Source organism: Hyperolius riggenbachi, chromosome 1 (assembly GCF_040937935.1).
Source record: "Hyperolius riggenbachi isolate aHypRig1 chromosome 1, aHypRig1.pri, whole genome shotgun sequence".
Classification (NCBI taxonomy): domain Eukaryota; kingdom Metazoa; phylum Chordata; class Amphibia; order Anura; family Hyperoliidae; genus Hyperolius; species Hyperolius riggenbachi.
The window spans coordinates 60005387-60127282 of NC_090646.1; the positions used below are offsets into that span (position 1 = coordinate 60005387).

The window sequence follows — 121896 nt, forward strand, 5'->3', positions numbered from 1 at the left end:
AGACTGCGAAAACCTTTGGACTATCTAGAGGCTTCCCCCTAATGAGGTAAGTACCCAACGTCTCTTCTTAAGGATACAGGTACCCTATAAAGCGGTCTGAGCAGTATTTTTTTTTTTAATTGTGAAACAAACCTCCCCTAAAGGTGGCCACACACCATACAATTTTTAAAAAAATATTTTTTCAATTCAAGAATTGCAATACGTTTTTCTGACTGACTGTAACATTTGAAGATTTTGACTTTTGTACCTCACACGTGTTTTCAATTTTTCCCCAATTTTCATATAAATTAATCAGAAAAATCCAACACTCCCGATCTGCTTTTATCAAATAAAGACAAATAACATTTATATCGCGCTTTTCTCCTGGCGGACTCAAAGTACCAGAGCAGCAGCCACTAGGGCACGCTCTATAGGCAGTAGCAATGTTAGGGAGACTTGCCTAAGGTCTCCTACTGAATAGGTGCTGGCTTACTGAACAGGCAGAGCCAAGATTCGAACCCTGCTCTCCTGTGTCAGAGGCAGAGCCCTTAACAATTACACCATCACAACCATCCAATGGGAAACTAATTTTCGATCAGACTTCTCAAACAAAAAAAAGTCTTTCAATTTTTCTGTACAACTGAACGTTTTTATCTAATTGCCGTAAAATTGGAACATTTTATTGTATGATGTGTTGCCACCTTAATGGAGGTTCGAAAACTGTGTGAGCTATGGGGGCTATGGGGGATAAAGTAGGCATTTACTGTATTTTTTGGACTATAAGACTCACTTTTTCTCCCCCAAAAAATGATAGAAAAAGTCACTGCATCATATAGTCCAAGTGCAGGAAGTTCCTGACTTGTGAATGCCTGCCAATACAAACCTCCAACCCACCGCAATGTCGGGGTCTCCCTGTATTGTGCCCATGCAGAGGAGGACACAAGGGGGACAAACGAAGGACACAGGGACACACAAAGGGGCGTAGAGGAGGACACAAGGAAGACAGAGGCGGACACATGTGGGACACGAGGGACATGAGGGACAGAGGAGGACACAAAGAGACACAAAGGAGCATGAGGTACAAAGGGGGCACAATCCACAAGATGCCCCTTCACCATGGATGCTCCAGGTTTAGTATATATTTTCCCCCCTGGTTTTTGTCCTCTAAACCTAGGTGCATTTTATAGTCCAAAAAATACGGACTTGTCTACTATGTGCTTACAAATAACTAGCGGGAAGCTGCAACTCTGCGGCATGGGGGAGGGAAGATGGAGGCGTCCATAGATAAGAAGTACTATGAAGTACAAAGCCGGCTTTATTTCACGCAGCGCACAAGTCAATTAGAGAGCCATAAAAATCGCATACCAAATGCATAGCAATGAAACTTTTTTGCAGTTTCCCAGGTTCAATTATTTATTGGAATCATCTGAAAAACGCAATTGCAGTGCAAACACAAGCTATTGCATGAAAGTTACACCAAATATGTATAAATTGCAGAAAGGTGCTATCACATTGCAGCGCGTTCGCAATCAATAATCAAAGTCTTCTGAAGTTCTGCAGAAACCTCTGCCTGCATTGCCGTGTCCCGCCCCCAGCTCGGCAGCCACCAATTAGGCCACAGATTCTGAGCTGAGAGCAGGCTGGGGCATTGTAGATGGGGTTAGAGTAGACAGAGCCTTGGCAGAACTTTGTATAAAAATCTGCCATGGCCCCATTTCCAAGGGGGGCGGAGCACACCTGAAAGAATGAATTATGGCAATCCGGTAAGTACTTAAAGGGACCCTGAGCACAGGACTAAAATAAAAATATGAACCTACTTGGGGTTTCCACCAGCCCCCATAGCCTGCGAGGTCCCTCAGTGCCCTCTGTGGTCCCGCTGGTGGCTCTGGTGCGTGATTTAGGTGAGTGCAGAGGTGGGACAAGGTCCTCCAGCACCCAAGGCTTAGACACCAAAGTGTGCCTCTCCATCCCTCCCACCCCAGTTGTCACACACTGATTGCTATTAGACTAAGAGGCGCCCCAGGACCCCCATCCCCCCAACACCTTAATCTTTGTCATGTATCCCCTTTTCTTATTTCGCTCTGCTTCAAACACAATAGGGGAATGATAGCTGAGTGAGTTGTGCGCCCCCTCCTACACTGCGCCCTGAGGCTGGAGCCTCTCTTGCCTCTGCTTCAGCCCGGACCTGGGTGAGTGACTTCGGCCGATGTTGTGCGCAACTGCACACGCGTGGCCCGTTCACGCACCCGGCTCAATAAAGTGCCCACTGCAGTAAGCGTCCTGTGCATGCATGGTTCAGTCTTTCGAGAGTCGAGCACCTAACGGAGCGACCGGCAGGAACATGGAGGAGACCCAGAGGACTCAGAGGGACCTCGCGGGCTACGGGGGCTCAAGGAAGCCCCAGGTAAGTTAAAATTTTTATTTTAATCCTCTGCTCAGGGTCCTGAGACCACCCATCCCCTTAATCCTTTATCATAAGTGCAAGTGATAAGTATAAAGATAAGAATATAGCACACATGGATAACTATGACAATAAAAACACGGAATCTCATATCGACAAACAGAACTGAAAATCTAGTGAAATGGATGTTATCAGTTTGCCCCCATGTGAAGCACAGTCTAGATAAGACTACTAAGAAAGAGATTAACTTGTTTTCCTACAGCTGTGATAGATAAATTTAGAAACACATAGGGCGTTCATTTATTTCTCAGTAATTTCTTACTGGCAGAAATGAATACAAGTGAACCCAGTAAAATGGATTTACGAGAAATGATTCCAGACCAGATTTTGTTTTGTGTGTAAACAAGATAACCGGTATAGCCAAATATTGACTCAGCTATGGGGGGCGGGGGGTCATGGGGAGACTGAGAGGGCGAATAAAGACTCACACAGCCAGAGCTAAAAACAAAGATAAATCAGAATTTCTGAGGAAATCTAAACAGCTCTTCCCAACCATTCACCTCTGCGCTGTGTGCCAACGACCTATAGCCACCCAGTGCAGGGGTGCTGCTACGGTTTTTGTGGCCTCAAGCACCACATCCGTTGTGGCTCTCCTCTACTCTGTCAGAGGCCCCTTCTCCTGAAATAAGAGGTAGCCAAAGTTGTCTCCTCCCCTCCTAAAAAAACAGTAGCCCTACAGTATAGGTAGCCAAGGTCCCCCCCAGTTTGGCTAGCCACACCCAGTATAGGAAGCCAAGGATGTAGTTCCACCCTCATTTGGCATCAGTATCAATGGGGTTATGTACCATATAAGGCGCAGCTTTTCTCCCCAAAAATGGGATAAAAGGTAGGGAATGCCCCGACTTCCGAACGCCCACCAAATACAAACCGCCGACCCTCCACCACGTCGTAAATTCCCTGCATTTGTGTGTGCCCGCTAACCCCAGCGTGCCTCCGCTTCCTCCTCCATGTCCCCCCGGCTCCTGTGTAAGTGTGTGTGTAAGTGTGTTGGGCAGCTTACCTCATCTGCCATGCCCTCGGGGATTGCAGACCTCCTTCTCCCACATGCGGCTGGCTATAGTGAAGGGGCTTGTACTGATGACATCATCAGTACAAGCCCCTCACTAGAGCCAGCTGCATGGAGGAGAAGAAGGTCTGCAATCCCAGAGGGCATGGTGGATGAAGTAAGCTGCCTAATATGCTGCACTTACACAGAAGCCGGGGGGGGGGGGGAGCGGAGGCATGGGGGGGGGGGCAGGGGAGCAAAGACAGAAGCGGGACACTAACTTAACACAGAAGGAGACACAGGAGGACACATTAGGGACAGAGGAGGACACATGGGGGCACAGGAGGACACATGGGGACACAGCAGGACACATAGGGACATAGCAGGACACAGTAGGGCACATAGGGACACAGGAGGAAACATGGGGATACAGCAGGACACATGGGGGACAAAGGAGGACACATGGGAACACAGCAGGACACATGGGTTATCTGACGAAGGCGTGGAACGCCGAAACGCGAAATAACTCCATCAGCACACGTTTATCCCTTGGGGGAGCATCCAGGGTCGCTCTCCACCCGATCCACTCGACTCCGATGGCCACGGCAGTTTGAGGTGCACCCACCAAGGAAGAATTTTAAGGCTGCAAAGTCTGACTACATGCTTGTATTCAACTTACATCTAGTAAGTGAATTTTTATTTTGTGCAATTTGTTTTAATAAAGCGTTGTTACACTATGGAGCGCTCCTCCTTCTCTACTTTTGTTACATGGGGACATAGCAGGACACAGTAGGGAACATAAAGACACAGGAGGACACAGCAGGACACAGTAGGGAACATAAAGACACAGGAGGACACAGCAGGACACAGTAGGGAACATAAAGACACAGGAGGACACAGCAGGACACATGGGGACACATGGAGGACACATGGGGACACAGGAGGACACATGGGGACACAGGAGGACACATGGGGACACAGGAGGACACATGGGGACACAGCAGGACACATGTGGACACAGCAGGACACATGGGGACATAGCAGGATACAGGAAGAAACATCGGGACACAAGAGGACACATGGGGACACAGCAGGACACATGGAGGACACAAGAAGACGCATGGGGACACAGCAGGACACATGGGGACACAGCAGGATACAGGAAGAAACATGGGGACACAGCAGGACACATGGGGACACAGCAGGACACATGGGGACACAGCAGGACACATGGAGGACAAAAGAAGACACATGGGGACACAGGAGGACACCAATAGGGGGAGAACATGTACAAGATGCTCCTGGAACATGGATGCACCAGGTTTAGTATATTTGGTTTTTTTTCCCCCTGGTTTCTGCCCTCTAAGCCTAGGTGTGTCTTATATTCCGGAGTGTCTTATACGGTGGCTTCCTGCTACCTCCCCATCATCAACCCTCACAGACCAGCAGATCAGCGGGGACCCAAAGAGGAAGGCAGCACACAGTAACTGTGGGCCACACTCCACATACAGGAAGTTCTGCAATGACGTCACTGGCGCATCAGCAGTGTATTCCATGGTCACTGCGCCGCTCTCCCCTCTGTGCACATTACCACTGGTCTGAGGTCTGTGTGACGGGAAGGTACAGGCAGCCATACAATTCACAGACCGGGCAGCCGTGGCAGCATGAGAGCCCCCTGCTGTGGGTGAGTCCCCAAGTGGCCGCTTGGTTTGCCTGTGCCGAGCAGCACCCCTGACCCAGTACACGGTAAAGCTAACAAATGGTCGCCACCACACAAACAATAAATAATAATGGGAAGGGACAGTCCCTCTTTCCCCCTTATTTGTCCCTCTTTCAAGACTTTGTCTCTCTTTCTGTGTAAATAAATACATTTCTCTACTGAAAAATGTGTTGAATTGCCTCTGAACTTTATTCCCATCTTTTAAATCGATATATTTCTTATTTTCAAATGTTGATATGAAGGAAAATGTACCAGGATAGAAAGGACCAGTGGGGTTTGAATTAAAAAAAACCAACATATTTTTCTTAAGAAATCTTTAGGGTATGCGTGACTAGGGGTCCCCCGCAGACATCCTGTGTCCGTGCAGCCACTCGCCGATGCTCCGGCCCCGCCTCCGGTTCACTTCTGGAATTTCAGACTTTAAAGTCTGAAAACCACTGCGCCTGCGTTGCCGTGTCCTCGATCCCGCTGATGTCACCAGGAGCATACTGCGTAGGCCCAGTATGGTCTGTGTCTGCGCAGTACACTCCTGGTGACATCAGCAGGATTGAGGACATGGCAACGCAACCGCAGTGGTTTTCAGATTTTAAAGTCTGAAATTCCAGAAGCGAACCGGAGGCTGGGCCAGAGCATCGGTGAGTGGCTACGCGGGCGCAGGACGTCTGTGGGGGATCATTAGAAGCCCATGAGAAGTTCACTCATTTTCCCCCGACCCCCCTACAGTATCCCTTTAATATTAAACAATACCAGTTTCCTGGCAGTCCACCCACCTACACTTAACACTAAACATGAGCACTGCAGCTGATATGCTTCTCTGCTATACCGTTAATCAGCCATACATGAGCTGAAGCCATTGCGGAATTTGGCAAACTCCTGCGGCAATTGTCAGCCCCACGCGCCAGAGTTTGGTTGGTGAGCCAAATGCGGGGTGCCCCTAGCGCCCAAACTGAAGGATACCATAGCTCCATAAAGAAAGGGGAGCAGGCATGTGTAGTGGGCTCTCTTCATGTCCACCCCTCCCCCTGTTCTCCTCAGTCGCTCTCCGTTTTCATGAAATGTCCCTCCATACCTACGTCCAGGTTGGGATGGTCGGGGATCACTGTGCAGGCGCTGCCCAGCGATGTACATGTTTGATCCAACGCCCGCAGCTGGGAGAGCTCTGCGCATGCGCACTATGTAGCTGTGACATAGCGCACATGGGCAGAGTGCTCCCGGCCACGTGATCAAGGACACGCGTCGCCGGGCAGTGCTTGTGCCGTGTGCCCCGACCCTTCTGACCCAGAAGTAGGTTTGGGGGAGCATTGCACAAAAATGGATGGTGACTGAGGAGAACGGGAGGAGCGGTGGGTATGAGGAGAGCCCATTACACATGGCTGTTCCTCCCGTTTTTTTAATTTCTTTATGGGCTAAAGTATCCTTTAACCACTTCAGCCTTCAATCGTTTTCACTTTATGCATCCGAGCAATTTTCACCTCCCATTCCTTAGCCTATAACCACATCACTACTTATCACAATGAACTGATCTATATCTTGTTTTTTCCGCCACCAATTAGGCGTTCCTTGGGTGGTACATTTTGCTAAGAGCCACTTTACCGTAAATGCATTTTAACGGGAAGAATAAGAAAAAAACGGAAAAAAAATCATTATTTCTCAGTTTTTGTCCATTATAGTTTTAAAATAATACATGCCTCCATAATTAAAACTCACGTATTGTATTTGCCCATTTGTCCCGGTTATTACACCATTTAAATTATGTCCTTATCACAATGTATGTGTAAAGAATAGCGGAGATGCCGCCGCATGGGCAAGCGGCATGGCGGCCATCTCCGCGTTCCAGCCGGCAGCTTCTGCCGCGCAGCTACATGCTGCTGGTTGGCCTGGTCCTTCTAGTGCACACAGATTAAGAGCTACGCACACGTGCGCCAGGCGACAGGAGCTTTATGCAAGTAAAAGGGGAGTCAGCTGATCAAGCCGGTCAGCTGACTCCAGCTATGCTCCGGATTGGCTGAGTGACTGGGGCGGCGCTGTGGAGCGCTCTGGGTATTTATAGGACTTGCCTGTCAGTTGCGAGTTGTCTGCTGTTGCGAATGCTTACGTGTGAGCACTCAGACCCTAGTCAAATCTTACAGTGTGTTAGAACCAGCCGGAGCTGGGAATTCACACTTAGTCAGATTCCGTTGATCGCCTTAAGTACTATTGTATTGTAAGACTTGTGTACCATTCTTTAGTCTAGTTCCCAGGTGTTGAAACCAAGGACTTCACACCTAGACTAGGATATTGCTATATTTTGCTACTGTTCATCTGTTAGTCTAGTTCCCAGGTATTGAAACCAAGGACTTCACACCTAGACTAGGCTATTGCTATATTACTACTGTTTATCTGTTATGATCTCTCGCTTTCCTGACTACTCTCTTGCTTACTGATTCGGTACTTCTGCCTATCTGATAACTGTTGCCAACACTGCCTGTACCTTGATACCGAATCAGTCTTCCACCTCTGTACTGTATCTGTCCATTCGTCGCTGACCTTGCTTATCTGACCTTTCTGTCCTCACTAGTGGGTCTTGCCACTAGTGAGGGAAATCTTAAGGGCTGTCACCTAACCCTTAGGTGATCAGCCTTGCTGTACTGTCTGTGACACTAGTTCCTCAGGTGTCTGTTAGCTGCAAGCAGTGTCTGTTGATCACCTGCTCCTCAGGAGATCATCTTGCAGCACAGTCAGTGGTCCCTGCTCCTCAGGGGTCCACTGGCTGCAGTACAGTCCGATTTCCTGCTCCTCAGGGAATCCTTGGCTGTAGTACAGTCATAATCACTCATTCCACCAGTGACCACCCTTGCAGCACAGTCAGTGGTCCCTGCTACTCAGGTGTCCACTGGCTGCAGTACTATCTGAATTCCCTGCTCCTCAGGGAATTATTGGCTGCAGTACAGTCTGTATTCCCTGCTCCTCAGGGGATCCTAGTCTATAGCTTAGTCTTGATCAACTGCCCTTCAGGTGATCACACTCTCTAATGCCGTCAGTGGTTCCTGCTTCTCAGGCATCCACTGGCTGCAGCGCAGTCTGAATCCCCTGCCCCTCAGGGGATCCTTGGCTGCAATATTGTCTGTATCTCCCGCTCCTTGGGAGATAACTTCTCTAATTACTGTTGCACCAAACACAATACCACATTAGGTGTCCTGTGTCTAGCTATACTTGTATTATTGGTGATACTGCAGATCACCAATAATCAGAAAAATCTGTGTTGCTGACACCAATTGTTACAGAACAGCAGACCAAAACATTATGGACGCACTGCGCAGCCAAGTTGAAGGACTAGCCACTTCGGTGGATAACCTCATAAGGGTGCTTGATGCCCAACAGACTCAGATCACACAACTGTCTGAGTCAGTACAGGTCCTCCAAATGGCTGTGAATACAGTGCGATCCCCTCCAGTTACAGACCTTCACATGTCTGAACCTGAAAAGTTTTCTGGACATAGATCTGACTTTCAGAACTTCAGAAATCGAGTGCTATCATATTTTGAGTTGAGGCCTACCCTGTCAGGAACTGAGCCTCAGAGAGTTACATTCATAAAGACCCTTTTATCAGGAGATTCACAAACATGGGCATATAGTCTTCATGCAGGACATGAGGCGTTATCATCAGTTCAGGAATTTTTTGGCCATTATATATGATGATCCGGATATTGCTTCCACCGCTGAACGGAAGCTAAAGACCCTGCGGCAGGGTCGGGATTCGGTAGAGGTTTACTCGGCAGAGTAAAGGAAGTGGGCTGTATCAGCTAGATGGGGAACATATGCACTGTTAGACTGTTTTCTGTCGGTTTTATCTGATGCAGTTTCTGATTTGATGTTAGGACATCCTGAGCCCAAGTCCATAGACAAGGCAATTTCTTTAGCAGTACGGGTAGATTGCCGCTTACGCTATCAAAGAAAGACCTGGGGTAGAAATGCTTTAAGGTATGTCTCCTACGCCTCCTCCCTCGTCACCTCCACCTGAGCCGATGCAAATCGGACACTCTAGATTGACGCAGGTGGAAAAGAATTGCAGGAAATCAGAAAGACTCTATTTATGCTGTGCTGAGGAGGGTCACATGGTTCAGAATTGTCCTAAGAAGTCGGGAAATGCTGACGCCTAGGTGTAGTCAGAGGTAATACCCTAGGCGAGCAGTCTTTACCTCTAAACAATAACCGTCTGCTCCTTCGCTGCTCCATTACATTGGAAGGTCAGACTATTTCCACAGAAGCCTTTGTAGACTCTGGCTCTGCAGCCAATTTCATAGATTATGATTTTGTAAAAAGATTGGGGATTCCCTTACTCCCGTTAGACCGGCAGATTCTGGTCACTGCAGTAGATGACTCTCCGTTACAGAGTAGACAACCTCTTTCTCAAACCCCCTTGTTGGTGTGTAATGTAGGGGTGTTACATAAAGAGAGTTTACAATTCCTGGTCCTGCAAATGGCAACCTCCACCATTATCCTTGGTATGCCTTGGGTGCAACTTCACTCCCCTCAGATTGACTGGGCTTCAGGTCAGCTAAAGAGCTGGTCGGCCCATTGTCATCATCATTGTTTGGAGAAAGTTACTGTTTGTACTACCAAGATTCAGGTTAAAGGAGTGCCAGTACAGTATGCGGAATTCGCTGATATGTTCTGTCCCAAATCCGCAGATAAACTCCCGCCTCACCGTAGCTTCGTGTGTCCCATTGATTTAATATCTGGTTGTATGCCTCCTAGGGGTCACCTTTATAATCTGTCAGGACCTGAGAAAGTGGCAATGCAGGAGTACATTAACCTCCCTAGCGGTATGGACAGAAATGTCCGTTCAAAAAAATATGCTGTGAACAGTATAAAAATGCATACACATCAATACTCTCCTGCACTGTATACTAGACCCTTGCTTGACACATTTTGGCAAGTTACAGGAAAAAAAAAGTTTTAAAAATAAATGTTATCACTGTTTGCACAGAAATCCTGGGGAAATTGAACGCTGGGAAGGTTAAGGAGAACTTGGCCAAAGGCTTCTTCTGCCCTTCCCGGTCACCAGCTGGGGCAGGTTTTTTTTTTTAAAACAGAAAAAAGACGGTGGCCTCCGACCCTGCATTGACTGCCGAGGGTTAAATAAAATTACAGTAAAAAATCGTTACCCATTGCCTTTGATTGACGATTTGTTCGCTCAGGTGACCAATGCCAGTATTTTCTCCAAGTTGGACTTAGGAGGTGCATACAACCTGGTACGGATTAGAGATGGTGACGAATGGAAGACGGAGTTCAACACGCCCGACGGGCACTACGAGTATTTGATTAGGCCCTTCGGGTTGTGTAATGCCCCTGCTGTCTTCCAGGAGTTGATCAATGAGGTTTTCAAGGAGGTACTGGGGAAATTCGTGCTGGTGTATCTAGACGACATACTGATTTTCTCTCCTAATCTAGCGAAACATCGTAAACACGTCAAGTTTGTTTTAAAGTAATTAAGACAGAACTCACTGTACGCCAAATTAGAAAAGTGCCTCTTCGAGGTCACTTCAGTTCCTTTTTTGGGATATATTATCTCTATGTCTGGTCTCTCCATGGATCCAGAAAAAGTCTCTGCTGTTTTGGAGTGGCCACAACCTGTGGGATTGAAGGCACTCCAAAGATTTTTGGGTTTTGCCAGTTACTACAGAAGTTTCATTAAGGGGTTCTCCTCGGTAGTATCACCCCTCATCAGTCTTACCAAGAAAGGGGCTGATACTTACCACCGGTCAGCAGAGGCACATTCTGCCTTTTCCACACTGAAAAAAATGTTCAGTTCTGCTCCCATTTTGAGACATGTGGATGTCACCTTCCCCTTCATAGTTGAGGTCGATGCGTCAGAAGTTGGGGTTGGGGCTGTACTGTCTCAATGCTCCGGTTTGCAAGGCAAACTTCACCCATGTGCCTTCTTTTCCCATAGGTTCTCTCCTGCTGAGAAGAACTAAGATATTGGCAACCGAGAGCTTTTGGCCATTAAATTAGCCTTTGAAGAATGGCGACATTGGCTAGAAGGGGCAGAGCATACTATTACAGTCTATATGGATCATAAGAACTTGGAGTACATAGAAGGGGCCAAAAGACTCAGTCCTCGACAGGCCCATTGGTCCTTATTCTTTTCAAGATTCAGATTTGTCATAACGTATACACCGGGTAGTAAGAACGTCAAAGCGGACGCTCTATGTAGGTGTTTTGAGCCTGAGACAGTGCAACCTTCAACCCCTGAGATCATCCTACGCCAGAAAGTAGTCTTGGCAGCTACTGAGACCTGGGAGGACTGGATGGCTACTCTGGGCTCTTACCAACAGGATATTCCAGAAGGGAAGCCTGAGGGGGTTATGTTCGTACCAATTCCTTTCGGCCTGCAACTCTTACAATTGTTCCATTCCCATAAGAATGCGGGGCATCCTGGGGCTGCCCGAACCCAGGATTTGTTGGCCAGATGCGCTTGGTGGCCTACGCTGGCACTAGATTGTAAGGAGTTTGTAAGAGAGTGCTCAGTTTGTGCTAGAAGTAAGCCCTCTCGCCAGGCACCAGTGGGTACATTACAACCCCTACCAGTGCCAAATTCACCCTGGACTCATTTGTCAATGGACTTTGTAGGAGAACTCCCCAGGTCTGAGGGTAAGACGGCCATTTGGGTGGTAGTGATAGGTTCAGTAAGATGGCTCATTTTGTCCCTCTGAAAGGACTCCCCTCGGCTCAGGAGTTAGCTGATCTCTTCATTCAGCATGTTTTTCGGCTGCACGGCATTCCGGAGAATGTGGTGTCAGATCGGGGAGTCCAATTTGTGTCAAAATTTTGGAAAGTCTTTTGCCATCAGTTAGGAATGGACCTTTCATTTTCATCAGGCTACCACCCACAGACCAATGGTCAGACCGAAAGAGTTAACCAGTCTCTTGAACAGTTTCTCAGATGTTATGTGGCAGATGCACAGTCCGATTGGGTAAAGTTTTTACCGTTCGCGGAATTTGCACATAACAATCTGAAGAGTTCCTCTTCAGGATTTTCCCCTTTTAGGTAGTTTCGGGAAAATCGCCCAAGTTTGCTCCATTACTTGTGGCATCTACCCCATTTCTGGCCCTGGAGGATTGGCAAAGGGCATTGAAGGAGATTTGGGGAATGGTTAAGAGGAATTTGGGGAAAGTCTTCCAGACTCAGAAGAAACAGGCGGATAAGAGATGGTCTGTAGAGTGGAAGTTTTCCCCAGGGGACATGGTGTGGGTATCTACTCGACATTTAGCTTTAAAACAACCGTCATCTAAGTTAGGACCCAGATTTGTAGGCCCATACCCGGTGTCCAGAAAGATTAATGATGTCACTTATGCGATTGATCTCCCAGCCAGCATGAGAGGTGTGAGATCATTCCATGTTTCTCTGTTGAAGCCTGCGGTGCACGTAAATTCCTCTCCCCCCCTGTGATGGTTGACGACCAACCTGAGTATGAGATCGAGAAGATATTGGATTCTCGGTTAGTGCAAAATTCTGTACAGTATCTGGTCCACCGGAAGGGGTATGGTCTAGAGGAAAGAACTTGGGTGCCAGATTGTCGCATGCATGCTGAGGAATTAAACATAGAGTTTCATGACTTACACCCTGAGAAGCCGGGTAGGAAGTGTCCGGGGTCCACCCCTCAGGAGGGGGGTACTGTAAAGAATAGCGGAGATGACGCCGCATGGGCAAGCGGCATGGCGGTCATCTCCGCGTTCCAGCTGGCGGCTTCTGCCACAAAGCTACATGCTGCTGGTTCGCCTGGTCCTTCTAGTGCACACAGATTAAGAGCTACGCGCGCGCACGCCAGGCGACAGGAGCTTTATGCAAGTAAAAGGGGAGTCAGCTGATCAAGCCGGTCAGCTGACTCCAGCTACCCTCCGGATTGGCTGAGTGACTGGGGCGGCGCTGTGGAGCGCTCTGGGTATTTATAGGACTAGCCTGCCAGTTGCGAGTTGTCTGCTGTTGCGAATACTTACGTGTGAGCACTCAGATCCTAGTCAGATCTTACAGTGGGTTAGAACCAGCCGGAGTTGGGAATTCACACTTAGTCAGATTCCGTTGATAGCTTTAAGTACTATTGTAATGTATTGTAAGACTTGTGTACCATTCTTTAGTCTAGTTCCCAGGTGTTGAAACCAAGGACTTCACACCTAGACTAGGATATTGCTATATTGCTACTGTACATCTGTTAGTCTAGTTCCCAGGTATTGAAACCAAGGACTTCACACCTAGACTAGGATATTGCTATATTACTACTGTTTATCTGTTATGATCTCTCGCTTTCCTGACTACTCTCTTGCTTACTGATTCGGTACTTCTGCCTATTTGATAACTGTTGCCGACACTGTCTGTACCTTGATACCGAATCAGTCTTCCGCCTCTGTACTGTATCTGTCCGTTCGTCGCTGACCTTGCTTGTCTGACCTTTCTGTCCTCACTAGTGGGTCTTGCCACTAGTGAGGGAAATCTTAAGGGCTGTCACCTAACCCTTAGGTGATCAGCCTTGCTGTACTGTCTGTGACACTAGTTCCTCAGGTGTCTGTTAGCTGCAAGCAGTGTCTGTTGATCACCTGCTCCTCAGGAGATCATCTTGCAGCACAGTCAGTGGTCCCTGCTCCTCAGGGGTCCACTGGCTGCAGTACAGTCCGATTCCCTGCTCCTCAGGGAATCCTTGGCTGTAGTACAGTCATAATCACTCATTCCACCTGTGACCACCCTTGCAGCACAGTCAGTGGTCCCTGCTCCTCAGGTGTCCACTGGCTGCAGTACTATCTGAATTCCCTGCTCCTCAGGGAATTCTTGGCTGCAGTACAGTCTGTATTCCCAGCTCCTCAGGGGATCCTAGGCTATAGCTTGGTCTTGATCACCTGCCCTTCAGGTGATCATACTCTCTAACGCCGTCAGTGGTCCCTGCTTCTCAGGCGTCCGCTGGCTGCAGTGCAGTCTGAATCCCCTGCCCCTCAGGGGATCCTTGGTTGCAATATTGTCTGTATCTCCCGCTCCTCGGGAGATAACTTCTCTAATTACTGTTGCACCAAACACAATACCACATTAGGTGTCCTGTGTCTAGCTATACTAGTATTATTGCAGATCACCACATAATCAGGTATAGCATCTGTATTATTGGTGATACTGCAGATCACCAATAATCAGAAAAATCTGTGTTGCTGACACCAATCGTTACAGTATGGCGACAATATTTTATTTGGAAATAAAAGTGCATTTTTTCCGTTTTGCATCCATCACTATTTACTAGCTTATAATTAAAAAAAATAGAAATATTTCATTTTTACATTGATATTTAAAAAGTTTAGACCCTTAGGTAAATATTTACATATTGTTGTTTTTTTATTGTAATGTTTTTTTGTTTTTTTTTATTAAACATATTATTTGGGTATTTTTGGGAGGATGGGATGTAAACAGTAATTTTATTTGTAAATATGTGTTGATTTTTTTTTTCTACATTTAGTTGTAGTTTTACTGACTTTGTTTACATGACGTCACTCTAAGCGTAACATGTACGCTTAGAGCGACGTAGGGGGACGTAAGAGTCAGAAAAAGCAAAGCTTCCGAGAGAAGCTGTCGCTTTTTCTGTGGGGGAGAGGAATCAGTGATCGGGCACCATAGCCCGATTCATTGATTCCTGGGCTAACGATCCGCGGCCAGGAGCACTCGCACGATCAAGTGCGGGAGCGCACATGGCCTCCTGGTTGTAGCTAGTACGTCCAGGAGGCAAAAGTGGTTAAGCACCCTGCACACTATAGCCGTTAATGTCCATTGCAGTCTATGGCAGTGCCTAATTTTCCTAGCACAGCTGGTGCCCAAATTACCAATGTCAAACTTTCTCTGCTGCTCCATACATAATTTTTAAAATCCCACTGAATTGGGTCTGCGCTACTGCACAGACATGAGACTTTTGCACCTGTGCAGTACTACGGACCCACCGGAGCCCACATGGGATGGTGCTAGTGCGTGCGCAGGCAGGACACTTTTTGGGGTTCCAGCGCTGGAATGGCTGACATACGAGGACAGGGGAAGCCTCTTTATGATTCAGAGGCTTCTCTCAATGTAAGTATCCAACTTCTTTATTTTAAAAAGTCCCAGATTTACTTTGAAGTGGTATAAAACACAAAATTACATTTTTGCCCTAAAACGTTAAACACAGCAAAAAAAAAAAAAATAGAAATCATGGAAAGACTGTTATTATATCACTTAAAGGCATATTTATACTTTACTGAAGCTAATTGGTAAGATTGCCACTTCCAATTATCAGATTCTCCTGTAATTAAATCATTGCTGTGCAATCAAAGTGGAGAAAGATCTCAGCTTTCCCCTTGTTAAAAAACAAGATTTTCTATGTGGTTTAGCTTGGTATAGCTGAACACAATCTGATAATAATGGTAAATCACTTGCAATCTTCAATTTGCTTCTAAGTGAAGTAGAGGTTTGAGTATTATCCCAGTGACGAGGAAATCAATAAAATGGTGAGCCAAAAATACACACTGGGACCAAGTCACAGGGCAAACTCAATGTCTAGTGGTATGTAATGGCTCCCCTCCCTCCTCTATACAGTTCACTGGTGTCACTGTCTAGTGGCCCTCTCTCTCTCTCTCTCCTTTACAGTTCCCTGGTGTCTAATGGTCCTCCTCCCTCCCCTATATAGTTCCCTGGTGTCTATTGTGCCTCTTACCTCCCTTGTACAGTTTTCTGGTGGTTAGTTGGCCTCCCTCCCACCCCTATACAGTTCTATACAGTTCTATACAGACTCTCCACCCCCTCCCCCCCCCTCACTCCCCTATACTGGTCCATGGTGTCTATTGGTTCTCCTTCCTTCCTCCCCTGTACAGTTCCCTGGTGTTTAGTGGTCCCTCCTCCACTATTCAGTTACCTGGCGCCTAGTGACCCCCTCCATCCTCTGTACAGTTACATGGTGTCTAATGCTTTCCCCCTTGCCTGCCCATATGGCCCTAGGGCTTCACCTCCAATAGTCTAGAAAGGACCATACATAATGCAAAGTGGGGGCACCACTTGGGGGCCAAATTTATGGCTCTGCGGGCCAAATATTGACCACCGGGCAGAGTTTGACATGTATGCTATAGAAACCATAGATGAAATTTGAGCTTCATCCATTTATCACACTTTCAACAGTATCCAGGGTCGGATTTCTGGAAAGGCCACAAAAGCATGGGCCTTGGGCGGCTACAGCCCAAGAGAACACCTGGTAATACAATGAGGTGGATGCATATGAAAGAAAAGGCTGCACATTGGGAGCAACACATGGAAAAGGGAAGCTGATGCTCAAGGGAGCTGTACAAAAAAGAAAGGGGCTGCAAACATGGATGTAGCACATGGAAGATGGGGCTGCACATGGAATTTGCTGTACATGGAAGGGGAAGGGGAACCCTAACATACTTGGCCTAGGGGCAGTAAGAGTATAGATCCAGCCTTGACAGTATCCAGGGCCATTTTCTCATGAAGCAAGGTGGAAATTTTGCATCAGGCGCAGAGATTACAGTGTCAGCATTTTTGTAACAGCCTGGAGTCAGAGTAGGAGGAGAAGCAAGAGGAGAGCGAGGTGAAGAGGTCATCATTGGGGAAAAGCAGCTTGTTGTGCTGTGTGAGGAGTCTGACAGTGAATGAGGAGGGGAGGCAGGAGATCAGCAGTGCTTCATTTGACTTGCACAGCAGAAGGGAGGAGTTGTCACTGTTGTCCTGACTGAGGAGGGGGCGCATCCTCACAAGTTTGCCTCAGGCAGCAAAAAGTCTAGAACCAGCCCTGACAGTATCATACCATTATCTAGGTACAGTGGCTTGCAAAAGTATTCGGCCCCCTTGAAGTTTTCCACATTTTGTCATATTACTGCCACAAACATGAATCAATTTTATTGGAATTCCAGGTGAAAGACCAACACAAAGTGGTGTACATGTGAGAAGTGGAATGAAAATCATACATGATTCCAAACATTTTTTACAAATTAATAAAAGTGAGGTGTGCGTAATTATTCAGCCCCCTTTGGTCTGAGTGCAGTCAGTTGCCCATAGACATTGCCTGATGAGTGCTAATGACTAAATAGAGTGCACCTGTGTGTAATCTAATGTCAGTACAAATACAGCTGCTCTGTGACAGCCTCAGAGGTTGTCTAAGAGAATATTGGGAGCAACAACACCATGAAGTCCAAAGAACACACCAGACAGGTCAGGGATAAAGTTATTGAGAAATTTAAAGCACGCTTAGGCTACAAAAAGATTTCCAAAGCCTTGGACATCCCACGGAGCACTGTTCAAGCGATCATTCAGAAATGGAAGGAGTATGGCACAACTGTACACCTACCAAGACAAAGCCGTCCACCTAAACTCACAGGCCGAACAAGGAGAGCGCTGATAAGAAATGCAGTTAAGAGGCCCATGGTGACTCTGGACGAGCTGCAGAGATATACAGCTCAGGTGGAAGAATCTGTCCATAGGACAACTATTAGTCGTGCACTGCACAAAGTTGGCCTTTATGGAAGAGTGGCAAGAAGAAAGGCATTGTTAACAGAAAGCATAAGAAGTCCCGTTTGCAGTTTGCCACCAGCCATGTGGGGGACACAGCAATCATGTGGAAGAAGGTGCTCTGGTCAGATGAGACCAAAATGGAACTTTTTGGCCAAAATGCAAAATGCTATGTGTGGCGGAAAACTAACACTGCACATCACTCTGAACACACCATCCCCACTGTCAAATATGGTGGTGGCAGCATCATGCTCTGGGGGTGCTTCTCTTCAGCAGGGACAGGGAAGCTGGTCAGAGTTGATAGGAAGATGGATGGAGCCAAATACAGGGCAAACTTGGAAGAAAACCTCTTGGAGTCTGCAAAAGACTTGAGACTGGGGCGGAGGTTCACCTTCCAGCAGGACAATGACCCTAAACATAAAGCCAGGGCAACAATGGAATGGTTTAAAACAAAACATATCTATGTGTTAGAATGGTCCAGTCAAAGTCCAGATCTAAATCCAAACGAGAATCTGTGGCAAGATCTGAAAACTGCTGTTCACAAATGCTGTCCATCTAATCTGACTGAGCTGGAGCTGTTTTGCAAAGAAGAATGGGCAAGGATTTCAGTCTCTAGATGTGCAAAGCTGGTAGAGACATACCCTAAAAGACTGGCAGCTGCAATTGCAGCAAAAGGTGGTTCTACAAAGTATTGACTCAGGGGGGCGAATAATTACACACCCCCCACTTTGCAGTTATTTATTTGTAGAAAATGTTTGGAATCATGTATAACTTTCGTTTCACTTCTCATGTGTACACCACTTTGTGTTGGTCTTTCATGTGGAATTCCAATAAAACTGATTCATGTTTGTGGCAGTAATGTGACAAAATGTGGAAAACTTCAAGGGGGCTGAATACTTTTGCAACCCATTGTATATATGTCTAAGCACCAGCACAGAAGATGGTGTATGGAGTCTGTAACTGCACCTTATATGAACCTCTGATGCAAAGTGCAATCAGTAACTGACACATGCACTGCCATTCTGTTGCATTATACAGCAAAAGAATTGCAGCAGTTAATGAATTCCTGCAAATCAGCAGTTAAAGTACAACTATTGTGAAAATCTTACATTTTTAAAATACATACATATAAATGTACATTTCTCTTAGAGTAAAAACCACTATAGAATTCTTTTTTTTTTCTTTATCACTGTCACTTGTAGTAGGTAGAGAAAATGTAAAAGATCTGTCAGGTCTTGGACTAGTCCATCTCCTCATAGGGAATTCTCAATTATTTCTTTATTCACAAAAGTGCTTACTGAACTGCATTGCTCAGTCCAACTGCATAAATAATGTGCAACTGAATAGGGAACGTTAACTGATGAAGGCGTGGATACGCCGAAACGCGTCTTGACGTTACCTGCACACAGCCACCTCGAGGGGATACCTGATGTCCGTCTACCATCTGGACCCTTGCTGCCTCTGGCCACTGCAGCCTCAGGTTTTCCTTCTATGAGGGGATGTTTCTTTTCTGGGTTATATGCCAAACTCAATGCCTGCTGTTCACATACATCCAGTAAGTGCATTTTTTATTGAGCAGTTTTCATTCAATTAAACGGTATCACACTACGGAGCGCTCCTCCTGTTTTTGTTGCTTTCTCTTCTAGTAGTCCGCTCACAGCCGAGCGTTTAAGGAGCTGCCATTGGGTGATCAGTTTGTGGTCCACTTCGACCATTTGTCTGCAGTAGCGCAAAATTTCACATCTTTTCTTCTCCAAACTGAATAGGGAAGCTGGCTGACATCATTGTATAGATCCTTCCTAGTGATTTTAAAAAGAATAAATGTAATACTAAATAGTTCCCATGAGGAGATGGACTAGTCTAAAATCTGTCATCTCTGTCAGCATCTTACTACCTACGGTAAGTGACAGCAATATAGGAAAATTATTTGTAGTGTTTCTTACATCTGGGAGAAATGTACATTTTATATGTATGCATTTTAAATTTAGTGATAGTGATCCTATAACATTTTAACGACTGTTTCACAGCAATTGGCGTGGACGCGGGGTCAGCCCCAGAACCACCTAACGCCGATCGGAGTGCAGTCCTGGGGGCGTGTTTAGCAGGAGATTGCGTGCCGATGCGTGCGCATCTCCTCTTGAATTAGGGAGCGCCGCTCCTTCATCAGTCTCCCAGCGGCGGTCGCCACTAGGAGACTGTTATGGCCCATACTCACGGGCAACTTTTTGGCCTGTCGCCTGCACACGTGAGCGTGTGCGCGACAGGCCGGCGACAGCTCGTCGCCAGGTCTCTCTGCATACACACGGCGGAGGGACCTGGCAACTGATGCGGCGGAAGCTGTCGCTGTTGCTCCTCCCCCCGCCGGAAGCCCAATGTATTACTTATCTTGTTGCTGTCGCTAGTCCGCATACTCACGTGGACTAGCGACAGTTGCGGCGGCGACTGTCGTCAGGCGATTGAGCGGTTCAATCGCCCGGCGACATCAGCGACGAGCGACAGTTCGGGGTGTGCGCCCGTGCAACGCCGCATACTCATGGGCGACCTGTCGCTGCAACACGCGCGCGCCGCGTGTTGCGGCGACATTTGTAACCCGTGAGTATGGGCCATCAGACGGCAAAACCGCTGTCTATTTACAGTGTACAGCGCTGCGATCTACGGCAGCGCTGTGCTGGGGACAGTCGTGTCACCCTGGGGCCCACAGGAGTGATCAGCTGCCATAGGCTGATGCCCTAATACAGCTGATCACTGTGAACGGCTGGCGGGGGGGGGGGGGGAGGGAAGGCTGGCAGGCTGGGAAATGAAATATAAAAAAAAGATAACATTTGTTTAAAAAATAATGATAAATAAACATGCCACCGGGGATCAAACCCCACCAACAGAAAGCTCTGTTGGTGGGCAGAAAAGGGGGGGATCCCTTGTGTGCTGAGTTGTACAGCCCTACAGCGAGGCCTTAAAGCTGCAGTGGCATAATTTGTGAAAAATAGCCTGGTCACTGGGGGGGGGGGGGGGGGTGTAAAGCCTGTGGACCTTAAGTGGTTAAAGGGACACTGTAGGGGGTCGGGGGGAAATGAGTTGAACTTACCCGGGGCTTAATGGTCCCCCGCAGACATCCTGTCCCTGCGCAGCCACTCACCGATGCTCCGGCCCCGCCTCCGGTTCACTTCTAGAATTTCAGACTTTAAAGTCTGAAAACCACTGCGCCTGCGTTGCCGTGTCCTCGCTGCCACTGATGTCACCAGGAGTGTATTGCGCAGGCCCAGTATGGTCTGTGCCTGCGCAGTACGCTCCTGGTGACATCAGCGGGAGCGAGGACACGGCCACGCAGGCACAGTGGTTTTCAGAGGTGAACCGGAGGCGGGGCCGGAGCATCGGTGAGTGGCTGCACGGGCACATGATGTCTGCGGGGGAACATTACAAGCCCCGGGTAAGTTCAACTCATTTTTCCCCCGACCCCCCTACAGTTTCCCTTTAACTGCGCATTTACCATTTCACAATCACCATCATAACCTTTCGTGGGAGCAAAATATTATTTATGGATTTTTTTTAACACCACTATTAATTAAATGCCTCTATTCACCCTTTTCTGTGAAGACTCACTTGTTCTTAAAAAACAAAGTTTAATAAAGCAGCAGTGACTCCTGCGGCTTATCTCAGCCTGCAAGAGCTGCAATCTCTTCTTCTTGTGACTCATTCTTTAATGTAAGTGGAGAGAGGCGATATTTGTGTGCTAATAGGTAAGACATCACCTCGGAGACCGCCGCCGATACACCGTGTTCCCTGGACGCAGATTAGAGATGTTTGTTTCAGAATCAGCTCAGGCTGCCCCAGAGCATCCGTCTGACTCAACTGAGATCAGGAAAAAGCTGGAGAGAAGCCCACGTTTACCCGCATCGCCCAGCTGGAAGGGGCAGAGCAATACTCCTGCAGAGAGCCCAGAACACAGAGGGCCAGAGGTGGGATTTAGTCTTCTGTGAAGTTCGGAACACAAGGCTGTTCTCGCTGCCTACAGCAAGCCATTACATTCTTTTATTTCAGTGTTAACCCTTTGACGACTGCTCCACGCCAATTAGCGTGATTGCGGCGGCAGCCCCAGGACTGCTTAACGTCAATTGGCGTGAAGTCCTGGGGCGGGGTTTTTCAGGAGATTGCACGCGCTGATGTTGATCGCTGCTCGGGAGACTGTTAGATGGTGAAACCGCCGTCTATTAACACTTTACAGCGCTGAGATCTACGGCAGCGCTGTACTGGGGACAGCCGTGTGACGCGGCTGCACCCCTAGGGGAGACAGCAGCGATCCGCCTATAATTGTCAATCGTGCTGATTGGCTGGCGGGGGGAGGCTTCAAAAAAATAGCAACATTTGTTAATACAATAAATAAATATTTAACAAAAATAAATAAACATTGAGGGAGCACTCACAGCCCACACAGAGAAGGCTCTGTTGGTGGGCAGAAAAGGGGGGGATCACTTGTGTGCAGAGTTGTACGGCCCGCAGCGATCCTTTAAAGCTGCAGTGACCTAATTTGATCCAGGGATTTTTATCTGATTGCCATCTGGAGTCGGGAAGGAATTTTTCCCTTTAGGGACTTATTGGACCATGCCTTGTAAGGGTTTTTTCGCCTTCCTCTGGATCAACAGGGATATGTGAGGGAGCAGGCTGGTGTTGTACTGGTTGAACTCGATGGACGTATGTCTTTTTTCAACCATAATAACTATGTAACGATGTAATTTGTAAAAGAAAATGGCCTGGTCGCTAGGGGGGTTTAAGCCCCTTGTCCCCCAGCACTGGGAACACGGCAGCTGGAAGAAGATGTTAGGGTTATTATTATTATTGTCTCTATTCCAGAATAGCGCTCCACCATAGACAATAAAAATGTCACCGCCACCAGGAACACCCTGAAGGATCCTCACTCACCAAATAAGATGGGCCAGTAATTACATTGGCCTTATCTCGCCTCTGGGGTATTTGACAGGCTCCCCACACCCTGTGGCAGTCAGATGCTACTAAGATATCACCTCTTGCCTCTTCTTGAATGTGACCTCAATGCAAACAAATGCTCTCATTGCGCAGGCATCTTTATCATAAAAGGTATTTATTAAAAGGTTCCACTCACATATCACAGGTAGTTGGTAAGCCTGTGGAGTTTTAGGAACGGGCTCCACCCCGTGCGGCCTCCCGGGCTGGCCGCCGTATGCTGGAATTTCAGGGCTCGCTCGCTCCACCACGCCACCGCATCCCCCTGCACTGTCTGTGTTACTTCCGCATGTGGCCCCATGAAGTAACACGGACAGTGTAGTGGGATGACACGTCAGTGTCTAAAGGTGCGTACACACACATGCGACTATAGTCGTTTGAAACAATCTTTCCCAATCATTTCAAACAATGATCGTTTAAAAAAACCTCCAACGATCAATACGCCAAACGATGGACGAGCTAGATCATTCAAAACGAAAGATCTGCCTTGGCGGATTTTTTTAAACGACGATCGTTTGCAAAACGAGTACATCGTTAGAAAACGGTCGTTCGTACTAGGCTTGACATGCGCATTTCGTTATATCTCTGTAGAAGTTTTCATTTTAATGCGCAAGCACAACACGTGGTTTTCGTTATTTAACGTTCGTTCTATGATTGTGTCCTGTGACACGTTAATTGCTCCATGATTGTAATTTTAATGAACACTAAAACAGGACAGAGTGGTTTTTTTATGTGTTTTCAACGTTTTCAACGCTGTATTATCTAAATGCTCTACCTACATACCTACATTATGAGTTCTCGTACTGTAATGTAATATGCATAGCACTAGTTCTATAGTGTAACATACGTTTTCAACCGTTCATTACGTGCGAGGCGGAACTTCCTATGAGGTCACTTCCAGGAACAGTATAATAGTATTTAAGTGTTCCCGGTGTAGATGGGATAGTGATGTACAATTCTGAAGATGCCAGACGAAGAACGAGATGTACTATTGAATACTGTTAAATTCAATAATTTATCTAGTGAATTTTCTGTACTCTGTGTTCCTTTTTTATAATTGATAAAGTTGTATCCGTTTTTTTAATGCTTTTGTTATTAAAGTACATCTGAAGTAAGAGGAATATAGAGTCGGACATATTAATTTCCTTTTAAATAATGCAAATTGCCTGGCCATCCTGCTGATCACCTGCTTTTTATTCTTTTAGCTATAGACCCTCAACAAGCATGCAGATCAGATGCTCTGAATGAAGTCTGCCTGGATTAATCACATGCTTGTTCGCGGCTGAGTGATTGAGACACTACTGATGCCATAGAGATCAGCAGGACAGCTGCACAAAAACGCACAATCAATGCTAGCATGAGAGATCTAGTTATGATTAAAAAAAATACTTTTAATAATGTCTGGCTAAAAAGAGTCTGTCTATATCCTAAACTCTCAAGTGATTAGATATTTCCACTATGGGGGAGCGGCAGGGTGGTATAATGAGGTCCCTTGATTGACTTGAAGTCTAAGTTTTGCAAGGGTGTATTCCCTTTACTCCTATGAATAAAATGCTAATAAACACACAGCACCACCCCAAAATAACCCAACATGTTTCACCCCATAAAACTCGGGGCTTCGTCAGGAGAACACAATGTAGTTCTAAAAGTGCTATACAACAAGGATAAAGTGCATTCAAACATCACACTGACATCAGTATCAGAATCAAATTTATTTTGCTAAATACAGCAATAGCTGTATTCGGAATTATTTGTGGTACACATGGCATAGACATAGCATAGGAAGACAAGATACACAACTACAGTAACGGTAATACATGACATTTTAGTACATTTGAGGCAGGCCGGGCACTGTCACTTTAAATGCTTTTAATTGTATCTTGCAGCCATATATACATTCATTGTAGCATGAACATCACATCGTTTTCGTCTATCAACGTAACTGTCACAAACCTTGAGTGATGGCGGTGCTGGGGTGTTGGGGACGTGGGTGACCAGGGAAGAACGGACGGCACAACAGCCGTTTCACGCCTGCAGTCGGCGCTTGCTCACGTGCGTGTCCTGTAAGAATGACGGCGCCGCGCGGCTTCCTGAAATCAGGGAGATAGCCGCGCCCTCTGCGCACGTAATACATGACAGACCCGGTTCGTCCTTTAGTGTTTCTCCCTGCCGTGCAGGAGCAGTCCAATAATAATATTGATAATAATAATAGTAATAATGATGATGATAATAATGATGATGCTAATGATGATGATGGTGGCCCCCGTACAGTCCCTGGGCAGTGAGAACGAGGGCAGGCAGCAGCGAGACCTGACTGAGAGACCCCGCTAGGGCCTGTCAGTAGGCGAGCCTGACAGGAGGAGGCTGGAGTTTACCAGCCGAACCGCATGGGGGAAGGTGTTCTTCCGTCTGCTTGTTTTGCATGGAATAGTCCTGTACCTGCGGCCTAATGGGAGAAGCTTGAAGTAGCGGCTACCTGGGTGGGAGGGGTCACGGGAGATCACCGTGGCCCTCTTCATTGTCCTAGTGGAGTGGAAGAGATCAAGAGGTGGAAGACCCGATGATTCTCTCTGCATCAGTAATGACTCTCTGCAGTTTGTGTTTGTCGCTGGCCGTTGTGCCCGGTCGCGTACTAGACAATGACTGAGGAGCAGAGGATTGATTCTATAGTGGCAGTATAGAAGCTGGTCAGCAGTTCCCTGGGCATGCCAAATTTCTTCAGTTGGCGCATTAAGAACAACCTCTTCTGAGATTTCTTCTGAATTTTGGAGTTGTTCTGCCCCCACTTCAGGTTGTTAGTGAGAGTCGTGCCGAGGAACCGCACGGATGCCACCCTAGAGACTTTGGTACCCCCAATAAGGACAGGTGGGAGGGGGGGAGGGTTCCTCCTGAAGTCTACGACTAGTTCAACAGTCTTTGCGGCGTTGAGAACTAGGTTGTTGTCTGTGCACCAGTTACAGATTCTCTCTACTTCGCTGCGGTACTCATGCTCTCCGTTGGTTCCAATTAGGCCGATGATAGTGGTGTCATCTGCAAACTTGATGACTTTCACAGAGCCTGCGGATGATATGCAATTGTTGGTATAGAGGGAGAACAGTAGTGGCCTTGTGGAGCCCCTGTATTAAAGGTTCGAACGCTGGAGTAACAGTTGCCGAGCTTCACCTGTTGCGTTCTGTTTGTCAGGAACTCGAACTCCTTGATCCACGCTCGAAGGGTGGGATCTACTCCGAGCTGCGGCAGATTGGTGAGCAGGATTTCTGGGCAGATCGTGTTGAACGCTGAAATAAATCCAGAAACAGGATCCTAGCATAGGAAGAAGTGTTGTCTAGGTGCTCCGTGATGTATGCCAGGCTGGCATTGATGGCGTCCTCCACGGATCTGTTAGCCCTATAAGCAAATTGGAGCTGGTCGAGGTGAGCGTCAGTGAACCTCTTCAGGTGGGCAAGGACCAGATGCTCAAGGAGCTTCATAATGTTGGAAGTAAGGGCCACTGGTCGGAAGTTGTTGTGCTCAGTGCTGCCGGGCTTTTTGGGGACTGGTACAATTGCGGACCGCTTGAAACAGGAGGGGACTGTACCGTCTGATAATGACCGCCCGAATAAGGAGGTGAGCACGGGGGCTAGCTGATAAGCACAGGTCCTCAGGCAGATTGACGACACTCCATCTGGGCCAGAAGACTTGCTGGGATTCAGCTTACGGAGGTGCCGGAGTACCTCTAATTCATGGACAGCAACAGGAGCCAGGGCGCCAAATTCACCCGAGGAGGGGGTCGCCTTAGCCGTGGCTGTTAGGTCCACAAGCAGGTTTGATTGTCGCTCGAATCTGCAGTAGAACATATTTAACGGACCACTATTGCAAAAAAAAAAATAATAATAATAATATAAAATGTATGTGTATAAAATGTACATTTGTCCCAGAGTAAAATGCACTACGAATGTATTTTTTCTATGTTGCTGTCACTTACAATAGGATATAAAAATCTGACAGTCCAGATCTGATTTTGGACTAGTCCATCTCCTGATGGGGGATTCTCAGGGCATTCTTTTTTAAGAAATAAAAAAAGCATTTACTGAATGGCAGTTTCTGCTCAGTCTAACTGCCAAAATAAGGTTCAAGCCAATAGGGATGCTGGCTGGCATCTTTCCTTGGATCTTTTTGAAGGAAGTGTTTTTGCAAAAAATAAAGAAAACCTTGAGAATCCCCCATGAGAAGATGGAGTAGTCCAAAACCTGTCAGACAATGACTGCCTACTGTAAGCAACAGCAACAAAGGCAAAAAGTAATTCATAGTGGATGTTCCTCTGGGAGAAATGTACTGCTCATGAACACATGTATTTTACATTTTACAATTTTTCGAGATAGTGGTCCATTGAAGTGGACCTAAACGCAAAACTTCCTCTCTGCTCTAAAAGATACACAGCAGCAAAATAACCTTTAGGCCTCTTTCCCAGGGGGACGTTGCGTTTAATGCAACGTTAATGTCGCACAACGTACCCCTAACGCAACCCTTTTGGTTTTGAAGTTGGACGTTATTTTAAACTGCGTTATGTGTCTCTTGGTACGTCGTTTTCGTTGCATACTGATGGAACAAAAATGGCGCATGTGTCACATTTAAAAAATAAAAAACATTACTGAGCATGTGCAAACAGTCCAACGCAGCTAATAACGCTTATAACGCACAGCATGCAGTACTTTCTAAATATTGCTACACGTTACACACAACGCAACATGTGCACTGTGAATGTCGCACAGACTTTGTATTGCTGTGCGTTACTCTGCGTTATTACTTTTTATAACGTGCGACTTTAACATCCCACTGTGAAAGCAGCCTTAAGCTCAGCTCGTCCATTACCGCCGGAGGGCGCTGCTCAAGCCCTGGTGGGCAGATTTTCATATTTTTTTTTTAAAACACACAGCTAGCACTTTGCTAGTTGCGTGTCTAACCTGATCGCCGCCGCCGATGCGCCGCTACCCGCCGCGTTAGAGCCCCCCCCCCCCCCCGAGACCCTGTGCGCAGCCTAGCCAATCAGTGCCAGGCAGCGCTGAGGGGTGGATCGGGACTCCCGATGACGTCATCACGATCGTCGCCATGGCGATGGGGGAAGCCCTAAAGGAAATCCCGTTCATCCACCCTGGTGCATTTAACCAGCTGAGCGGTCTGGACGAGCTCAGCTCGTCCAGTACCGCCGGAGCCTGCCGCTCAGGCCCTGCGGGGCCGATTTGGCTCAAATAAAAAGCAGCACACGCAGCCGGCACTTTGCCAGCCGCGTGTGCTGCCTGATCGCCGCTGCAGAGCGGCGATCCGCCGCATGCAGCGGCAAAAGAGGGTCCCCCCAGCCGCCTGAGCCCAGAGTAGCCGGAACAAAAAGTTCCGGCCAGCGCTAAGGGCTGGATCGGAGGCGGCTGACGTCAGGACATCGGCTGACGTCCATGACGTCACTCCGCTCGTCGCCATGGCGACGAGGTAAGCGAAACACGGAAGGCCGCTCATTGCGGCCTTCCGTGTTATTTCTGGCCGCCGGAGGCGATCAGAAGATCGCCTCCGGAGCGCCCTCTAGTGGGCTTTCATGCAGCCAACTTTCAGTTGGCTGCATGAAATAGTTTTTTTTTATTAAAAAAAAACCCTCCCGCAGCCTCCCTGGCGATCTTAATAGAACAATCACAAGAAAATGTATGCGTGCTCTACACCAAGCTTAACCCTTTCAAGTCTAGCTGTGCAAATCTGGCTAAAATGGCTTACCATGAGGCATGCTCACGCAGAAATGCATCTGCTTTCGCATGCCAAACTTTGCAGTATCAAAAACCAATACCCCGAAGCGGTTGCCCTGCGGGAATTAGTTCATGCTATACAGCACTATCCAGGAGCGCCTCGGGGAGGCTTCCCATTGCCCCCGTTGAGGTAAGTGCCTGTTTTTAATCTTGGGAGGTGTGTGCGGGCGGCTCTCCCCGGCGCTGGCCACGCTGGGGAGATCGCCTGCACCCCCCAGCCTCCACCTCCGGGATGCCGCTGTGTGAGTTCCAGGCGGTGAGAGTGCCTGGGACCCCCGCGGCCCCCCAGTTGTATGGGGGCAATGGGAAGCCTCCTCGTGGCGCCCCTGGATAGTGCTGTATAGCATAAACTAATTCCCGCAGGGCGATTGTTTTGCGGTTTTTGGTTTTGACCCTGCATATTTAGGCATGCGAAAGCAAATGCTTATTTGCATGAGCAATGTCTCGTGATTAGCCAATAGGCCAAATTTGCAAAGCCAGATTTGTCAGGTTCACTTGGTTGATGCACACATGTTCTTTCTCTGATTGTAGTTAGATCTTAATAGAACTAATAATAATAAAGGGGGGCTAGGGAAGGGAGTTAATTTGACCATAAACCACCCATTACAAAATCTTCACTAGGTAATTTAAACCCAACCGCCACAATTGTGTCAAACAATTCAGAAGCGTGACAAGATTGACGTGAAAAATGTAAGGATTCTTTTATTCTTTGCTTGTGACTTTACCAAAACGTAAAAGGCTGTATCAGAGCACAACACATTTAAAAAACAGCGCTGTTGTACAATAGCTGCATCACACCGCCAGACAGACACACCACCAAAGCATACCACACGCACACGGGCCCACAGAGACTGTAGTCATTCCTGAAACTGTCAGTTCACAAATCCGTTGGTGAAGAGGATAGTTTTCCCTGTTTGCGTAGCAAAGCAAGCAAAGCACAGCAAGGCAGTCCGCAACATAGAGGGACAGTCATTTAGGACTTGCACATACTCACACCTCTGGCGGCTTACTGAAACCAAGGTTCAGAATTCTGGTACCTCTCTGCAGGGGCCCCTTACAAATGCGTGTGTATTCCTCCTCCTACCGACAAACTCTCTGTCCACACCGACATGCCCGGCAGGGTTATGGCTGTAGTATTCCACTGATGCACGTCATACCAACGCTCAGCTGTGCGCCGCGGTAAACTTCCGCCTCTGCACTGCTGTGGACTCAGCAGCCTCCATCCAAGCTCAGTGTAGCTTGATACGATCCAGTAATCCAGCCAGTTTGATTCCCACCAGGGTTGTCGCATCCGCACTTGAGCCTGCCGGAGGCACGGGGTGCTCCGTGATGCGCCGGGCCGGCGGTGCGACCACAGCACAAGCCGCCTACTAGTTTCGACCGGCGCTTCCGGTCTTCCTCAGGGCGTGGCTTATCGTCCGAGGGCCAATCCTTTAACAAGGTTCCTTTGGCTCCTCCTCCACTGCACTGATCACACCAGTGTGACTGCTAGCCTAATCCCACCAGAAACATTCACTCCTCCGCTGGTTCCGCTTCAACACTTTACATGCTCGCCTGCCATTCAGAAAACAAACACATAGGTTTTGCTATACAGTGAGTTCCTCTCAGGAGCAAGTTAATAAGGAATAAGAGGTAAAGAAGGGGAGGGAGGGGGGAGGGGGGGAGGGGAAGGAGGGGAAAAGGGGGTAGAGGTAAAGGAGGGGAGAGGGGAAAGGGGAAGGGGAGGGAGGGGGGAGGGGGGAAAGGAGGGTAAAGGTGAGAGGAGAGAGGGGAGGGGGGGGGGAGGGGAAGCAAAAGGAAGAACCATGCCACTCAGAGTACCCTCTATGATCTTCAAAAAGAGGGAGAACATACAATGTCCTCTAGACAACCTCCATGCATAAAAAGAGCACCTATCCCATGCATAGAGGTTCCACGTGCCCAACACTATCACACAAATTGGCAGGGGCAATTTTGCTCCATATCTCAGAGGAAGCTTCTAAGGGAAAAATCCACATTAAGGCCCTGTGGATGCCTCGACCTCAACCGATACATCCACATCGCCTCCCGCTGCAAAAGCATCGCCTCTGTTCTATCTGTGCGCATGGAGGCCTCTAGGGCATCAATGCACAAAGCACGGATACCCACGATAGAGCCTCCATGCACATCCTGAAAATGTTCTGCAATAGGGGATTTCCTTTCCCCACTAGCAATATTTCCAATATGCTCCAATAATCTTGTTTTAAAAGCACGTTTTGTCATACCGACATAGTATTTGTTACACTGACTTATGATCAGGTAAACAATCCACGTCGAATTGCAATTGAAGAACGCCTTTAGCTTATATTCCGTTGAGTGATCCTGGGAGAGGAAACTGTTAGTTCTCAAAACAAAGGGGCATGCCTTGCATGACCCACATCGAAACATGCCAACCGGAGGGGGTATGCGGTCAAGCCACGTCCCCCCCTCTTTTTTGGACAGTTCCGAGTGAACCAGGACATCACGTAGATTCCTGGCACGACGGGCCGTCACCAAAGGTCTAGGCCCCACAATTTCACTAATCCTGGGATCCAGCTGCAATACTCTCCAACAGGTCCCTAAGGCTTTGTTCAATTCATCCCAGTGTGCATTGAACTGGGTTACTATCCTGGTGCATCCTTTAGTTCCACCATCAGCTGCAGGACGAGCACGGGGGCGGAGCAGTAATTCCCGATCAGTGTGAAGTGCTCGATTGAAACTTCGACGCAATGTCCTATGTGGGTAACCTCTTTCACGAAAACGCTTGTACATTTTCCTAGCTTCGCATTTGAACTGCTCAATATCCGAGCAGTTCCGACGAATTCTTAGGAATTGCCCCGTCGGAATCCCACCAATCACAGACCTCATATGGTGACTCGCCGCGTGGAGGAGCGAGTTTCCCGCAGTGGGCTTTCGGAATGTCTGAGTTGTCAGCCTATTACCTACCCTCACTATCTCAAGGTCCAGAAAGGTAATCCTCTCTGGATCCACCGAGAAAGTGAGGCGTATGTTACGTCTATTACAATTTAGGGCCGACACAAATTCCTGGAAACCCACCGCGGACCCCCTCCACACGACGAGCACATCGTCGATGTACCGTAACCAGAGGGCCACGCCCTCACGGAACAAATCATTTTGATACACATCCTGTTCCTCCCACACCCCCAGATGGAGGCATGCGTACGCTGGGGCGCACGCCGCCCCCATGCTTGTCCCCCGCAACTGATGGTAGTACTTTCCTTCAAACACAAAGAAATTATTATGTAAGACAAAGGACATAAGATCAACTATATACGAGTTATGTATATCATGTAGGGGGAAGGTCTCAAACAGCGCATACTCAAGCGCCTCCAGACCAATGGTGTGGGGAATCGATGTATATAGCCCCTCAACATCAATTGATGCCAAGATGCAGTTATCATCCATTGTGAACCCATTCAGCCTATTCAGAACTTCCATTGAATCCCTTACGTAAGAGGGCAACCTCCTTACCAAGGGCTGCAATTTCTGATCTAGATATCTTCCCACTGCCTCACAGGGTCCTGCTCTTAATAGAACGCCAGGGTGGTTAATAGAACGCCAGAGTGGTTAACCTTCCTGGCGGTAAGCCCGAGCTGAGCTCGGGCTATGCCGCCGGAAGGCACCGCTCAGGGCCCGCTGGGCCGATTTGCATAATTTTTTTTTTGCTGCACGCAGCTAGCACTTTGCTAGCTGCGTGCAGTGCCCGATCGCCGCCGCTACCCGCCGATCCGCCGCTATCCGTCGCGCCGCAGCCGCCCCCCCCCCAGACCCCGTGCGCTGCCTGGCCAATCAGTGCCAGGCAGCTCTATGGGGTGGATCGGAATCCCCTTTGACGTCACGACGTCGATGACGTCGGTGACGTCATCCCGCCCCGTCGCCATGGCAACGGGGGAAGCCCTCCGGGAGATCCCGTTCTTTGAACGGGATCTCCGATCGCCGGCGGCGATCGGAGGGGCTGGGGGGAAGCCGCTGAGCAGCGGCTATCATGTAGCGAGACTTTGTCTCGCTACATGAAAAAAAAAAATTTAAAAAAAAAGATTTGCTGCCCCCTGGCGATTTTTTAGCAAACCGCCAGGAGGGTTAAACAAAAAAACATTTATTTGTTACAGCTGATACAAATCCTAGAATATATCTAATCTACAATATATCTGCACTGTTTCTACTTCCTGGTTCATGGAAGCGGACATATTTTTAACATAGAGTAGTAGGGGTGTCTCAGCACTCTAGAGGAAAAAAGACACAGAAGACAAAAAAACGGGAGGCCAATAGCGCAATATGTTTTCATATACGAGATATCCACAGGTAAGGTAATTGTACTACTCACAAAGGCAGGCTGCAGAGGGGCAAAAGACCACAAGAAGCAGGTGGAGACAACAAACCCGACTCCTCTCGGGGTGGTCCAGCCCGACCTGGGTGTGGTCGCTCTCCATGGTAAAAGTGACAGATTATCGCTATGGTTTAAATCATGTGTGGTCTATCTAGACCCCTCCAGCAGGGTGTGTTGGGGGGTATGTAAAACACAATTTGGGTAAAGAGGCACCCCAGTGTGAATAAAATTGGATTAAAAAGGATAAAATTGAAAAAATCGAGGTGGCATACCTCAATGACAAGATCTTTGTATAAACAAAGAAATATTTATTTAGCACAGGCAATGCGTTTCACAGGTCTAAGCCCGCTTCCTCAGGCCAATAACGGTGCCAATTGCAAATAGCCGATCAGCAAAGGAAGCCTCTCTCTTTTAAAGAGAAACCGTGACCAAGAATTGAACCTCATCCCAATCAGTAGCGGATACCCCCTTTTACATGAGAAATCTGTGAGCCTTGTTGCATTGCGGGAAATAGCTGTTCACAGCTGTTTCCAACTGCCAAAACAGCAAGCAGCAGCTACATCACCTGCTGCCAGCAGTAAAAATGTCCCCATGTGATAAATGCCAGAATGTAAATCAGGGATAGGAAAGATTTTACAATGGGCAAACATTGACTAAAGCATTAATACATAATTATTGTAAAAATGAAGCACTTTTTTATAACATTATTTTCACTGGAATTGCTCTTCAACATCCTGTGCTTTCACATGTGCTTATCTGCCGTGGTAGTCAGGTGATACGGGAAAGACCAAATTACAACTTGTGATTTTTACAGATGAGGGGAAATTAGACAGGTTAAACTCTCTAAATACATTCAGGGTGCATTTCTCTTTGTTTTCCTTCTGTCTTGTGCAAGAGTTCAGGTCCACTTTAAGGAGGAACTCTATAATTCTTATGATCCCTGGAGGTGCATGCATGGCAACATGAAAGTTTTTTCCTATTACTTGCAAATGTATGATTCATATTCAAGAACAGACCATTTTTGGATGGAACATTATGTGATACCGGTAAGTGGCTTTAGATAATATTGGTCTCATAACACGGTCAGAACAAACACCAATTAGTTTAGCGTTACTCAAATAGGATTCAATGACACATGAACAATCGTTACCTCTGCATTGAAGAACTGAGGCTGTTTCTTTCAGATCAATGACACATGACACTGAGGATATAAATAGGATTTCTCTGTAGCACTTATAAGAGGCATTTTTAAAATGAATAACTCTATCAATAAAGTACTGCAGATAAATAACGTACTAGCCTAGGTAGAATAGCAACTGCAAAGCTTAAAATAATCTGTAGGAACTAAACATGCAAAGAAATTAATAGAACTCTCCCGGTCTTGAGATTGCAATCGAGGAGGTGCCCCGGCTCGGACAGCCCATACACAGTCAGCAGCCCAGGACACCTTTCAGTGCTCATCCCTTTCATTTGCCAATAGCTTAATCACTACTAATCACAATGAAATGATCTATATCTTGTTTTTTTTACCACCAACTGGGCTTTTTGAGGTTGATATTTGTTTTCATTAATTACTTTATTTTCTATGCATTTCAAAGGGAAAAACAAGGAAAAAATGAAAAAATATACTACCGTATATTCCGGCGTATAAGACGACTTTTTAAACCCTGAAAATCTTCTGCAAAGTGGGGGGTCGTCTTATACGCCGGGTGTCAAGTGCGGGGTGTTAGTATTGTGGCAGGCAGAGCTTACCGGGTGCAGCAGCCTTGGCGGAAAGGTCCGCTCGTGTCCTCGGGCCTTCTATGTCCTCCACTATCCCCCTGCATCATTTATGTCCACGTCCCCTGTGTTTGAAAGTTCAAAGCTGCAATACCATAGCATCTTGCGAGCAGCCGCTCGCGTGGGTAATACGACAGCTTCCTGATTCCGGGTCACATGACTGGTGACGTGCACTCCACAATTCAGTGTCTTCCTCTTCCTATGCACGTCACCAGTCAGGTGACCCGGAATCAGGAAGCTGTCGTATTACCCACGCGAGCGGCTGCTCGCAAGATGCTATGGTATTGCAGCTTTGAACTTTCAAACACAGGGGACGTGGACATAAATGATGCGGGTATCCAGCGGGGAATCGATCCGCGCGGTAATAGGACCTGTTGGAAATTATCAATGGAGCCATCAGCGGCTCGATTGATAAAGAAAAACAAACTGTCTATGCCCAGCATAATGCTGGGATTGCACCATACAATTTTCTGTTAGATTCTTCTGTTAGATTTTTCTGTTAGATTTTCTGTTAGAATGCATAATTAGATTATTTTCTGTAGAGACTGGTCATTATCTCTGGCGCATTGTCTTCTGGTTATCTCCTGCTGAGTAGTACAATGCCTAATTGCTCGGCAGATAGATGGTAAGATAGATAGATTCTCTAAATTCAACATGTTGGAAATGTAACAGAAAAATCTAACAGAAAATTGTACGCTGTAATCCCAGCATAAGTGTTTTGCAATACATTGGAGTTTTATTTGCTCTCTATGAGCCAGCAATAGAAATTCACTGCTTAAAGAGGAACTGTAACGACAAAACGGCCCCTGGGGGGTACTCACCTCGGGTGGGGGAAGCCTCCGGATCCTGATGAGGCTTCCCACGCCGTCCTCCATCCGTCAGGGGTCTCGCTGCAGCCCTCCGTGCAGCGGTGACGTAATATTTACCTTCCTGGCTCCTGCGCAGGCGCTCTGACGGCTGTCGGCGCCGAAGTAGGCTGAAATACCCGATCGCCGTCGGGTCTGCTCTACTGCGCAGGCGCAAGTTTCCGGCGCCTGCGCAGTAGAGCGGACCCGACGGAGATCGGGTATTTCCGTCTATTTCCGTGCCGAAAGTCGCCACAGCGCCCCCCGCTGGAGCCAGCAAAGGTAAATATTGAACTGACAGTCGGCACAGTCGCCGGCTGTTCGGAGGGCTGCGGCGAGACCCCCGTGGGACAGAGGATGGCGTGGGAAGCCTCATTAGGATCCGGAGGCTTCCCCCACCCGAGGTGAGTACCCCCCAGGGGATCTTTTTAATGTTACAGAGTCTCTTTAAATGAATAAAGTAAAAACACATACATACGGGCCCTTATTACAGGGACCTGACATGAAGTTCTCGCCTTTAAATAAAAATGGGTTCTGTCCCCTCGTCCATCGTCCACTCTGCCATTCTGGTTTCGCAATAGAGTCATCAGGGGCAGCCTCTGATGATGCCATTACAAAACCAGTAGGATGAGGTGACAGTGCCATTTCTAAGAATTACTTTTTGAGATGTCCCAGTTTTATTTTATGTTTAAATCTTTTCAAGTTTTTAATGTTTCATTGTCTCTGCTCAATGACACAGTCTTTTAAGTATGCCAGAGCTAAAACCTATGAACTATTGACCCTTTTTATCTCTTCCCTGCTCCTTGAAGCTGTTCTTTGCAAGGGAAGAGTTTTATGGAGGTAATTCCACATGAGTCAGGATTACACTATGGTCTGACTAGGTCCCGACTGGAGAGAAACAGTCCCTTGCATGGCTTAATTTTAACTCTTTCAGGCAGGCAAAGAAAAAAGGAATACAGCTTAGTTATTTATATGATAGGCACTGTACATACATTTGTTTATCTTGAGGTTTATTTTCACCTTGATGTTCCTTTAAAAATAATAAACTCGCTTCTACAAAAAAATAAGACTTCCAAAGCTTAGTCAATACCAATAAGAACAATGAAATGTTCCACTTTCTTCGGAAGAAATCAATAATGTAGCCGAAGTTTTTATATGGGCTACACCAGGCGCCTTTTTTTGTAGCCTAAGTTTTTATATGGGCTACAAGCGCTGGAAGCCGAATTAATTCATTCCCCCACTATCCATGGCGGCCTGGAGGGGGAATAGTAATTAACGCATCCCAGAGTTTTTTTTCTAGCCAAAGTTTTTATATGGGCTACAAGTGCTGGAAGCCGAATTATTTCATTCCTCCACTATCCATGGCCATCTTTACTGCAAACAGATTGTGAATCGATTTCAGCCTGAAACTGATTACAAGTGCACAGTTTTTCGTGAAACCAATTACAATCTGTGGAGCTGCCGCTGCTGCCGCCCCCCCCCCCCCCCCCTGCATACATTACCTATTCCGGCCAGTGCGAGTCCCCGCTGTCACCGCTTTCTTCTTCTCCGCTCCGCACCGTTCCTGCAGCTACTGAACTTCCTGTCCAGGGGAATTTTAAACAGTAGAGGGCGCTCTACTGTTTAAACTTCCTGCCGGGACAGGAAGTTCTGTGTAGCTGCAGGAACAGTCTGGAGCGGAGCAGAGAAGAAGACAGCGGTGACAGCGGGGACTCGCGCCGGCTGGAGCAGGGTATCGGTTGAAAAGGGTGCCTGAGCTGCCTGTATGAAAAGGGCGCCGCCATAGACATCAATGTTATTTCTGGAAATATGGGCTACAAGGTGTAGAAAAGGGCGCCCGAGTTTTGATATAGGCTACAAGCGGGCTCCCCTTTGTAGCCCATATTTTTTTTCGGCTACAAGGTTTTCGGCTACAGTAGGGTGCACCTTTGTAGCCCATCTTATTGCCTTTTTTTGTAGCCGAAGTTTTTATATGGGCTACACCAGGCGCCTTTATTTGTAGCCTAAGTTTTTATATGGGCTACACCAGGCGCCTTTATTTGTAGCCTAAGTTTTTATATGGGCTACACCAGGCGCCTTTATTTGTAGCCTAAGTTTTTATATGGGCTACACCAGGCGCCTTTTTTGTAGCCTAAGTTTTTATATGGGCTACAAGCGCTGGAAGCCGAATTATTTCATTCTCCCACTATCCATGGCGGCCTGGAGGGGGAATAGTAATTAACACATCCCAGAGTTTTTTTGTAGCCAAAGTTTTTATATGGGCTACACCAGGTGCCTTTTTTGTAGCCGAAGTTTTTATATGGGCTACACCAGGCGCCTTTTTTTTTGTAGCCGAAGTTTTTATATGGGCTACACCAGGCGCCTTTTTTGTAGCCGAAGTTGGTATATATGGGCTCCACCAGGTGCCCTTTTTTACAGGCGCCCTTTTCATATAAACCCCCGGAACAGGTAATGTATACCCGCTGCATTGCGTCGGTCGTCGGGCATTCAAACGCCGCTATCGACGCACTCCCGACCCGCCGGCGACCGAGAAAAATCTACGGGAATCGACGGGAATGATCGATTTCGGACGGAAATCGATCGTTCTGTTAGCGGTGTGCGCGGCGATTTCACAGCCGTTTCGATCACTGTGTTCGAAACGGCTGTATATCGGCGGGAAAATCGTAAGGTGTATGGGCCCCTTTAGTCTAATAGCAATCAGTGTGTGACGGCTGGGGTAGGAGGGATGGGGGGGCGAACTTTGCTGTCTCACCCTTGGGTGCTGGAGTACCTTGTCCCAGTAAATAGTAAACCCTACAAACCTTCCCCATCCCTGCAGTCCAGTCCAGACCTGTTTTTATTGTTTATGATTTTCCTGTCCTTTTTGCTAGAGTTCTGCAGCTTTACATTGGTGATATAATATTCAGTTTCTATTTACTGTTTGATGTAATGAGGTCATTTCTATGTATTCAGTGTGTACTGCATAGTGAGATATCATGGTACGCTACTGCCGATTACAGTCAAACTGGAGTGTAATCACTCGAAAACGGCTTGACCGATTTGAACGAAACTTGGTACACAGTTCCTTTACTACCTGGGATGATAGGTTCTGGGGGTCTCGCGTCCCCCCTGCACACCTGGGCGGAGCTACAAACAGCAAATCAGATTTCACCCATTCAAGTCAATGGAAAAAATGTAAAAGGCTGCCATTCTCACAGTAATCAAGCCACAGTCCCCACACTTGGCACAGGTGGTCACTTGGTGACCGAGGTTACAAATCCAGGAAAAGTGGGCGGAGCATAAAACAGCCAATCAAATTTCAGCCGTTCATTTTAAATGGGAAAATGTAAACTGCAGCCATTCTTAGACTGTTAATTGCAGGGTTCTCAAACTTGACACAGTTGGTCACTGGGTGAATGCGATTAAGATTCAAGAAAATGGGTGGAGCCTACAACAGCCAATCAAAATTCACCTTGATTGATTTTCAAGGGGAATATTTAAACTGCTGCCATTCTTACACTGTTAATGGCAGAGGCTTTAAACTTGCTACAGTCGTCATTGGGTGACTGGGGTCCAAATTCACTAAAGGGGCGGGGCCACATACAGCCAATCAGATTTCCTTGGTGGATAAACTGCTTCCATTCACACATTTTTGATGCCAGGAAGATGAAAGCTCACAAACGTGGTCATTGAGTGACTGTGTGTCAAGGTCACAAAAAGTGGGCGGAGCCAAAAACAGCTTTTACTGGGAAAATATAAACTGCAGCCATTCTTACATCGCTAATGGCAGGGTTCTCAAACTTTGCACAGTTGGTCATTGGGTAACTGAGGTCAGGGCCGGCCTTAGGTTTCACAGCGCCCTGAGCGTAACCAGATTTTGGTGCCCCCCCCCCATGCATCCTCTTCTCACACACACACACACACACACACACACGCACGCACGCACGCACACACACACACCTGCCCATGTGCAAGATCCCCTTTAGTGTATATAGGCAGAGCCCCCCTTTTGGTGTATATGGGCAGATTTCCCCCTTTAGTGTATAAAAGCAGTTCCCCCTTTAGTGTATGTGTGACACAGACACACCAATTACACACTCAGATCACACAGACGCAGACCACACACACACAGACGCAGACCACACACACACAGACGCAGACCACACACACACAGACGCAGATCACACACACACAGACGCAGATCACACACACACACAGACGCAGATCACACACACAAACACACATGCAGGTCACACACAAGCAGATCACACATGGCCTCCCCTCTCGCAGAACGTCTCCCTGGAGTCAAATAAGAGGCACCTGCTGCACCGTTTCCCTCCCTCCAATTAAAATATCTCCCCCTGGCACACAGCTTCCTTCCCTCCGATAAAACTGTCCCCCAGCGACTCAGCTTCCCTCCCTCCAATAAAAGTGTCTTCCCCGCCGCAGAGCTTCCCTCCCTCCGATGAATGTCCCCCGCTCTGAGCTCCTCTCAGTTCCCTTCCCTCCCTCCATCCGATCAGGGCCGGTTCTAGCTACAATGGGGCCCTGGGGCAAAAGAAACCGGGGGGCCCCCTTCCCGGCAGCAAATTCACCCCCCGGGGTCCCCAGACTGGCTGTCGAAGTGCCCCCTCTCCAGGCCTTCTGATCCCAGGGCCCACTGCAAAGTTTTTGGCAACACAGCAACTCACTTGTCTCTGTAGGTGTGCTGCTCTATTAGCCCGAGCTCTCGTCTTCATCCTCGCAGGGATGCCTCTTCTCAATGGCCTGGCGCATGTTATTACATAATGACATGTCACATGTGCCAGGTCACTGAGAAGATGCATCTAATGAGGATGAAGACATGTAGCAGGGACTAATGAAGCAGTGCCAGTCGGGACAGACAAGTTGTTGCTATGTTGTCAAAAACTTTGCAGGGGCCCCAGGGTGCACAAGTCGGGGGAAGGGCAGCTGCATGCAATTGTGTGGGCATTATGTCTTTCATGTAACACATGCTTTCATAATGTCCCTATTACATGAAGGGCAGCCACAATGCTCACCACTACATGTAGTGCAGCTGTGTTGTCCCATCCAATGCAAAGAAAGGGGGATGTAAAACAGGAAGAGACTGCAGAGAATCCATAAATAGAGTCATGACAGATTTTACACACCTCCAGGGGAGTGCAGGAGATCTGCAGCCAGTCCCTTCTCTGAATGAGTGTCCTGCTCATGTTTGCAGCCTCCTGTACATCGTTTCAGCCTTGTATATGGTGGTCCCTCTGCCCCTACCCCCCTCCCAGCATGAAGGCAGCTCTCTCTCTCTCTTCTTTCCTCAGTCCGTCCAACCCTCACCCCCCTTTCCTGCTGCTTTTGCCATTTGTGTGTGTGTGTGTAAGAGGAGGGGGCCATGGTCACTGATCCTAAATTACAGGCAGCTCTCTCTTCCTTCTCCAATCTCCATACACCCCTCGCCTACCCAAGCGTGCAGTGTGGAAGTACAGCAGCATCTCTTACCATGGATGCAGCTGCCAAGGACTCCACACTCCATTTGCTTCCTACTACAGCACGGCACCTTCTTTCTTAAATTACATCATGTGCCTGCTGTGCTCTCAAGGAGGGAACCGTGGCCGGATCAGGTCGGGTCGGGAGGCAGGACAGAGTGGCAATGCTGCAAAATAAGCTGATACACACAGAGAATGTTCCCCCTGCTTCCCTTGCCTGCTGCTGCTGCTGCCTGTCTCCTACCGACACATATGCGCTCCGGTTATATTACTCTGCCTAGATTCAATTTTAAAAGGGGCAATGGGGAAGCCTGGGAGCCTCTTCAGACCCTGCTGGGGCATATACCCCATTTACCTTTATTGTAGTAGCCCTCCTTCCGATGTAGAGACCAGTGCTGGCAGTGGCTCACCATCCATCTCGAAAACACCTGCTTTGCTCAGCTCCCGGGGCATTCTTCTGAACTGTGGCTTTAAGGGTCCTCGCTTGATGAGGTCATCAAGCAAAGCCCTTCTAATTCAGAAGAATGCCCCGAAACTGAACAATGCAGGTGTTTTCGAGATGGACGGTGAGCCACTGCCAGCACTGGTCTCTACATCGGAGGGAGAGGAACTGAGAGGAGATCAGAGCGGGGCGGGCAGGGGACATTATTCAGAGGAAGGGAAGCTGTGCGGCGGTAAAGCACTTATCGGAGGAAGGGAAGCGATGCCTTAAGGGGATGTGCGCCCCCTGGAAGCCGGCGCCCTGAGCGACCGCTCCGGTCGCTCAGGTCAAAGGCCGGCCATGACTGAGGTTAAGATTTTGGAAGGTGGGTGGAGCCTACAACAGCCAATAAAAATTCACCTTTTGATTTTCAAAGGGAATGTTTAAGCTGCTACCATTCTCTTATACTGTTAAAAGCAGATGCCTCAAACCTGGTACAGTTGGTCACTGGGTGACTAGGGCCCAAACTCAGAAAGGGGGCGGAGCCACAAACAGCCAATCAGATTTTTTTCATTTCAATGCAAATTATTGATACCAAAGACCGCAAAGCTCACAAACTTGGTTATTGAGTAATTGTGTGTTAGGGTTAGAAAAAGTATGCAGAGCCAACAACAGCCAAATACATACCCGGGCAACGCCGGGCAATCAGCTAGTACTGTATAAAGACACTGCTTGAAAAAGATTTATGCAAAGATGCTGGCCAGCCTCCCTGCTCGCTGCACACTTTTTTGGCAGTTGGATGGAGCAACTGCCATTCCCTAAGTGCTTTTGAAAAGAAAGAAAACCCTGAAAATCCCCTCAGGAGATGGGTTAGTCCAAAACCTGTCGGTTCTGTCAGATTTCTACTACTTACTGTAAGTGACAGCAACATAGGAGAAAAATAATTTATGGCTCATTTTACTCTGGAAGAAACATACTTATCTGTATATGTTTACATATATTTTAATGTGTGTTTAAACACAATTTTAATGTGGTAGTTTAAACACTTTTGCCTTTTGGATGTTGCTGATCCGTCTAAAAGGCTGCTAGGAGGCTGCTGTGCTCCCGTGTAGCCGCCTGTTAGCCCCGAGATCAATGAATGGAAACACAGTTCCCATTCATTGACCTAAGTCCCCATTAGAAAGACCGACAGCTTCTTCCAGAAGCTGCAATCTTTCTAAAGAAAACAAAAGTTTCCCATCCTCCCTTCACTTCCTGTAAGCGAGAGAGCTCGCTTACAGGACTAAAAAACAAAAAATGTGACTTTGGCCATCTTGTGGCCAAATAGTAAAACTACATCTACATACATTTGTTTTAAATAAATACAATGTATTACATTAAAAATTTACCCCCACACTCCAAAAAATACAGCAATAAATGTTTTAATGAAAAAAAAAAATATAATAAAAAACAAAAACATAAATAGTTACCTAAGGGTCTAAACTTTTTTAATATGCATGTGAAGAGGGAATATTACTATTATTTTTTTTAGTTATAAGCTTGTGAATAGTGATGGACGCAACACTGTAAAAATGCACCTTTATTGCCAAATAAAATATTGGCGCCATACATTGTGATAGGGACATAATTTAAATTATGTAATAACCGGGACAAATGGGCAAATAAAATGGCCAAAAACTGAGAAATAATGATTTTTTCCATTTTTTTCTTAATATTTCATGCATTTAGTTTGATTTAGTTTAGTTTCATTTCATTTAATTTGCATTTAGAAAAAAATAATTCTTAGCAAAATGTACCACCCAAAGAAAGCCTAATTAGTGGCGGAAAAAATTAGATATAGATCAATTCATTGTGATAAGTAGTGATACATTTATTGGCGCATGAATGGGAGGTGAAAATTGCTTGGATGCATAAGGTGAAAAATGACTGAAGGCTGAAGTGGTTAAAGTGAACCAGAGACGAAGCACCCTAATGTATTTTACCATATAGATCAGTGGGAACATTAGAGAAAACACCTACCATGCTTTCTGTTTCATTCTGCACTGCTCAGCCTGCTTGTTTAGCAGCCCTGATAAAATCCCTGACTGAGCATTCAGTCTGGCTTTGCTATAATGACTCAGCTATAATGATTCCTGGGCAGAGCCAGCAGGGGGCAGGCTTGGACTTGAAAAGACATCAGAGAACACAGACTGAGCTATAAATATTCCTGAGCAAAGCCAGACTGAATGCTCAGTACAGGATTTTATCAGGGCTGATTAGAAGCAAGCTGTGCAGTGCAGAATGAAACCGAAAGCAAGGTAGGTGTTTTCTCTAATGTCCCCACTGATATATATGGTAAAATACATGAGGGTGCTTCATCTCTGGTTCCCTGGTCGTACAACACTTGATGTATGGCCACTGGGCTGGCCAGATCGACCATCAGGTACAGTAGATCCCTTTCTGATGGAATCTAATCAGAGAGGGATTTATTGCCTTCCCACATATTGTCCAGGGATTTCTATTGGACTGTAATGCCTGGCAGATCTCCTGCCTTCTTTTCAGCTGCTATGCCCCAATCTACCACCACCTTCTTCACTCTATGTGACGCGTCCCCGCTTGAACAGGAGGTTAAAGCCAATGGGAGTCAAATTAACCACTTGAGGACCGCCCCCAGCCGATGGGCGGCGGCAAAGACCGGGCCCAAACGACCGCAATACGCCCATCGGCGGGGGCGGCTGCGGGAGTGTCTGTGCGGCGATCGCGTCATTCGTGACGCGATCAGCCGCCGGGGACTGGCTCCGCCCACCGTTCTTTGTAACCCGCCGGCCGTTCGGAAGCGCCGGCGGGTTACTAGCACCCGGATCGCCGCATGTAACAAGTATAATAGGCTTTGTAATGTATACAAAGCCTATTATACTGGCTGCCTCCTGCCCTGGTGGTCCCAGTGTCCGAGGGACCACCAGGGCAGGCTGCAGCCACCCTAGTCTGCACCCAAGCACACTGATTTCCCCCTCCCCTGCCCCCTGATCGCCCACAGCACCCCTCAGACCCCCCCCTGCCCACCCCCCAGACCACTGTTTGCACCCAGTCACCCCCCTAATCACCCATCAATCACTCCCTGTCACTATCTGTCAACGCTATTTTATTTTTAAGTCCCTAATCTGCCCCCTACTCCCTCCTGATCACCCCCCCCCACCCCTCAGATTCTCCCCAGACCCCCCCCCCCCCCCCGTGTACTGTATGCATCTATCCCCCCTGATCACCTGTCAATCACCTGTCAATCACCTGTCAATCACCCGTCAATCACCCGTCAATCACCCCCTGTCACTGCCACCCATCAATCAGCCCCTAACCTGCCCCTTGCGGGCAATCTGATCACCCACTGTTAAGCTTGGGGGTGTAATCTCCACAGTCAGCATACAACACATAAGCTGACGTGAAGGAGGTACACACACCAGCACAAGGGATCAGGATATCCCCAGTTTAGTGGAGGAGAGGACTGACTCCAATAGGAGATTGTGGTGCACAGAGCCGGTGCAGATCTGAACAGCCACAAACACTTTCGTAATAACGTCTCAGCGCAAGGTAGCGCTGAGCGCATAAACCAGGACTGAGGAGATCAGGACAGGTAGACAGAATGAACGCTTGCTAGCTAGCGATTACTTAGCGACAGCAAGCGTCCAAAACCAGACAGACTGGAATGAGGCAGCCAATGCGTTGCGGCGATGGCGTGCCTCACAAAGACAGGACAGGAGAGACAGGAAATAGCAGGATCGAGATAGATGAACGTAACACAGATAAATATACAATAAGTATGTTTTCCTAGCGTATTACAATTACAGCTATCAATGAAACTATTCGTAACGTCTGACTAACATATGTATATATTGGCAATGAACCGATATATGACATAAGCAGGAACTCTGACTAAGACTGAAGTAATACAGGGAACAGGACTCAGAAGGATTCGCTATCTCTTCGCAGAGATGAACGCAATCCACAAACAGGACCAGGAACAGGATTCAGAAGGATTCGTTATCTCTTCGCAGAGATGAACGCAATCCACAAACAGGACCAGGAACAGGATAACTAGCTCAGCACGGGTGTTCACGATACGCGCAAACTACCAAAACGTGCTGGAAAACTGACTAGCTGAACACAGGAAATAAACAGTTCGTGTACGTATATATCAGCGACACTGATATATTAACGTAACACGAATACAAGGAAAATAACAAAATGTGCAAGTATGCGTATATATTGGCGATGAACCAATATATGACACAAGACAAGCAAGTAGCAACTTCTAGAACAAGAGCAGAACTAGGAGGACTCGCTGACCCCTTCGCAGGAGTCAGCGCAGTCCACACGGACCAGGAACGAGGTGGGGCACGAGCAGAGTAACAGATAGAGTCTGAAACTATGATAGCCCATGAGGCATTGCAGGAAGCAGTTCTTTATACTGAGGTCATCCAATGGGAGCAGACCTGCAGATTCCCACACAAGTGAATGGTAATTAATCACAGGCTGATAGCAGGAAAAGGCAGACAATGATATGCAGCCTGCAGGAAAGGGACCGCCCCTCCACTGCAGCAGACAATGTTTGTTTACACAAAAGCATATTAAACTGTCATAAACTTCAGAGCGACTGCAGATGGAATCAGCAACTAGTTTAAGTGCAAACCAAACTATGCAAGCAAATGCATGTAATGACATTAGAACTGCTTGGTTTGCAATACCAGTGCAGTCAGCAGTAAACGCTACAGAAGCGATCATAACACCCACCCACACCAATAGATCGCCCGCAGATCCGACATCAGATCACCTCCCAAATCCATTGTTTACATCTCTTATCTCCTCTAAACACCCACTAATTACCCATCAATCACCCCCTATCACCACCTGTCACTGTTACCCATCAGATTAGACCCTAATCTGCCCCTTGCGGGCACCCAATCACCCGCCCACACGCTCAGATTGCCCTCAGACCCCCCCTTATCAATTCGCCCGTGCAATATTTACATCTGTTATTCCCTGTAATAACCCACTGATCACCTGTCAATCACCCATCAATCACCCCCTGTCACTGCCACCCATCAATCACCCCCTGTCACTGCCACCCATCAATCAGCCCCTAACCTGCCCCTTGCGGGCAATCTGATCACCCACCCACACCAATAGATCGCCCGCAGATCCGACATCAGATCACCTCCCAAATCCATTGTTTACATCTCTTATCTCCTCTAAACACCCACTAATTACCCATCAATCACCCCCTATCACCACCTGTCACTGTTACCCATCAGATTAGACCCTAATCTGCCCCTTGCGGGCACCCAATCACCCGCCCACACGCTCAGATTGCCCTCAGACCCCCCCTTATCAATTCGCCCGTGCAATATTTACATCTGTTATTCCCTGTAATAACCCACTGATCACCTGTCAATCACCCATCAATCACCCCCTGTCACTGCCACCCATCAATCACCCCCTGTCACTGCCACCCATCAAACAGCCCCTAACCTGCCCCTTGCGGGCAATCTGATCACCCACCCACACCAATAGATCGCCCGCAGATCTTCTCTCCTCTAAACACCCACTAATTACCCATCAATCACCCCCTATCACCACCTGTCACTGTTACCCATCAGATTAGACCCTAATCTGCCCCTTGTGGGCACCCAATCACCCGCCCACACCTCAGAACGCCCTCAGACCCCAGCCCTGATCACCTCGCCAGTGCATTGCTTGCATCTATTTCCCCCCTCTAATCACACCTTGAGACACCCATCAATCACCTCCTGTCACCCCCTAGCACACCTACCCATCAGATCAGGCCCTAATTTGCCCCGTGTGGGCTCCTGATCACTCGGCCAAACCCTCAGATCCCCCTCAGACCCCCTTCCGATCACGTCCCCAGTGCATTTATTGCATCTATTTTCCCCTCTAACCGCCCCCTGAGACACCCATCAATCACCTCCTGTCACCCCCCTAGCACTCCTATCCATTAGATCAGGCCCAATACATCCTGTCATCTAAGAGGCCACCCTGCTTATGACCGCTTCCACAAAATTTGCCCCCTCATAGACCACCTGTCATCAAAATTTGCAGATGCTTATACCCCTGAACAGTCATTTTGAGAAATTTGGTTTCCAGACTACTCACAGTTTTGGGCCCGTAAAATGCCAGGGCAGTATAGGAACCCCACAAGTGACCCCATTTTAGAAAGAAGACACCCCAAGGTATTCTGTTAGGTGTATGATGAGTTCATAGAATATTTTATTTTTTGTCAAAAGTTAGAGGAAATTGGATTTTTATTGTTTTTTTCACAAAGTGTCATTTTTCACTAACTTGTGACAAAAATAAAATCTTCTATGAACTCACCATACCCCTAACGGAATACCTTGGGGTGTCTTCTTTCTAAAATGGGGTCACTTGTGGGGTTCCTATACTGCCCTGGCATTTTAGGGGCCCTAAACCGTGAGGAGTAGTCTAGAATCCAAATGCCTCAAAATGACCTGTGAATAGGACGTTAGGCCCCTTAGCGCACCTAGGTTGCAAAAAAGTGTCACACATGTGGTATCGCCGTACTCAGAAGAAGTAGTATAATGTGTTTTGCGGTGTATTTTTATACATACCCATGCTGGGTGGGAGAAATCTCTCTGTAAATGGACAATTGTGTGTAAAAAAAATCAAATAATTGTCATTTACAGAGATATTTCTCCCACCCAGCATCTGTATGTGTAAAAATACACCCCAAAACACATTATACTACTTCTCCTGAGTACGGCGGTACCACATGTGTGGCACTTTTTTGCACCCTAAGTGCGCTAAGGGGCCCAAAGTCCAATGAGTACCTTTAGGATTTCACAGGTCATTTTGCGACATTTGGTTTCAAGACTACTCCTCACGGTTTAGGGCCCCTAAAATGCCAGGGCAGTATAGGAACCCCACAAATGACCCCATTTTAGAAAGAAGACACCCCAAGGTATTCCGTTAGGAGTATGGTGAGTTCATAGAAGATTTTATTTTTTGTCACAAGTTAGCGGAAAATGACACTTTGTGAAAAAAAACAATTAACATCAATTTCCGCTAACTTGTGACAAAAAAAAAAAATCTTCTATGAACTCACCATACTCCTAATGGAATACCTTGGGGTGTCTTCTTTCTAAAATGGGGTAATTTGTGGGGTTCCTATACTGTCCTGGTATTTTAGGGGCCCTAAACCGTGAGGAGTAGTCTTGAAACGAAATTTCTCAAAATGACCTGTGAAATCCTAAAGGTACTCATTGGACTTTGGGCCCCTTAGCGCAGTTAGGGTGCAAAAAAGTGCCACACATGTGGTATTGCCGTACTCAGGAGAAGTATTATAATGTGTTTTGGGGTGTATTTTTCCACATACCCATGCTGAGTGGGAGAAATATCTCTATAAATAGACAATTGTGTGTAAAAAAAATAAAAAAATTGTCATTTACGGAGATATTTCTCCCACCCAGCATGGGTATGTGTAAAAATACACCCCAAAACACATTATACTACTTTTCCTGAGTACGGCAATACCACATGTGTGGCACTTTTTTGCAGCCTAACTGCGCTAAGGGGCCCAAAGTCCAATGAGCATCTTTAGGCTTTACAGGGGTGCTTACAATTAGGCACCCCCCAAAATGCCAGGACAGTGAACACACCCCACAAATGACCCCATTTTGGAAAGTAGACACTTCAAGGTATTCAGAGAGGAGCATAGTGAGTCCGTGGCAGATTTCATTTTTTTTTTGTCGCAAGTTAGAAGAAATGGAAACTTTTTTTTTTGTTGTTGTTGTCACAAAGTGTCATTTTCCGCTAACTTGTGACAAAAAATAAAATCTTCTATGAACTCACCATGCCTCTCACTGAATACTTTGGGATGTCTTCTTTCCAAAATGGGGTCATTTGGGGGGTATTTGGACTATCCTGGAATTTTAGCCCCTCATGAAACCTGACAGGTGCGCAGAAAAGTCAGAGATGCTTGAAAATGGGAAAATTCACTTTTGGCACCATAGTTTGTAAACGCTATAACTTTTACCCAATCCAATAAATATACACTGAATGGTTTTTTTTTTATCAAAGACATGTAGCAGAATAACTTTCGCGCTCAAATGTATAGGAAATTTTACTTTATTTGAAAAATGTCAGCACAGAAAGTTAAAAAAGTCATTTTTTTGACAAAATTCATGTCTTTTTTGATGAATATAATAAAAAGTAAAACTCGCAGCAGCAATCAAATAGCATCAAAAGAAAGCTGTATTAGTGACAAGAAAAGGAGGTAAAATTCATTTAGGTGGTAGGTTGTATGACCGAGCATTAAACCGTGAAAGCTGCAGTGGTCTGAATGGAGAAAAAGGCTCTGGTCCTTAAGGGGCGAAAAGACTGTGGTCCTGAAGTGGTTAAAGAAAAAAAAATACACATGGAAGCGTTCAAAATGATGATAGCATTTACCTCACTGTATTTTCGCCACTCCCCCGCCATGCATACCCATCATGGATCTGGATCCGTTTATTTTTCCCCAGCACTGATGCCCATGTTATCCAAGATGGCTGCTGACCTTTGCCTTTCTCTTCCGGAAGCAGCCTCTTCCTTTTTTGTTAGCGCTGGTAAAGTCGCGCGAGAAGCAGCGCACGGCCATGAAATGCTGCATAGTTCTACTCATACCTTTTCCCCGAGTAGAAGTCTACACTGCTGACAGCGCTGCCTGTGTTTGCAGTATCACTATGCACGCTCTGTCAGTGAGACCAGGGAGCTGAACGTCATTGGGAGGGGGGCTCAGAGGGGCGGGGAAAGGGGAGGTTGATGGGTATGCATGATGGAGAAGAGGCAGAGCAGTGTGGAAATCAGCTCTGCCTCCTCACAACAGGATTATATTCGACCGAACTGGTCAAATATGTATAAATGAGTTTTCGGGTGCCAGGATACAGTAATTTTATACGAAAAGGAGACTGAGGAGCACAGGAGAGAAATAGGTAATTGATAAGCTACTGAAAATAACAAAAAAAAACGGTTCCCATTCACTTTAAGAGCAACACCTACCTGACTTCGGTTACACCCAGGGCTTTAAGGAGCAAGGTATAGCAGCTGAGGTCAAGAAATCCAGAGCACCACCAGACAACAAGGATATGTAGCTGGGTGATGGAAGAGGCTACACAGGTTGTCACAGGAGTAATGAACAAAGGAGCGAGATTACCCAGAGCAACCACTGTTTTGGGCTTCCAATACCGCCACAAATAACAAAACTCAATGGCTGCTTAGTGCGATGCCGCACAAAGCCTCAGGCTGAGTAACAAGACAAAAAACAGACAGACATACGGAATGCTTTGCCAATCTAGTCGCTGCCCCAGCGACACCAAACATTCACACTGACATAAACAAGACAAACAGGTAGTAGCGTAACTAATGGCAACCGCTGCTTCAGTTACGTCCTCAGGAAGAAGGCACGAAGGATAACTATCAGTCACCAGCGTGGTGAAGGCAATCTCCAATTAGCAGGATAGTGGACTTCACTGACCCTCGCGGGTACAGCAAACATCCAGCAGGCAGGGAAAAACAAAGCAAGGCAATACATAATACTTTCACAGCATGGACCCAGCAACAACTCAGGGAGCTGTACACTATGTTGGGCGGGGTCTGGAATGGGAGGTAACCCTGTGGACATCAGCCAATAGATGCAGATATGCAAATTCCCACACAGCTGAATGGTAATCATGCAATCCTGAGCCAGTCTGATTACAAGCTGCTGACTGTGAATGGAGAGGACTTTCACAACAAATACATGCAATATTATGCAACAACATGCATGTAGGAAATCCGGGGCTATCTGGCTGCAGTTCAACTGCAGCAAGCAATAGGTGGATTCATGACAGCATCCTAAGCTGCTCTGAACTGCAGAGTGATTGCTAATGACAATTAGACTTATTTCGAATGCAATCCAAACTGAGCAACTGAATGCAAGCAGATAAGTCAGAAATGCCCGGTTGCAGTTCCACTGCAACCGACAGAACATGTTCCAGGAGAGATCCTGACATGGACATCCTCCTCGTGCACCACCTCCTGGGTCCCCCAAGGGTAAAGTGTAATTCCCCTCCCGCCCCCGTTCCCATGCTCAGTGCGTTAAAGTTACACTTCTGGTGGGGAAACTTCTGGCCCCTTCCAGTGCTCCACGTCACTGAGCTTGCCAGAACCACATGATTCGGCACATGTGGTGATGGCACACATGAGCCAGTGTCACATGGTACCAGCGTTCTTGTTGACGGTGGACACTGGAGGAGGTCAGGAGACGTGACAGCAGAGAGGTGAGACTTTAAAACAGTAAGCGCTAGCACAGGGGGACACTTTACACTTGGAGGAACACGGGTCTAGCGCTTGTAGCTTGTGTACAGATCCATTGGGTGGTCATGTTGCAGCACCAACTGTCGACTGGGCCACAACATCGAATACTTTATGGGCACCAACAAGGTGGCCATTAACGATACAATTTGTCGAACCATTATTTATGAACGATTCATCGCATAAACAATCGTTAATGGGTTGGGGCCACTAATAGACAAAAATCTCCCAACCAATCCAATCAGATTAATCCGATCGGGTTGTTTAGGAGAATTTTGTCCATTAGTGATAATGAAAAAGGTTTCCTTCAATGCAACAAGGCTCACAGACAGGAAACGGTCTGGACCTAGGTCCTGACATCACACTGTGGGAGGGGTTTCACCACAATATCGGCCCTACAGACCCCCTGATCTATTGGATAAAAAGTAAAGATTATTCGTGGGAAAGGGGGTATCAGCTGCAGATTGGGATAAAGTTTAATCCTTGGTTACAGTTATTCTTTAAATGACCATGTATGATTTCATACCGTTCCCATTCAGGCATGGAAATGTAAAGGGCTGCTGACGGTTTGTGGAAATTACCTATATAAACACAAAGCACAGTCTTGCCTAGGCTGCATTGGTCCCCTGTGACTTCACACAGCTCATTCGTTATACAGTAATGGCCACCATCATCTCATCCTTATTCCTGAGTCACTATTGACTCACCATCCTACCCTCCCTCCTCCCTCCCCATCCATTAAGGGGAATGCTCCTGCACATTACTTAATTGCCCGATATCTAGTGGGTAATTTAAAGCATTTAGTAAAGATTAGAGACTTCCTGTAAATGTCAGTGGGCTGAGGACAAGTCTGGCAGGTCAGAGGAAACTCTGCTTTCATTAAACAAATGGATAGAAAATATATATAAAGACTGCACAAAACATCTGTCATTGAACATTATTAAAAATGACTCTGCCAACTCGAATAGCAGCCAGCCATGCTTTTCTTTAACTACCGGATAATTTCAATTTGTTTTTCTCGCAGCTCTGGCAACAGTACATTCATTGCTTTAGCTTATGTACATAACTTCTCAGAACTCTCAACCCCCTGCTTGTGTAACTGGTTCTCTGCTTCAGTGGCGTAGCTACAAGCCTCGGGGGCCCGATGCCCCCCACCTTACATTAATTAGCCAGGTATAGGTGCCTCCAGTATAGGTAGCCAGGAATAGGTGACCCCAGTATAGGTAGCCAGGAATAGGTGCCCCCAGTATAGGTAGACAGGAATAGGTGCCATCAGTATAGGTAGCCAGGAATAGGGCCCCCCAGTTTTGGTAGCCAGGTATAGGTGCTCCAAAATAGGTAACCCAGGAATAGGTGCTCCCAGTATACATAGCCAGGAATAGGTGCTCCCAGTATAGGTGGTCAGGAATAGGTGCCTCAGTATAGGTAGCCAGGAATGGGTGCTCCCAGTATAGATAGCCAGGAGTAGGTGCCTCAGTATAGGTAGCCAGGAATGGGTGCTCCCAGTATAGATAGCCAGGAGTAAGTGCCTCAGTACAGATAGCCAGGGATAGGTGCCTCAGTATAGATAGCCAGGGATAGGCGCCTCAGTACGTATAGCAAAGGATAGGTGCCTTGGTATAGGTAGCCAGGGACCAGTGCCTCGGCATAGATAGTTAGGAATTGGTGCCTCAGTATAGGTAGCCAGGCGGAGGGGGATGCAGCGGCATGCACCAGAAGCTGCAGAGGGAACATCAAATACTCACTTTGCCGCGATCCATGCACTGCATCTACTTACTTTTTCCTGTTCTTGAGTTCCATCTCACAGTAAGAGAACATGGGGAGGAGGAGCGGGGCCCTCAGGGGTCCCGGGCCTGGGCGCACAGGCGACTGCTGCGACCATGGCCCCTACGCCCCTGCTCTGCTTATACCCAAAGGTTACATAGAGTGGGAACTAAAGTTTTAAGCATCTCATAAATGCAGGGGCATAACAAGAAAAGCAGAAAGCAGTGGAATATTTACCAGGTTGTGTTGGGTTCTCCTCATCCTCCTGGCAGCTACTAGGTCTAGGCTGCAATCCTTCACCTCCCAATCAGATGACATGCATCAGGAGCCGGAGGAGGACAGCACAGGCTCCTTCCATGCTGCCTTCCTCCGCCATACCGATCACATGACATGCATCAGGAGCCGGAGGAGGACAGCACAGGCTCCTTCCATGTTGCCATCCTCCGCCATACCGATCACATGACATGCATCAGGAGCCGGAGGAGGACAGCACAGGCTCCTTCCATGTTGCCATCCTCCACCATACCGATCACATGACATGTATCAGGAGACGGAGGAGGACAGCACAGGCTCCTTCCATGCTGCCATCCTCTGCCATACCGATCACATGACATGCATTAGGATCGATATCTCTCTCTCTCTCTCATCTCATCTCATCTCATCTCATCTCATCTCATGCAGTAGGGAATTGCAGATTTTCAAAACAGCTTATATACCATAGCTGGGATTTGAACCCAGAACCTAGTGTGTAGTAGGTATCTGTCTTACCCTCTAGACCATGACCCACACTGCATGCTAAAGCTGCCGGTAGCATAAACCATACTTCCATTATGATCAATTCGATAGAAAAAGTAGCATGATTAAGGATTTGTACTTTTTGAAAAGCATGCTTATTTATATACCATAGCTGGGATTTGAACCCAGAACCTAGTGTGTAGTAGGTATCTGTCTTACCCTCTAGACCATGACCCACACTGCATGCTAAAGCTGCCGGTAGCATAAACCATACTTCCATTATGATCAATTCGATAGAAAAAGTAGCATGATTAAGGATTTGTACTTTTTGAAAAGCATGCTTATATACCATAGCTGGGATTTGAACCCAGGACCTAGTGTGTAGTAGGTATCTGTCTTACCCTCTAGACCATCAACCACACTCAGGGCCAGGCTTTAGCATGTAGTGTGGTCAGAGGTGGGACAAGGTCCTTCAGCACCCAAGGCTGAGACAGCAAAGTGCGCCCCCCCATCCCTCCCACCCCAGCTGTCACACACTGATTGCTATTACACTAAGAGGTGCCCCAGGGCCCCCACCCCCACCCCCAACACCTTAATCTCTACTTATCTGGCTTGCTGTCGCTGCCATGTATCACCTTTTCTTATTTCTTTCTGCTTCAAACACAATTGGGAATGACAGGAGGGGGGAGGAGGAGGGGGGGGGAGGAGGAGGGGGGGGGAGGAGGGGGGAGGAGGAGGAGGGGGGGAGGAGGGGGGAGGAGGAGGAGGGAGGAGGAGGGGGGAGGAGGAGGAGGGGGGGGAGGAGGAGGGGGGAGGAGGAGGAGGGGGGAGGAGGAGGAGGGGGGAGGAGGAGGAGGAGGGAGGGGAGGAGGGAGGAGGAGGGGGGAGGAGGAGGAGGAGGAGGAGGGAGGAGGAGGGAGGGGAGGAGGGAGGAGGAGGGAGGAGGAGGAGGGAGGGGAGGAGGGAGGAGGAGGGAGGGGAGGAGGGAGGAGGAGGGAGGAGGAGGGAGGGGAGGAGGGGGGAGGAGGGGGAAGGGGGGCGGGAGGGGGGAGGAGGGGGGGAGGAGGGGGGAGGGGAGGGGGGAGGAGGGGGGAGGAGGGGGGAGGAGGGGGGAGGAGGGGGGAGAGGAGGGGGGAGGAGGAGGGAGGAGGAGGAGGGGGGGGGAGGAGGAGGAGGGGGGGGGGAGGAGGAGGAGGAGGGGGGGGAGGAGGAGGAGGGGGGGGGAGGAGGAGGAGGAGGGGGGGAGGGAGGAGGAGGAGGGGGGGGGAGGAGGAGGGGGAGGAGGAGGAGGAGGGGGGGGAGGAGGAGGGGGGGGGAGGAGGAGGGGGAGGAGGAGGGGGGGGAGGAGGAGGGGGAGGAGGAGGAGGAGGGGGGGGGAGGAGGAGGAGGAGGGGGGGGAGGAGGAGGAGGAGGAGGGGGGGGGGAGGAGGAGGAGGAGGGGGGGGGAGGAGGAGGAGGGGGGGGAGGAGAAGGAGGAGGAGGAGGGGGGGGGAGGAGGAGGAGGAGGAGGGGGGGGGGAGGAGGAGGGGGAGGAGGAGGAGGAGGAGGAGGGGGGGGGGGGAGGAGGAGGAGGAGGGGGGGAGGAGGAGGAGGAGGAGGGGGGGGGAGGAGGAGGAGGAGGAGGGGGGGGGGAGGAGGAGGAGGGGGGGGGAGGAGGAGGGGGGAGGAGGAGGAGGAGGGGGGGGGAGGAGGAGGAGGAGGAGGAGGGGGGGGGAGGAGGAGGAGGAGGGGGGGGAGGAGGAGGAGGGGGTGGGAGGAGGAGGAGGGGGGGGGAGGAGGAGGAGGAGGGGGGGGAGGAGGAGGAGGAGGGGGGGAGGAGGAGGAGGAGGGGGGGGGGAGGAGGAGGAGGAGGTGGGGGGGGAGGAGGAGGAGGAGGAGGGGGGGGGAGGAGGAGGAGGAGGGGGGGAGGAGGAGGAGGAGGGAGGGGGGGGAGGAGGAGGAGGAGGGGGGGGGGAGGAGGAGGAGGAGGGAGGAGGAGGAGGGGGGGGGAGGAGGAGGAGGAGGAGGAGGGGGAGGAGGAGGAGGAGGAGGAGGGAGGAGGAGGAGGAGGAGGGAGGAGAGAGAGAGAGATTTTAACATTTTTCCGACGGAATTCCGTGTAAATCGGAATTCCGCGGAACTGACCCGGTATACCGTCGGAATGGAACGGTAACGGAATTTCTATATGTCGGAATGTGGAATTGTGCCGGAAACGGAAATCGGCTATTCCGACCATGCCTGCATCCTCCACCTCCCAATCAGATGACATGCATCAGGAGCCGGAGGAGGAGACAGCACAGGCTCCTTCCATGCTGCAATCCTCCACCTCCCAATCAGATGAAATGCATCAGGAGCCAGAGGAGGACAGCACAGGCTCCTTCCATGCTGCAATCCTCCACCTCCCAATCAGATGACATGCATCAGGAGCCGGAGGAGGACAGCACAGGCTCCTTCCATGCTGCTATCCTCCACCTCCCAATCAGATGACATGCATCAAGAGCCGGAGGAGGACAGCACAGGCTCCTTCCATGCTGCAATCCTCCACCTCCCAATCAGATGACATGCATCAGGAGCCGGAGGAGGACAGCACAGGCTCCTTCCATGCTGCCTCCCTCCGCCATACCGATCACATGACATGTATCAGGAGCCGGAGGAGGACAGCACAGCAGGGCCGGTTCTAGACAGGCACATATAAGGGGGCAGCCAGAAATTTGCAGGGGGCATAAAAAACCCCTGCGCCGCGCGTTGGCGCGGCACGCCAAAAAATGGGCGTGGTCATGCAGCAGACCGTGGGTGTGGTCATGGGTGGGGCCAAATATACATGACTTTAGCAGTGGTGTTAAAGGTCTGCTGGGATAGTTTGAGCTCTGCTGTAGTGCATCCCCCAAAAATATATGTGATCTGACAGCATTTCACCAAAAATACACTGCCAAGTTGCTGATGTATGGCACCCTTAAAGGAAACCAAAGATGATTGATACTGTTTTATACATACCCAGGTCTTCCTCCAGCCCCATGCACACAGATCGCTCCCACGCCGCCGTCCTCTGCTGCCTGCTGCTGCGGTATTGGGTCCCGTTAGTTCAGCCAGTCTGCGCAAGAGGAACTGCGCTCTTTACGTATCTCTCCAGCGACCACCGAAGAGATACGTAGAGGGCGCACTTCCCTTGGGTAGACTGGCAGAACTAACGGGACCCAATACCGCAGCAGCAGGCAGCAAAGGACGGCGTCGTGGGAGTGATCTGTGCGCATGGGGCTGGAGGAAGCCCCAGGTATGTATACAACACTGTCAATCATCTCTGGTACACTTTAAGACATTCTTAATAGGAGACCAGCAGCAGCTACAAATGATTAAATTAGGATACACAAAGCTTAAGAAGCTAGGACAGGCAGTGAAAGGGTTAAAAGAAAATGCAGGCTGAAGTGAGCAGAGCAGATAGAAGAGCAGAGGGCAGGTCAGTCAGTGAGACTGAATAGTGAAAAGAAGGGGGGTGAGCCATTACACAGAGTATATCTGACCTCTGTGCAGATTGTTCCTGCTCCCTGAGCTGCAGATAGGAATCAGTTATTAATAAAAGAGTATCCCCCTGCCCACCAATCATCACAGTGATGTGGGCACAGGGTCCTCAGGTCAGTGTGGGAGGTCAGGGGACTCGTACATTATACACAACATAGCGCCGTCCATCAGCAGCACACAGGCAGTCTGACAGGCTGTGTCCTGTGTATGCAGAGAGCTGGGCGGCTGGGACTGGAGACATAAATCACTTGCCTTTTCCTCTCATGTCTCCCCAGCGCGCCCATCCTTCTCATTCAGATACAGAGATACTTGTGGCTGGCTGGCCGAGATCACATGGGGCGGGCAGCCAGTGAGAGAGCAGAGTGTCTCACTCCTCTCTCACTGGCTGCCTGGCCCCATGTGATACCCGACCAGGCTACTGAGTGTCTCTATCTCCGCCCTCTACACACAGCACAGCGGAGATAGAGGAAATGTGTCTGCGTTCCATGGACCAGGAAGCACCAGCATATTTGAGGGGGCAAGAAGTCTATTTGAGGGGGCTCTGCCCCCTCTTGCCCCCCCCTAAAGCCGGCCCTGCAGCACAGGCTCCTTCCATGCTGCCTTCCTCCGCCATACCGATCACATGACATGCATCAGGAGCCGGAGGAGGACAGCACAGGCTCCTTCCATGCTGCCATCCTCCACCATACCGATCACATGACATGTATCAGAAGCCGGAGGAGGACAGCACAGGCTCCTTCCATGTTGCCATCCTCCACCATACCGATCACATGACATGCATCAGGAGCCGGAGGAGGACAGCACAGGCTCCTTCCATGTTGCCATCCTCCACCATACCGATCACATGACATGTATCAGGAGACGGAGGAGGACAGCACAGGCTCCTTCCATGCTGCCATCCTCTGCCATACCGATCACATGACATGCATTAGGAACCGGAGGAGGACTACACAGGCTCTTTCCATGCTGCCATCCTCCACCATACCGATCACATGACATGTATCAGGAGACGGAGGAGGACAGCACAGGCTCCTTCCATGCTGCCATCCTCTGCCATACCGATCACATGACATGCATTAGGAGCTGGAGGAGGACCACACAGGCTCTTTCCATGCTGCCATCCTCCACCATACCGATCACATGACATGTATCAGGAGACGGAGGAGGACAGCACAGGCTCCTTCCATGCTGCCATCCTCTGCCATACCGATCACATGACATGCATTAGGAGCCGGAGGAGGACTACACAGGCTCTTTCCATGCTGCCATCCTCCACCATACCGATCACATGACATGTATCAGGAGACGGAGGAGGACAGCACAGGCTCCCTCCATGCTGCCATCCTTCACCATACCGATCACATGACATGCATTAGGAGCCGGAGGAGGACAGCACAGGCTCTTTCCATGCTGCCATCCTCCACCATACCGATCACATGACATGTATCAGGAGCCGGAGGAGGACGCAGGGGCGTAGCAATAGGGGTTGCAGAGGTAGCGACCGCATCGGGGCCCTTGGGCCAGAGGGGCCCCGAAGGGCCCTCCCCCAACTACAGTATTAGCTCTCTATTGGTCCTGTGCCCATAATAATGACTTCTATAGTTACTTTGAATACTGGTAATCCTTAAGAAACTGTTTCCCATGCTTTTCTTGCACCTCTGACACTGTAGTTGCCATTGGCAGGTTTTGGTGCGCCGTATCAATTGTTATGTATAGAGTGCTTGGGGGGGCCCCATTGTCAAACTTGCATCGGGGCCCACAGCTCCTTAGCTACGCCACTGGGAGGACAGCACAGGCTCCCTCCATGCTGCCATCCTCCGCCATACCGATCACATGACATGGATCAAGAAGTGGAGGATTACAGCATAGGCTTGCTCCATGCGGCCATCCTCTGCCTCCTGATCACATGACATGCATCAGGAGGTGGAAGATGATAGCATAGAGCATTTGGCTGCCAGGAAAAATAAAGAAACCCAATGCAGCACTGGAGCAGTTATACACACCTCTCTGCTGCACGTACTATGCAATGTGGGGAAGTGGAGTGGGTCCCTTTTGCTCTCAGACTCCCCACCCCTGTGAGGACTATTGTAACACTGGTGTATGAGTTTAAAGGACAACTAAGCAGTTAAAATCTGACTGAACAGACAGGTTTTTGGGCCACTCCATCTCCTCATGGGGGATTCTCAGGGATTTCTTTGCTTTTAACAGCATTTCCTGAAGCAGTTGCAAAGTCTAACTGACAAACTAGTGTGCAAGTGATTAGGGAGACTGGCTGGTATCTTACCATTTTGGCAGTTAAACTGCTGTTCAGGAAATGCTGTTGAAAACAAAGAAAACCCTGAGAATCCCCCATGAGGAGATGAACTGGCACCTGTCGGTTCTGTCAGATTTTAACTGCTTACTTTTTTCACGATAGTTGTCCTTTATCTATTGTACATAACAACCGCGTCACGCCAATTGGCGTCAAGTCCTGGGGTGGGGTTTTGCAGGAGATTGCGCCCGCCAATGGGTGTGCATCTCTGCTTGAATGATGGAGCTCCGCTCCGTCATCAGTTTGCCAGCGGCGGTCGCCACTAGGAGACTGTTAGACAGTGAAACCGCCGTCTATTTACAGTGTACAGCGCTGCGATCTAAGGCAGCGCTGTACTGGGGACAGCTCTGACACTCGGTTGTCCCCCTGGGAGGCTCAGAGAGCGATCTGCTCTCATAAGCTGATGTCTAAGAGAGCCGATCACTGTGACTGGCTGGCGGGGAAGGGAGGGGATTAAAAAAAAATAATACAAAATAGTAAAATTTATTTAGAAAGAGACAACATATAAATACAGGATCTTCTAAAAAAATTAGCATATTGTGATAAAGTTCATTATTTTCTGTAATGTACTGATAAACATTAGACTTTCATATATTTTAGTTTCAAATACACACAACTGAAGCAGTCCAAGCCTTTTATTGTTTTAATATTGATGATTTGGGCATATAGCTCATGAAAACCCAAAATTCCTATCTCAAAAAATTAGCATATTTCATCCGACCAATAAAAGAAAAGCGTTTTTAAAACAAAAAAAGTCAATCTTTAAATGATTATGTTCAGTTATGCCCTCAATACTTGGTCGGGAATCCTTTTGCAGAAATGACTGCGTCAATGCGGCGTGGCATGGAGGCAATCAGCCTGTGGCACTGCTCAGGTGTTATGGAGGCCCAGGATGCTTCGATAGCGGCCTTAAGCTTATCCGGAGTGTTGGGTCTTGTGTCTCTCAACTTTCTCTTCACAATATCCCACAGATTCTCTATGGGGTTCAGGTCAGGAGAGTTGGCAGGCCAATTGAGCATAGTAATACCATGGTCAGTAAACCATTTACCAGTGGTTTTGGCACTGTGAGCAGGTGCCAGGTCGTGCTGAAAAATGAAATCTTCATCTCCATAAAGCTTTTCAGCAGATAGGAGCATGAACCCACTTTTGAACCAGAAACAGCGGCAGAAGCGCCTGACCTGGGCTACAGAGAAGCAGCACTGGACTGTTGCTCAGTGGTCCAAAGTACTTTTTTTCGGATGAAAGCAACTTTTACGTGTCATTCGGAAATCAAGGTGCCAGAGTCTGGAGGAAGACTGGGGAGAGGGAAATGCCAAAATGCCTGAAGTCCAGTGTCAAGTACCCACAGTCAGTGATGGTCTGGGGTGCCATGTCAGCTGCTGGTGTTGGTCCACTGTGTTTTATCAAGGTCAGGGTCAATGCAGCTAGCTATCAGGAGATTTTGGAGCACTTCATGCTTCCATCTGTTTAAAAGTTTTATGGAGATGAAGATTTCATTTTTCAGCACGACCTGGCACCTGCTCACAGTGCCAAAACCACTGGTAAATGGTTTACTGACCATGGTTGGCCTGCCAACTCTCCTGACCTGAACCCCATAGAGAATCTGTGGGATATTGTGAAGAGAAAGTTGAGAGACGCAAGACCCAACACTCTGGATGAGCTTAAGGCCGCTATCGAAGCATCCTGGGCCTCCATAACACCTGAGCAGTGCCACAGGCTGATTGCCTCCATGCCACGCCGCATTGAAGCAGTCATTTCTGCAAAAGGATTCCCGACCAAGTATTGAGTGTATAACTGAACATAATTATTTGAAGGTTGACTTTTTTGTTTTAAAAACACTTTCTTTTATTGGTCGGATGAAATATGCTAATTTTTTGAGATTGGTATTTTGGGTTTTCATGAGCTGTATGCCAAAATCATCAATATTAAAACAATAAAAGGCTTGAACTACTTCAGTTGTGTGTATTTGAATCTAAAATATATGAAAGTCTAATGTTTATCAGTACATTACAGAAAATAATGAACTTTATCACAATATGCTAATTTTTTGAGAAGATCCTGTATGTAAAAAAAATAAACAAACATGCCAGCAGGGATCAGAGCCCATCAACAGGAAGCTCTGTTGGTGGGAAGAAAATGGGGGGAGGGGGGAATCACTTGTGTGCTGAGTTGTGCGGCCCTGCAGCGAGGCCTTAAAGCTGCAGTGGCCTAAATTGTAAAAAATAGCCTGGTCACTAGGGGGGTGTACGCCTGTGGTCCTCAAGTGGTTTTTAAGGAAAGTTTAGAAGGAGCACATAAGGCAGTGATGGCTAACCTTGGCACTCCAGCTGTGATGGAACTACAAGTCCCATGAGGCATTGCAATACTCTGACAGCTCTAAGCATAACTCAGGGAGTGCCAAGGTTAGCCATTACTGACATAAGGTATTCCTAGTAATGGCACATAAAAGACCAAAGGGAGCTGAAACAATAGCCATAAAACACATTGGGCTCAATTCTGGTAGCTATGTGAGGTAAATACATTTTTGTAGGTAAAATACCTCATGAGGTATTTTCCTCTTCTTTTATCAATTCTGAAAGATTTTTCTCCATTTCCGAACATGAGGTAAAACATGAGGTAAATGCATAGAGTGAGGTAAAACATGAGGTATTTCAGTGGTAAGCCTGCAGCAAATAAGTAATAGTCGTTAATTGTCTTCCATAAGTTAGGATAGGATAGTTAGGATTTCCATTTTCCATAACTTTCGTAATTGTTATAATTTATGGAATTACGAATGAAACACCAAATTACGATTTAACACTATATTACTACATGAAGTTACGAATTACGAAATTCCAAAGGACAATTTTTCTGATAATTACGAATTACAATTTGGTGTCGTAATTACGTGAAATTCCAGCTCATCGCTGCTATTTTGGTTGAAAGAAAATAGAAGCGATTTCATCAGGACCATTATATGCATTTCTTGCCGCAGACAGGTAATTTTAATAACAGTAATATACAATACATCTGGAATATCAGTGCAATATGCTGTATCATGTTTTCCATTACAAATATACATTTTATCAGACCAACGTTTCAGCGTAGAAACGTAAACAATGACAAAAACACAATAAAGTAGATTCTGCGATCTGTCAGCTCTTCTCATTAGTCGCACATCAATTCTGGGAACACTTACATGTTTTCCTGGAAGGTACATTTCAATCAGCTTGAAGTGAAGTTCCACCTTTTTTGAGACATAAGTTAATATTGTTAGGATTAATGGCATATATATCATCTCATTTAATTTCTTACCTTGTATAAATAAAATAAAATGTTCAGCTTCGCCACACTGATATTTACAGACTCTGTCAAGACTGGAAGCATCAGAGCCTCCTTCCTGACAGCCACTCAGTTTGCGTAGGTGTGGGAAGCAAGCAACAACTATGCCTACTTTGTGCAGCTAACTACTCAAGCAGAAAGAGGAAATATCTGGGCTGTCTGCACTGAAAACTAGCGCAAAACAGAGTACAGATTCCAGACTAGATAAGTAAGGCAACTCAAACTTACTGTCAGTTTTGGAAATTTATACCTGGTTGTCATTTGAAATTGGAAACTTGATTTTAATAGCATTGCAATGCAAAACATCTTAGGCCCCAGAAAAAAAGATTCTATACATACCTGGGGCTTCCACCAGCCCCATACGCACGGATCGCTCCCACGCCGCCGTCCTCCGCTTCCTGTATCCGGCGGTACCGGGTCCCGTAGTAGTGCCTACTGCGCAGCCGCACACGTAAGGGTCTGGAGGGAGCCCCTGCTCATGCGGACAATTGGCCGCGTCCGCCGGAAGTGACGGGACCCGGTACCGGCGAATCCAGGAAGCGGAGGACGGCGGCGTGGGAGCGATCCGTGCGTATGGGGCTAGAGGAAGCCCCAGGTATATATAGAATCTTTTTTCTGGGGCCTCTGGTTCCCTTTAAGCCTGATATACACCTTTAATTTTGAACTGCGAATCACTGACCAATTTTACCATCTCCACGTAGCATGAGGGGTTACCTACACAATCTGTTCATAGTATTCAGAATCTGTTGACCCTGTTGACCCTCAGCCCCTTTTTTCCTGATTTAGTCCTGAGCAAGAAGCTTTGTTGTGTGTATTCAGTCCCACCTCTTGTCAGTGAGTTACAAGCAGTACAAGTGTGAGGTTCACCCTATGCTCTGTGTATTTACATTTAAACTGTGCTATCAGCAGCAGGCCTGTGAGTTATGCAAGCCAGGGAACGGAAAGTGTGTAAGCAGCCTTTGTAGTATTTATAGAGCTTTCAGCGCCCGTGAGGTGTGGGTGAGGGCAGCACAGCCCCTATTCCAGGCTATATAAAAAGAACGCCCCGCTACAAGGCTGCTGGATGCCCGGTGTAGCTGGCAGAGAGCTGGCATCTCTATCCTCCAGCCTCAGGGGTGGTAAGTAGATGCTAAAGACTTCCAGCTACTGCAAAGCTTTGTAAACAAACACAGCTAATAACAGCTGCCTAAAACAATGGCGACCAGTTTCTGTTCTCTGGAGAGGGGAAGATGAACTGGAAACCCTTCTGCATGGATTATCCATTGTAGTCAGGTTATAGCAATCCAGCGTGCTGGTCACCGAAGGGAAGAACAATGATGGGGATGGGCACCTGTGTACTAACTAGATTTAAAGGATACCGGAGGTGACATGTGACATGATGAGATAGACATGTGTATATACAGTGCCAGGCACACAAATACGGTAACTATGCTGTGTTCCTTTGTTTTCTTTCTCTGCCTGAAAGAGTAAAATATCAGGTATGTAAGTGGCTGACTCAGTCCTGACTCAGACAGGAAGTGACTACAGTGTGACCCTCACTGATCAGAAATTCCCCTTTTTATCTCTTTCTTGCTCTCAGAAGCCATTTTCTGCTAGGAAAGTGTTTTATAGTTGGAATTTCTTATCAGTGAGGGTCACACTGTAGTCACTTCCTGTCTTAGTCAGGACTGAGTCAGCCACTTACATATCTGATATTTAACTCTTTCAGGCAGAGAAAGAAAAAAAGGAACACAGCATAGTTATTAGTGTGCTAGGTACTGCTAAGGTGGCCATACACTTATAGATTTGCAGCAAATTCGACCATCAGATACATTTCTGTCAGATGCCTGTCAAGTCGAATCTGACAGGAATGTATCTGATGTGTGCCACACACTAGGAACAGATTTCCAATAGATTTCAGAATGATATTGCACCATTACATCCATTGCAACTCTATGGGCCATCGTTCTGCTGCCAGCCAGCAGCAGATTGACCTAGATTTTCCATCCTGTCAGATAGATCAAATCGATCGAAATCGATCGAAATCAGCTTCAAATTGATCGATTTGCTGATTTGAAACAATCGATTTCCGATCAAGCAATTGATTCTATACAATCAATCGATGGATGGCTGAAATCGACCAGTGTATGGGCCCTTTTACACCCAAAATGATCCCAGTGGGTCGGAGAGCTCAGAGAAGCTCTTTTGCATAGAGAACGGCTGCAGTTTTTTAACTCTTCCTGTACTGGAAACAATATGAGACTCTCTTCTTTGCTGCTAATGTTCTATTTGTTAGCTGTACAACACATACAATTCATTCTCTCATTCATTCTATCAGCTGGTTTGCTTTAAAGAACTGGTCAATCGGCTTAGTGGATTTTTTCATAGACACAATGATAACTGGGTGTTATTCCAGAAAATTCCGTTGGAATTATAAAATTTCCGCGGAATTCCGTTTAAGAGGTATAGGAATTTCGTTCCGACCACCGGAATCGGAATTAGCTAATTCCGGCCGGAATCACGGAATTAATAATTCCGCGGAATTTTCCGACCATCCCTACTAGGCTATTTAGAAATTCTAGTTATGATTTAGTAGTTATATAGCGCTGACATCTTCTGAAGGGCTTTACAGAGTATATACAGTATAGTCTATGTATAATTTATATAGTATAGATAGACTATATATAGTATCACAGAAGTAGTCTGAAAGATTAAAAGTGGGTTCTCAAAAAGGTGCATTACCTGAAAGGCAAGCACTGCACAAGCAGATGGCACCAGGCAGGGTTGTGCTCACGAGTCCCGAAGGACTCGAATTCGTGATTCAAATGAGGCTTAACTGCCTTAGCTGTGCGCCTGGGAGAGAGGGGGTTACTTACCCATAAGTCCTTCCAGCGATGCGTGCAAGACGTTGGGGACACTTGGAAGACAACGGACTTCGGGGTAAGTAACCCCCTCTCTCCCGGGCGCACAGCTAAGGCAATCAAGCCTCATTTGAATCAGGAATTCGAGTCCTTCAGGACTCGTGAGCACAACCCTGGTGCCAAGCAATTGACTCCCACAACGGAAGTTATGTACACATGCTGGACTGAACTCGGCCATGGACGATATCGACTGTAATGGTCAAGAATCGAGAGTCAGACCTGTGTGTGTATGGCAGCCACACAACGTCTGCTAAACATCATGGAGAAGCACATGATCAGTTGACAGATTTGTAACACTCTGATTTGCTGGTCATGATCATGTGTTAAACCAGGAAGTCATCACTGAAAATCAGAGGCTTACAAATCTATCAGCTGATCAAACTGATCATGTGCTTCTCCATGAGTTCTCCAAGGCTGGGCCATCTCTAATGACTACTTTGTTCTCCCGCCCCTCAGCCTGTGAAAATTTGCTCCTTTGCCCGCTGTCCATCTGCCCCCTCGATTAGCTACAGACGCATCGCTAATGACGCGTCTCTATAGCATCGTCAGTGCTATGTTGCTCAGCAGTGATCGGTACGCCATCCCTTGGGCAACAGAGCGCCCCAAAAGACCCCGTGTGTACAGGGGCTTATTGTAAGATTCAATACATAGAAGATTGTTTAATTACAATATCGGGCAGCGATAAAATTTATATGGAACTTAGAAGGTGCCTGAAAATGATTCCTATAGAAAAAGGAGTGTAAGCACTGTACCTACCGCCTGATAAACAATAAACCGTATAGTACTAATCCAAACGTGTTTCATGTATCCGCTCCTTCATCAGGCGTAAAAGTGCCTGAGGTCAAATGGCACAATCTAGGGATGGTCGGCAATGCGGATTTCCAATTTGATAGAAATTCCAATATCTGCCAATGCCGATTCCACGGATTTCTGATTGCCGATTTCAGGGGAGTCTTTTTTTTGGGGGGGGGGGGGTCATTGTTTGCAAGTTCTGATCGGTCGAGTACTTCTGAGTTGACTTGGAAGTATTACACCAATCAGAACGTGCAGAATGTTACCGCGGTAGCCGAAATATCATGGAAATTTTAGGCCAATTACCAGACTTGGGAATGCTTTGTAGTATCTGAGTCTTGTGATTGGTCTAAAATTACTGCGGTCATTCTGCTTTCTCTGATTGGTCCAAAGCTTGAGAGTTCTGGGATAGGGCTAAAATGACCGAGTTGCGGTAATGCAGCATTTCTTCAGAAATCTGATTTCCGTACAGAAATGTGGAAATTTCAATTTTCCGTGGAATCCGAATGAGCATTACCAATGAACCTAACAGTTCCCCAGTGTACTCCCCAGAATTTTTTTTCCAGCCGGGTGGCTGCTCACAACATAGGAGGGTGAGGAGGTGAGCCGATGACAGCTCACCAAAATTAGCTGGGAGGAGCACCCGGCTAAAAGAGCATGGGGAGAACACATGTTCTCTTCTTAAGTGAACGCCATGTCTAATCGTCAGGTTAAACAAGTTACGGTACAGCTGGTGCTCAGGATCAGGGAGCATGAACCAGGCAATTTGGGCACCCACTAGAGCCAGAGGTTTGGCACCTTTTGAAATATCAGCATTGAGGGGTAATTTGGGCACCCAGGGTGCCCAATAAATAGAGCCTCAGTCGCCAAAATTATGCCTTAACACCAATATTTCAATAAGCGCTTATGGCCGCGCCTGAGAAATTACTTTTTTTTTTTCTTGGGACGGTGATTGGCAGCGGGGGTTAAGGTTAGGCTGGGGGGGTTAGGTTAAGGCATTTGGTAGGAAGTTTGGGGAGGTTAGGCGTCCGGTAACGTCAGGTAGGAAGTTTGCTGGGAGGGGGGTTAGTAGTCAGTGGGGAAGGTTCTTTGTGAGTGTAGGCTTAGGTTTAGCCATAGTAAAATATCAGTATTAAATACCAATATTTTACTATCGGGGTTACTTGGCGCCCAAATTTCCGTGCGCCTTTTTTCGATGTACGTCAGAGAGCAAAGCCAGTTCCCATATTTATAAATGTGTTGTTATGATAATCAGAATTTCGCAAGCAGAAAGAAGAGAAAAGCATAGAGCCTGTTTTCAGATTTCCCAGCAGAATCTTCGCCCAGAGTCACTGCCCACTGCTGGACGGGTGAGGACCTGTCTCTTGTTCGTACACAGTTCCGCAGGAGTGCCACATCTCTCACTTCCTGTTTTTGCCAAATACATAAGCAGGCAGCCGGAGAGTGCAGCACTGCGTCTTGTTTGCCGAGCGTCTGCCGAACTGCAAAGTCACGGCTGTTATTTGCCAATTACCTCCCGGCGCACGCCGGCCAATAACATTCATCAAACAGCAAACATCTGCGAGCCGAGAGGGATCCAGATTCTGCCTGCCAAACATGACACATCCTTTATCCAGACAGAGCTCAACAAACAGATTTACACTCCCAGCTACCATTAGAATGTATATGTTGCTGAGTGATGCCACAGCACAGACACCTGTTACCCAGAGATCCTGGCTCACCTTATGGCCACTACAGGTTTACATGTTTTCTTTGTTCTCATTCTCCTCTCCAGGGCTGGGCGCAGTGGTGTAGCTACAAACCTCAGGGTCCAATGCTGAATTTGGATGTGCCCCCCCTACATTGAATAGCCAGGAGTAGGTGCCTCAGTATAGATAGCCAGGATTAGTTGCCTGAGTAAGTATAGATACTCAGGGATAGATGCCTCAGTAAAGATAGTCAGGGATAGGTGCCTCAGTATAGATAGCCAGGATTAGATGCCTCAGTATAGATAGCCAGGATTAGATGCCTCAGTATAGATAGTCAGGGATAGGTGCCTCAGTATAGATAGCCAGGATTAGATGCCTCAGTATAGATAGTCAGGGATAAATGCCTCAGTATTGGTAGCTAGGATAGGTGCCTCAGTATAGATAGTCAGAAATAGATGCCTCAGTATAGATAGCCAGGAGTAGGTGCCTCGGTATAGATATCCAGGAATAGGTACATCAGTATAGATAGCCAGGATTAGATGCCTCAGTATAGATAGTCAGGGATAGGTGCCTCAGTACAGATAGCCAGGATTAGATGCTTCAGTATAGTCAGGAATAGGTGCCTCAGTATAGATAGCCAGGATTAGAGGCCTCAGGATAGATAGCCAGGGATAGGTGCCTCAGTATAGATAGCCAGGGATAGGTGCCTCGGTATATATAGCCAGGATTAGATGCCTCGGTATATATAGCCAGGATTAGATGCCTCAGTATAGATAGCCAGGATTAGATGCCTCAGTATAGATAGCCAGGATTAGATGCCTCGGTATATATAGTCAGGAATAGGTACCTCAGTTTAGATAGCCAGGATTAGATGCCTCAGTATAGATAGTCAGGATTAGATGCCTCGGTATAGATAGCCAAGGATAGGTACCTCAGTATAGATAGCCAGGATTAGATGCCTCAGTATAGATAGTCAGGATTAGATGCCTCGGTATAGATAGCCAGGAATAGGTACCTCAGTATAGATAGCCAGGATTAGATGCCTCAGTATAGATAGCCAGGATTAGATGCCTCGGTATATATAGTCAGGAATAGGTACCTCAGTTTAGATAGCCAGGATTAGATGCCTCAGTATAGATAGTCAGGATTAGATGCCTCGGTATAGATAGCCAAGGATAGGTACCTCAGTATAGATAGCCAGGATTAGATGCCTCAGTATAGATAGTCAGGATTAGATGCCTCGGTATATATAGTCAGGAATAGGTACCTCAGTTTAGATAGCCAGGATTAGATGCCTCAGTATAGATAGTCAGGATTAGATGCCTCAGTATAGATAGTCAGGATTAGATGCCTCAGTATAGATAGCCAGGATTAGATGCCTCAGTATAGATAGTCAGGATTAGATGCCTCAGTATAGATAGCCAAGGATAGGTACCTCAGTATAGATAGCCAGGATTAGATGCCTCAGTATAGATAGTCAGGATTAGATGCCTCGGCATAGATAGCCAGGAATAGGTACCTCAGTATAGATAGCCAGGAATAGGTACCTCAGTATAGATAGCCAGGATTAGATGCCTCAGTATAGATAGCCAGGAATAGGTACCTCAGTTTAGATAGCCAGGAATAGGTACCTCAGTATAGATAGCCAGGATTAGATGCCTCAGTATAGATAGCCAGGATTAGATGCCTCAGTATAGATAGTCAGGAATAGGTACCTCAGTACAGGTAGCCAGGGTAGCCATGCGGAGGGGGGGGGATGCAGCAGCAGGACCAGCAGCAGTTGAGCAGTCATCAAATACTCATTTCGCCACGATCCACGAGCTGCATCTACTTACTTCTTCCTGTTCTTGCGTTCCATCTAACAGTAAGAGCGCCCCGTAGGGGCTGCAAGGGGGTGCTCTTACTGTGAGCTGGAACACAGGACAGGAAGAAGTTTGTAGATGCAGCATGTGGATTTTGGCAAAGCGAGTATTTGATGACCCCTCAGCAACAGCACGTGGGGAGGAGGAGCAAACCCCTGAGGGGCCCCTGGACGGATACACAGGCGCCTACGCCCTTGGCAAGACTGTGATTCAGTTTAGACCAGAACAACTAAAATAAGTGCAGGCTTTGGGCGCCCACTGCTACAGTGTACAGCAGGCACCTGCTATTTGTGGCCGCAGTTCACATAACCAGCCGCCACGGTTGTTAGGGTTAGTTCACAACTGGTGTGGGCGGGGGGTTAATGTTAGGTGCCCACCGGGGGGAGGTTAAGGTTAGGCACCTATGCGGGAAAGGGGGGGGGGGGAGTTGAGGTTAGACATCCACCGGGGAAGGTTGAGGTTAGGCACAACCATTTGGGCTCTGTGTAGGGGAGGTTAGGTCATAGGGAAATGTTGGCAAATAAATATTACTGATATTTCACCATATGAATTAAAGGGAGGCCTAACTGAGAGGGATATGGATGTTTCCTTTTAAACAATACCAGTTACTTATCAGTCCTGCTGATCTCTTTGGCTGCAGTAGTGGCTGAATCACACACCTGAAACAAGCATGCAGCTAATCCAGTCTGACTTCAGTCAGAGCACCTGATCTGCATGTTTGTTCAGGGGCTGTGGCTAAAAGTATTAGAGACACAGGATCAGCAGGAGAGTCAGGCAACTGGTATTATTTTAAAAGGAAAAATCCATATCCTTCTCAGTTTAGGTTCCCTTTATGTAGTAGAGTATCAGTACATTTACCGTTATTCTACCACTGGCTATTTCCTGCGCCCAGGGGTGCTGCTAAGGTTTTTGTGGGCGTGGCCATGATATGGGCAGACCATGAAGTTATCATCATGTCAATATGGACCAAAAATTGATTCTAATGGCAAAAAAGGGCCAACTCAGTACTAGCAAGAGGTACCTAATAAAATGGCTAGCAAAGAAATATATCACTTTTCTGGTCATTGTGTTCCTTTTGGTTCATGTATAAGCATACCATTTAGTAATCATAGGCCACCAAAATGGCAAAAACTGTGATTATAACCCCAGCATATCAAATGCAGCCACAAGTACCATCTAATAATAAATACAGCAGTCATTACCCCACATAGGAAATGAAAACATTGCAACCCATACTGTTTGAAATGTAGCAAACATTACACTCCATAAGACAGCAAACATTACATCCTATATGAAATGCAATAAACTCCACCCCCAATATAAGCTAGCCAAAGTTGGTTTACCCCAATATAGGTAGCCCCCCCCCCCTTCTCCAATAGGTAGCTAAATGTGTCCCCCATTATAGATAGTGCCCTCCACCCCAATAGGTAGTCAAAAATGCATGCCCTCCTCCCCCCGCAAAGGTAGCAAAGAGATCAACAGGGCTGCCGGGCAACTGGTATTGCTTAAAAAGTAATAAACATGGCAGCCTCCATATTCTTCTCACTTCAGTTGTCCTTTAAATGTCTGTCATATTGCAAGACAGATATGTGGATAAGGGACAAGATGTTTGCATGTCAAATGTAATGTATGATGTGTAATGGGCCAATCCAATTTGCAGACACAGGCCCAACAGTTTGGTCAAATGACCTCCGAGGTAGGAGACACTCCAGATATGACAACATCAGATCAAGACCATGGTGACCAAAAAAACAATTTGAGAACCTCCCCAATAGACCTTCCTCAGTTCATTGGGAAAAGCAACTAGCCCAACCCCAAATGCTGCTAGGTAGAAAACATATTCAAAATGTGTCACTAGATGGCTAATTATCCTGCATTGTCCACTTTTCCACCCATCTGAGAATTATGGATGGTTGGAATTGACAAACTCATATAAGATGTACAGTTCCATTCCAGTCCTGGGTTGTCAATTTTTGTCAGTTTGTATTAGTTTTCTGATTTATGTGTGAACCCAGCCTTTCTCGCCAGTCTGGACCTGGACAGACTATAGCGTAATCCTCACTGATTAGGAATTGCAGCCATAAAACTCTTTCCTTGCAGAGAACAGCTTCTGAGTGCAGGGAATAGATTAAAAAAAAAAAAAAGGTTGAAAGTTCATAGATTTTAGTTCTGGGACAAGGAAAGACTGTGACATTGAGCAGAGGCAATAAAACATAAAATCTACTTTTTAAGTTTTTAAACATAAAATAAAACTTTATTAACATTTCTGTATTTTTACCAGTGTCAATATTTGGTATATATCCTTATCTGTATTATTATGTACCCCATGTTTGCTTCTTACCTTGTACAGTGCCCCGGTATATGTTGGCGCTTTGTAAATTAATAATAATAGTTTTGGAAGATCTAAAAAAAAATCCTTTTTAGGAGTAGGAGGCTACAGTAGATACAATTGTATATCTCTTCAGTTTTTTTCCCCTCAGGTTCTCTTTAACTGAATGCTTGGACGAGTTTGGATGCAATATTCTTTATTATGCCGGCTATCTACATTAATGATGTTTGTGCAGCCAGTTTCGCACATGGGGTTCTGGCAATCGATCAGGGATTGGGTCATTATTTTCGTCCTCCAAACAGAGACTTTGTCGTCTCCAAGTCGCCAGGCTAATGCAACCCTTATTAGCGAATCCATCTTTTCTAGCAGGTTGACATGACAGTAAAGTGCTTAATTAGTAAGCTGTCAGCGGGCGGTACAGACTGCGGCCGTATAAAAGATTGTCCGCATGTTTCTAAACATAGAATCTGGAGAGGAACCAAACTTCTGGCTGCTCTGTTATCAGGGGAGCCGTGAAGAAATACAGCTAAATACTGGAAAGGGTAAAGGGACTGCAACCACCTAAAACACTCAGGCCTCGTTCACATTGCGTTCCGATCGCGTTAGCGTTCACATTGGGCATTTTTTCAGGCTTTTCTTTTTTGCGATTCCCGGGGCTTGGGTGGGCGGTGCGTTTTTATTAAAAGCGATTTTCTAAGCGCTTTTCCAGAGAATCTGGAAAATATTAAATACACTGTATTTATTCTTAAAAAACGCGAACGCAATCGTTGCACAAAGCGATTTTGTGAGCGTTTTGCGTTTTTCCTATACCTTCCATTACGGGCAAATCGCACTAAAAATGGTCCATGTAGCACTTTTGAGTGGCAAGCAAACGGAACGCCCCGATGAGAACTATCTCATTGGAAAGCATATTGTAAGCGCTTTTAGGGCGATTTGTACAAATCGCCTGCGCTTAAATATTCCAAAAAACGTCTCTAGTTTGAACGAGCTCTCACAGAAAGCACGTTTACAGTGTAACGCCAAAAACGGGCTTAAATCCAATAACCTATTGTCCCATGTAATTGTTTTCATCACATCTTGGAATCATTGTCCAAAAACTGCTGTACACAGTGCTGTTTTATGCAGTCTGGCCCTTACAACTGCCTCTTTAAGGACCACTCTTACAAAAATTGTAAAATTTAAAGTAAACACACACAAATGGTAAACTAAGCCATAAATTACTTCTCTCCTATGTTGCTGTCACTTAAAGTAGGTAGTAGAAATCTGACAGAACCAACAGGTTTTGGACTAGTCCATCTATTCATGGGGGATTCTCAGCATGGCCTTGATTCTTTATAAAGACACTCCCTGAAAAAGGTTTATACAAAGATGCTATCCAGCCTTCCTGTTCACTGCACAGTTCTTCGGCAGCTGGACAGAGCAGCTGCCATTCACTAAGTGTTTCTGGAAATAAAGAAAACCTTGAGAATACCCCATGTATAGATGGACTAGTCCAAAACCCGTTGGTTCTGTCAGATTTCTACTACCTGCTGTAAGTGACAGCAACATAGGAAAAAAGTAATTTATGGCTCATTTTACTCTGGAAGAAACATACTTCTTATTTGTATGTGTTTACATGTATTTAAAATTTTAAGATTGTGGCGATAGTGGTTAAAGCGGATCCGAGATGAAAAACTAACTATAACAAGTAACTTGTCTATATATTTTATCTAAAGTTTAGATGGTTTACACAACAAATCTAGCTGCAAACAGCTTTAATAGAATATCATTATTTCTTACTGTGATACAATGACAGCAGCCATGTTGTTTGTAAACATTACACAGAGGCAGCCTTATCTGTATCTTGAGCAAAAAAAACTAATCCGACCCCTCCTCCCTCCTCCCCGCTGCCTCTGAAATCTCTGGCTAGTAACACCTCCTCCGCCTCCTGCCCAGACTGAGCTCCCATGAGCCCTTGCTACTGCCAAGGCTCTCTGAAACCTGTGGGTGTGGCTTATTTAGTTTATAGGGAATTAGAGTATTAAAACAAAAACAAAAAAGTATTTGACTTGAGGAATGCCCTATAAACAATAGGAAAGGAACACAATTATGCAATGAGTAAAAGTTCATCTCGGATCCACTTTAAGTGGACCAAGGTTGATAATTAATGTGTGAAAAAGAGTCCTAATGTAAACCTCCTCCTTAGTGCTGCAGGGATTGGCGGGTGATAGGGTTAATAACTCACCTACTCGCCCATAACTCCTTCAACATCTAAAGCTTTTTTTAAAAAATGTGAAGTATAAAGCCTCATCTACACGGTACAATTTTCCATCTGAGTGACCGGTGACCTGATAAGAAATTGCATCGTGTGTAAACGTCCAAATTGTTTCTGATCAATTTTGCAATAGATTTTGCACTGATAAGCACCCAAAGTCTATTGCGAAATCTATTGCAATCCGATTGGACGGGTTGGAAATTATCTAACAGATCCGTTGATCTGACATAAAATTGTACCGAGTAGATGAGGCTGTGGGGTACCAAAAGCTGCGGGGTACCAAAAAGTAAATGATATAAGTAGGAGGATTGATACAATTGTTTATCTCGTCACGTTGTTTTCACTTTAAAGCAAAGTAAAAATGATGACTTTAGGAGAAAATTGAAGCACCATCCTTTGCTTTTCTCAGGAAGGTGTCTGAGAAATCATTATTGCATCCATATTTTTAGACTGTGATCCCGGTGTAAGATAAGAGGCCCTGTGGACACAGATGCACTGATAGCCTGTGAGGCAGAGGGATGGGTGAGGAATGTATGGTCACAGAGCTCGGTGACAGGCCGTGTAACAGTTCCCTGGAAAACACAAGGTGCACAATGCCGCAGGTCTAATAATACACCGACCTATGCTGAACATTTGTAGGACAAGAGAGTAATTATAGCAGAGCTGCTGTTCTCTATTCAAGGTGAATCTGTGTATGGCAAGAACAGAGCTGCTTTCCATAGCAAGTTCAGCATCCAATCAGTTTAAGAGGAGCTTGACTGCGGTTCAACGGCAGGTCAGATGCAGTTTGGTGTCATGGGATTTGGGATAGTGTTTCCCATTTAATAGAATAGCCTGAACGTGAACTGAATGTGAACCAAACTCAAAGGTCCATGTACACCCTGTATCATCATCGTATGAGGAAGCAATGGACTCAGTAAAACAATTTAAAGGATACCCAAAGTGACATGTAACATGATGAGTTAGACATGTGTATGTACAGTGCTCGGCACACAAATAACTATGCTGCCTGTGTTCCTTTTTTTCTTTCTCTGCCTGAAAGAGTTAAACAGCAGGTATGTAAGTGGCTGGGTCAGACTACAATGTGACCCTCACTGATAAGAAATTACAACTATTAAAACACTTTCCTTAGCAGAGAATAGCTTCTGAGAGCAGGAAAGAGATAAAAAAGGGCCAATAGTTCATAGATTTTAGCTCTGGCATACTCCAATGAATGTGTCATTGAGCAAAAACAATAAAACAGTTAAAACTTAAAAAGTAGATTTAAACATAAAATAAAACTGGAATATCTTAAAAGGTAATTTTTAGGAGAAGGAAGATAGATACAATAGTTTATTTCATTTGTTTATTTTTGCCTCGGGTGTCCTTTAACCACTTGCCGACCGCACGCTTATACCGTGCGTCGGCAAAGTGGCAGCTGCAGGACCAGCGATGCAGTACTGCGTCGCCAGCTGCAGGCTGATTAATTAGGAAGCAGCCGCTCGCGCGAGCGGCTGCTTCCTGTCAAATCACGGCGGGGGGCTCCGTGAATAGCCTGCGGGCCGCCGATCGCAGCTCGCAGGCTAAATGTAAACACAAGCGGAAATAATCCGCTTTGTTTACATTGTACGGCGCTGCTGCGCAGCAGCGCCGTAAGGCAGATCGGCGATCCCCGGCCAATCAGCGGCCGGGGATCGCCGCCATGTGACAGGGGACGTCCCGTCACTGGCTGCACAGGACGGATAGCGTCCTGTGCAGCCTCGATCGCCGGGGGGGCCAGGTAGGAGAGGGAGGGAGAGGATTTCGCCGCGGAGGGGGGCTTTGAGGTGCCCCCCCCGCAACACCCAGGCAGGCAGGAGAGATCAGACCCCCCCTGCACATCATCCCCATAGGGGGAAAAAAGGGGGGCAATCTGATCTCTCTGCCTGCTACCTGATCTGTGCTGGGGGCTGCAGAGCCCACCCAGCACAGATCACTCAAAACAGCGCTGGTCCTTAAGGGGGGGTAAAGGGTGGGTCATCAAGTGGTTAAAGAAGAACTGCAACCAAGGAACAAACAAATCAGTAGCTGAGACCCCTTTTCCCATGAGAAATCTTTACCTTTTTTCAAATAGATCATCGGGGGTCTGCGTGGCTGATATCGTGGTGAAACTCCTCCCACTGTGTGATGTCATGACTATGGTCATGACAGTTTCCTTTCTGTGAACACTGCTGCATTATGGGAAATAATGGTTGTTTCCAACTGCCAAGCAACCTGTCATTCAGCCTATAGCATTGTTAAAGGATGTGGTTACAGACAATGGTAGTTGGTGCTGTCTGTTTTTTTTTTTCTTGTCTGCCAATAGGGCCCATTCACACTTAAAAACGTTAAACGCAAGCAATTTGCGTTAGCGTTTTCCACGGGTGATTTTTCCGCGAATTAACACAGAAAAATCACTGGACAAATTAGCTTTTTTGGAGCGATCGCGATTAGCGGTTTTATACATGCTATTAGCAATCGCTCCAAAATCGCCTGAAATCTGTTACAGGTAACGCGTTCGCAATTAGCGATAATCGCAAAACGCCCACAATCGTGGCAGTGAGAACACTACCATAGGCTATAATAGCACTAGCATTTTTTTTAAAAAAGCTAGCATTTTGAGATTAGCGGGAATCGCGTGATTCCCGCTTAAGTGTGAATAGGCCCTAAAGATGATGACATGTAGTCTCATTGTGGATCAAACAACATGAAAGAATTACATGGAGAATATCAATCATTTCGCTATCCATCTTCTATTTTTTAACTTTTCACTTTGTAATGAATTGATGTATTTTTTTCCCCTAACTACTATTTCTCAGTAAAGTTCCTCTTTAATAGACAAGTCAAGACAAATAACATTTATATCGTGCTTTTCTCCTGGCGGACTCAAAGCGCCAGAGCTGCAGCCACTAGGATGCGCTATATAGGCAGTAGCAGTGTTAGGGAGTCTTGCCCAAGGTCTCCTAACTGAATAGGTGCTGGCTTACTGAACAGGCAGAGCCGAGATAGAGAAGATGTACAATACAGAGCTACTGTACATGAACCAGTTCACGGTTAGTTCATGTTCAATCTATGCTCCACCGACACTTGTTTGCTCCACCTACACCTGTGAGTTGGAAGCTGGGATCATCTTGAAGCCAGCACATGCCCAGTGAGAGGAAGCACTTGTAGCCTATCTTCCTTCCTTAGGACATGATCACTTCTTCTGACTGGGCATGTGCAGTCTAGAACTGGTGCATGCCCAATAAGTATGTGTTCATGCACAGCCATAAGGCTTCCAGAAAACAGGATGAGCTGTCCGTTCAGTTGAATATCATAACTGTGCCGAAAGACTGAGTAATGTGAAGGATCCTGAAGGTAACAAGCAGCACTCACAACATCTCTTAACATTTTAGTTCACTTCAGGACTCCTTTAAACATGCCCATTCTTTTTGCAGAAACATTAATCTGTATGTCTATCCCCAGCTTCCACATCAATCATTTTCAGAAATGGGTCGGAGTAACAGCAATGGAAGCAGTTCTGAAAACAGCCAGCCAAAATCTCTTCCCATGAAAATCACACTTCCTAAAAACAACAACTGTAAGAAAAACCAAAAGAGTACAACGGAGAGCAACCAAGACCATCAGCGAATTATCCAAACCAAAGTCGTACATAACATCATCTCCTCCAAGTCTAAAACTTCAGACTTTCAAAATGGGAATCATCACCAGTTCCATAGTGGACAACCTGACAGTCACGTTCCTACAAGAGCATCCCCTCATCTGGTTTCTGAGCAGTTCTCCGGAGTCCTGAAGGTTTCCAACATCAAAGGCAAGACATTAACAACGTCTATGACAAAAAGCCAGAAGGATGCATTCCAGTTTTGGTCCGCCAAGGTTCATGGTCAAGAAGAGAACATTGGTAGGGAAACAGCAAAGGCTAGTCCAAAGCTGAAAGATAATAAAAATATCATAGTAAAAGATACCAGCAGCAGCTTTCCTATGGAGAACGGCGGAGGTCCTGAAATTGACACGGCATCTACTTCGATGAAAGCCTTCAAGAGGAAGAAGAGAGATGAGATTTTCTCTGCCGGTGCTTTTAGTCATATTGATGAACACGTTCTTCTTGCTATAAGCAACCAGGTAGGTATCTCAAGAGCTGATTATTTTTACTGTAATTTTGTGAAGTACCTGGAAGAATATATATGTGTATATTAGTTATAGTGCCTTACAGTACTGAGAGAACATTCTACACTGATGTTAAATGGAAAAAATACACATAAAGAAAGTCTGAATTCTAGTAGTAATGGGGAATAAGAATAATAGTATACTTACATCAGAAACTGATCTCATAAACCCACTAATGGCATAAAACCTAACTTTACAGTGAACCCAACACCATTTTTAGCACCCAGGGCATCTCAATAGCACATTAAGTATACATGCCAACAATGTGGCTCATCAATAAGAAAAAAACTCTAATTTTACCGCTTCTTTTTACATTTAAAAGGTTAGCAGGGGGTTTTATGACCCTACTTCTATGGCCCTACTTGTACGTTTCAGGCAGATTAGGACTGATGTAAGTGTTTTATTGCACATATTTGCAGAGAGTAAACAAAAGCTTTTCATGAGCAGGGGGGGGGGGGGTAGATAGGACACTGTGCGTACATTTTTTTAGAGAAGTCACAGATGCTATCTTCACACCTTCCCCTGGATAAATTATATGCAGCAAGAAAGGGAGGGGGAACATGGCAGCTCCTATAGCAATTAGAAACCAAGGGAAAAAAAGTGGCATTTGGATCCCTTAAATAAAACCTAATACAATAAAACTTGGTGACTGCTACTATGTACATTACACATAAATAACTTAAAGAGGTGGTATGAGATGTATATGTCTATATAGCTGTTTTAAAGGACCAATATAATAGAATAATAATAAAATGTAAAGCAAAAACTGAAATGAGTAAGATACCTGTTGAGAAGGAAGGCTTTGGATCCCATAGAGTCTTCCCAGTCCTTTCTCTGTTCTTTCATTCCACCGCTGTTCCCCATAGAGTTCCAATGCTTTCAGCGGTCCTCGGCAGGCTTTGAAAGCACTCGCGTATCCAAGTAGTTCCGAAATTGGGTACATCCTAACTGCGCAAGCTTCAGCCCGAACTCGCATGTGCACAATACAGGTCTGGATTAAACTACATTTTCTCCATAGCAAATTTTCAGCGTTTCCCTGCATGCAAATTCAAACGTGGAATCACTTCCTATTGAAATCAATAGGCTGTTTCTGATTTGCATGCAGAGAAAAAAAAATAGTGTCTGCTTCATTTTTGCGAACCTTGCATCCGAATCCCCATAGCCGTGCATTGGCCAATTTGGAAATAGATGACGCTCCCTTACTGGACACATTACCTTAGTATTGTCAATATTATTATCGCTATCCTCATTAACTTTATCAAAATTACTGATAAGAATAAATACTACAGTAATTATTATTATAATTATTATCATCTAACGAAAAAACATTTCTTTGTTGTATCTTATAGAGCTCCTATAGAGATACTGCAGGGTATTTACTTCCTGGTTTCCTGGGAGCACAGAAAGGGTTAACCTCCTGTGTTTACATATTAGCAAAGAACTCGACAGACAGCAGACAGCTCAAATAAAGGCACGTACACACACTTGATTTATTCAAACGACGGGTCGTCAGACCCGCCTGCGGGACGGCCGTTATAGGACAGTTTTCCTGTGTGTATAGTCTGTCAGCAGGCTGGTTTTGACAGAGCTGCTGAGCGCATCTGTCAAAACCAGCCTTATCAGCCTGCGACAGACTGTACACACAGGGAAACTGTCGCTAGAGCGGCCACCCCGCCGGCAGACCTGTCATTTGCGGGAATCCGGCGTGTGTACGCGCCTTAACACTTGCTGAATGCTGATTACTTGCAGATAAGGGAGAATTAGACAGGCTGTTCTCTGCAAACACACACAGGGTGGATTTCTTTTAGTTTCCCTCCTCTCCTGTGTGAGAGTTCATGTTCGCTTTCAAATAAAACAATAATGTCTTCACAGCTTGCTCTTTCTAACTTTGTCTTGTCTTCCAGATACATTCAGAAAAATTATCCATACAAGAAATTGTTCATAAAATTACTGAAAAGTCCCTAAACAACATGGAGAAGCTGAGAGCAGTGTGGATGTGGCTATGCTACAGCATCAGTAAGTAGATGTTACCTGGCAATGTATGACTAAATATAGCAGCTCAATGAGAAGCATCTGATGAAGGAGAAACTGAAGACTTGTGCTCAGTTCTTATTTTCTAAAGTTAACCTCCCTGACGTTATAATTATTACCAGATTTGTGGTCTAAAAGCCGTGCAATTTTTTTCACAAGCTTTTAGACCCTGAAAACAAGAAAGAAACATACCACAGAGAGTCCAGCAGCAGCTCCTGCATATAACTCACTCAGGCACGGGATTACCACTCTGAGCTGCAGTTTTCCGTCCCGAGCCTGACTCAGGATTAACGCTAAGGAGGTTAGTTCCCAACAACTAAACTAGTAATTGATTAGGCAAATTCTAAAAGAAATATGTTGGATTATCGTAAATTATAAATATTATATTACCTTTAGAACTGAACTTTTCAGAGACAAATGAAACATTGTGTAGCTTTGCTTGCATGCAACTACCTGTCCACACAGACTTATGTCATGTGTGGACTACATGCAATGAACTTTTACGCCTAAGTTTCTCCTAGGTGAATTCTCACATCGTATCAATAAAATAACTTTAAAGCCCCCAGCAAGCAAGAAAATATTCCGAATTATTCTGACAGCACTTTTTACCTACTTTCTGGTACTTTTTCAATTGCGGAATGCTTAAAGAGACTCTGAATCGAGTCTAAATTCACTTTTTTTACTTGTATTTATGTTAAGCACTATAAGCCCTGCTAAACCGCCGCTATCCAGCGGCAAAACGAGGAGTTTATACTCCCCAAATCCCCTCTACAAAATCCACGCCTTTCTTGGTCATGGATTTTGCTGCTCATGGAGGCAGAGCTTTGAACTGCAGCTCTGCCTCCATGCGCGTCAATCGCCACTCAGATCTCCACCTCTTACCGCCCCTCTATGTGAAGGAAGACTGAGAGGGGCGGGGAGAGGCGGCGATCAGCGAGGATTGACGCGCTGAGAGGCAGAGCTACAGCCATAAGCTCTGTCTCAGCAGGAAGCGCTCCCCGGAGTTAGGAGAGGGGATTTCGGAGGTATAAACCGCTCGTTTTGCCGCGGGATAGCGGCGGTTTAGCAGGGCTTATAGTGCTTAACATGGCTACAAGTTAAAAAAGTGAATTTAGACTCGCTTCAATCTCCTTAAAGGTTAATTTAACAGAAGATAAAAAAATTTCTACTAGGAGAAAACGAGTTATCTACTAGCAGATCATTTTCATCTCATTTTTAAAATAACTTTTCAGCATTTTACAATTGATAAAGTACCTAAAATTTAGTGAAAAGGCGCTATCAAAATTATTTGGAGTAGTTTCTTGCTTGCTGGATATCTCCGTCCCTTTTTCCCTCCTTTTACCCCCAGGGACGGAGATATCCGCACCTCCTGCGCTCCCGCCTCTGCCCGCGCTCCCGCTCACTCGTGCGCACGCTCCCGCTCTCGTGCACGCCACCGCCCACGCGCCCGGAGATCAATGAACGGGGAAAAACGTTCCTGTTCGTTGATCTAAGCCCCCGCAATGATAAAGCAGCGCGATCATTGTGAAAAAAAAAAAAACGTTTCCCAGCCTCATAGCACTTCCTGCAAGCGTCCTTCCGACACTTGCTGGTCGCATAAACAAAAAGTTACTGTGGCCAACTTGTGGCCAAATAGTAAAACTACACCCTAAAGCATTTTTCATATTCAAATACATTAGTTTTACACAAAAAATTTACTCATTACCTCACACACTCCCCCAATTTTTTTTTTTGTAATAAAAAAAAAAATTACAATTAAAAAAAATACATAAATAGTTACCTTAGGGATTGAACTTTTTAAATATTTATGTCAAGAGGGTATAACTGTTACTTTATAAACTACGGGCTTGTAATTAGGGATGGATGCAAAACTGAAAAAAATGCACCTTTATTACCAAATAAAATATTGGCGCCAAACATTGTGATAGGAACATAATTTAAACGGTTTTATAACCGGGACAAATGGGCAAATACATTTCATGGGTTTTATATACAGTAGCATGCTTTATTTAAAAACTATAATGGGCGAAAACTGAAAAATAATGAATTTTTTCCTATTTTCCCATTAAAACACATTTAGAATAAAATAATTCTTGGCATAATGTCCCACCTAAAGAAAGCCTAATTGGTGGCAAAAAAACAAGATATAGTTCATTTCATTGCGATAAGTAATAATAAAGTTATAGACGAATGAATGGAAGGAGCGCTGAAATGTGAAAATTGCTCTGGTGCTCAAGGGGTAAAACCGCTCGGTGGTGAAGTGGTTAAACCCCAGCAAGCAAGAAAATACGCAAAATAATTTTGACAGTACTTTATCTACTACTTTTTGATACTTTTTCATTTGCAAAATGCTGAAAAGTTATTTTAAAGAGAAGATGAAAACTTATCCCCTAGGAGAAAACTTAGGAGAAAAAGGGAATTGCATATGGCCCATGGTGTGAAAATATCACCTAGGAGAAAACTTAGTTAATTGGCCCACATGCAATTCCCCTTTTCTCCTGAGTTTTCTTCTAGGAGATAATTTTTCATCTTCTGTTTAAAATACCCTTTTAGCCCTTGAAAAAGTACCAAAAAGTAGGTGAAAAAGGACTGTCAAAATTAGTATTTTTTTTGCTTCTGGCTTAAAGGGCATTTTTTTGATAAGGTGTGAAATATGAACTCAGAGAGTTGGAGACTTAGGAGAAAAAGTGCATTGGTTTGGGCCCATTTTCTAGATAAGATAAAAAATAATCTCCTTGGAGAAAATTTAGGAGAAAACATGAATTAAATAGGGGCCCTAGTGCCTAGTAGTTTCCTGGTAACAGGCTGAGGTTTTAAATTACCACTGGTTACTGCATCATACTGAAGCCTACATTCAGCCTTGATTGCCCATAGCAACATGCCCTTCTGCTCACATGGTTACTCGTGCTTCCTGACAAAGCCCCACCCATTATGTACTTCAGCTGGATGAAAAATCATTTTCTGCTGCTACACCACAAAGAGCTATCCTTGGTGCTGAATGTGTTCTCTATATCTCTATGAAAAACAGACAAAAGAACAGCATGGTTCCTCCTCCCATCAGCAGAGGGGTGGGTCTCCATTCCCACAGCAGCAGGGCCTTGGGCCCTAAAAAGGAGGGTGACATAGCTCCTTCCATTTCAAGAGTTCTATCTCCACCACTGGTAAACATGGGGCTCTAATGATAAGTCCCAGGGCTTGGTGGGCTTCCCAGCTATTAGAAACGGAGGGTTTAAGAATTATGGTACAATCTGATCTCCTCAGATTCAGATACAGCAGACAAGCACCAGAACTGCCAGGCAACTGATAGTATTTAACCACTTGAGGACCGCAGTGTTAACCCCCCCCCCCCCCCCCCCCCTAAAGACCAGGCCCTTTTACTTGAAATTGTCTACTGCAGCACACAAGGGATTCCCCCCCCCCCTCTTTTCTCCCCACCAACAGAGTTCACTGTTGGTGGGGTACGATTGCTCCCCCAATGTTTATTTATTTTATTTTATTTTTTTTGCCAAATAGTTTTATTTTTATTTTTTCTAATAAAATTGTAAATTTTCCTTTAATTTTTCCTTTGCTCCCTCCCCCCCTCCCCGGCAGCCTATCAGCACGATCGGCTGTGATAGGCTTCAGCCCATCACAGTGGATCGCTTCCCTGTGTCCCAGGTGGATAGCCGTGTCGCAAGGCTGTCCCCAGTACAGCGCTGCTGCAGATCATAGCCCTGTACAATGTTTATAGACGGCGATCGCCACTGGGAGACTGAAGGCCTGTGCTATCGTCTGCTAGCCCCATAGACAGCCGGCATTCACGCCAATCAGCGTGGAGCGGTCCTGGGGCTGCCGCACTGCTCATGCCAATTGGCGTGGAGCAGTCGGCAAGTAGTTTAGAGGAAATAAGTATGGTAGCCTCCATATACCTTTCGCTTCAGTTGTCCTTTAAAGATGCAACATATCCCACAAGAATCTTGCACTCCATTTCCAGCTCATCTCATGTATTAAAGGCAACACGTTGTATAATGAGTGGGGAGCAGTAGCTTCTCAGAACTGTTCAGTAATATTTCCACTATTTGTTATTTGTGGTTTTTGTGTGTGAACCAAACAGGTTTCAGGTTACGTTAGTCATATGGACATGCAGCATGTTATGCCATCCACGAGTCCTGCACCCCTCCTACCCGGCCAAGTCACCAATCACTGAACGCGGGGGAGGGTCACTCTTTGGATTGTGATCAGACGGGATGATCAATGAAATTCAAATAATTTCTTCTTGCATTCAAATTTCATGTCCATGTTATGCAGCTTGAAATTGGACCAATCAGATTAACTCCCAGTCTATTTTAATTGGTCCAAGTTAAAGCTGCATAACATTTACATGAAAATGAAATGCAAGGAAAAATGATTTGCATCTTATTGATCATCGCTAGAGACCAGCTGCCGGGAGGACAGTTCATGTGCTATTGTCTGCTTGTCCTGTACCTATAATTGGCCTGCAGGCATAGAATAAGCACACCCATAGACTATTCATTCTTGTTGTCATGATTATTGTTGTTGACAGGTTATGATGTGGAAGGTTACCTTGGATTCTCTCCCAAGCTGTACAGAGTAGACGATGTTCTGGAGACCAGGAGAGGGGTGTGTTCTGGTTATGCCAGATTGTGTAAAGAAATGTGCAGGTAGGCATCCATTTATCACATGTGCTAATGGAGCAAATCAATTATGCTTATTAAACACAACATGGTACATCATCAGGAAAAGTATTCTGTGCAGTGAAGAAACATTTTGCCTAATCTGACAGGTGTGTATGCACCTTAAAGAAGTAATCCATGATCAAATGTTAAACACTGTGAAAAACAAAACAAAAACAAAAAGGTGAATCGACAGCATGTACGAGGTCTCCAATACTATATCAAAATTTCCACTTTCTCCATCATCACTTCAAGAGTCAAGCACTTTATTGTCATTGTGTAACACAACAACATTACTTTTCATGACAGCCCCAAAGTGCATATAGGGAACATACTGATAGGAAAGGTAGAAATAGAGGAATTATACAAGTATGCTAGGTATTTCAAATATTTAAAAATGTTCTACACGGTGTTTATTATTTCAGAGAAGTTTCAGAGTTTAACAAGTTTATAGCAGATGGGAAAAAGCTAGTTTTCAGTCTGTTACTCTGTTTGTGTGTATGCACATTGATCTATAATGTCTACCTGATGTTAGGAGCTCAAACAAGGCATTTGCAGGGTAAGAGTTGTCCTTGATGCTTTTAACCCTTCTCATACAGCGAGTCTTATACAAGAGTTCCAGTGATGGTAGTTCAGCGCCAATAGTGACCTCTGCTGTTTTTACTACTCGCTGCAGGGCCTCTCTACCAGCCTTGGGGCAGCTGTTGTACCAGGCCGTCATGCAACTGGTCAAGTCACTTTTTATAGGGCATCTGTAGAAATTAACCAGCAGCTTCTGGGGAAGGTTAGCGCTCCTAAGCATTCTCAAAAAGTAGAGTCGTTGTTGCACTTTGCCAATTACAGCTAAAGTGTTGTCAGCCCAGGACAGGTCCTCAGCCACGGTGACTCACAGTAACCAAAAGCTGGACTTCAGGACTATTTGAAGTTCAAATCAAGCACTTTTAAACTGTTATTATATCTCTGGCCAGGATATGGAGAGAACTAGCAGCCGTTTGCACGGTGACTGGGGAAGTGTTAGGAATATGAAGCCCTTAATTATTCTGTTTGAATTTGACTAAGCTGGTGCAGAGTGGAAAAAAGCTGTTCCAACAGCTCACTTGCTTTGTAACTTGAGTCCCAGCCATTAACTAAAGTTAGAACAGAGCTTTAGCGAAACCAGCCTACACTATGAAATCAGAGAATATTGTTCCATTCTTATTAACAGAATAAGTTCTTTAATGATGGCTGCATGACAGCTGATCCGTGGTGTGCTCTGTGGGGGCTCTCTGTACACAGCTTTGTGCCCAGGTGCAGCACATGCTGTGCCTTGGGGGGCCATGCTGTTATCGCCATGAATGGATCTGACTGGGTAGTGTACAGAATCTATATGCAGTGCAAGAAGTGGGAGCGCCGTGCATAATTAAGGAATTGTGTTAAAGGATCGCTTAACCTAAAGTCTCACGATAGGAAAGAGCTATAAATAAGAAGAGGTCCCCACATGTGTGCAGAAACATTTAACATTTATGTGGCTGCCGGTCATGTGCAGTATATAGCTCTACATGAGCTGCCACTGCAGAGAAAGAAGCAAACAAAATCGCACCTGGTGGTCTTGTTGTTTTCTGTGGGAAGCACAGGAAGTCCGCTGTGTGGTAACAGCCAGCCAGGACCATCTCAGTGCCAAAGCGATACAGACAGTCAATCATATTAGGCCTCAAGAGAGATCATTTTTTAAGTTCAAGGAGTATTTATAGGTATATTTATTAGCTGCAAGTATTTTCTGCAAGTAGAAAAGTTATTGGGTAGTCACAGAGCTGTGCAGAGTTACCACACTGTAGACTAGAGATGGTCACTACAGGGAACTGTAAGGTAGTGTTGGGCGAACAGTGTTCGCCACTGTTCGGGTTCTGCAGAACATCACCCTGTTCGGGTGATGTTCGAGTTCGGCCGAACACCTCATGGTGTTCGGCCTTTTTAGTTCGGGTTCGCCCGAACAGCTCAATGCCCAGCCGAACAGGGTACTGCCCCCCTATGGGGTCGCAGGCATAGGGGGGGAGCATGCCCCGGTCGCGGGGGGGGGGGGGGTCGGAAATTCCCCCCACCCCCTCCGCTAGCGCTCCCCCCTCTGCCCGCTTCCCCATACAAAAATTTTCCGTAAAGTTCAATAGTACCTTCAGTGGCTGGCTGGCACTGTGGTGTGAGTGAGTAGGAGAAGTCCGAGTAGGACGCGTTGAGGCCGGGCAGCGGGCGGTTCAGCGGTAGTACCCTTGTGGTACTTCCGCCCTTTCTCTGACCTCACGTCCTCTACGTGATGACGCATACGAGGGTACGCATGACGCGTACCCTCGTATGCAGAGGACGTGAGGTCAGAGAAAGGGAGCAAGCCACTGAAGGTACTATTGAACTTTACGCAAAATTTTTGTATGGGGAAGCGGGCAGAGGGGGGAGCGCTAGTGGAGGGGGTGGGGGGAATTTCCGACCCCCCCCCCGTGACCGGGGCATGCTCCCCCCTTATGCCTGCGACCCCATAGGGCCCCCAAAAGCGGGATGTTCGGGGGAATTCGGGGGTTCGGGCCGAACATGCCGAACATCTGGCCCATGTTCGGCGAACGGACCCGAACATCCAGGTGTTCGCCCAACACTACTGTAAGGCCACTTTTCCATATGCATGAAATAGGGGCGTGAGGAAAAAATGGGTGCCGGATGAAGCCAAAAGAAATCTAAATGATAAATGCTGTTGTGAATTGAGGGCCAAATGAATACGAAAAAAATATGTACAGTGGTAATGAGGATAGTAAAACAGCTGTAAATGTTACCGATTTTTTTTTGACTACAAATTAACCTAATCCTACTCTCACACAGAATACTCCTTATTCGATCCCTAATCTTAACCCCCTGACACCAAACCCTAAAACCCTTCTTCCTGACGCCTCACCCTAAAGCCCCCCTTCCTGATGCCTGACCCTAAATCCCCCCTTCTTGACGTCTAACCCTAAAGCCCCACTTCTTGACACCTATCCTTAAATCCCCTCTTTCTGACGCCTAACCCTAACACCCCTCTCTGACGCCTAACACTAAAACACCCTTCCTGATGCCTAACCCTAAAAAACCCACCTTCCTGATGCCTTACCCTAAACTCCCCCTACCTGGCGCCTGACCCCATAACTCCCCCTTCTTGATGCCTAACCTTAAATCCCCCCTTCCTGACACCTATACCCAGGGCTGTGCCGAGGCAGAGGCGGCACAGTGTAGGAGGGGGTGCACAACTCACTCAGCAATTGTATTTGAAGCAGAGAAATAAGAAAAGGGGATACATGGCAGTGACTGCAAGCCAGATCACTAGAGATTAAGGTGTGTGTGGGGGGGTTGGGGTGACTCTGTCTAATAGCAATCAGTGTGTGACGGCTGGGGTGGGAGAGATGGAGGGGCGCACTTTGGTGTCTCAGCCTTGGGTGCTGGAGGATCTTGTCCCAGCTCTGCTTAATCCTATTACGCCCCTTTCTAAACTTATAGTTTTCAAAACGGCAAATTTGAAAACGATCATTTCAATAATGAAAGATTTGTAAAGACAAAACATTTCAAAAATTATAATGTTCTAATTTTTCAAAAACAAAAATTTTCGGTTAGACAGGCCTGGCTCCTGCTTTTTATCGGGCACCCAATTGCTGATATTTGCATTAGCACCTATGGCAGGCGCCCAAATTTCCTACTTCCCCTTTTCCACAGAAGGTGGAAGGTGCTTTCCTGCTCTGGCCGAGTGCTCTGTACAGGTGTTCCAAAGACACCCCCATGTAGTTACTTCTGAGTATGGCCGTGGCAGTGCTCAAGTGTGACACCTCCATATGTCAAAAAACGTTCCAATCCAGCTGTATGAAATTGCAGCCATAAGATGACCAGCAGTCAGGAGGCTAAGGGCGCTCGTGGCCAGCAGTCAGGAGGCTAAGAGCGCTCGTGGCCAGCATTTAGGAGGCTAAGAGCGCTCGTGACCAGCAGTCAGGAGGCTAAGTGCGCTCGTGACCAGCAGTCAGGAGGCTAAGTGCGCTCGTGACCAGCAGTCAGGAGGCTAAGTGTGCTCGTGGCCAGCAGTGAGGAGGCTAATGGCGCTTGCGGCCAGCAGTCAGGAGGCTAATGGCGCTTGCGGCCAGCAGTCAGGAGGCTAAGGGCGCTCGTGGCCAGCAGTCAGGAGGCTAAGGGCGCTCGCGGTCAGCAGTCAGGAGGCTAAGGGCGCTCGTGGCCAGCAGTCAGGAGGCTAAGGGTGCTCGTGGTCAGCAGTCAGGAGGCTAAGGGCGCTCGTGGCCAGCAGTCAGGAGGCTAAGGGCGCTCATGGCCAGCAGTCAGGAGGCTAAGGGCGCTCATGGCCAGCAGTCTGGACAAGTATGGAAAAGAGGCCTGTAGTAACATAAGTTGTTTGTATATAGTGCTGGGGAACCCCTCAGAGGTATAGAAAAGCATACTTATAATTAATCTTGACAGGCTCTTTCATTGAAATGACTCTTTTCCCCTCAGGGAAATCGGGATCCAGTGCATGGAGGTCTCCGGGTTCAGCCGGGGGGCAGAATGCAGTGACAATGACAGCTTCCACAGGACAAAGTCTAACCACATGTGGAATGCAGTGGAGCTGGATGGACAGTGGTACCTGCTGGACGCCTGCTGGGGCGCCGGGACTGTGGACTTACAGAAGAGAATGTTTATACAAAGGTTAGATCTCCTCAGCTTAGTAATGTCACCAGGGATCATTGAGTGATGAAGAGGGAATTAAGCTGGGTACACACAGGTCACCAGAGTATTCACTGAACAGGCACTACAACAGCCTGCCAACCACTAAGTGCATAAGCTGCCACTGCAGAGGGATTACAGTGTACACACCATGTGGGCAGCACAGAAGTGGCTGGGTTTTTCTTAGTCACTGAATCACCTCCTTCAGCATTCCATGGCCAACAGCCACTCACAACTGCTCGCACTCACACTGACCTTTCCAAGGTAAATTAAAGGACCACTCCAGCGAAAAAAGTAAGCAGTTAAAAATCTGACAGAACCGACAGGTTTTGGACTAGTCCATCTCCTCATGTAGGATTCTCAGTGTCATCAAAAGCATTTCCTGAACAGCAGTTTAACTGCCAAAAGAGTCAGATACCAGCCAGCCTCCCTACTCACTTGCTCACTATTTTGGCAGACTGCCGTTCAGGAAATGCTTTTGAAATTAAAGAAAACCCTGATAATCCCCATAAGGAAATGGACTAGTACAAAACCTGTCAGTTCTGTCAGATTTTAACTGCTTACTTTTTTTTTACTGGAGTGGTCCTTTAATAGTAGAGCTACATAGTTATTTGGGTTGAAAAAAAAAACATATGTCTATCGAGTTCAACCAGAAACTAAAGTACAACACCAGCCTACTCCCTCACATATTCCTGTTGATCCAGAGGAAGGCGAAAAACCCTTACAAGGCATGGTCCAATTAGCCCCAAAAGGGAAAAAAAATCCTTCCTCCATATGACAATCAGATAAAATCCCTGGATCAACATCACTGGGCATTACCTAGTAATTATAGCCATGGATGTCTTTCAACGCAAGGAAAGCATCTAAGCCCCCTTTAAACGCAGATATAGAATTTGCCATAACTACTTCCTGTGGCAATGCATTCCACATCTTAATCACTCTTACTGTAAAGAACTCTTTCCTAAATAAATGGCTAAAACGTTTTTCCTCCATGCACAGATCATGGCCTTTAGTCCTTTGTAAAAGCCTTGGGACAAAAAGCTCATCCGCCAAGATGTTATATTGCCTCCTGGTGTAGCCCATATATACCAAATTCGGCTACAAAAAGGGCACCTGGTGTAGCCCATATGCCATCTTCGGCTACAAAGGGCGCATGGTGTAGCCCATATATGCCAACTTTGGCTACAAAGGGCACCTGGTGTACCCCATATATGCCAAATTCGGCTACAAAGGAAACCTGGTGTAGCCGAAAAAAACGAGTTTAAGTTTATAAAAAGGATGCGGTTATAGGCAAAATTTGTTGGGCTATAAAAGGGCTCTACATATAGCTAAGAAAAGTGATTATTATGACCTAACTGCTCCCTACTCTCACACAGAACCCTCCCCTGATGGTGCCTAACCCTAAGACTCCCCAGGTGGTGAATAACCCTAAGACTCCCCGGGTGGTGCCTAACCCTAAGACCCCCCCGAGGTGGTACCTAACCCTAAGACCCCCCAGGTGGTGCCTAACCCGAAGACCACCCTAGGTGGTGCCTAACCCTAAGACCCCCCTGGTGGTGCCTAACCCAAAGACCACCCTAGGTGGTGCCTAACCCTAAGACCCCCCCCACACACACTTGTGATGCCTAACTTCCCCTACGCTGTCGAATCAAAAATCTCGGCTATAAAAGGGTGCCCCTTTGTAGCAGAATCTAAAACCTTGTAGCCGAAAACCTTGTAGCCGAATAAAAAAATAAGGGCTACAAAGGGGTGCCCTTTTGTAGCCGAAAACCTTGTAGCAGAAAAAAAAATATGGGCTACAAAAGGGCACCCGCTTGTAGCCTATATCAAAACTCGGGAGCCCTTTTCACCACCTTGTAGCCCATATTTGCAGAAATAAAATTGATGTCTATGGAGGCGCCCTTTTCATACAGGCGGCTCAGGAGCCCTTTTCAACGGATCCCATTTAGACATGTTAATTAGATCCCCTCAAAGTCATCTTTTCTCTAGACTTTTATCTAACCTTTCTTGGTAAGCGAGACCTTCCATCCCTCGTATCAATTTTGTTGCTCATCTCTGCACCTGCTCTAACACTGCAATATCAGTATTACAGGTGTTTGAACATTGGCTTCATAGCCCTAGGAGTATTGGGGGCTGTTCTCAAACACCCAGCGTGCTGTTTGTATTAAGAAGTCTTAAAGATGCCATGTAGTGACATACAGAAGAATGCAGTCAATTATTCAGGATACTTGCTTTTTCAGTAATTTTCCTGGTTTCAGCATCAAAAAAACTTCCTACATCTGTCTATTGCTATTGGTATGTGACCCCGCCCTCCCAGCAAAGCGTAACCTAGGCTGCTTATAGATGCGCAATTCTCCTCCCAAAGCATTCTGGGAGACCCGGTATATTTTCTACTGGCTTTGGAACTCTCAGTAAACAAGCATTCTGCAGAGATCACCTGATAAGACAAAGATGTGGTCACCTGTGATCATTTGCAGAATGTAAATTAGAATGAGAAAAGACTTTACAACGGGCAAACAATGACTACATCTTTTTTCATTTATTTATTTAAATATATCTTTTAGTCATATCTTAGTCATAAAAGTTTCTACAATATGTTAGTTGGTCAAACATTGTGTCATATAATGTGTATAGAAAAAGTAGGGATGATCGGAAAGTGCAATTTCCGTTCCGCCGGAATTAGGGAATTCCGCCAACACAAAATCCTGTAACTGCTACATACCGTCGGAACTTTTCCAAATTCCGCGGAATTCCGTTCCGGCGCAAAAAAATGTCTCTCTCTCTCTCCATTGCGATATACCCAAGAGAGAAAGTAGAAAAGGTGCGGAGCGGCACACTTGTCCTAGTAGTTTTCGGGTGCTTGACCTGGGACGCTAAGCATCATCCCAAAAGACATCCAAGAAGTAGAAAGGTTGGTCAGCACACCAGCTTCTCAATAAGCAAAATTTAATGTATCATATGTCAACACTACGGTTAACAATTGTTTCGGGGCCACAGAGGGTCCCCTTCATCAGAACAGTGCAGACAAACACTGTTCTGATGAAGGGGACCCTCTGTGGCCCCGAAACAATTGTTAACCGTAGTGTTGACATATGATACATTAAATTTTGCTTATTGAGAAGCTGGTGTGCTGACCAACCTTTCTACTTCTTGGATACCCAAGAGAGAGAGATAAAGCTACATGGCTATCTGGGGTTCTCTTCGGGCAACTGTTGAACACAAAAGGCAAGGCCATGCCTGCAGGGCCGGCCTTAGGTTTCACAGCACCCTGAGCAAAATTGGATTTTTGTGCCCCCCACCCCTTCATCTGCTTCGTGCGTGCCCACACACTTACGCATGCACGCGCACACACACACAGGCCCATATGCAATTCAACTTCACTCCTGAGTTAACTCCTAGAACAGTGGTTCCCAACCTTTCTGAAGTCGTGACACATCACACTAAATGCTCAGATCTCCGTGACGCATCACATATGTATAATAGAAAAAAAAATATTAATAACCACAAAATGGATGGAAAATGGATGCATTATCCTGAATAAACTTAAAAAATGAAGGCTGAAACCTTTCAGGAATATTAATAAAAACAATCAGTGGGTTAGCCCCCCCAATTTGGAATGATAGCACAGCACCGGCAATTAGCACCACACGTTATTTCCCCAATTCTATCAGACTCAGTATAGGCAGGTAGCCAGGTATAGGTGCCCCCAGTACAGGATCTCATGTGTAAGGTTCCCTCAATATAGGTAGCCAAGCATAGGTTCCCCCAGTATAGAAAGTCAATTGTAGGTCTCCCTCCAATATGTAGCCAGGCTTAGGTGTCTCCAGTATAGGTAGCTAGGTGTTGGTGCCTTCAGTTAGAGTGACCAGACGTCCCGGATTGCCCGGGACGCGTCCTGGATTCGGGGTCCGCTGTCCCAGGCAGCATGAGGTCCCGGGAAACGTCCCGCTTTCAGCAGCGGGACGTCCCGGCCTCGGGACTCTGGCCACTCTCCAGTGGCGTAGCTAAGGAGCTGTGGGCCCCGATGCAAGTCTTACATTGGGGCCCCCCCAAGCTCTCTATACATAACAATTGATACGGCGCACCAAAACCTGCCAATGGCAACTACAGTGTCAGAGGTGCAAGAAGGGAATGGGGAACAGTGTGTTAGTGATTACCACTATTCAAAGTATCTATAGAAGTGATTATTATGAGCACAGGACCAATAGAGAGCTAATAATGTAGTTGAGGGAGAGCCCTTCGGGGCCCCTCTGGCCCAAGGGCCCCGATGCGGTCGCTACCTCTGCACCCCCTATTGCTATGCCCCTGCCACTCTCTCCTCATGAACTGGCAGCGGTGTCTATAGACGCCGTGCCAGTTCATTGCCCGCAGCCCCGCTCCAGCCTTGTCTTCCGGTGTCTGTTCCGACACCGGCAGGCGAGCAGGGCTACGGCAAGATGGCTGCCGAAGCCCTGTACTGGAGACTATTTGTGTCTCCAGTACAGGGCTTCAGCAGCCATCTTGCCGTAGCCCTGTCAGCGCGGGAGACCAGAGAGAGCAGGAGGAACAAGACGGTCCCGGGACGGAGAAGCGCGCCAGAGGAGACTTCTGCCAGGTGAGTAAATGTTTGTTTTCCAGGTGAAATGTTTGCCCGCATTGCGTTTCTGGTCTGGTGAAATGTTTGCCCGCATTGCGTTTCTTGCCTGGTGAAATGTTTGCCCGCATTGCGTTTCTTGTCTGGTGAAATGTTTGCCCACATTGCGTTTCTTGTCTGGTGAAATGTTTGCCCGCATTGCGTTTCTTTTCTGGTGAAATGTTTGCTCGCAGTGCGTTTCTTTTCTGGTGAAATGTTTGCCCGCATTGCGTTTATTGTCTGGTGAAATGTTTTCCCACATTGTGTTTCTTTTGTACTGACATGTTGCCCGCATTGCGTTTATTTTGTACTAATTACAACAGAGAAAGAACATGTGTGCATCAACCAAGTGAACCTGACAAATGTGGCTTTGCAAATTTGGCCTATTGGCTAATCACGAGACATTGCTCATGCAAATAAGCATTTGCTTTCGCATGCCTAAATATGCAGGGTCAAAAACCAAAAACCGCAAAACAATCGCCCTGCGGGAATTAGTTCATGCTATATAGCACTATCCAGGGGCGCCACGAGGAGGCTTCTCATTGCCCCCATACAACCGGGGGGCCGCGGGGGTCCCAGGCACTCTCACCGCCTGGAACCCACACAGCGGCACCCCGGAGGTGGAGGCTGGGGGGCGCAGGCGATCTCCCCAGCGTGGCCAACGCCGGGAAGAGCCGCCCGCACACACCTCCCAAGATTAAAAACAGGCACTTACCTCAACGTCCATTGCGTTCTGCTATATGCGCATAACCTGGGCGCGACACATAAGGGGCAGACAGGCGCAAATAGCCTGCTCCAGGGCTCTCACCTCCTAAAACAAGCCACTCACTACTTGCCCTCAGAAAAAAGAAATGCAATGCTAATTACAACAGAGAAAGAACATGTGTGCATCAACCAAGTGAACCTGACAAATCTGGCTTTGCAAATTTGGCCTATTGGCTAATCACGAGACATTGCTCATGCAAATAAGCATTTGCTTTCGCATGCCTAAATATGCAGGGTCAAAAACCAAAAACCGCAAAACAATCGCCCTGCGGGAATTAGTTCATGCTATATAGCACTATCCAGGGGAGCCACGAGGAGGCTTCCCATTGCCCCCATTTATTTTGTACTGACATGTTGCCCGCATTGCGTTTATTTTGTACTGATATGTTTGCCCGCATTGTTTATTTTGTACTGACATGTTTGCCCGCATTGCATTTATTTTATACTGACATGTTTGCCCGCATTGCATTTATTTTATACTGACATGTTGCCCGCATTGCGGTTATTTTGTGCTGACATGTTGCCTATTGCGTTTATTTTCTGGTGTCCGGGGTAACTGTTACTGCATTTATTATTTAATGATCATAGATGGCTATGTTTGCTGCTTTGTGGTTACGGTATACTATTAACATCACACAGTTTCTGCACACCCATGATGCAAAGTCTCGTTTGTCCACATCATGGCGTAAACACTGCTTTCTTATGCCTCGCTGTTACATCATTACGTTAGCTCCGCCCATACAATGTCATGGCCACGCCCATTTTTCGCCACGCAGCCCCCTGCCCCCAGTCTTCAGCGCTGCGCGCTCCTCAGTCCTCCCCAATTTTCGCCGCCCCCCCTCCCCCCTCCCCACGCCCCCCTCCCCGTCCCAGGTTGGACCCACAAAAATCTAGTCACTTTACTTCAGTATAGGTAGCCAGGAGTAGATGCACTCCCTCAGTATTGGTAGCCAGCTATAGGTGCCCCCAATATAGGAAGTCAGGTGTAGGTGCTCTCAGTATAGTTAGCCAGCTATAGGTGCCCCCTTTGGAAGCCGGCGCCCTGAGCGACCCCTCCGGTCGCTCATATCAAAGGCTGGCTATGCATGCCTGGGTGGGTTTGAACCACCAACCTTTCGGTTAACAGTCAAATACGCTAACTGATTGCACCACAGAGACTGTGCACACAGTTGTTGCTAAACGATTTTTTGGGGATGCATGTGTGTCTTGTGGAGGGAGGAAAAAAGTCTGCTCCAAGAAGTTTAACGCCACTTTAAACAAAACCTGTATATATCAAATTTCTACATACATACATACATACATACATATATGTATAGAGAGAGAGAGAGATTTTTTTTTAATTTTTTGATGCCTTTGGACTGAATTTTCAGTTCAAAACCCAACAACGGATACCGGTGGAATTTCACAGGCAATTTCGGAATTCCGCTCCGACCAAACGGAACGGAATGACCAATTTCCGGCCGGAATCGCGGAAAATACAATTCCGTGGAAAGCGGTGACCATCCCTAATACAAAGTTTCAATACAAACTGTTCAATACAAACTGTACATTACAGTAAGCAAGAAAAAAGATTCCAGGAGCATCTGCACTGTCATATATAAAACTTCAAACTTTTATTCCAACATCTTCTTTAAAAGTGTGTATCCACAAACAGCAGTAGAATAAAAATATACTTATGACCACAAGATCACTTTAGCAGCAGGGGTGCCAGACACAGAGAGGTGCGGAGGTGCTGAGTCGACGATCGTTTCGCCTCTGCCGGGGCTTTATCAAGACTAACCGACCCCTCCGCGCTGCACTCCTTATATGTCGCCTGCTCCTCCCCCCATCCACCCACTCCAATCACCCCTGTCTCACCTGAAGGCTATCACCTTATCCAGCTATTCATACACGACACCTCCCCGTACTGCCACAACGTCACTTCCGGTCCGGCCTTATACTCCGTGTCACGCGTTCCATCCCCTACTTCCTAATGCGTTCCACCCATCTTTGTATGCGCTCCAGCGGCCGCTCGCGTTCACCTAACGTAATCCATACATATGCGCATATATACATATGCAACCCTCCTATGTAACGCAATCCCCCGCAAACTGTACATTACAATACAATTAAATATGGTATTTGTAAGCTCACATCAGTTGCATCCCTTAGAGCAAGTTTGTAAAGCCAATATGGAAAAAGAGACTCTTTTTATAAACCATCAACAAGATTGAGGTGAGAGAAGAAATGTGGCATAAGAAGGGGGTGGAGAGGGGATTCCTGGTCTTTGGGTCCATTGTGAGATTTGCGTGAGATTTTGTGTGAGATTTGCATATCTTTTGTGGTAAATTTGAATGTCCCTGTATGCGAGGACTCAATTTAATGACTAAATAATTTATCAATAACTATTGCAAAAAAGAACATTATGTTGCTTTCACTACAGTTCCTCTTTAAAATAACACTAAAGTCAAGTGAAGAAAGAAGCCTAGCATTCCGTAAATAAACATTTAAACATTTACAGATAAGAAGTACATTTCTTTCAGAGTAAAATGAGCCATAAATTACTTTTCTGCTATGTTCCTGTCACTTACTGTAGGTAGTAGAGATCTATGACAGAACCGACCTGTTTTGGACTAGCCCATCTCTTCATGGGAGATTCTCAGGGTTTTCTCTATTTTCAAAAGCACTTAGTGAATGGCAGTTTCTCCGTCCAACTGCCAAAAAAGTGTACGTTGAGCAGGGAGGCTGGCCAGCATCTTTGTATAAATATTTTTCAGGGAATGTCTTTATAAAGAATAAAGGACTGCTGAGAATCCCCTGTGGAGAGATGGACTAGCCCAAAACCTGTGGGTAATTTCAGATTTCTAATACTCACTGTAAGTGACAGCAACATAGGAGAGAAGTCATTTATGGCTCATTTTACTCCGGAAGAAACATGCGTCTTATTTGTATATGTTTACATGTATTTTAAATGTTAAGATTTTAGCGACAGTGGTCCTTTAAGGCTGGGCGCACACTTGAAGTGTGTGAAAAAAAGGGAACTGTTGTCCCAAACCCAAGACATTCCAATTTATACAGCATGTAGATAATGGGACTTCTACTACGTGAACAAACATTCCTTCCCTTTTATTAAGACAAATAACAGTGGTTAAGAAAGCCATACACTTATAGATTGATAATTATTGATTTCTCTCTGATCGGAATCAATGCACTGGCCATGTTATCAGCTGCCTGATATGGATCTTTACATTAGGTGTGATACTAATATTCCTTCACACATATTCATTAGCCAGTATAACTGTGCTTATTGCTGCACTGTTTATAAAGACCATGTTGTGCACGCTGATCTAAACTGTAGTCAGTAGTGTGTCCTCAGGAGGGGCGTAACTAGAGGGGAGCAGTACCTGTGATCATAGGGGGGCTTAGAGCTGTGGGGGCCCCCAGCTACTAAACTTTCCTTCCAATAAGTCAGCAGGAACCCCCAATACAGGGGACTATACTTCAGATCAGGTGTTTTTGTGGCTAAACTTGTTATGGGTGTGAAAATCTAATGATGGGCACCAGGGGCGTCTTTAGCCATTTTGTCACTCCAGGCGAGAAAACCTGTCTTTCACCAGAAAATAATCATAACGCAGCAATGATTCACTTAAAATAATCGTAATGCGGCAATCTTTCACCAGAAAATAATCATAACGCAGCAATGATTCACTTAAAGGGAAGGTTCAGGGACTGTTTAAAAAAAATAAAAATCCGCATCCACTTACCTGGGGCTTCCTCCAGCCCGTGGCAGGCAGGAGGTGCCCTCGGCGTCGCTCCGCAGGCTGCTGGTGGTCTCCGGTGGCCGACCCGACCTGGCCAGGCTGGCGGCCAGGTCGGGCTCCTTCCGCATTCCAAAATGCGCCTCACGGCGGCGCGCTGACGTCATCGGACGTCCTCCGGGCTTTACTGCGCAGGCTCAGAACTACTGAGCCTGCGCAGTAAAGCCCGGAGGATGTCCGATGACGTCAGCGCACCGCCGTGAGGCGCATTTTGTAACGCGGAAGGAGCCCGACCTGGCCAGGTCGGGTCGGCCACCGGAGACCACCGGCAGCCTGCGGAGCGACGCCGAGGGCACCTCCTGCCTGCCACGGGCTGGAGGAAGCCCCAGGTAAGTGGATGCGGATTTTTATTTTTTTTAAAAAGTCCCTGAACCTTCCCTTTAAAATAAACGTAATGCGGCAATCTTTCACCAGAAAATAATCATAACGCAGCAATGATTCGCCATAAAATAATCGTAATGTGGCCAGCATTCACCAGAAAATAATCGTAATGCGGCAGCGTTCACCAGAAAATTATCGTAATGTGGCCAGCATTTACCAGGAAATAATTGTAATGTGGCCAGCGTTCACAAGAAAATAAATCATAATGTGGCCAGCGTTACCCAGGAAATAATCATAATGTGGCCAGCGTTCACCAGGAAATAATCATAATGCGGCAGCGTTCACCAGAAAATAATCGTAATGTGGCCAGCGTTCACCAGGAAATAATCGTAACGTGGCCAGCGTTCCCCAGAAAATAATCGTATGTGGCCAGCGTTCCCCAGGAAATAATCGGAATGTGGCCAGCGTTCCCCAGGAAATAATCGTATGTGGCCAGCGTTCCCCAGGAAATAATCGGAATGTTGCCAGCGTTCCCCAGGAAATAATCGTAATGTGGCCAGCGTTCCCCAGGAAATAATCGTAATGTGGCCAGCGTTCCCCAGGAAATAATAGTAATGTGGCCAGCGTTCCCCAGGAAATAATCGTAATGTGGCCAGCGTTCCCCAGGAAATAATCGTAATGTTGCCAGCGTTCCCCAGGAAATAATCGTAATGTGGCCAGCGTTCCCCAGGAAATAATCGTAATGTGGCCAGCGTTCCCCAGGAAATAATCGTAATGTGGCCAGCCTTCCCCAGGAAATAATCGTAATGTGGCCAGCGTTCCCCAGGAAATAATCGTAATGTGGCCAGTGTTCCCCAGAAAATAATCGTATGTGGCCAGAGTTCCCCAGGAAATAATCGTAATGTGGCAGCGTTCCCCAGAAAATAATCGTATGTGGCCAGCGTTCCCCAGGAAATAATCGTAATGTGGCCAGCGTCCCCCAGGAAATAATCGTAATGTGGCCAGCGTTCCCCAGGAAATAATCGTAATGTGGCCAGCGTTCCCCAGAAAATTATCCTAATGTGGCCAGCGTTCCCCAGAAAATTATCCTAATGTGGGCAGTGTTTCACTAAACCTGTAAAAAGAAAAGTATTTACTTACCTGCAGAAGACTCCTCTCCCTGGGCGCAGATCCCCCGACCGACGATCTATCTGCAGCGGCGGCGAGCACGTGTGACAGGCGGGGGGCGGAGTTAGGGGCGGCGCCGTCGTGTCAACAAACTAGCGTGCGACGATCGCACACTCTGCACAGAGAGGGAGAGGGGGCGGGTAGAGGGGAACGGACCAGTAGGCGGCGGCATCGCACATATAAACTAATGTGCGTGCTGCTCGCTCTGAGGAGAGGAAGGGGGCGGACCAGTAGGCGGCGCCGGGCACAGGCTGAGCTGCCTGTCACAGCCGGCGCCGACCTGGCTGAAAGGGAAAAAAAACAACAACAAAAAAACGCACAGAGCGGCGAGAGAGCGCCCACTTCCACCAACGGCGCCATAGGCAAAAATTTATAGTTGCCTAATGACACAGACGCCCCTGATGGCCTGATGAGCATTGGGGGGCTCCATCAAAGTTTTGCTGGGGGACCCCATGAATTGTAGTTATGCCACTGCCTGTCTTCTAACATTAACTTTTCCCTCCCCCCACAGCTATGATGACTTCTTCTTTCTCACCGATCCCGAGGACTTCATCAACACCCATTGGCCAGATGACCCTTCCTGGCAGCTCCTTGCATTGACGGTCACCTTTGAAGACTTTGAGCAGAGAATCTTCAAGACATCTGAGTTCTTTAAGCTCCACCTCTTCACTATCTCTCCAAATACATTCCACCTCACAGCAGGTAAATTGCTGCCTTTTTGAAATGTGGAGTTGTGGATATTCAGTCTCTGCCTGTTCAAAACTGGAGTGATATGTACTTTAAAGGGAACCAGAGAGGAAGCACCCTTGTGTATTTTACCATGTATATCAGTAAGAACATTAGAGAAAACACTTACCATGCTCTCTATTTCCTCCTCACGGAGCTGGGAAAAAAGGGCGCATGCCGCTAGTGGACAAAAAGGGCGCCGCCATTCACTCCCATAATAAATAGCGTTTAATGGGCGCCGGGTAGGAAAAAAGGGCGCCGGAGCTAAATAAAGTTTATAAACGGCGCCGGAGCTAAATAAAGTTTACAAACGGCGCCCGGAGCTGTTTAATGATTTATAACTGAACTTGTGGTGATTTACGTTTATAAAATGCACCCGTGCCGAATAACGTTTATGAAAATACTAAACATATTTATCTAATTTAAATAATTAAAACATTATTTAAAGTTTTATCCCTTACTGTTTGTAAAACATTATTATTCACAAAATAAAGCGATCAGTACGTAACGTAAATTGCAAAATATTTTTTTAATCCACAATTAGTAAAACATAATTATCCACATAATAAAGGGGGGTCTTAGGTTTAGGCACCAACAGGGGGGTCTTAGGTTTAGGCACCAACAGGGGGGTCTTAGGTTTAGGCATTAACAGGGGGGTCTTAGGTTTAGGCATTAACAGGGGGGTCTTAGGTTTAGGCACCAACAGGGGGGTCTTAGGTTTAGGCATTAACAGGGGGGTCTTAGGTTTAGGCACCAACAGGGGGGTCTTAGGTTTAGGCACCAACAGGGGGGTCTTAGGTTTAGGCACCAAGAGGGGGGTCTAGGGGTTAGGGGTAGGTACAGGGAGGGTTACTTAGGCACCAACAGGGGGGTCTTAGGTTTAGGCACCAACAGGGGGGTCTTAGGTTTAGGCACCAACAGGGGGGTCTTAGGTTTAGGCACCAACAGGGGGGTCTTAGGTTTAGGCACCAACAGGGGGGTCTTAGGTTTAGGCACCAACAGGGGGGTCTTAGGTTTAGGCACCAACAGGGGGGTCTAGGGGTTAGGGGTAGGTACAGGGAGGGTTACTTAGGCACCAACAGGGGGGGTCTTAGGTTTAGGCACCAACAGGGGGGTCTTAGGTTTAGGCACCAACAGGGGAGTCTAGGGGTTAGGGATAGGTACAGGTAGGGTTCTGTGTAAGAGTAGGCTTAGGTATAGTTTTAGTAAAATTTAAGTAATAATTACTAATGTATTACAACACTTATTACGAACGTAGTTATATTTATATCATCTTTATAAACAATATTTTCAGATTTTATTATAAGAACAAACCATAAATGACGGTTATTCACAATAATATACAATTATAACAATTAAACATATATTATTGGTTTTTTTATAAACGTAATTATAAGTTTAACTTTTGAAACAGGGAAGATTAACGTTTTCACAATTTCCGATTTCATAAACATTATTTAATGATTTATAATTTTGTTAAACATTATTTGTAAACGAAATATAGCACACTATATTTATAAACCCTATTAATGATTAATTATTATTTAGAGTTTACACCCCGCGCCCTTTTTGTCCAGGCGCCCTTTTTGTACGTACGCCCTCCTCACTGCTAAAAGTGTCTGTTAACAGCAGTCACAAGAATCCCAGACTGAGCAATTAAATCTGGCTTTGCTGGGAATGATTATTGCTGAGTCATTATAGCAAAGCCACTAGGGGGCAGGCTTGGGCTTGAAATAACACCACAGAAGACAGACTTAGCTATAATCTTTCCTTAGCAAAGCTAGACTGAGTGCTCGGTCTGAGATTCTTATCAGAGGTGCTAACAGTCAGATTAAACAGAGAACAATGAAACAAAGAGCAGATTAGGTGTTTACTGTCATGTTCCCACTGATTTATAAGGTAAAATACAAGAGGGTGCTTCATCTCTGGTTCTCTTTAAGAAGCTGTGTAGCACTTTGTTCGTACCATGACCTCACTTCATACTATGACCATTGTGTGAGACCAGTACACACATTAGTTTCTCGCTCGAGACAGCCTGGACATCAGCCGTGGACAAGTTCAATCAAGCTTGTGTATGAAACTTTAGACTGAGAAATGGCAGAGTGCCATTATTCAGCAGTGACTCATAAATGTGCTGCTGCTCTTCAATGTCCAATCAGCATGTCCTGACCTATCCATTCTTGCCTGAGTACAGTGGAAGATAGAACATGTTACATGTGGCACATAATACCTCCCACCTGGGCTCTGTAAAGATATAATTAGCAATGGGAGGAGGGATCCTATCTTCTTACTTAACATTAAGCCTAAAATACCTGTGTAACGATCGGAGTAACACAGAGAGGATCCGATTATTGGTGATCTGCAGTATCACCGAGAATACAGATATATACCCGATTATTGATGATCTGCAGTATCACCGATAATCAGATATATCTCTAACCTCTGGACACCTGAGTAATATGAGTGTTTGGTGCAACAGTAATACTTTGAGGAGAGCACCCGTATAGAGGGTGCAAGGCAGTAAGAGATACTGCCCAAAGAACAGGCTCCCTCCAATGGCCTGAGTTTCCCCAAGAGGAGGAGTCAGGCTGAGAGTGGGAAGGACCAGAGTGTGAATGACACCAATGGTGGAGTGTCACTGACAGATCTGTGAACTATCTCTAAACAGAGGAGATAGTTCTCGAGGTCGTACAAGCCAGGTCGGCAACAGACAGACAGATCAGATACAGAGACAAGAGACTGATACGGAATCCTAAGGCAAGCAAGGTTTGGCATTGGAGAATCAGATATAGTAAAGTACAAAATCAGAGATCAGAAGAGTGGTCAGGAAAGCAGAAGGTCTTAACAAATAATCAAACAATGCCTAGACTTAGGTGTGAGCTCCTTGATCATCAACACCCCGGAACTAGTCTGAATATGACAAGATGGTAACGCTAATTCCTAGTCTTGGGTGTGAGTTCCATAGTCATCAACACCCTGGAACTAGTCTGAAGGATAACACAGATAATATACAGTATTCCTAGTCTGAGGTGTGAGGTCCGTGATCATCAACACCCTGGAACTGGTCTAGAGCATAAACACAGATGAAATACAGTATTCCTAATCTGAGGTGTGAGGTCCGTGATCATCAACACCTAGGAACTGGTCTAGAGTATAACACAGATTCTGACAAAAGGTCTGAGTGCTTCCACGTAGTGATCGCAACGACAGACACCAGAGGAATGACCAGCACCCAGTATATATACTATAGCGCTCTCCAGCGCCTCCCCTAAGTGCTGGACCAATGAGAACTGATGCAATTGTCAGCTGACCGGCTTGGTCAGCTGACTCCCTTCTGGCTGTCATAAAAGCTCTGCCTCTCAGCGCGCGCGCGCGTCCTTCTGAACCTGTGTGGACTATCAGTCCCAGCCACACCAGACATGTGTTGTAACCCATCCACTGTGCTGGACGTGGAACCAGCCGCACCGCTATCAGAGCATGCGGCGGTTTCTCCGCGTTCAGCCATACCGTCAGATGTAGGCCTATGCGTGCAAACCGCCGCGTTGGACGCGGAATCCGCCGCCTTGTTCTCAGGACATGTGGCGGTTTCTCCACGTTCAGTCATGCCAGGAGATGCAGGCCCACGCGCGCAACCTGCCGCGTTGGATGCAGAATCAGCCGCCTTGCTCTGAGCACCCGCGTCGGCTTTTCCGCGTTTTCTCACTACCTGACTCCACCTGATTTCAGTAATCTGATCAGATTAATTAGGAGATTTTCATTTGTTAGTAATCCCAAATGATCATTTCCGATCATTCATGCAAATAATTCATAAACCATCAGTTGGCAAATGGTATCACTAGCGGCTTCCTTAGCGTACCTCTTGATTGGCCAATTTTACCACTTCCATGTGGTATGGGCAGGGCTGGATTTCTGGCAACGCCACATAGGCCATGGCCTAGGGCACCAGAAACTTAGGGGCGGCTCAATGAGGGGCAGTAAGGCTGTTCTATGCAGCCATCCCTATCTACAAGGACAGCTTTAACCTTTGAACGCTGTGTCCTGTACTTGTGTCGTCACTGCAATACCTGTAAGCTCTGTCCTGCAGGTACACATCTGCCTAACTCTCATGGTGACACAATGGGTCCATCATTAACGCAATGGAAAACATAACATAAAAGTTCTTAAGGAATCTATACGCGTATTACTGAAATAGTTATTGTCTGTGACATCCAGTGATGAAAAGTAAGTCAAATTCTCATTGGGGCACACAGAGATAACAACCATACAGACGGTATAGTTGGCCATGGGCGGTAAAAAGTACAAATCCGGCCCTGGGTATGGGAGTTTACCTACACAATCTGTTCATAGTGTTCAATATCTGTTGGCCCTCCTACTACGTGGAGGTGGTAAAATTGTCCAGTCATCAATATTGGATGTGTATGCCAATCTTTATGTGTAGAGTAAGGGCCAAAAAGTTTTAAATACTAGGTTGTGTAGGCATACTTTCATACTCCATTGAAGTAGTAAAATTGGTCAATATAACTTGGTTGAATATACCGAGCAGACCTCTCCTGAGTTCTGGCATGGATTTCAAGTAAAAAGCCCCATCAGGCAGATTTGTTGATACAGGACTGGCATGTAATGGGAGAAGGGTGGGCCTTGCACGTCACTTCTCCAAGTCCAGGCCTGAGTCTGGCTGAGAATTGTCTCACCTGCATGAATTGCATGATTTGCATAAGAGGCTGCATCCCTCAGTATGCAGTGGGCTGTGTGCGGAGCAAGAAGGCTCCTGTAAGGCTGTGCAGTCTAGAGGGCTGTCAGGCCTGGTGCAGAAGGGAAGCTGCAGTGCTGAAGTGCTGGAGGGAGTTGGACTGCAGTACTTGTACTCCAGGAGAAGCCTGGAAAAGGTGAGTGGCCCAGGACTGCCAGTAAGCCCATGGCAAGGTGTCACTGAAAAGCATATGTTTCTGGTGAGATTACACACGGGTGGTATGCAGTAACTCCAACGATAACCTGAGGTCAGGGTTGGCACAGAAGCAGAGTGCTGTGCCTACAGCAGGGGTCCCCAAACGTTTTGGGTCGAGGGCCGGGTCAACATACTTCAGACTGCTGGGGGGGCCGGAAAATACATAAAATAATGTATTTGCGGCCAGACAGTGAAGCATACCCCGGTGACAACCTGAAGTCCAATAAGACAGCAGTGTCACCTGATGTGGAATTTGATTGGAAACCAGCGAATGACTGCTTTCTGGCTTCCATGTGAATGAGTGGTGCCAGCATTGCTATTCTATATGCGGACCACCAATATTTAAAGATGTAGCTGACCGCATCTGTAAGTATACATTTTGTGGGGGGGGCCGGTAAAAAAACCTCAGGGGGCCACATTCGGCCCGCGGGCCTTAGTTTGAGGACCACTGGCCTACAGTGTGATTGCTGAATACCCAGTGTGATGTATTTTTGTTGCGGTTTTTGGACATTGTTTTACAAATAAATTGATATTATTGTATTTTAACCCTACAAAAAGACTCAATGGCTAGTATATTGTGACCCTTCAAGCTATGATCTCCTCTACCAATATGAGCTAAACATCAGAACTTCCCCTGAAATATCACACCACTTATACTACAGAGTACATTGGGCAACTGAAAAAAATCTCCTGCCTTTAGCTCTTATCTCCATTAATAAGAAGAATTAAGAAGTGACAGGACTTTGTGCAATAACAATTGTCCCGACTCAATTTCCCGCAGAGCGTTTTATATTCTCTCTGCAAATAATGAGTTATGTAAGCGGCGTGGCTCATTGAGGACGGGGAGAGCAGAGAGCAGCGCCTGGCAAGCACAATAGTCTCCTCGTATCAAACACCCACCAGCTCCTCCAGCAGATTGTTTTCCAGCCAGCCTTCTGTTTTATAATTGGATTTTTGTTTAAATTGGCCAGGCTTGTTACATGAGATACAACAGAATCAATCAAGCGTAGCCGGAGTAGAGGGTAAATAAGATAAACAGGCTTTGCAAGACACGAGGCAGAGAGCAGGATTCCAGCATGCAGCACAATTCCCTCACACTCGCTGCAAGACGCACTTAAAGAGGAACTGTAGTGGAAATAACAAATAATGAATACAATTGCTTATTTTTTACAATATTAATTTATAGATTATTTAGTCAGTGTCCATTGTAAAATCTTTCCTCTTCCTGATTTACATTCTGACATTTATCACTGATGGTGAGGTGACAGGGCCGGATTTACCATAAGGCAGTGTAGGCACGCACCTACAGGCGCCTGATAATGGAAAGGCGGCTCACTCCCCTCCCCGAGTGCCTCCTCCCTCCTGCCTTCCTTATGGGGAGTCCCAAGCAGAGTGTAAGTGAGAGCCTGCTCACTCGACTCTTGACATTCCACTGACGAGGTCTCCCTTCAGTCTGGGGCACCACTAACTACTTAAAGGATACCCGAACTGACATGTGACACGATGAGATAGACATGTGTATGTACAGTGCCTAGCACACAAATAACTATGCTGTGTTCCTTTTTTTCTTTCTCTGCCTGAAAGAGTTAAATATCAGGTATGTAAGTGGCTGACTCAGTCCTGACTCAGACAGGAAGTAACTACATTGTGAGCCTTACTGATAAGAAATTCCCCTTTTTACCTCTTTCTTGCTCTCAGAAGCCATTTTCTGCTAGGAAAGTGTTTTATAGTTGGAATTTCTTATCAGTAAGGGTCACACTGTAGCCACTTCCTGCCTGAGTCAGGACTGAGTCAGCCACTTACATGCCTGATATTTAACTCTTTCAGGCAGAGAAAGAAAAAAAGGAACACAGCATAGTTATTTGTGTGCTAGGCACTGTATCCTTTAATACTACTAACTACTTAGTACTGAGGGTACCTCTGGCTACCTAATGCTGAGGGGCACCTGTAGCTACCTAAATCCAGACCTGGGTGGTGACATCTTTAGGTCTGCTAGGTGATCTGTACAGAATGTCCGTTACTGAGAGTTTTATGCACACAGGGAGATATTGCTTGCTCAGCAGTTGGAAAAAGCAGTTATTTCCCACAATGCAACAAGGTTCACAGACAGCAAACTGTCAGAACCATGGTCATGACACCACACTGTGGGAGGGGTTTTATCACAATATCAGCCATACAGACCCCCTGATCTATTGGAGAAAAGGTAAAGATTTGTCATGGGAAAGGGAGTATCAGCTACTGATTGGGATGAAGTTCAATCATTGGTTAAAGTTCTTCTTGAACTCTACAAGTTGTAAAAAAAAAGGAGTTACCGTAATTCTTTTTAGCAATTGGCCTCAGCCCTAAGGAAATGCACAGAGGAACAAGTTACCAGCACCATTTTCACATTAACTTTATTTGTGAAGGTATGAGGAAAAATGTGGTACGCTACCAATTAACAGCAGCTTTAGTGCAGGAGGGAGCTTCCCTCTTCTGTTCATTCCCTCAGGAGTGCAATTATTATTCTGCTATCAAAGTAGCATATGAACAGATTGGCTATTTTAGCCACTGTTATATATTGGCCGCCCACCTTCATAGGAAGCGGCTGGCACAGAGCCGTACAGAAAAAGAGCAGTAGGAAATGAACTAAATCATGATAAAAAAAAAAGTCTACGATTGCCAACCGGATACAGATTTTCAATAGATTTCAGCATGAAATCATCTGAAAATCTGTGCGCACTGCTTGCCAGGTCCACCCCCCCCCCTCCTTCATCTGGGCCGTGCAGTGTAGGGGCAGCAGAGATACTCTCACCTGTTCGCTGTTCGCTGGTGCTTTCTCCCTGAGGAGCTGTGTATCACGTGACTAAGCACTAAAGACCAAACACTAGGGGCACCGTGCTACGTACCTTACATGACCCCCAGAGGCCTCTAGTGTTCAGTCTCAGGATATGCAGCTTCCTGGGAAGACAGGAAGAAGCCCCAATGGGCAGGTGACAGTAAACTTGGCTGCTGCAATGGTCGGCCTAAGATTGCACACTGCTAGCTACGCGCTCCTGGCCCTCTGCTGGTCGGGCAAAATCTTCCATCAGGCTCAATCAGCCAAATCGATTCGATCGGGAATCGTCCAAATATTGATAAGAATAGGCTGTAGGCTTACAGTTTTAGGATATACAGTATTTGTATTTTATGACTAGACAACAGAGAAATTTAGTGTGTTCAATAGCATGAGAAGTAGAAGACACTTATACTGTCTGTCATAGTTCTGAGCAGGGCTGTGAAGTCGGAGCAATTTTGGGTACCTGGAGTCGGAGTTGGATTTAGAGTCGGTGGTTTTATAAACTGAGGAGTCAGAGTCGGGAATCGGAGTTGGATGTTTTTTGTACCAAACCCACAGCCCTGATAAGTATTAGACTAAGTAGTCGGAGTCGGAGGCTTCATAAACTGAGGAGTCGGAGTCGAGGAGTCGGAACCATTTTGGGTACCTGGAGTCAGAGTTTGAGTCGGAGGTTTCATAAACTGAGGAGTCGGAGTTGAATGATTTTTGTACCGACTCCACAGCCCTGGTACTGAGGCTCAAGCAATTCATATTTTTTTGTCATTTTTTATAACCAAATTCTATGTCTGGCAGTTACAATAAGTTTTCATACTAGTTGTCAGCAGTCGCTACAAAGATGGGTATAACGGAGCTCAAAACAAGATGCCAGGCTGGGCTCCACTTCATGAAGGAAAAGCTATTTTATCTCTGTATACCACAAAACTGATTCACAAAGTCCTCCCTTAAAGGACACCTGAGGGGAGAGCGATATGGAAGCTGCCATATTTATTTCCTTATAAATAATACCAATTGCCTAGCAGTCCTGCTGATCGTTCTAGCATCAGTAGCATCTAAATCACACCCCTGGAACAAGCATAAGGCAAGCATGCTTGTTCAGGGTCTATGACTACAATTATAGACAAAGGATCAGCAGGACAGCCAGGCAATGTGCATGGTTTAGAAGGAAATAAATATGGCAGCCTCCATAACCCTCTCACTTCAGGTGTCCCTCTAGCTACAATGCCTGAAATTGTACTTTGCCAGTGATATTAATTACATTTTGCCATTGATTTCCACAGAAGGTGGAGAAGTTGAAGTAACGTTGGGTTGCTTATCTCAAACGGAATTCAGCTACAAGATCTTCAAACTGCTGAACAGCAACAGAAGTTTGGTGGACAAGACATTCGGAATACTCACCATGTATGAGTCCAGTATGCATTTACGATTTTTCCCCCCTTCAGTTGGGCTATTCGAGCTGATGATATTTGCAAAGCCCAGTGATGCCCAAGTTCCCTACAAATGGGTTTGTTCCTACCATATCAATTGTCTGCAACCAAAACATCCTCTTGGGTTGCCAGACAACCCGTTCCATTTTTGGGGCCTACACCCAAAATCTAAAGAGTTGGGTCTAACCAGTTGCAGCAATCCCATGAAAGACATCATAGTGGCTGAGAATGGTGCTTTGAACTTTACCTTTGAGACATCCAGAGCCTTGTTGGCCATGTTCCAACTTATCCACCCAGAACTTTCTGAACCTCTTGGTAAAAAATGCCTTGTTTCACAGATGGAAGAGAGCCAGTTGGGTTGTCATCTTCTCCTCCCTTTCTGGGGTTATTACAGATTGTCTTTGTTTGTGAAAGACCAAGAGAAAGACCATTTCCAAAATGTTAGTAACTTGTTCATCAACTGCAAGAGTCCCATCAACCACAATGAATTGTTTCCACCAAATCTCAGTATTCACTGTGGACCTGGTACCAACACCAAGCAGAAGGGGCTCACCAACCCCAGCCACACGTGTCCAATCATTAGTACGACTTCTGGAAAATGCAACATCACCTTCCACACCCTGTGGGACTTGGACATTTTCACAGTTCTTGAAAATAGTAGGCTAAACACCATTTTGCAGCCTTTGGATGGGTACTGTTTTATAACTCACTTGGACCATAAGATAAGCATGACTGTCCACCTGCCAGAAAAGGGACATTATAAGCTCGGAATCTTTACAAAGCGGGAGGAAGGCGACGACTATTCCCATGCTTGTGATTACGTCATCCGTTGCTTCTCCCATGACCACTTACTTCCTTTCCCTAAGGTTTACAAAGCCTGGGGTCGTGGCTGCATCCTTCTCCAGCCAAGGTATGGACTCCTCCAGGCAGAAAGATGGGAGAAATTTAGAGTGAAGATTCCTGGTGCTTATAAGGTTCTTGTAATCGGTCCTGTAAAATCGGAACTGCAACTCACAAAGAATAAGATCTGGGAGGGAAAGGTGTTCACGGGCACTCCTGGCTCCGTCATCAAAATAGCTGTGAAGTTCACTCTGGACTCAACCGCAATGGACATTGTGATGTCATTTAAGTCTCAGAACAATACTGAGAATGAATCATCAGGCTAGGAAGTGAGGGGCTGGTCTTCAGCTTTAACCCATTAGCAGCCTCAATAGAGTTATCTAGTTTGAGATAATAAGTGCACTGCTTTTGACTTCAGTCACCAGAACTCATTGTGCTGTAAATTCTTGGAATGCTTTGAAATCTCTCTCTGCTAGCAGAAAATACAGAAACTGAAAGCAGAAGTCATCTGTTATCGTATCACACTGCCCCCTAGTGACAAGTGGCTATAAATACATATTACAGCAGAACTAGTTAGTAGCAAGCAAGTGTAAGAAATAAGAAATACAAAATGTTCTAAAATAAATTGGCCTGAAGCACTTGCAAGCCTCTAGATAAATTGGCTGCTAAAGGGTCAAACAGGAGGCTCAATTTATACTTGAATTGCTTTATATTCAGGTTTGTTCAGTATGTGTTTTTGTGTTGCAGCTTTCCTAATGAGTTGACCTGAATTGAATACAGCTTCATGTTTCTTCCCTCTCTCTCTTTTTTTCCTTTCTTGTTTTTATTGCTAAAAATGCATTGAATAGATAAATACCCTTGCTCAGTTCACTTCTTCTCCTAGGTTTTCTTCTAGGAGATAATTTTTCATCTTCTATTTAAATAAGTACAGTCATTTAATTGATAAAGGCCCATATGCAATTCGGTTTTTTTTTCTCCTGAGTTTTTCTCCTAGGTGATATTTTAAACTTGTAAATAAAATGCCTTTTAAAGTGAACCAGAGATGAAGCACCCTCATGTATTTTACCATATATATATCAGTGGGAACATTAGAGAAAACATCTACCCTGCTGTCTGTTTCATTATTTACTGTTCAGATTGCTTCTTATCAGCCCAGATAAAATCCCCGACTGAGCATTCAGTCTGGCTTTGCTATAATGACTGAGCTATAATGATTCCTGAGCAGAGCCACAAGGGGGCAGGCTTGGGCTTGAAAAGACATGAGAGAACACAGACTCCGCTATAAAAATTCCTGAGCAAAGCCAGACTGAGTGCTCAGTCGGGAATTTTATCATGGCTGATAACAAGCAGGCTGAACAGTTAAAAATGAAACAGAGAGCTGGGTAGGTGTTTTCTCTAATGTCCCCATTGATATATATGGTAAAATATGGGGCTTCCTCTCTGGTTCACTTTAAACCCTCAGCAAGCAAGAAAATATTTAAAATAGTTTTGATAGCATAGTACTCTTTCACCTAATTGTTGGTACCTTTTCAATTGCTGAGTGCTGGAAAGTTAATTTAATAGAAAATGAAAAATTATCTCCTAGGAGAAAACTAAGAAGAAAAAGTGAATTGAATAAGAGCCAAGGGGCCATATGCAATTCCCTTTCTTCTCCTGAGTTTTCTCCTTGGTGATATTTTCACAACTTGTCATAAAATGCCTTTTAAGCCACCAGCAAACAAGAAAATACTCAGAAGAATTTTGATAGTATTTTTTCACTAACTTTTTCATTTGTAAAATGCTGAAAAGTTAGTTTAAAGCGAAAAAAAAAACGATCTCCTAGGACAGTGGTCCTCAAACTAAGGCCCACGGGCCGAATGCAGCCCCCCAAGGCTTTTTTACTGGCTCCCAAATGTATAACTTATATATGTGGTCCACTGCACCTTTATATATCGGCAGCCCACACATAGAATAGCAGTGCTGGCACCACCCACCCACATACTGTAGAAGCCAGTGAACAGTCATTTGCTGGCTACCAATCCAATTCTGCATCAGGTGACACTGCTGTCCAACTAGGCGACCTGTTGTCACCTGGGTATGCTTCACTGTCTGGTGCACAAAGACGTTCTATGGGCGCTGCATGACTGAATGGCTGCTGCTGGGAGTTCTCCTTTTCAACATCATTTTATGTATGTTTTGTTCTGGCCCCTCAGCAGTCTGAAGTATGTTGACTCGGCCCTTGACCGAAAAAGTTTGGGGACCCCTGTCCTAGGAGATAACTCAGGTGAAAAATGTAATTGCATATGAGCCAATGACTCATATGCAATTAAATTTTTTTCTCCCCAGATTTCTCCTAGGAGCAGGGGCGTAGCAATTAGAGATGGGCCGAACGGTTCGCCGGCGAACGGTTCCAGGCGAACTTTGGTGGTTCGTGTTCGCCTGGACCAGGCGAACTTTTGCGGAAGTTCGATTCGCCCCATAATGCACTATGAGGGTCAACTTTGACCCTCTGCATCACAGTCAGCAGGCACATTGTAGCCATTCAGGCTATACTAAGCCCTGGAGCCCCAACCCCCCCCCCCCCCCCCCCCCCCTTATATAAGGCAGGCTTTCCGGCCATTACACTCACTTGTGTGCCTGCTAGAGACAGACTAGGGAGAGCTGCTGCAGACTTGTTCTCCTAGGGAAAGATTAGTTAGGCTCTTGGTCTTGGCTTGCTCCTGGCTGATTGTTATTGCTAAAATAGCACCCCTCAACAGCTCTTTTGAGAGCTAATGTTTTCCTGATGTGTTTTTTTTTTTGTGTGTTGCTCACTGACACGGACATTATACAGCCCTATCTGTTGCAGCTGGACCTTGGTAATTGTTATTACTGTGCCAGCCAGGCCCTGCCTAACTATCTATACTGGGACACCTACCTATGCCTACCTAACTACTGGGGCACCTACTTACCTACACGGGGACACCTACCTACCTACCTATACTAGGGGACCTACCTATGCCTACCTACCTATACTGGGACTCCTACCTATGCCTACCTACCTATATTGGGTCTCCTACCTATGCCAAGCTAACTACTGGGACACCTACTTATGCCTACCTACCTATACTGGGACTCCTACTCCTACCTATGCCTACCTACCTATACTGGGTCTCCTACCTATGCCTAGCTAACTACTGGGACACCTACCTATGCCTACCTACCTATACTGGGACTCCTACCTATGCCTAGCTAACTACTGAGGCACCTACCTATGCCTACCTACCTATACTGGGACTCCTACCTATGCCTACCTACCTATACTCAGTGGTGCTCATCAGAGCTAGGATATCCGAGGTACTCGGATAATCCTAGCTCTTTTTCACTATTCGAGCTCGAATACCGAACTCGAATAGTATTAGCTATCCGGGCTGTGCTATCCGAGCGCACTCGGATAGCAAGCAGCTATCCGGAGATATCCTAGCTATCCGAGGTCGGATAGCGTCACGAGCTCGGATAGCGTCACGACAGACGTCATCTCGAGTCCTCACAAGCGAATCAGAGGGCTCCCAGCCCTCTGACTGCAGCCAATCACAGAGGGGGAGCCTGGCCAAGCCCCCCTCTATAAATAGCGGGCGCCATGTTGCCTCACTCGTCCTGCTTGCGACTTACTGACTGATAGTACTGAGAGAACTGCTCCAGTGCTTTTTGTCTGTGTGCAAGTGCATTTCCATTGCTCTAAACCTAGCGTTTTTACACTCCAACACTTGATCTTCAACTGTATTGCTTTGTATTGTAGATAGATTGTATTTTAGGCAGTTTAGTTAGTGTGATTAGGGACTAGGGAGGGAGACTGTCACTGGTGCTGCTGCTGCAGGCCTGCCCTGCTCTGTGCTCTAGTTACCTGTGCTCTCACCTGTCCTACTCTACTCCTGTACTACTACTTCTGTGTTAGATAGAATATTGTACTATTTTGTAGTTAGCAAGGCCCAGCTTTACTGCTATACCTGTCCGGCTGTATCTGCCTCTCAGTAATCTAGTCACACCTGTTGTACTATTTAGCTCGATTCTTCTATTGTTTAGTTAGTACTAGTAGTACTGTGTGTACTCACTCACTGTATTCTAGTCTGTGTTTAGGGACCGTCAGTTAGCGTCAGCTAGGGTCTTTGTGTGCGTGCGCACGCACCCTCCAGTTAGTGCTACACCCGTCATCCTATTGTTTATATATCACTACTTCTATTGTGTCTTAGCTGAATTGTACTGTAGTCTGACACCGTCAGTCAGCGTCAGCTAGGGTCTTTGTGTGCGCAGTGCACATCTGCGCTGTCAGCACCCTCCAGTTAGTGCTACACCCGTCCTCCTATTGTTTATATATATATACTACTTCTATTGTGTCTTAGCTGAATTGTACTGTAGTCTGACACCGTCAGTCAGCGTCAGCTAGGGTCTTTGTGTGCGCAGTGCGCACTCTCTCGTTAGCGCTACACCGATCTCTGCTGTAGAGTACACCTGTCCGTCACCTCACACACCCACCACCACCAGTCCCACCCCATTAAAGTACCCCACTTGTCCCACCCGCCTTTACATACATTAGTTTTTTTTTCATTTGTATAATATTAAAAATATACAATGTCTGGCACTGGCAGCCGCGGTCTGGGCAGGGGCAGCAAGGGCATCGCCAAGAGAGGAGGTCGTGGGCGTGGCACCCGCGCCACCACTACCATGCGCAGTTCTGCGTCTGCACCAGTGGCTATTCCGCCATTAGCCACTGGCCGTGGACGCCTTGGCCGCCCAACAGCTGGGAGTCACGCTGCAGAGACACAGCAGCAGCAGCGTGTGGCCCAGATGTTCCTCCCACCGCCAGGTCGTAGCCGTCCTATTGAGGAGAAGGACGCAGACGCTGTGGTGGAGGAGGAGGAGGATGTGTCTGCGGGCCTTGCTAGAAGGATCAGCATCGCAGGCATGGGCAGGATCACAAGTGGGCGAAGTATGCAGGCCACACAGCGTGCTGATCAGGAGACGAGTTCTGCCAGTGCCACCACCAGCCGCACCAAGAAACCCCCCCCTCCCCCCCCCCCCCCCCCCCCCCCCAACCACCACAGGGAGACCAGCGGCAGCAGCACCTTCCAGCCGAAGGGGCAACTTCACCTCCCCAATATGGAATTTTTTCACCCTTCCATATTTGGAGTGCAAGTATGCCACCTGCAACCAGTGCCGCAAGCAGCTCAGCAGAGGGAAGGAGCCCTCTGCGTTTGGCACCACCTCTCTGGTCAACCACCTTGCAGGGAAACACTTTCACGAGCATGAGGAGTTCGTGAAGTTGAAGGAAGCTGGCAGCGGCAGTGGCAGACCCGCCACCACTGCGAAGCCGTCGGCAGCAGGAGTGCGTCAGCAACGCACTGCTCCTCCTCCCTCTGCAACTCCTGCCGCCGACACTGAGGCCTGTTCTGGCAGCCAGTCCTCAGTGGCCTCCTCTGCTCCTTCCACTGCTTCCCGTGCCAGCAAAAGACCTCGCCATACCCTGCTCAGCGACACCTTCCAGGGGATGGTCAGGGTTCTGCCTCCCAGCAGCCGTCGCGTGCGCCAGCTGAACGGCTTGCTGGCACGGGCCATGTGCTCCCAACTCCTGCCTTATTCCCTTGTGCAGGAGGGGAGCGACATGCGTGTGCTCCTGATGTGTGCAGTCCCCGATTGGCCAATCCCCAGCCGACATTTTTTCGCACGCACGGCCATCCCTGCACTTCACCGCTCTGTGATGGCCAATGTCGGGAGAGGGCTGGAGCACGCGGTGGGTCAACGGGTCCACGTCACCATGGACTCGTGGAGCAGCCGGTTTGGGACAGGCCGCTATCTGTCCTTCACCGCGCATTGGGTCAGCTTGGTGGAAGGGGGTGAGGAGGGGGGAGCAGCATCGGCCGGCACTGCCAGAGCAGCAGCAGCACCAACAACGCAGTGGGTGGTGCCACCATGCAGGGTCAGCGGAACAGCAGCAGGTTCCTCTGATCCGCTTCCATCCTCCGCCACACCAGCCCAAACCCCCCGCCTCAGCAGCAGCGTGAAGCCCCGCCACTGCCAAGCGCTGCTGGAATTGGTCAGCCTGGGGAAGACCAAACTGACGGCGAACCACGTCCTGGCCAAACTCCGAGAGCAGGAGAGGAATTGGCTGACCCCCAGAGGCCTCAGAGTCGGAGAGGTGGTGTCCGACAACGGGGCAAACCTGGTCGCTGCCATTAGCAGGGGAGACCTGACCCACATCCCCTGCCTGGCGCACGTCCTGAACCTGGTAGTCCAAAAGTTCCTGTGGACCTACCAGGGGATGGACCGAAGGTTGTGCGTCACTTCCGGCACTCGCCTGCAGCCGTGGCGAGCCTGGAAGAGGTGCAGAAGGAGCTGCACCTGCCACAGCACCAGCTCATGCTCGATGTTCCAACTCGCAGGAACTCCACCCTGGCGATGTTGGAGCGTCTGGTTGAACAGAGGCAGGCTGTCAGCCAGTACGTTGCACGAGCAACAGTTGCCTCCCTCACTGCAACTGGGCGTGCCGCCACCAACCTCCCGTCCATCATCTCCATGGAGGACTGGGGGCTCATGCAGCAGGTGTGCTCAGTCCTGGCACCCTTCCTGCAGGCCACCAACATGGTGAGCAGGGACAATGCAATGGTGTGCGAGTGGGTCCCCTTGGTGTGTGTGCTGGACAGGGCCCTGTATGCACTGGTGGAAGAGGGAGCGGCAGCCTTGGACCAGCAGGAGCTGCAGACAGCTTCACAGGCCACCTCTGAGGAGGAGGGCTCGGAGTTGGTGGAGGTCCCTGACCTTGCTGCTGATGAGGGGGAGCAGCAGAGCGCAGCTGGACTGGTGCGGGGGTGGAGAGAGGATGAGGTGGAGGGGGCAGAGGAAGAGGAGGACAGCACTCTCGGCTCTGGGGATGCCGATGATGTGCCAACAGACATGGCCAGACTCTTCCCAATGGCAGCGCACATGCTGAGGTGCCCGCGCAAGGACCCAAGGGTGATCCAGATGAAGCAGAGGGAGGACATCTGGATCTGCATGATGCTGGACCCACGTCTGAAGGGGAAGCTCAGCCAGTTCCTGCCTGCAGGAGGAGACCGTGCGCAACAAATGAGGGATTTGCAGCTGTCCCTTGTTGAGCGCTTGCAGGAAGCCTTCCCTGAGCCATCCACCCCCACTGTCCAGCCAGCACAGAGGCAGCAGCAGGTGCCTGCATCCACCAGCAGCAAGCGCTCGCGCACCACAGACCTGCTGTCTCTGACCCAAGAGCTCTACATGAGTGTAGAGCTGCCAAGGACTAGAGAGGAGGTGCCTGCAGCAGCATCCTTCTCCAGTCACAGGCAGCGCTTGACCCGCATGGTGGCTGACTACATGGGGTCCTTCAGCGGGCTTGACAGCGTGGCCCCTGTTGATCCCATGGAGTATTGGGTCAAGCACCTGCCGATCTGGAGCGAGCTTGCGCAGTACGCCCTGGAAGTGCTCTCCTGCCCCCCTTCCAGTGTACTGTCAGAGCGTTGCTTCAGTGCAGCCGGTGGAGTCGTCACTGAGAAGCGATCTCGTCTGTCTCACAAGTCTGTGGACAGACTGACGTTTCTCAAAATGAACCAGGCTTGGGCGGAAGGCGAATTCATGGCCCCTGTTGTCGGCGAGAGGGGTACATGAAGTGACGACTGCCACACACACATACACCTGCTGCTGCTGTAATATTTCATCCTGCTGTCTGTGTGCTTCCACTGCCAGGGAACACATTACAAGGTGCTGCTGCCCAAGCGCCACCAGCTATTACGCTCAAAAATAGCTGCATTAATTTGAAAAAAGAAAAAAAAAATTGTAATTATTTTAGAGGTGTCAGGGTTGAAAACTGTGCTGTCCCAATTGTGTATTGGACACAATGTGGGCTTCACGACCGCTGTCTGGAACCTCATGCTGTTCATTTACGGCCCTGGGACCACCGCTAGGACCCAGGGCCTACTATGTCTCGCTGCCTGCCCTCCTGCCTGCTGCCAAATGCCAGTCTGCCACACACACTTATCCTCCTCACGCTGCCTGCTGTTATATTTCCTCCTACTGTCTGTGTCTCCTCTCCACTGCCAGGGAACACATTACAAGGTGCTGCTGCCCAAGCGCCACCAGCTATTACGCTCAAAAATAGCTGCATTAATTTGAAAAAAAAAAATGGTAATTATTTTAGAGGTGTCCGGGTTGAAAACTGTGCTGTCCCAATTGTGTATTGGACACAATGTGGGCTTCACGACCGCTGTCTGGAACCTCATGCTGTTCATTTATGGCCCTGGTACCACTGCTAGGTACCAGGGCCTATTATGTCAGTCACATCACACTGCCTGACACACATTACTCCTCCTCCTGTAGCTGCATTGAGCTTCTGCTGTCTGTGTGCTGCTACCACTGCCAGGGAGAACAGAAGAAGAACTATTTTCTACTGCCACCTGCCCACCCACTCTCCTACCGAGTACCGACCGACTATTACCACACACTACAAATAGCTGCAAGCCTGCAACTACTACTTCCTCCTCCTGCTGATGTCTGTGTTTTACCACCGCCAGGGTACACAGAAAAAGGCACTGTGGCTTGCAATGTGCCACTACCTACCTATTATGCCATCAACACAAATATAACTATGGTGTTATTCCAATAAAATATTTCCAAAAATGAAGTAAAAAAAATATTACAAAAGAAAGGAAAACCAAGACACATAATATAATGATAGAGAAGAAGATATAGAAGAAGATGAAGAAGATGAAGAAGATATAGAAGAAGATGAAGAAGATATAGAAGAAGATGAAGAAGAAGAAGAAGAAGAAGAAGAAGAAGAAGAAGAAGATGATGAAGAGGAAGAAGAAGATGAAGATGAAGAAGAAGAAGAAGAAGAAGATATAGAAGAAGAAGAAGATATAGAAGAAGAAGAAGATATAGAAGAAGAAGAAGATATAGAAGAAGAAGAAGAAGATATAGAAGAAGAGGAAGAAGAAGAAGAATATAGAAGAAGAAAAAGATATAGAAGAAGAAAATATAGAAACAGAAGATATAGAAGAAGATATAGAAGAAGATATAGAAGAAGAAGAAGAAGATACAGAAGAAGAAGATATAGAAGAAGAAGATGAAGATATAGAAGAAGAAGATGAAGATATAGAAGAAGAAGATGAAGACGACGTAAATGAAGACTTCCAACAACCATTTTGGACACACCTTCTCATGCAAACACTTTTCATTAAGTTAATTTACTTTTTTTGAGACCTTTTTTATAACTACTAGATCACCACATAATCACTTGATGTTTTTCTTCATAAAAAAGGTGGTTTCATGCATCATTGACCTCCTATACAAGTTTTACAAGCTATTTAACCTCCCTGGCGGTTAATTTTTTTTGCCAAATTGGCAAAAAAACTTTTTTTTTTAATTTTTTTTTTTTGTTTCATGTAAAGCTACCAGAGTGGTAGCTACATGAAACACCACTAGAGGGCGCATGTGTCCCTCTAGTGCGATCGTCGCCGGCATCTATAGCAAACAGGGGAACGCGTATACAACGCGTTCCCCTGTTTGGCTTCTCCTGTCGCCATGGCGACGATCGGGATGACGTCATGGACGTCAGCCAACGTCCTGACGTCAGACACCTCCGATCCAGCCCATAGCGCTGCCCGGAACTCATTGGTCTGGGCAGCGCAGGGCTCTGGCGGGGGGGGGGGGCTCTCTTTCGCCGCTGCGTGCGGCCGATCGCCGCAGAGCGGCGGCGATCAAGCTGTGCGCGCGGCTAGCAAAGTGCTGGCTGCGCGCACAGCAATTTACAGAATAAAAATCGCCCCACCAGGGGCTGAGATCTCCCCCTGCGCGGCATAGCCCGAGCTCAGCTCGGGCTTACCGCCAGGGAGGTTAAGGCCAGCTCGAATATTTTACTCGAATACAGACTCGGATAGTGACG

At 46.8% G+C, this 121896-nt stretch overlaps 2 protein-coding genes across 4 annotated transcripts; both read left to right on the plus strand.

The window, feature by feature from the left end:
* The first annotated feature begins 64275 nt into the window (after positions 1–64275).
* On the plus strand, positions 64276–81149 carry LOC137553813 (uncharacterized). The gene is made up of 4 exons (XM_068271470.1): positions 64276–64313; positions 78483–79139; positions 80051–80121; positions 81089–81149. Exons 2-4 carry the CDS (start codon positions 78507–78509, stop codon positions 81147–81149), a joined length of 765 nt encoding a protein of 254 aa, XP_068127571.1. The 5' UTR covers positions 64276–64313; positions 78483–78506.
* LOC137562874 (kyphoscoliosis peptidase-like) lies at positions 81092–112771 on the plus strand. 3 transcript variants are annotated; one of them, XM_068274670.1, is made up of 5 exons: positions 81092–81200; positions 85759–85876; positions 90371–90562; positions 101754–101944; positions 111006–112771. In XM_068274670.1, the coding sequence occupies exons 1-5, from the start codon at positions 81155–81157 to the stop codon at positions 112316–112318; spliced, it is 1860 nt and encodes a 619-aa protein (XP_068130771.1). In that variant the 5' UTR covers positions 81092–81154; the 3' UTR covers positions 112319–112771. The 3 variants fall into 3 exon arrangements, with proteins under 3 accessions (XP_068130771.1, XP_068130769.1, XP_068130774.1); XM_068274668.1 differs by lacking the exon at positions 81092–81200 and adding an exon at positions 84152–84283; XM_068274673.1 differs by lacking the exon at positions 81092–81200 and adding an exon at positions 84298–84376.
* The last annotated feature ends 9125 nt before the right edge of the window (positions 112772–121896 follow it).

What these genes read in the sequence shown, in the direction of transcription:
- LOC137553813 (XM_068271470.1), top strand. Translation starts at nt 78,507, where the DNA reads ATGGGTCGGAGTAACAGCAATGGAAGCAGTTCTGAAAACAGCCAGCCA. An exon ending in TTCTTGCTATAAGCAACCAG is followed by an intron (nt 79,140 to 80,050) that starts GTAGGTATCTCA and finishes TGTTCCCCATAG; the next exon opens with AGTTCCAATGCTTTCAGCGG. An exon ending in CCAAGTAGTTCCGAAATTGG is followed by an intron (nt 80,122 to 81,088) that starts GTACATCCTAAC and finishes CTTGTCTTCCAG; the next exon opens with ATACATTCAGAAAAATTATC.
- LOC137562874 (XM_068274668.1), top strand. Translation starts at nt 84,214, where the DNA reads ATGTGTTCTCTATATCTCTATGAAAAACAGACAAAAGAACAGCATGGT. An exon ending in AAGAGAATGTTTATACAAAG is followed by an intron (nt 90,563 to 101,753) that starts GTTAGATCTCCT and finishes CTCCCCCCACAG; the next exon opens with CTATGATGACTTCTTCTTTC. An exon ending in TACATTCCACCTCACAGCAG is followed by an intron (nt 101,945 to 111,005) that starts GTAAATTGCTGC and finishes TGATTTCCACAG; the next exon opens with AAGGTGGAGAAGTTGAAGTA.